This window comes from Drosophila subobscura, chromosome O (assembly GCF_008121235.1).
Source record: "Drosophila subobscura isolate 14011-0131.10 chromosome O, UCBerk_Dsub_1.0, whole genome shotgun sequence".
Lineage (NCBI taxonomy): Eukaryota > Metazoa > Arthropoda > Insecta > Diptera > Drosophilidae > Drosophila > Drosophila subobscura.
This window is the reverse complement of record NC_048533.1, coordinates 12,685,801-12,796,404: the sequence shown is the minus strand read 5'-3', so window position 1 is coordinate 12,796,404 and position 110,604 is coordinate 12,685,801. Positions and strand designations below refer to the sequence as shown.

General features: G+C 45.5%; 18 protein-coding genes, 1 long non-coding RNA gene and 4 other non-coding genes across 34 annotated transcripts; 10 read left to right on the top strand and 13 right to left on the bottom strand.

Moving 5' to 3' along the window:
• Positions 1-11,620: 11,620 nt before the first annotated feature.
• LOC117896310 (telomere length regulation protein TEL2 homolog) lies at positions 11,621-17,762 on the bottom strand. The gene is given in 7 exon segments (XM_034804534.1): positions 11,621-12,221; positions 12,223-14,546; positions 14,823-15,595; positions 15,660-15,753; positions 15,813-16,194; positions 16,254-16,455; positions 17,403-17,762. Coding segments are annotated over 7 exon segments (4,305 nt in total). The 5' UTR covers positions 17,456-17,762; the 3' UTR covers positions 11,621-11,744.
• Positions 17,763-17,919: 157 nt separating this feature from the next.
• Positions 17,920-20,315, top strand: LOC117897361 (FAST kinase domain-containing protein 4). Of its 2 annotated transcripts, XM_034806143.1 has the most exons (7): positions 17,920-18,008; positions 18,182-18,401; positions 18,454-19,167; positions 19,231-19,480; positions 19,538-19,812; positions 19,873-19,942; positions 19,999-20,315. In XM_034806143.1, exons 2-7 carry the CDS (start codon positions 18,224-18,226, stop codon positions 20,207-20,209), a joined length of 1,698 nt encoding a protein of 565 aa, XP_034662034.1. In that variant the 5' UTR covers positions 17,920-18,008; positions 18,182-18,223; the 3' UTR covers positions 20,210-20,315. The 2 variants fall into 2 exon arrangements, with proteins under 2 accessions (XP_034662034.1, XP_034662035.1); XM_034806144.1 differs by lacking the exon at positions 17,920-18,008 and having other exon boundaries at positions 18,047-18,401.
• Positions 20,316-20,385: 70 nt separating this feature from the next.
• LOC117897360 (IQ and ubiquitin-like domain-containing protein) lies at positions 20,386-22,960 on the bottom strand. Its single transcript, XM_034806142.1, has 8 exons — positions 22,489-22,960; positions 22,174-22,429; positions 21,890-22,107; positions 21,319-21,829; positions 21,128-21,260; positions 20,963-21,075; positions 20,716-20,900; positions 20,386-20,665 (listed from the first exon to the last, which is right to left on the bottom strand). The coding sequence occupies exons 1-8, from the start codon at positions 22,926-22,928 to the stop codon at positions 20,401-20,403; spliced, it is 2,121 nt and encodes a 706-aa protein (XP_034662033.1). The 5' UTR covers positions 22,929-22,960; the 3' UTR covers positions 20,386-20,400.
• Positions 22,961-23,834: 874 nt separating this feature from the next.
• On the bottom strand, positions 23,835-26,401 carry LOC117896646. Of its 2 annotated transcripts, none has more exons than XM_034805092.1 (2): positions 25,930-26,401; positions 23,835-24,495 (listed from the first exon to the last, which is right to left on the bottom strand). In XM_034805092.1, exon 2 carries the CDS (start codon positions 24,313-24,315, stop codon positions 23,863-23,865), a length of 453 nt encoding a protein of 150 aa, XP_034660983.1. In that variant the 5' UTR covers positions 24,316-24,495; positions 25,930-26,401; the 3' UTR covers positions 23,835-23,862. The 2 variants fall into 2 exon arrangements, with proteins under 2 accessions (XP_034660983.1, XP_034660984.1); XM_034805093.1 differs by lacking the exon at positions 25,930-26,401 and having other exon boundaries at positions 23,835-24,378; positions 24,411-24,494.
• A 4,505-nt stretch (positions 26,402-30,906) lies between these two features.
• Positions 30,907-30,988, bottom strand: Trnas-gcu. The gene has a single exon. It is a non-coding gene; the product is annotated as a tRNA-Ser (tRNA).
• A 330-nt stretch (positions 30,989-31,318) lies between these two features.
• Positions 31,319-31,400, top strand: Trnas-gcu. Its single transcript has one exon. It is a non-coding gene; the product is annotated as a tRNA-Ser (tRNA).
• Positions 31,401-31,624: 224 nt separating this feature from the next.
• Positions 31,625-31,706, top strand: Trnas-gcu. Its single transcript has one exon. It is a non-coding gene; the product is annotated as a tRNA-Ser (tRNA).
• A 207-nt stretch (positions 31,707-31,913) lies between these two features.
• Trnas-gcu lies at positions 31,914-31,995 on the bottom strand. The gene has a single exon. It is a non-coding gene; the product is annotated as a tRNA-Ser (tRNA).
• Positions 31,996-34,699: 2,704 nt separating this feature from the next.
• Positions 34,700-36,537, top strand: LOC117896908 (uncharacterized protein DDB_G0285291). Its single transcript, XM_034805445.1, has 2 exons — positions 34,700-34,806; positions 35,419-36,537. Exon 2 carries the CDS (start codon positions 35,431-35,433, stop codon positions 36,454-36,456), a length of 1,026 nt encoding a protein of 341 aa, XP_034661336.1. The 5' UTR covers positions 34,700-34,806; positions 35,419-35,430; the 3' UTR covers positions 36,457-36,537.
• A 306-nt stretch (positions 36,538-36,843) lies between these two features.
• LOC117899314 (phosphoglycerate mutase 2) lies at positions 36,844-39,337 on the bottom strand. Of its 5 annotated transcripts, none has more exons than XM_034809245.1 (4): positions 39,066-39,312; positions 37,792-37,904; positions 37,243-37,737; positions 36,844-37,188 (listed from the first exon to the last, which is right to left on the bottom strand). In XM_034809245.1, the coding sequence occupies exons 2-4, from the start codon at positions 37,892-37,894 to the stop codon at positions 37,025-37,027; spliced, it is 762 nt and encodes a 253-aa protein (XP_034665136.1). In that variant the 5' UTR covers positions 37,895-37,904; positions 39,066-39,312; the 3' UTR covers positions 36,844-37,024. The 5 variants fall into 5 exon arrangements, with proteins under 5 accessions (XP_034665136.1, XP_034665137.1, XP_034665131.1 ...); XM_034809246.1 differs by lacking the exon at positions 39,066-39,312 and adding an exon at positions 38,804-38,822; XM_034809240.1 differs by lacking the exon at positions 39,066-39,312 and adding an exon at positions 38,464-38,675.
• Positions 39,338-40,127: 790 nt separating this feature from the next.
• On the bottom strand, positions 40,128-58,177 carry LOC117899312 (protein Skeletor, isoforms B/C). Its single transcript, XM_034809238.1, is given in 8 exon segments — positions 40,128-40,154; positions 54,929-55,656; positions 55,718-55,940; positions 56,005-56,533; positions 56,535-56,559; positions 56,620-56,967; positions 57,035-57,263; positions 57,600-58,177. Coding segments are annotated over 7 exon segments (2,181 nt in total). The 5' UTR covers positions 57,772-58,177; the 3' UTR covers positions 40,128-40,154; positions 54,929-55,001.
• LOC117899315 (carbonic anhydrase 15) lies at positions 40,808-42,757 on the top strand. Its single transcript, XM_034809247.1, has 4 exons — positions 40,808-40,992; positions 41,799-42,002; positions 42,052-42,314; positions 42,381-42,757. The coding sequence occupies exons 1-4, from the start codon at positions 40,929-40,931 to the stop codon at positions 42,726-42,728; spliced, it is 879 nt and encodes a 292-aa protein (XP_034665138.1). The 5' UTR covers positions 40,808-40,928; the 3' UTR covers positions 42,729-42,757.
• LOC117898950 lies at positions 42,780-47,346 on the bottom strand. Its single transcript, XM_034808674.1, is given in 10 exon segments — positions 42,780-43,914; positions 44,410-44,666; positions 45,281-45,739; positions 45,741-45,843; positions 45,903-45,995; positions 46,052-46,205; positions 46,262-46,841; positions 46,908-47,054; positions 47,056-47,086; positions 47,154-47,346. Coding segments are annotated over 10 exon segments (2,973 nt in total). The 5' UTR covers positions 47,198-47,346; the 3' UTR covers positions 42,780-42,809.
• Positions 47,305-48,053, bottom strand: LOC117899317. The gene is made up of 2 exons (XM_034809249.1): positions 47,874-48,053; positions 47,305-47,817 (listed from the first exon to the last, which is right to left on the bottom strand). Exons 1-2 carry the CDS (start codon positions 47,970-47,972, stop codon positions 47,323-47,325), a joined length of 594 nt encoding a protein of 197 aa, XP_034665140.1. The 5' UTR covers positions 47,973-48,053; the 3' UTR covers positions 47,305-47,322.
• On the bottom strand, positions 48,202-49,269 carry LOC117899316 (single-strand selective monofunctional uracil-DNA glycosylase). Its single transcript, XM_034809248.1, has 2 exons — positions 48,922-49,269; positions 48,202-48,862 (listed from the first exon to the last, which is right to left on the bottom strand). Exons 1-2 carry the CDS (start codon positions 49,231-49,233, stop codon positions 48,335-48,337), a joined length of 840 nt encoding a protein of 279 aa, XP_034665139.1. The 5' UTR covers positions 49,234-49,269; the 3' UTR covers positions 48,202-48,334.
• LOC117899318 (baculoviral IAP repeat-containing protein 5) lies at positions 49,324-50,077 on the bottom strand. The gene is made up of 3 exons (XM_034809250.1): positions 49,852-50,077; positions 49,609-49,788; positions 49,324-49,543 (listed from the first exon to the last, which is right to left on the bottom strand). The coding sequence occupies exons 1-3, from the start codon at positions 49,999-50,001 to the stop codon at positions 49,412-49,414; spliced, it is 462 nt and encodes a 153-aa protein (XP_034665141.1). The 5' UTR covers positions 50,002-50,077; the 3' UTR covers positions 49,324-49,411.
• Positions 50,460-53,667, top strand: LOC117899313 (protein fem-1 homolog C). The gene is made up of 5 exons (XM_034809239.1): positions 50,460-51,002; positions 51,191-51,513; positions 51,677-52,851; positions 52,912-53,040; positions 53,100-53,667. The coding sequence occupies exons 1-5, from the start codon at positions 50,872-50,874 to the stop codon at positions 53,322-53,324; spliced, it is 1,983 nt and encodes a 660-aa protein (XP_034665130.1). The 5' UTR covers positions 50,460-50,871; the 3' UTR covers positions 53,325-53,667.
• A 2,033-nt stretch (positions 58,178-60,210) lies between the features above and the next one.
• Positions 60,211-72,783, bottom strand: LOC117896327 (protein phosphatase PP2A 55 kDa regulatory subunit). 5 transcript variants are annotated; one of them, XM_034804566.1, is made up of 6 exons: positions 67,843-68,017; positions 66,616-66,929; positions 66,455-66,575; positions 62,147-62,298; positions 61,284-62,087; positions 60,211-61,215 (listed from the first exon to the last, which is right to left on the bottom strand). In XM_034804566.1, the coding sequence occupies exons 3-6, from the start codon at positions 66,459-66,461 to the stop codon at positions 60,847-60,849; spliced, it is 1,332 nt and encodes a 443-aa protein (XP_034660457.1). In that variant the 5' UTR covers positions 66,462-66,575; positions 66,616-66,929; positions 67,843-68,017; the 3' UTR covers positions 60,211-60,846. The 5 variants fall into 5 exon arrangements, with proteins under 5 accessions (XP_034660457.1, XP_034660455.1, XP_034660456.1 ...); XM_034804564.1 differs by lacking the exons at positions 66,455-66,575; positions 66,616-66,929; positions 67,843-68,017 and adding exons at positions 69,108-69,310; positions 72,362-72,783; XM_034804565.1 differs by having other exon boundaries at positions 66,455-66,929.
• Positions 70,720-71,442, top strand: LOC117896329. Its single transcript, XR_004649023.1, has 3 exons — positions 70,720-70,832; positions 70,953-71,048; positions 71,102-71,442. It is a non-coding gene; the product is annotated as an uncharacterized LOC117896329 (long non-coding RNA).
• A 1,646-nt stretch (positions 72,784-74,429) lies between the features above and the next one.
• LOC117899515 (tyrosine-protein phosphatase vhp-1) lies at positions 74,430-88,970 on the top strand. Its single transcript, XM_034809568.1, has 4 exons — positions 74,430-75,165; positions 76,662-76,817; positions 79,222-79,446; positions 87,160-88,970. The coding sequence occupies exons 1-4, from the start codon at positions 74,940-74,942 to the stop codon at positions 88,026-88,028; spliced, it is 1,476 nt and encodes a 491-aa protein (XP_034665459.1). The 5' UTR covers positions 74,430-74,939; the 3' UTR covers positions 88,029-88,970.
• A 478-nt stretch (positions 88,971-89,448) lies between these two features.
• On the top strand, positions 89,449-92,589 carry LOC117899514 (ATP-dependent RNA helicase DBP2). Of its 2 annotated transcripts, XM_034809567.1 has the most exons (5): positions 89,449-90,382; positions 90,431-90,573; positions 90,634-91,142; positions 91,200-91,835; positions 91,892-92,589. In XM_034809567.1, exons 1-5 carry the CDS (start codon positions 89,797-89,799, stop codon positions 92,223-92,225), a joined length of 2,208 nt encoding a protein of 735 aa, XP_034665458.1. In that variant the 5' UTR covers positions 89,449-89,796; the 3' UTR covers positions 92,226-92,589. The 2 variants fall into 2 exon arrangements, with proteins under 2 accessions (XP_034665458.1, XP_034665457.1); XM_034809566.1 differs by having other exon boundaries at positions 89,450-90,573.
• Positions 92,572-93,692, bottom strand: LOC117899516 (pre-mRNA-splicing factor ISY1 homolog). Its single transcript, XM_034809569.1, has 4 exons — positions 93,628-93,692; positions 93,544-93,566; positions 93,320-93,480; positions 92,572-93,249 (listed from the first exon to the last, which is right to left on the bottom strand). The coding sequence occupies exons 1-4, from the start codon at positions 93,628-93,630 to the stop codon at positions 92,615-92,617; spliced, it is 822 nt and encodes a 273-aa protein (XP_034665460.1). The 5' UTR covers positions 93,631-93,692; the 3' UTR covers positions 92,572-92,614.
• Positions 93,693-94,634: 942 nt separating this feature from the next.
• On the top strand, positions 94,635-97,469 carry LOC117899517 (ADP-ribosylation factor-like protein 8). The gene is made up of 4 exons (XM_034809570.1): positions 94,635-94,840; positions 95,750-95,904; positions 95,969-96,130; positions 96,190-97,469. Exons 1-4 carry the CDS (start codon positions 94,718-94,720, stop codon positions 96,308-96,310), a joined length of 561 nt encoding a protein of 186 aa, XP_034665461.1. The 5' UTR covers positions 94,635-94,717; the 3' UTR covers positions 96,311-97,469.
• The last annotated feature ends 13,135 nt before the right edge of the window (positions 97,470-110,604 follow it).

Below are 110,604 nucleotides of genomic sequence, written 5' to 3'. Positions count from 1 at the left end.
ATTTGAAAATATTCGTTTTCTCGGATACCCCACATCTGATAAAGTTGGTCCGTGACCAGTATGTTGAATCCGGACTAATCATCAACGGAAAACGATTGACTAAATCGACAGTCCAGCAGACAATTAGCCACTGTGCTAAGCCAGATGTGTCGATGTCATTCAATATTACCGATAATCACCTTAATATTGGACCGCTCGCTAAACAAAATATTAAATTGGCAACGCAACTGTTCTCCAATACAACCGGCAGCTTCATAAGACGATGCAATGCATTGGGTTATAACGTACAGAACGCATCCGAAACCGCAGATCTTTTTAAAATTATCAATGATTGGTTCGCGGTCTTCAACTCAAAGTCTTCAACATCAAATTCCATAGAACCGACCCAGCCTTATGGCAAACAAATCGAAATCCAACGAGGCATTTTGGCCAAAATGTCTGAGATTATGAGCTCGGAGATACTTGGAGTTGGAGCCCACAGCCTGCCCTTCCAAAAAAAAAAAAAAAAGGAATTTTAGTCAACAATGCATCCCTTGAAGGTTTGTATTGCTATCTATCGGAAAAGTACGAGATGCAATACATTTTCACAAGTCGTCTCTCCCAAGACATTGTTGAGAACTTTTTTATCGCCATGCGGCCTAAAGGCGAACAGTTTGAGCATCCGACTCCACTTCAATTTAAGTTTATGTTAAGAAAATATATATCAGGTATGACAAAATTAAATAAACCAATTGATAAATAATTGAAGAGTATTGAAGAGCATGTAGCATGTGCTCATGTCTTAAGTTTGCTAAAGTACCGCATTGTTTTCGATCGCAGACGCTCGCGTATGATCCGCTGTGCGGCTGCAATTTCCTTGGCTGCTGCTGGCAGTACCTGTGGGATCGGGATGCGCACATTGGTCGCATGGCAAGAGTTGTCTGTCGGCAAAAAGTGCGCTCAAAGTCTTAGAAATATAATTTCATTTCCAGAGTGATGAACAGTCGGATGAGGTCCAGGGCCAGCTCGGCATCGTGCCCAGAGCTCCCTCAAAGACCTGATAGTTCTCGCACTTGGAGCGAAGGAGCTGCAGCAGGTCCAGCAGGAAATTGGATCGATGTTCGAGGGTGTTGGAAATGTCATAAGAAAACATCATCCAAGTTTAACGGCATTTTGACATTAATTATACCCGGTACTCGAAGAGTAAATAGGGTATATTGTATTTGTGGGGAAACAATTTAATACACAGACGGAAGCGGTTCTAACGCCATAAAGTATATATATTCTTGATCATGCATGAATAGCCGAGTCAATGTGTCAATCTGTGTATTTTTTTTTTATTTCTTTACGCCCCCGCAATCAGCGAAAATCTGCTATATCCACAATTTTGAAGATACGAAAAAACTAAAAATGCCATTCCGTAGGGAATGAATATAGCTATCAAAACAACGAATTGGGATCAGATTGGATCATTATTACAGACAGAATGAGGAAAAATAATTTGCAGTGGCTAAACCCACTCCGCCCAGTAGCTTATATTATGTTTTGCACATTCTAAAATGCGAGCTAAAAGAGCGTGCCGGCGTAAGAAGTGATGTAGATGTAGATGACATATGTAAAAACAATTTTAAATGTCAAATGTAAAAGTTGAAAAAAAAACAATAAGGTACAGATATACCAACTGAGTACCGGGTATAAAAGTTGTGACGCGTAAGAAGCGTCTCACACGTCGATTCTCGTTTTTACCTCCGAGGGTTTAGCATTTGGTTCTTTTGGAATCTTCCTCCAGACTGTTGCACAAAGTAAACAAAACAAAACAGCACAGCTGCTTGAGAAGAACACCCATACCGAATACAGTTTACATGCCTGGTCACACTCCGTCGATAGTAAAACAAACCACGATGAAGTAACTACATAAGGAGGTGCCGTCGGGTTTGCGTTCGGGTTTGCTCGTCTTATAATCGCTCAGTGCCTGCTCGCTTGTTCATGCGAACAACTTTACCACTTTACAACTTTTCTTTTAACCCCTACCAAAATGAATTATTGTAGTTTTTGCCGCAAGAGCGTGCCAGGTGTGAAATGTATACACGTGCCGACATGTTTAGTGAGAAGAGCATTGTGGGAGCAAACTCTGGGCTGCAGCCTTGGTGTGAATTCGCTCATTTGCGATACGCATTTTAGTGCTTCTCAGTGGAGGTCGGCACCAAACAAAGGGAAGGTATATAAAAGAAGGCGACTGAAAGATGATGCTGTTCCGCAGGCCGAGCCTGAAACAAAATTTGTTAAATTAGGCTTCGCCAACTCGAGTACGCAAACAGAGTAAGCTGAACATGCTCAAATAAACATTTACACAAATGCCAATACTAGTTTTTTGTAATGTAGGGACAAAGTGATAAATCATGCAATACGTGTGGAGAACGAGAGTCTGAGGAAACAGAATCGTCGACTGCAGACGGAAATTCATTCGTTACGTCAGCAACTTGAGGACTATAAGGAATTGGAAACCAGTCTAAAAACCATTTTCACCGAGACCCAAATAAATATATTGAAGAGTGGAGGCAAGAGAACAGTATTTAATGCAACAGACATGTCTGCTGCTATTTGTCTTCATACCGCGGGACCTCCTGCATACAATCATCTTTATAGAAAAGGATTTCCTTTGCCGAGTCGGACAACATTATTCAGATGGTTGGCAGATGTTAACATCAGTACAGGGACCCTTGATGTCGTTATAGATCTCATGGAAAATGAGGAAATGCCCGAAGTGGATAAGCTATGCGTTTTGTCCTTTGATGAAATGAAGGTTGCTGCTGCCTTCGAGCATGACGGCTCAGCGGATGTTGATTATGAGCCAAGCACCTATGTTCAACTGGCCATAGCTCGTGGCTTGAATAAGTCTTGGGAGCAGCCAGTATTCTTCGATTTCAGTACTCTAATGGACGCGGACACTCTGCAATCAATAATAAACAAACTGCACAAAAGAGGCTATCCCGTAGTAGCTATTGTCTCTGATTTGGGCGCTGGAAATCAAACATTATGGACAGAGCTTGGCATATCGGAGAGTAAGTTTCTTATACGAGTTAAAATCAGAAAATTAAATTATTTTTTGTTTTAGGAAAGAATTGGTTTACCCATCCAGCAGATGAAGATTTGAAAATATTCGTTTTCTCGGATACCCCACATCTGATAAAGTTGGTCCGTGACCAGTATGTTGAATCGGACTAATCATCAACGGAAAACGATTGACTAAATCGACAGTCCAGCAGACAATTAGCCACTGTGCTAAGCCAGATGTGTCGATGTCATTCAATATTACCGATAATCACCTTAATATTGGACCGCTCGCTAAACAAAATATTAAATTGGCAACGCAACTGTTCTCCAATACAACCGGCAGCTTCATAAGACGATGCAATGCATTGGGTTATAACGTACAGAACGCATCCGAAACCGCAGATCTTTTTAAAATTATCAATGATTGGTTCGCGGTCTTCAACTCAAAGTCTTCAACATCAAATTCCATAGAACCGACCCAGCCTTATGGCAAACAAATCGAAATCCAACGAGGCATTTTGGCCAAAATGTCTGAGATTATGAGCTCGGAGATACTTGGAGTTGGAGCCCACAGCCTGCCCTTCCAAAAAAGGAATTTTAGTCAACAATGCATCCCTTGAAGGTTTGTATTGCTATCTATCGGAAAAGTACGAGATGCAATACATTTTCACAAGTCGTCTCTCCCAAGACATTGTTGAGAACTTTTTTATCGCCATGCGGCCTAAAGGCGAACAGTTTGAGCATCCGACTCCACTTCAATTTAAGTTTATGTTAAGAAAATATATATCAGGTATGACAAAATTAAATAAACCAATTGATAAATAATTGAAGAGTATTGAAGAGCATGTAGCATGTGCTCATGTCTTAAGTTTGCTAAAGTACCGCATTGTTTTCGATCGCAGACGCTCGCGTATGATCCGCTGTGCGGCTGCAATTTCCTTGGCTGCTGCTGGCAGTACCTGTGGGATCGGGATGCGCACATTGGTCGCATGGCAAGAGTTGTCTGTCGGCAAAAAGTGCGCTCAAAGTCTTAGAAATATAATTTCATTTCCAGAGTGATGAACAGTCGGATGAGGTCCAGGGCCAGCTCGGCATCGTGCCCAGAGCTCCCTCAAAGACCTGATAGTTCTCGCACTTGGAGCGAAGGAGCTGCAGCAGGTCCAGCAGGAAATTGGATCGATGTTCGAGGGTGTTGGAAATGTCATAAGAAAACATCATCCAAGTTTAACGGCATTTTGACATTAATTATACCCGGTACTCGAAGAGTAAATAGGGTATATTGTATTTGTGGGGAAACAATTTAATACACAGACGGAAGCGGTTCTAACGCCATAAAGTATATATATTCTTGATCATGCATGAATAGCCGAGTCAATGTGTCAATCTGTGTATTTTTTTTAAATTTCTTTACGCCCCCGAAATCAGCGAAAATCTGCTATATCCACAATTTTGAAGATACGAAAAAACTAAAAATGCCATTCCGTAGGGAATGAATATAGCTATCAGATCAACGAATTGGGATCAGATTGGATCATTATTACAGCCAGAATGAGGAAAAATAATTTGCAGTGGCTAAACCCAAAATGCGAGCTAAAAGCGCGTGCTGGCGTAAGAAGTGATGTAGATGTACATGACATATGTAGAAACAATTTTAAATGTCAAATGTAAAAGTTGAAAAAAAAACAATAAGGTACAGATATACCAACTGAGTACCGGGTATAAAAGTTGTGACGCGTAAGAAGCGTCTCACACGTCGCTTCTCGTTTTTACCTCCGAGGGTTTACCATTTGGTTCTTTTGGAATCTTCCTCCGGACTGTTGCACAAAGTAAACAAAACAAAACAGCACAGCTGCTTGAGAAGAACACCCATACCGAATACAGTTTACATGTCTGGTCACACTCTGTCGCCAGCAAAACAATTGCACATCCACATATGTACATACATAGATTCGGAAAAGGTTGTGTGCGAACAAATTTTCTATTTTTTTCAATTGCTAACCGGATGAGCGCCAAAAAAATGAAATGGTGCAGTCTATGCCGCAAGGTCGCGAACGATGTGAGAATGGTTCATGTACCGGTATGTTCAGAGAAGAGAAAAATGTGGGAGCAAATTCTGAACTGCAGCCTTAGTGTGAACTCGAAAATTTGCGATTCACATTTCGATGCTTCACAGTGGAGGTCAGCACCAAAGGAAGGGCAGACATATAAAAGAAGGCGACTGAAAGCTGATGCTGTTCCGCATGGCGAGCCTGAACCAAAATTTGTTAAATTAGGCTTCGCCAACTCGAGTACGCAAACAGAGTAAGCTGAACATGCTCAAATAAACATTTACACAAATGCCAATACTAGTTTTTTGTAATGTAGGGACAAAGTGATAAATCATGCAATACGTGTGGAGAACGAAAGTCTGAGGAAACAGAATCGTCGACTGCAGACGGAAATTCATTCGTTACGTCAGCAACTTGAGGACTATAAGGAATTGGAAACCAGTCTAAAAACCATTTTCACCGAGACCCAAATAAATATATTGAAGAGTGGAGGCAAGAGAACAGTATTTAATGCAACAGACATGTCTGCTGCTATTTGTCTTCATACCGCGGGACCTCCTGCATACTATCATCTTTATAGAAAAGGATTTCCTCTGCCGAGTCGGGCAACATTATTCAGATGGTTGGCAGATGTTAACATCAGTACAGGGACCCTTGATGTCGTTATAGATCTCATGGAAAATGAGGAAATGCCCGAAGTGGATAAGCTATGCGTTTTGTCCTTTGATGAAATGAAGGTTGCTGCTGCCTTCGAGCATGACGGCTCAGCGGATGTTGATTATGAGCCAAGCACCTATGTTCAACTGGCCATAGCTCGTGGCTTGAATAAGTCTTGGGAGCAGCCAGTATTCTTCGATTTCAGTACTCTAATGGACGCGGACACTCTGCATTCAATAATAAACAAACTGCACAAAAGAGGCTATCCCGTAGTAGCTATTGTCTCTGATTTGGGCGCTGGAAATCAAACATTATGGACAGAGCTTGGCATATCGGAGAGTAAGTTTCTTATACGAGTTAAAATCAGAAAATTAAATTATTTTTTGTTTTAGGAAAGAATTGGTTTACCCATCCAGCAGATGAAGATTTGAAAATATTCGTTTTCTCGGATACCCCACATCTGATAAAGTTGGTCCGTGACCAGTATGTTGAATCCGGACTAATCATCAACGGAAAACGATTGACTAAATCGACAGTCCAGCAGACAATTAGCCACTGTGCTAAGCCAGATGTGTCGATGTCATTCAATATTACCAATAATCACCTTAATATTGGACCGCTCGCTAAACAAAATATTAAATTGGCAACGCAACTGTTCTCCAATACAACCGGCAGCTTCATAAGACGATGCAATGCATTGGGTTATAACGTACAGAACGCATCCGAAACCGCAGATCTTTTAAAATTATCAATGATTGGTTCGCGGTCTTCAACTCAAAGTCTTCAACATCAAATTCCATAGAACCGACCCAGCCTTATGGCAAACAAATCGAAATCCAACGAGGCATTTTGGCCAAAATGTCTGAGATTATGAGCTCGGAGATACTTGGAGTTGGAGCCCACAGCCTGCCCTTCCAAAAGGAATTTTTAGTCAACAATGCATCCCTTGAAGGTTTGTATTGCTATCTATCGGAAAAGTACGAGATGCAATACATTTTCACAAGTCGTCTCTCCCAAGACATTGTTGAGAACTTTTTTATCGCCATGCGGCCTAAAGGCGAACAGTTTGAGCATCCGACTCCACTTCAATTTAAGTTTATGTTAAGAAAATATATATCAGGTATGACAAAATTAAATAAACCAATTGATAAATAATTGAAGAGTATTGAAGAGCATGTAGCATGTGCTCATGTCTTAAGTTTGCTAAAGTACCGCATTGTTTTCGATCGCAGACGCTCGCGTATGATCCGCTGTGCGGCTGCAATTTCCTTGGCTGCTGCTGGCAGTACCTGTGGGATCGGGATGCGCACATTGGTCGCATGGCAAGAGTTGTCTGTCGGCAAAAAGTGCGCTCAAAGTCTTAGAAATATAATTTCATTTCCAGAGTGATGAACAGTCGGATGAGGTCCAGGGCCAGCTCGGCATCGTGCCCAGAGCTCCCTCAAAGACCTGATAGTTCTCGCACTTGGAGCGAAGGAGCTGCAGCAGGTCCAGCAGGAAATTGGATCGATGTTCGAGGGTGTTGGAAATGTCATAAGAAAACATCATCCAAGTTTAACGGCATTTTGACATTAATTTTACCCGGTACTCGAAGAGTAAATAGGGTATATTGTATTTGTGGGGAAACAATTTAATACACAGACGGAAGCGGTTCTAACGCCATAAAGTATATATATTCTTGATCATGCATGAATAGCCGAGTCAATGTGTCAATCTGTGTATTTTTTTATAATTTCTTTACGCCCCGAAATCAGCGAAAATCTGCTATATCCACAATTTTGAAGATACGAAAAAACTAAAAATGCCATTCCGTAGGGAATGAATATAGCTATCAGATCAACGAATTGGGATCAGATTGGATCATTATTACAGCCAGAATGAGGAAAAATAATTTGCAGTGGCTAAACCCAAAATGCGAGCTAAAAGCGCGTGCTGGCGTAAGAAGTGATGTAGATGTAGATGACATATGTAGAAACAATTTTAAATGTCAAATGTAAAAGTTGAAAAAAAAACAATAAGGTACAGATATACCAACTAAGTACCGGGTATAAAAGTTGTGACGCGTAAGAAGCGTCTCACACGTCGCTTCTCGTTTTTACCTCCGAGGGTTTACCATTTGGTTCTTTTGGAATCTTCCTCCGGACTGTTGCACAAAGTAAACAAAACAAAACAGCACAGCTGCTTGAGAAGAACACCCAGACCGAATACAGTTTACATGTCTGGTCACACTCTGTCGCCAGCAAAACAATTGCACATCTACATATGTACATACATAGATTCGGAAAAGGTTGTGTGCGAACAAATTTTCTATTTTTTTCAATTGCTAACCGGATGAGCGCCAAAAATGCTTTGGTGCAGTCTATGCCGCAAGGTCGCGAACGATGTGAGAGTGGTTCATGTACCGAAATGTTTAGAGAGGAGAAAATTGTGGGAGCAAATTCTGAACTGCAGCTTTACTGTGAACTCGACAATTTGCGATTCACATTTCGATGCTTCACAGTGGAGGTCGGCACCAAGGAATGGGCAGACTTATAAAAGAAGGCGACTGAAAGCTGATGCTGTTCCGCATGGCGAGCCTGAACCAAAATTTGTTAAATTAGGCTTCGCCAACTCGAGTACGCAAACAGAGTAAGCTGAACATGCTCAAATAAACATTTACACAAATGCCAATACTAGTTTTTTGTAATGTAGGGACAAAGTGATAAATCATGCAATACGTGTGGAGAACGAGAGTCTGAGGAAACAGAATCGTCGACTGCAGACGGAAATTCATTCGTTACGTCAGCAACTTGAGGACTATAAGGAATTGGAAACCAGTCTAAAAACCATTTTCACCGAGACCCAAATAAATATATTGAAGAGTGGAGGCAAGAGAACAGTATTTAATGCAACAGACATGTCTGCTGCTATTTGTCTTCATACCGCGGGACCTCCTGCATACTATCATCTTTATAGAAAAGGATTTCCTCTGCCGAGTCGGGCAACATTATTCAGATGGTTGGCAGATGTTAACATCAGTACAGGGACCCTTGATGTCGTTATAGATCTCATGGAAAATGAGGAAATGCCCGAAGTGGATAAGCTATGCGTTTTGTCCTTTGATGAAATGAAGGTTGCTGCTTCCTTCGAGCATGACGGCTCAGCGGATGTTGATTATGAGCCAAGCACCTATGTTCAACTGGCCATAGCTCGTGGCTTGAATAAGTCTTGGGAGCAGCCAGTATTCTTCGATTTCAGTACTCTAATGGACGCGGACACTCTGCATTCAATAATAAACAAACTGCACAAAAGAGGCTATCCCGTAGTAGCTATTGTCTCTGATTTGGGCGCTGGAAATCAAACATTATGGACAGAGCTTGGAATATCGGAGAGTAAGTTTCTTATACGAGTTAAAATCAGAAAATTAAATTATTTTTTGTTTTAGGAAAGAATTGGTTTACCCATCCAGCAGATGAAGATTTGAAAATATTCGTTTTCTCGGATACCCCACATCTGATAAAGTTGGTCCGTGACCAGTATGTTGAATCGGACTAATCATCAACGGAAAACGATTGACTAAATCGACAGTCCAACAGACAATTAGCCACTGTGCTAAGCCAGATGTGTCGATGTCATTCAATATTACCGATAATCACCTTAATATTGGACCGCTCGCTAAACAAAATATTAAATTGGCAACGCAACTGTTCTCCAATACAACCGGCAGCTTCATAAGACGATGCAATGCATTGGGTTATAACGTACAGAACGCATCCGAAACCGCAGATCTTTTTAAAATTATCAATGATTGGTTCGCAGTCTTCAACTCAAAGTCTTCAACATCAAATTCCATAGAACCGACCCAGCCTTATGGCAAACAAATCGAAATCCAACGAGGCATTTTGGCCAAAATGTCTGAGATTATGAGCTCGGAGATACTTGGAGTTGGAGCCCACAGCCTGCCCTTCCAAAAAGGAATTTTAGTCAACAATGCATCCCTTGAAGGTTTGCATTGCTATCTATCGGAAAAGTACGAGATGCAATACATTTTTACAAGTCGTCTCTCCCAAGACATTGTTGAGAACTTTTTTATCGCCATGCGGCCTAAAGGTGAACAGTTTGAGCATCCGACTCCACTTCAATTTAAGTTTATGTTAAGAAAATATATATCAGGTATGACAAAATTAAATAAACTAATTGATAAATAATTGATTCGAACAATACTAATTGTTACATTGAAATAATTGTTTTCATTTTCAATTGTTTTATATTTCATATTTTGTTTTACATACAATTTTTATATACAGACACATCGTAACTTTAACTATTGCTAAAAATTGTTGGATTTAATTATTGGTAGTATTTTTGTTGTTTGTTTAACAATTTCAATGATGGATTGGATCGATCGAACGTTCGGCCGTCCGTCCGTCCAAGAGTGTTTTGCTAACATATCCATATTGGTACAACCATTTATATTTCGTTTCCTTTCTTTATTACTTATTGCATTTGATGACAACATTCATTCAAAATTTACGAGTGGACACATGGGACGGATGTAGAATTCATATGTGATCGTGATCGTAGGGTTAGTATCGTAAGGAAGGAAGGAAGGGCAGGGCAAAGATTGGAACAGCGATTTTTTTAACAATCAATTTAGAAACAAACACTTTAGCTGCTTACACTTTATGCAGCCATCAATCGGGGTTGCTAGAATGTGCGGAAAGTGCGTGGAAAGTTGTGTGTGTATAGAAGGGGGGAGTAGTTAATTAAGCTAAACAATATCATTGAAACAAATCAAAGGCCGACGCGCTGCCATTGTTGTTTACATTATTATTATTATTATTATTATTGCTGTGATTCTGAGACGGCTGCTGCTGGAACGCTCCGAAGTTGGCAAATGCTGCTTGGTTCTGTGGAATGTTGGACTGTGGCTGCTGCGCTCCGAACAGATTGGGGCTGGTTAGGGGCGAGAGGCCGCTAAATCCGCCTGTCGTCTGCACATTCAGCGGCGCCTGTGTCTTGGCCGGACTCTGTGTCTTTAAAGCATTCATCGAGAGAGCGGGCGCATTTGATTTGCCCGCTTTGCTCATCAGCAGATTGTCCAGATCAATGTTGAGGTTACCGGCCTTCAGATTGCCCGACCAGGTGGCACCCACATTGGCTGCCTGGGCGGCGGCACTGACCGCAGCTGGAGCACCTCCATTTGTGGTGTTATTATTATTGGATATGGACATGGGCTGCAGCAGATTATTGCCCGTGACGGCGGCAATGGGCGGCAACATATTGTCTGCAAAGAGCGGATGAAATATAGTCAAATGTTATAGTGTTTGCCTCATGATAAATATGAACAGAGTTTGTACAAAAAAAGAAGCTTTTGTGTATGTGTAGCTGTGACTGTGCGCGAGACTACTGGATGATGTGATGTGTGATCAACTACTGGAAGCATTGATGAGCACAAGCGCAGCAAAAACAAGTTGTCGCGTGCAAATGACATAAACAAAAGATACGATAGGATAGTTCGTACTCGTATCTCGGTTACAGCTAGAGTGTACGCTTGCTGATGCTGCTGCTGCTCTAGATTGGATTTTTTTGTTCAGTTTTATCGTTTACCTAGTGCGTCCGCGGCTGCGGCTGCGACTGCGGATGCGACACAATGCCAGGAATATTGAGAAATGCTTTTCGCAATCGATCGCATCGCAATTGAAGGAAGAATGTACATACATAAATATGTTTTGTTTGTTAACGAAATCAAATCCGATTTGTGTGTATATGCATATATGCAGTGTGGGAGTAAAGGAAACAAATAAATAAAAGAATAGACATAGTTGAAATGAAATAAATCTGTTGATATCTGTATATAGTACCTGCGATACAATGGCTTTAGTTTTTTTGTTTTTTTTTTTTTTGGCAAGCTTTGGAATACATAAAGATAGTTCCAACAGTTACACATACATAGATATTCTATTTAAATCAGCTTAATACTACTATGAAATGTTAAGGACACCGTGTTATCAGAGGAATGTATTTCTAGGATGCCTGCTCCATGGCCGCTGAATCGAAGAGCGTGTAGCATGTGCTCAGTATTTGTTGGGCCAGGTCGCGGCACTCCTCCGAGGTCTCGCCACCCACCAAGGGCGAGCGCACAAAGTCATCCAGCCAGCGCTGGAGTTCATTCAGCGATTCGGCAAAGTGCTGCGTCAGCACCTGGGCGGGCGTGGTGACCAGAGCGATGCCAATCAACTGCAGCGTGGCCGCACGGACTCGGGCCTCGACATTGAAGCGCACAAAGGCGCACAGATCAAAGATCTCGCGGGTCATCATGGGCAGCAGCGTGCAGTTCTGCGAGCACATCACCAGCACGGACAGCGTGTGCAGCAGATTGACCAGCAGCTGGGTATCAATGTTGTGCGCAATGTCCTCGTACTTCACGTACAGCATCTGGCGTGTGCGTTGACCACGCACCAGGCTGAAGAAGAAGGTTCCTGCCACGGCATGGTACGGGTTTGGCCCGCTCCTGCTGCTGCCCCAAATGGGTCTTGGGTTTGCTGAAGTACCGCCTTGTCTTCGACCGCAGGCGCTCGCGTATGATCCGCTGTGCGGCAGCCAGACGTGCCGCTGGGCTGTCTTCCTCATTCTGCAGTTGAAATTTGCGCGGCTGCTTGGCTGCCGGCGGTACAATGTCCAACGATACACTCTCATCCGTTTGGTTAGTGTCGCCTGAAATTTCCTTGGCCGCTGCTGCCAGTACCTGAAGGATCAGAATGCGCACATTGGCCGCATAGCAGGAGTTGTCTGTGTGAAACTGTCGGCACAAGTACTCCGCACAGGGGCCAGGATGGGCGACACAGATGGCCACGCAACAGTTGAACTGCGTGCGCTCAAAGTCCTCGAAATAGAACTGCATTTCCAGAGTGATGAACAGTCGGATGAGGTCCAGGGCCAGCTTGGCATCGTGCCTGGCCAGCTGGCCGCGTATGAGCTGTTCTGCTGTGCCCAGAGCTCCCTCAAAGACCTGATAGTTCTCGCACTTGGAGCGAAGGAGCTGCAGCAAGTCCAGCAGGAACTTGGGTCGCTGTTCGAGGGTGTTGGAAATGTCATTGGACATGTCGTACGGCTTCAGTCCATCATCATCATCATCTGAGTCCAATGGCGGCTCATCATCCGAGTCCAACTGCATTTTGAGATTCTCTTTTACCTCCGACGGTTTATCATTCGTCATCTCTGGGATCTGAACGGTTTGCTCTTCCTCCAGACTGCCCATGAATTGTCGCAGATGTGACTCCAATTGCTTGACATGCTTTGGGCTGGGCTTTTCATCCAATTCCGACTTGCGCGGGCACTCAAACAGAGCCAACTCATCGAACTCTTCAAAAATGTGCCAATCCCGCGTCTCTCGCATGAAATCGTAGTTGAAGCGCAAGCGATCCTCGTCCTTGCAGTCCGGTTGCTCCATAAAGTTGAACAGCAGCTCCACTGTCTTCATGCCCACATGCCGCTGCAGGGCATCCGGCGACTCCAGATGATGGCTCAGTCCGTCGTGCAGCTGCCGCTTGCTGTCCAGGCCCACATCCAGTCCCTTGCAGAGACACTTTCCAGCGAGCACGAGCAGCTTGGATATGGCCAAGTGCTCCTGGCCGCTCAGCTTCTGCAGGGAGATGCGCTTCGACCAGATTCCCAGCAGCTGATTGAAGAGCACCTGCAGCTGGGCGGGAGCCACTACGTGCAGGTAGGACACCAGGGGAAAGAGCTGTTTGTTTTCGCTGGGCGTCCGCTGGAGGGGCAGCTTCTGCAGCAGGCAGTGCTTCCAGTGGGGTGCAGACTCCAGGGCAACCGGTCCAAGCAGCACATAGAGATTGAGTTGAGCCGAGAGGGCAGACTGAGCCACCTTAAGACATGCTGCAGGCTCCAGTTCCAGCAGAATGGATGCCACCACTTTTCGTCCGTTGGGTGCCACGGCGTAGTCCTTCAGCACACGCAAGAGATCCTCCAAGGTGGCGGCATCATGGAAGTGATTGACCAGCTGTGAGAGCAGCCACGAGTACGGCGACAAATCAAAGTATTCCGAACTTTCCTCGCATTGCAGCACAAAGTGCAGGGACCGCAGCCACTGGCGCAGCAGCAGATGTCCATATCGCGTGGGGGCGTACATCTCCGGCAGCTGGCGGCCCAGGCGATTGGCCACCTCACCCGGCAGTCCAATGATCAGCTGAATGAACTGCCTCACCTGGGCATCGTGCTCCTCCACCAGCCTCTCGGGCATCACCTTAATTGTGCGCGCGAAGCGCTTCATCAGCACGGCCCTCTGGCGCGAAATGTGCAGCAAGCTAATCGACAGCAGGCACTCATCCTGCAGCAGGAATCCAAACAGAGAGCTGATTGTTCTAGGCACTCTATCCAGCTGTCGGTGCAGCGTCTCAAAGGCCAATTGTGTGTACGCAAAACTGTGATCCATCCGCAGCAGATTGACGACATCCAAATCGCGCGATGCCTCTGGCCAGTCCGGGCTGAACAATCCAACCAGCTGGCTCAGCAGGGCCGAGTACTCGCCATTGGCCACCACCAGTGCAGTCCAATCGAATGCCTGGCGATCGAGTCCCACCAGCTGCTCAGGCGTGGCATATCCAGGCAGGGCATTCAAGGTGTGTAGTTTCTGCAGAGTGGCTGCCACCAGAGCGGCATCTGATGAGCTCTCAACCTGTCCCAAATCATGCAGTTCTTTGACAGCCTTAGCGAGGGCCTGATGCACCCACTCCGGCGGTGGGGGAAGCGGTGGCAGCGACTGTTGGCTTGTGGCTGTCAACTGCATTTCAACAGCTGCTCCTGCTGCTGCTGCGAGAGAGAATGAGAGAAGAGAACGAGTGCATCCGATTGGAATATGTTGCCGTTTATGTGTGTGTGTGGAGGAGTGTGTGTGGTGTGTTTGTGTGGGATGGGAGGGAGCCCGAGCTAGAGATAATGGGCTCTAGTCAAGCTCCAAGGCGGGCGCCGACATGCAACGTTTCCTAAATACTCTCGTAAATACTCGTATAAAAGATCCTAAGCCTAATCCTATGACTAACTCTAGTCTAGATCTAATACTTAATTTAAAGTACATTAAAAACTCACCCATTGGCATGCTTTGGTGTATCGACAGATCCCCCAGTCCAGCGAGAAGATCTGTGGCTGTGCCCGCTGTTCCGGCTGCTGCTGCTGGCGACGCATTGAACAAGTCAAAGGAATCGTTCGCTGGTGTCGCTGTCTTCAACAGGTTGCCATCGAGCGCCGAGGTGGATGTCGTTGAGCCTTGGAATGCAGCAAAGTCGGCAAACTCATCATTGCTGGCCGCTGGGAGTATGCCCGTTGACGGTGGCTCACTGACGGGAGCCGAGGAACTGCCCCCAAACGCAGACGCAAAGTCACCGAACTCCTGCTGTCCGGCTTCCGGGGCTCGTGGATTGAAGTCGTCATCGTCGTCCACAATGACGGCGGCACTGTTCAGCGTCTTCTCTGGAGTTGTGGCACAGGTCTTGAACAGATCGTCGAGCAGATCATTGTTATTGCTTTGTGAATTGTTGTTGTGGCTGCTGCTGGGTGAGCCGCCGCCCATTAGATCCAGGCTGGTGGGTGTGTCGCGGTGCGTGGGCGAGTGTATGCCGGCGGCGCTGCTCGGCGGCTGCTTGCCAAAGGTGGCAGCCGCACCCAGATCGATCTTCTTCTGCGATAGCGCCGGCTTGGTCGCACCAGAAGAAGTCGCTGCCGAAGCCGAAACAGGCTGCTTGGACACTGGCGAGCTGACAACGGTCTTGCCTGTACGAATGTTCATGTTGAGGTTGGGCGCTTTGGTGGTCTCGGTGGCCACTTCGGCGGGACTTGCCCGATCATTGTAGCGATAGTTGCGTCTGCAGGAAGATACCAAAAGTTAGATGTTGTTTGATTGATTGTTTATATTGTTTGAACACTTGCCTGGGACTCGGGGAATCGCTGTCAGAGCCCTCGCGCTCTCCATCGTAATGAGTATCTTCATCTTCGTACCGATCCCCGACGGTCTTGTCAGAGTCTGCAATGGGTTCATTAATATCTGTTCCACTAACCATTCATTCGATTGATGATACTTACACCAATTGTCTCCACGATTTGAGCGCCAATCTCCATCGTTGTAGCCTCCACCACTGCCACCGCCACCGCCGCTGCCGCCACCGCCTCCACTATAGCCGCTGTATCCACTGGAGCCACGCATGCCCATAGCATCGCTGCTCATGCCAATGTACTTGTCCTTGTTCTTTTTCGCCTTTTTGCGCTCCTCTCGCAAGCGATCATCATCCTGAATGAAGTCTATAAGCTCTCGTACCTTATGCCTAACATTAATACCCTGATCTTTGCCGCCCTCGTCGGTAAAAGTGTAGTTCTCCAACGAGCGCAGATCGTAGATGTGCTCCCGCGATGATGTCACCACGCGCTCCGACCCATTGCGCACCAAATAGTTAAGCAGCAACAGACTCTGTAATTGGAGATTTCCATTTCAGATCAATCCAATTGGAGCACACAAAACGGACTCACCTTGTAGGTTCGTCGCCAGTTGGTCTTGTTGTCCTGCAGCATGCGCTTCCACAGCATGGACATGACTTCCGGGAACGTCTCGTAGGAGAAGGTGGCGTAGGCCAACTCCTGCATGAGCGGCCCCGTGGGTCCCCAGGGGTCATCGTTGGTGGCCTCCCGCACCTTACCTTCCGTCTCGGTGTAGTTCATCACGACATTGGTGCTGCGGGAAACCAAAACAGAGGAGGGAAGGGGGTTGGTCATTGGAAAAATTAAGATATACGATGTGCCAGCGGAGGGGCTTAAAGTTGTTACGATAAGCTGAAGCAAAACATGGCTTCGGTATGACATTCTAAACGTGATGGGAGCGCGTCAAGTGTTAATTGTCGCAACTGGGCCAGAGGCCCTTATCAGCTTCTAGATAAGCCCCAGAGCACCAGTCCCGGAAAGTGCTAGCAGAAAAAGTAGTAGCCCCCCAACAATGGCATGCCTGCAACTTGCGTTCACTTATGTGGAACGGAAGGTCCGGAGGAATGGGAAAGGGAAACCGATCGCCACATTTGGGGGAGGGAACACACACAGTTGCGCCACCCACAGGTGTGTTGGCACACGCACAGGGCAGCAGCGGAAAGTCGCCAACAGAAAGTAATTAATAAGTTGATGGCAAAACGAAAATTTCACTGGAAAGTCAATGGAAGTGTTAACACAGGTGGAAATACATGTACTTCTGTTATATTTGGGCAGCGCAGCGGAAGGCAAACAAAATGTTTTCTTGATAAAGCTTCACACACACAATCACACTCACACATTGCTGCTGCTGCTTTGGGCTTGTGTATAGGGGAATGTCTTTGTGTTTATGTGGCTGCGAGTCGAGCTCATTTCGGAATTACGAACAACCTTGAAAACAGCAACAAAACGGCCATAATCCCATACCAAAAATGCATCTTGAATGACTGCTATTACCCATAAATTAGGAGCATGTCTAAACCTATTTCCCTTACAGGCACGAAAATCAAATATTAGCACCTGTCCGCTCAAGTGTAAGGTAGGGTGGGGGTGGCAATTGGGCAGGGGCGTGGGAGTGTCTCCTCAAGAGAATGTTGTACACACCATTCCATTATCTTGAGTGCATGTGTATGTACCACCATTATCACTATCTAGACAACTTACACTTTGTCCGCCAATTCGCGCACTTTCCACATGCTTATAAATTTATCAACCATTTTAAAGCAATTTTATCCTCTGGAATTTTTCACACAATCTCGGACTGGCTGCTGGCTGAAAAATTCAACTACAGCTCGCACTCGAACTCGTTTTCGTTGTTGTTTTTTGGTGTGTGCAACTGCTAATGAGATGGGTTTTTGCATGAATATTGTGCACTCCGTGTTTACTGCTGCTCTAGTTGCTGATCTTGCGCACTCCGCGTGCAGTTTCCGACAAATTTAAATAAAATTTAAACCAAAATTAAAATCACAGCAGCAAAATTTTTGGTGAGCTGTCTTTTAGGGCTGCAAAAGTATGAATGGATCTATCGATAGTGTCGAGGCTTTGGCAATTGTCCGCTGGTTTGATATCGATATTGTTTGAGCGAAAAAGTAGGATTTCAAAGTCTGATGTTGTGAGGGAAAATCAATCTCCTACTTATTTGGTTTTCCTAATTTAGTTTTCTAATGTTCGATGAACGATGTCGTTATATCGATGGTTTTGGTAGCCCTGGTTGCAGCACTTCACAATCAGCTGCCGCTGCCGTCATCTGCGATTCTCGACGTTTTATAGGAAAGTTTGAATAAAAAGTACAAATATTAAATGAAACACGGCTGATTTTGCTGAGAATATACATAATTGGTCAATGTGGCGCCTGCTTTTGGCCTAGCACTGCTCTGCCATGCTGGTTTTGGTTGAAAAAAATGTAAACAAAAAGGTTATGTAAACTTCTTTGGTTTTTGCAGCGTGAAGAGTGAGATTCGTCGCCGCTGGGAGCATAACTGAAAATGTTGGGACTACAACGCTTTGCCGGCAGTATTGTCACGCAGATATACCGCCGTGCCGCCTACAGCAGCAATGTCCGGTCGGCAAGTGGTCCACTGGCTACGGCGGCCACTGGGCAGGGAACCGAGATGAGCGAGACTGAAGCTCGCACACCGGCAACGGATGCAAAGAAACCAAAAGGTACGTTGCCCATCCAATTGGATTGAGCTAACCAGAATCACGTTATTTGCAGGCCAATTGGTTGCTGCTGCCTTCGAGTCGCTGCGGAACGAGAGCCCAAAGGATGAAAAGAAGACTCCCGCCTCCAGCAGCATAGATGAGCGCATTATCAATGCGAAGTCGGTCAATGGACTGCTGGCCATCACGGAAAACAACAACGCCTTCTCGCGCCAGCATGCTCTCAGGATCGTCTCGATACTGGCCGAGTGGAGCACCGTGGACCGCGTCAAGATAGCCGAGTTCGAGAATGACACCAGATTCTTGCGCATCTGCCGCATGCTGGGCCGCACCGTGCCCAAGAATGGCGGCGGAAACAACAAGAACAACGGCGCTGCCAACGGAAGCAGCAAACGTATTTCCGGCTTCCGCACGGACGATCTAAACACGGTGCTCGGCGTGGCCGGAGACGATGAGGCGGCTAAGCTGATTGCCAGCATCAGCCTGCCCCAAATGGTCAAGGTGATGAGTACTCTGGCACAGCGGAAGCGACGTAGCACTCCCCTGCTACGCTCGCTGGCCTTCAACATCAGCAGCGCCTCAGAACCCCTGGACCTGAAGCAGTCGGCGGATGTTCTCTATGCCATGGCCACGCTGAACTTCCAGGACTCGGTGCTGAGCGCCAAGGTCTGTGCCGATGTGCAAGCAGCTCTGCCAAAGAACGTGGACAAGTCAGCGGTAGTGGGATCCATACTCACCAGCTTGGGCATTTTGCGCTATCGAGATTTGGGTTAGTCCATGGAGAAACTTGCTGTTCGTGTTGCTCTCTATATTAACAACTGCTGTATGTTAGATATCCTGGAATCGCTGACGCAGTGGCTGGTGAAGAACAGTGAAATCTGCCGCCCACAAGATCTCAGCGCTTATTTCCTCACATCGTCATTGCTGAATTTCAAGAGTGCCCTGCTTGAAGATGTGAGCAACAAACTGGCAAAATCCATTGTGCGGGAGGACTTTACCAAACAATCCGAATGGCTGAGCTATGTCTGGTCCCTGACCATGCTCGGGCTGGTGGAACACAAGCACCTCGATTCGGTCTTAAGGTGAGTTTGAAATGCAAAAATGTATCATTTAATCCACCGATTGATTACTTTTCTCAGTCCTGGATTCCTGGAGAAGTTGGAAAAGGACAAGTCTGGCCTGACACCCGTCTCCAAGATGAGGCTACTGAATCTGAATAGTTATGCACAGCTTTTGGCCACAGATTACAAGGGTGTCTTGCTGCCAGCCGATAGTCCTGCCTACCAAGTGCCCATGGCCCACACGAAGACGAAACAGATTCTGGTAAATGGCATGCTTGATGCACTCAAGAGCCTTCTGCCTGCCACTAACCATGTACAGACGTCGGTGGACAGCAAAATGGGCTTTCTTATAGGTAAAAGAAATCTTTTAATCTACCAATTTCAAACTCTCTTATAATCGTGACAACTTTCAGATGCGCTTTGTCAATTTGATGCTAATAGAAATCCCCTGCCTTTGGACAAGGAGAATCCAAATGCAATTAAGTAAGTTACACCACATTTTGCTGGACCAAATATATATTTAATGCATCGTTTTTTAGGGTGGCGCTAATGGTGATTGATTTCCATGACATTTGCCATGGCACGCATCGCAGTGCCAGCGGAGTGACGAACCTAACGATCGATCTGCTGGAGAAGAGTGGCTACCAGGTCATACCAGTGCCGTACAATGAGTTCAGCACCAGCGACAAGCTGCTGAAGCGCGTTCAGTATTTGGATGCAAAGTTCAAGGCGATTGTTAGAAGCAAGTAATTGCAGTTGTAGTTTATTTAATTTCCCTTGTAATTTTTAATCAAAATTGAAATTGTTTAAATTTTGTAAATGTAAAATTAGGCGCTGAATTAAAGGCTAAACAACATCTGCCTTTGCATGTTCATTAAACCTTTAATTTAAGCGATGGAATATCTGTGTATTAGGTTCATATACGAAATGATAGACTGCCTTTAGATGGCATCCAAATTGCTGGTGCGCTGCTTGTTCATGCCCACCTTCCACCACTGTCCCGTCTCCTGGAACTCGATGGCCACGGCTGCCAGCGTTTGGAACAGACTTCGGGCCAACATGTGACGATTGCTGACATGCAAAACAAACTTGGGATCGTACACCTTCTCGATGTCCTCGATCTTGTAGTGATCGCGGGTCTCCCGCTCTGTCAGACACACACAATTCCAAGGGGCCCAATCGTCGCTCTTGTTCCAACGCGGTAATCTAAGTAGAAAGTCAAGATAGGAGCTAAGAATTATTGATTTAACCCTTACCTCAATTCGTTGAGATTCTGTGCCTTGCTGAGTGCCGAGTGGCCGTGCCAGATCTTGTCAATGATGTGGCGCACATCGTCCGACTGCATCACAAAGGCAAAGGATGTGGTGCACTTTCGCTTGCGCTCATCGCGTTGCACGCACCTCAGTATGGATTGGTACACCGTGTTCTCTGTGGCCGTTAACTGAAGAGAGATGAGATTAATCGGCAAAGAGAACTGAGGATTGGATTGTGGACTATCCCCACCTTCAGGTAGTAGCAACTCTTGCAGGTATCCACATGACTCTGGCGCGTGCGTATGGCAAACTCCTTGTATTCCTTGACCTTCTTGCACACGATGCACATGCGAGAGGGAGCCCCTGCGAAAGGAGATTAAGCCTTAAAAGTGTTTGATTCTATGGATCCACTCACTTTTGTTCCGCTCGCTCTTCTGGAACTTGATCAGCTCGAAGAAGAGAATGTTCTGGCGCTTGCGCAGAATTTGCACATCGCTTGACGTGGCGTAGAGCAGCAAATTTTTCTCCCGCTCAAACAGATCAAAGAGCTGAAAAGAGGCACCACCACTTAAGTAGAGTAAAATATTCCTTGGGTCAGAACCAAACCTCTGGAAAGTCGGGAAAGCAAGTCTCCTCCATGAGTATCTCCATGACACGGCGTATGAGGGTCAGGCGCACATCTCTTGACACTGGCACTCGCAGATCCTTGTAGACTTCGGTGAGGAAGCGAACGCGCTGCGTGCTCAGCAAGTCCATGTGGATCTTGCAATCCTTGTAGCCAATCCATTCGATTGGTTTGCCCATCTTCTTGAGCAGCTGATCCTTGCGAAAGTCCTCCATGGCTTTGCAGACGAGACGACGCTGCCGTTCCACTCCATTCAGCAGTTGGATCTCCTTGTCCAGGAGAATGTTCACCTCGGAGATGCGGGCGGGACCCTCATAGTTGGCTGCAATCCGCTTCAGTTCGGCCCGCTTCCAGACACAAATTTCGGCGTACAGGAGATCAAAGTCATCCTTGGAGCGGGGAAACTGCTTGATCGCCAGCTGCCGATCCACGCGCTGCTCCACGCACTTTTCGTAACGATCTTCCTCCTCCTCGCGATTGCGCACCAAGCGACTGGACAGGAAAGGGATTAGCTGGGTGCTCTTTTGGCTTAAGTCTTTGTTGTGCACTCACCGATACTCCTTGGCGCGAATGTGGATGTACTTCCACAGGATCCAACGCCGCCAGTTGCGCTGTATGAGCTGGATCTTCTCCAGCTTCCGTTCCGCACGTTCCTTCTGGGCAAAGGTCTGGTATTTGCCCGGAACGATGACGAAATCGTTGGCCGCCGACACGTACAGCACATTGATGCCATCGAGATGGCACTGCACCGACTGCTCATGGGCTGTGTTCTAGAGGCGATTTGCAGGAACAGAAATTAGCTACCAAGCAAATCATTTGAGATTTATTCCACCCACCAGAGTCTTTTCTTTGGGCTCCCAAGTCTGGGTATCCCTGGAGTAATAGCGCCTGGCCTTCCATCTGTCAAAGTAGGGCCCCGTCTGGGAGAAGGCATCGAGATACTCTTTGCCGCTGGCCCTGTCCCTGTAGCCACACAGAAAGGGCTTCACGATGGCAGCATTCACAATCTCCACCACCACGTTTTTGGGCTGACCATCCTCCGTGTCCTCGCCAGGGATGTGGACAGTGATGAAGTCCGCCAGGCGGTGCTTGCTGTGGGACAATGAGATCTGCAGGTTGAAGATTTTTACTGAATAATTTATTCTCCTCACTCGTAGTAGACATCCAGATCTAGCTTGGGAACTGGTTCTTTCCCGATGTCCTTGGGCACGCGAAGCTCCAGCTGGAATTCGTGTATCCCGAACTCATCGAACTTGGTGGCATTGATGGGCAGGGAGTCGCACAGTGGACGATTGTCCTGCCTGAGCACCAGCAGCTGTGGCTCCACCTCGAACTTGCGCGATATGTCCTGCTTCACCTCGGCCAGGGTCATGCAGTTGGGATAGACCTGAGCCACAATATCCGTATCGGAGATGTGAAACTTCACGGTGACATTCTCCAGCTCCACACAACACTCCTCCGTGTGCTCCGACTCGGTGCTGTTCGCATCGTAGGCTGGGGCACAGCCCGCCGGCTGCTTGGGCCGCTCTGCGGCATCCACATTTAGCTGCACATTGCACACAAATGCCGGAGGACACTCCGGGGCACTCATCTTTTCACTCCAAAAATATATTTGTATTTGAACCTTTTTCTGGGAATATTCTGGGTGGTTAAACTAATCGGAAACCTGCCTGCTGGGATCTGTTTTCGAGTTGGATGAAGACCTCAGACTGGGAGAGACTGGGTCACGAAGGGGCTGCCCCGGCAACGAATTTGTTCAATAACTTGAGTGCCGCTGCTAGGCGCCCTGTTGTGGCAACGCACCGCTGGCCAGGCCCAGCGTTCTGGCCATAGTTCAGTGTTCCCCAGCGGTTCGGTTGCTTAATTTTCTCACGCATTCGCATCAGATTTCCACGAGTGAAAGCTTCCAATCATCTAATGAGTCGGAGCTGCCCAACTCCAACGGGCACTACACAAATTTGCATACAAAATTGTTTTCTAATTGCCCTAATTTCAGTTTCTTCGCAAAGGTTTGAGTTATCAAATCGTGCAAATTGCGCTTGGAGTTATCCGAAAACTGGCACTGTTCTGTTGATTAACTTTTCAGTTTTTAAACTTTATTGAAAGCCTCACATTCGTGCCTAGTTGTTGCATAACATTTGTTGAATGAACATTTGGAACTTGGAGGGAACAACGGTGACAGTAATTACATTTACTAAATGGATTGGAAAGACTGCCAGGCCACACGTGAAGTTGATTTGATGATGATGTCGATGGCTACTGCGATGCCGATGCCGATGCGGAAGCCGGGATAATAATGATGGTTGTGCTATTATATCACGATCGTATGTATACAGATATCATCAAAATTAATGGAGCCTCCGCTTAGCCAGAGCTTTCTTTCTCCCCATTCGTACGTTTATGACCCAAATTTGGCAATGGGAAATCTGATCCACTTAAAAGGCTTTGGCAAAGCTGCTTAAGATATTCGGTTACCTCGAGATGAAAAAGCATTAAATGGTTTAATTGTTTGCTAGCTAAATTTATTAATAAATAATATTTTTATTGTAGTAGAACTTGGACTTAAGATTGAGGGCAGTCAGGGCGGACTTGGCATCGGCATGGGCCACCTGCAGCCGATGGGGACGCCCGTTGAAGTAGTAATCCTTCTGGTGCTGCACCCGCAACAGTTTGCTGGGATAGAAGTAGCCCAGGTTATTGGGATCCATCGATGGCTTGCCCGGCATTGGCTTCAGTGCTAATGGACGGACTGTGGTGCTCTGCTGGGGCGCCTGCGTCGTCTGCGTTTCCTTTTCCAGCAGGATGGGATTGATTTTCATGGGCTGATAGTCCAGACCGATGCCGGGTATGTGACGGAAGGGCAGTGGGGGTACGGGTATATAATAGATTTTCGAATCCTTTTTCGTTTTTTTCGTCTTACTGCCGTTCTTGTTGTACTTCCGCAGGTTCAGCGGCTTCGATGTGACCACATAATCCATATACACATTGTCCAGCGACGGCGACTGCACCACAATTCTGTTGGCCAGCGGACCACCCTCCGCCTCCAGGCCATCGATTGGCAGCGGCGAGGGGCTCTCATGTGGTAGGAGTAGGGAAAGGCCTGGACCAGACTGGCCAACGCGAACAGTGCCACCAAGTGTAGCAGCCGGGGCGTCATGCTGCAAAGAGAAGCCAGAGAGTGTCAAGGCAAAAGACAATGGAAAGTGCTCGACCCACACGCGCGAAGTGCTCCCCTAATTGTTTCAGCATTTGATGGATGGGGAGTTGAAAATCCAAATACAAAATCAAAACCCAAAAAGCCAACACCCGAATTCGTATAATAATCAAAGAGCGATTTCTGCAAGTCACATCATGCCAAAGCCGAATAATTTAATAATAAATAAATTGTCTGGGCGCATCAAAGCGCAAAATCTTTCGCCTTTACATTGTAAAGTTTCTCACGTTCCCCACACACACACACACACACACACACACACACACACACACGTGTAATACACATACCACGACTACTCTCGGGTGGGTAATTTTCGTTTCGATTTGATTTAAATGAAAGCATTTAATGCACGCTAATCAAAGCCTCTAAGCCTCAAAGAGCGACGCCAGCAGCGACGCCGACTGAGCAATTACGCTAATGAGCGCGTCGAGCGCCATCTGGCGGGGCAGATTTCAACGCTTCAGTGATTAATGATGAGCCTTTAAAAAATAGATGCAACAACAAAAAGTAAATTGATCAACCCGAGAGGTCCAAACAGAAAATCGAGTAAAATTGAGCAGACAACAAGCTGTCGGCGACGGCGGCGACGGCGACGGGCCTAAACGAAACACCGATCAAAATCGCAGAACAAGCGGCGGGAAAACACCATTTTCGGGGCGTAAACGTTTTGGAGCGCCCCTTTCCTTGGTCAACAGATTCTACGATATGCTAATATTTTTCTGGAATCGCCCCCCTTCGATTTAGACATTTGTCTACAAATCTGTCCATGGCCTGAGGCTTTATTTTTTGCCAGCCTGACAAATTGCAGAATGTCTAGGAATCTGGGATGATATATGATCGCTGGACCGATAACAGAACAAAGAGCCCATGGGACCACACACACAGACACACAGACAGATGTTGGGGAAAAGCTTATTACAATTTAATTGTTTTGGTTGGATTTCTAATCCCTAATGGTCTGCGGTTCACACGAGCTGCTGATCGCTTCTGTCTGGCGAAAATCTTGATTTGTCCACTTGTGAGTAGAGTTCAATTATCTTAATTTGATGTGTGGTTTCGTGCCTTTATCAACACATAAGCATGAACAATATTTCCAAGGTCATGTTCATTTTTGTGCCTATGCCATTATGTGGTCTCATCGCGATTAATCATGTCATCTGCCTCTTCTCGCTGTGAGTGAAAGATGAAAGACGAAAGACTTTGGCAACGAACTCGAGTTGTCGATACGGACGTCCAGCAATTAAAAGCGTATTAATTTAATGGACTGCTGCCAGCTGTCAAATGCAAATGAATAAACCCTCCACACCACTCCCTCCATCCCAACGCATCCCATCCTCTTTGGGAATACGAGATTATTTGCATCTACAAAAAAACTCACTTTAAATGGCTCTGAGTACAGCTGCCGGTTTTACTTTCTTAGTAGTTGTCGATGCTGTTTGATTACGTATTTTCTTTAATTATATTGACTGTAAAGCGTCGATTAATTTATTGCCCAAGTGTCCTTCCTGGCTTGGTTTTTTTTGCTGCATAAATTATGGAATTTATGGGATGCGCACGTTCGATCACGTTTTTCTATATTTATTTAAAAGTTAATATCACTTGTAACATTTAATTAATAGCTTTTCACGTATTATGCATATATTCTGCGTTGATTTGAATTTAAATTTGAATTAAATTGTAAACCGCTTGGTCGCACTGCTTTGCCGACACTGTCGATCGTGGTGCGCGCGCTGCTGTTTGAACGTTGTGAACGCCTCGAAGTGCGGCAAATAAATGAGTCTGCGGACTGTTTGTAATTTGTTTTTTTTTTCTTCTTAAATCAAAAATCAGTCGGCCGACGTCGCTGCTGCTGCTGCTGCTGCTGTTGCTACTGCCGTCGTCGTCGTCGTTTCGTTGTGGGGCGACAGCAACTGTAAGTGTGAGCCGGGACCGGCGCAACTTTTATTGTTGTGTGTGAGGTCCAAGCCATCTAACTCTAACTAGTTGGCTACCAGACAGACGCTGGCAAATTATCTTTAGTCGATGGATGATGGGGTCTGATCGTCAGGGTGTAAGAGGGGGCACATAATGCTCTGTGGATAAGCGGAGCCAAGATCTTCGATGGATGAGCTGTGCTGTCCTTAGATACTCGGTAGAAGAGAGGTTCCAAGATCGTTAGTCGAAGAGCGACCCATAAATTAGCCAGTTTATTGTTTGTCCACTTACTGTTACAGTTTGCGATTGCACTTTGTGGGTTTTCAGACTCTTCTGTCTCTTTGCTATTTGCTTGACAAAAGTAACAGGGGAGAAAATTGATTCATCACTTCCCTCAGTCTGCGGCGGCATTTGCATATCACGACAGGAAAGTGTCAGAGCTGTACGCAGCAGGAAACCCAATACCACTTGACCAGTCCAGTCCACTCCAGTCCAGTCAGCTTTTGATTGAATTACACCTCAAGCAACAGTGTTACGAGCAAAGTAGCATCTTCTGCTCTGAATTCCAGCTCTTTGTCTTTCCAATATTGTGAACAAATTAGTTACAAATGAACCTACGACAACAAAGGCCGTTGAAGGTAACACGAAGCCCCCCGGTTGAGGCGTGTTGAGGCTTCTCTTTTTGCAGTTTTTGCTCTCTCATCTTTTGTTTTTACACATATTCCTCGTATAATTGGCACAAGGTTATATTGGCTTGTTGGTTGTTTTTAGCTGCCGTTCTCCTGATTAATGTAAGAAATATCTGCTGCTTGCCTTACTCTACTTATCTGACTTTATAAGACTTTACACCCGGTATCTCATAGTCGACTCTATAGTTTTACATCTTTGTCTTGCCTATTGACAGGGCAACGCAAGCCACATCCACCAGGTGCCGGCTCCTACACTCTGGGCTGGTCACTGTGCGTGTGGCGCTTCGAGGGTAAAGTTTTTGCATCCATCATAATTTAATTGGCCAAAGGCCCGAGGGACTGGCATTCTCTGGCATTCTCTAAACACTTTTGCGTGATGTGTTGACGCTGATTGAGAAGTGTTGGCTAAATGGGAGCGAAAGGGAGTTCTTTGCCAGAGAGAGAAATTCTTATGCGACCCAATGAGCCAGTTGTCCATGCAATAAATCATTCAAATTTGTCATAATTTATAGCGAATTTCGAGCAAAATTAGTGTTAATTATATCACTTCCCCTTTTGTGAGCCAGGTTTTATGTGCCTTTTCGGCTAATTAAAACAAGTAAAAGCAACTTCCACTGCCAAAGAGAGATTATATAAAAGCATTTCCACACGCAACAGAGCAACTTTCCCATGTCCGGGGCATCTTTCACCCAGCTACGGACCACAGACAAGACAAGCAAAAGCAAATGACACAACCGCAAATAGTACTCGGTCGGACTCCACTCGTTCAAATAAAACAAATTGTGCGTTTAGGTACGTTCTCCCAGCATGGCTGATGGATCCCAAACACTTTTAAATATTAATTAGCCTTGGCAGCCTCCCCTCTAACCCGCCATTCGGCAATTACTCTGGCCTCTGTCCACGCTGAAGTGTGTGTTGAAGTGCGTAAGCTCTCGCATGTGCCAAGTGGCAGAGCTACCGCTGGGTTGGCAGATATGTATCTGCCAGATACACGTTCTCCCCGATATAGACACGGGAGTGAGCCAACTAACTGCACGCATCTGATGGCGGAGCGTAGATCCATCTGCAGCCACATACTATCCAGCATAATTGTTAGCGATTAGACAACACAAATCACGAACAAGCTGTAAACGCCAAGTATCTGCATCTGTGTCTCATTTCTGGCAGGGCTTGTGTGAACCGAGCTTCGGAATTATTAAGACTAATATGTTTAATGCTGACGGAAGCAATATAGATAGATGGCCAAAGCAAACGAGACAGCTGTGTGTAAATTTGTACCCTGCCTCCCTGTAAGTAAACCCCACCAAAGGCAAAGCCAAACACAAACCCAGCTTCAGCTACAACCACAACTCCAACCCCAAAGTCATCAGCTATACCCACGTCTGGACAGAGTCTCGGGCTTTGCCATGAATGACATGACAGACACACACTCTTGGCTGTAGGCTGTTGCCTGGTGGCTGCTGCCTGCTGCCTGCTGGCTGCTGCCTGCTCGCTGTTAGCTGGTGGCGCTTGCGTGTTTGGCTACTGAATTTTTAAGCATTTTTCGAGCGGGTTCGCCGTCTGTCGGAGGCTTCATTTACATGGCCAACGTTTTAATTAGCGGCTTAGAGGCTCCCCGATAGGGAGACAGGGCAAAGGAGATCCCCCCAGATCCATTTAGATGAATGGCGGGAACACCCACCCAGTCCGATAAGTCAGATAAGCAGCCGGCAAATGCGGCATGCGACGGACGACCGTCGATCGGTGACCAGCGACCGGCGACCGGCTTAAATCCCAACGATTATATATTGCCCAATTATAGCAAATCTTTTATTGGCGATAAATTCGCAGGTTCATTAAACCCCCCTTCTCGTTAACTGACTCAGTTGGGCTTCAGGTTGGGGCACTTTGCGCCTTTGTTTGGGCTTATTTTAGCATTTGCTTTTGTCATTTGTGGGCTGTTTGATACAGCAGATCGAAACCCCATGCCACTCCGCTTCGGGGAATGCATGTGGAATGATGTTGTGGCCAGTCGCAGTTTTATGATGCAATGCCAACCATCTGGATATGCCCGTGCATCGATGGCATTGCTGCAGCGTGGCGGCAATTGTGGCATTTCTGAGTAAGCCCCTGGATTGGGGTCAGGCTGCCTGCACGTTTGCATTGACTTTCATCGAAAGTCAAATATTTGTAGATCGCAAAAAAGGAAAAGTGTAACGAAAGGAAAATATACGTACAGCTACTGGCACCAGCTACCTGCTGCCAGCTACAGCTACGAGTACCAACGATTGTCAGCCACAAAATTCAATATTTGCTCATCCGTTCCCGAAAGCGTTTGGCGTATTCTTTGGTGGATTTTGTGAAAGTGCCAAGGGGGTAAGGGGGCAGCTTGAAATGGGCGTTTTGATGGCGGGCACTGGAGCTTGGCCTGCGCTGAATGGGGGCGATTGGTTATGAACTGATGCCGAAACTCGAGTCAAGACTGTTGGCTACCTATTGAGTCACAACGAGAGCCTCAAGTGCTTCAAAGAAAGAGTGCGGGGGGAAGTCCCCAGAAGTGTCCCAAAGTTCGGGCAAAACAGATTTCGCTTTTCCAGCTATGCACTTTTTCCATCACCCACAACCGACTAACGATTCGCGGTCTGTATCTCAATTGCCAGATGATTTAGACCCGCCATAAACGAAAAATAAAAACACACAAACAAAACTTTCCAAGCGTCTGACAATTAGAGCAAACGATAGTTGTACGGAAGATCGTTAATGATGGTTATGGTGGTAGCTTTATGGCCTTTTTCAGTGGCAGGAAGATTTCAGCACGTCGTCCGTCAAATGGTTGAAAGAAAATTCTTTACCGTCTGTTTCGCCTTTCCGCGATTAATGATCGAGAAATAAGTTTTATTAATTGAAAACCTGTTGGCCGTCAGTCAGTAAAAAGGAAAAGCTAACGAAACATCATCAGTATCCCCAGATCTCAGATGGTTCGGGTACTCTACTGGATCGCATAATTATTGTACAATAATTGTACAAAGTGCATTAATTAGCCGGTGAGCGGACGAGAAAGAAATCATTGGAAATGGAGTTAATTGCTCCGATGGCTTTTATTGTTTTGGCCCGCAACAGACACGGGCAAAAGCCAACTATTATTTTCAATTGGAATTTAATTTTTCGTATGGGCATTGTTTGTTTTTGCTGGCCCAAACGACCCCCAGAGTTTTGCGAATTTTATATCCATTATTTCCGATCCCATCTTGCGCGACCTTGACAGAAGCAAAGCACACGGCAGACGGGGCACTGTCTTAATGGCTCTGAAGACACACTTTGGGCGGGCGGGGCGTGCCCTTTCCACGCTCAATGTCAATAAACTCAAGTTCTGGAGAATTCATCTGGCTGAAACGAGGTCTCTCCGTCTCCCCCAGCATCCTCCACAGTATCCCATTCCAGAGATCATCGCATGCCACCATCGGAACGGAGCGACACTTAAGCTGTTATCAATGTATCTATTTCCAGTCCGCTTTATACTGCTGACTGGCCATTATTGTCTCTCATCTGCTGGCGGGGCCGTAAAACTTTAATTTCAATTGAAATAAGATAACCATCTCGCCTTCCAGGGCGATCCATCCGCACGCCACTACACGCAGTGTCGCTGTTTTAATGGCTTACATTGCTTCACCCGGAACATGGTTTATTTCTACTTGCCAGTAGCATATCTCACTGATATTTAATTATAGTTTCACAAAATAAAATAAAAAGAAAGATGGTTTCAAAAAGTTTCCCGACGAGGATGGGATTCGAACCCACGCGTGCAGAGCACATTGGATTAGCAGTCCAACGCCTTAACCTCTCGGCCACCTCGTCATATGCGGCCTTGGCAGACAGATGCTGATTTCGTCAACCGGTTCTGCCTGCCACATAGTTCTTATCGTCATTGATAAGACTAATATATGTGACAAATAAAACTCACAGCAGCCGATAGATGATTTATATGACATAAAAAGCATTTTGCCCATGTTGGCCGCACATTTCTATATATTTTTTGTCCATTAAATTACTGATAATTCCACATCGGAACTTGGCCACATCGGCAAGTTCTAGTGTAATGTTTGCACGCACTGCTTGCTATCGGTAATAGTGTGCAGGCCTACTGCTCTCTTAACTAATCGAAAGTTGGACCTACCCTGAGCAAGGGACGAGGTGGCCGAGTGGTTAAGGCGTTGGACTGCTAATCCAATGTGCTCTGCACGCGTGGGTTCGAATCCCATCCTCGTCGAAGAAACTTTTTGCAATTATTTTTATTTCTTATTAAATATTATTTTTTTTGCTTATTGCCAAATATTTTAAGGATAGTTTTATAGCTATAAGCTGGACAGTGGATAGATTGTCTTTTTATTGTTGTTTACAATTGAATAGTAGTTACTATTCAAGGTCATTTTATTGTGCGATTACATATACTCTTTCCTTTAAAAAACGATCCAAAAAAGGTACATCCTATATGACGAGGTGGCCGAGAGGTTAAGGCGTTGGACTGCTAATCCAATGTGCTCTGCACGCGTGGGTTCGAATCCCATCCTCGTCGAAAAGGTTTTTTTTATGGATATGGCTAACAAATAGTGCAAAAAATATCCTTGATTTAATTAACCTCTCAGGATTACAAATTGTGCTCTACAGCAGAAACTTGAACAACAAACAAGCTCATCCGAAAAGGAGTACTAATTGTTTCATATTTTTTATAAAAAAAAATATAAAAATACATTTAACTAAGTTAGTTGCAAAAATTGCAACTCGACGAGGATGGGATTCGAACCCACGCGTGCAGAGCACATTGGATTAGCAGTCCAACGCCTTAACCTCTCGGCCACCTCGTCTTATGGCGGAGGCTCTGCGCAAGACCCAATTTCCAATAAAGCTTTTGTTAGTTCTTATCAAAGAACCCATATAGAGCAACTGATTTGAAGTATTTACAGATATTGTACTTTTCCATAAATGGTTACAATATATAATATACGCTAACCCGGAAGTGTTTTCTGTGTATATGGGTTTATTTATGAATTCTTTAATTGTTTGCTTAAGAATTGTGTCAATAAAAAGGGGCAAAATAATTGCAAATAAAGTGAATAAGCTTTTGGCAGAGTAATTGTCTGTTTGCGGCTAAAGAAAGTGGCCAAGTAGTGGCTCGTGTGGACTGCACCACAACTTAAGTGAAGCTTAAGATCCTAAGATGTTCTATATGTAAATTGTGAATGGGGTATATAGGGTTTGGGCTGGAAAGGCTTAGAATGGCAAAAACTTGGAATTCCCACTTATCGTTTTGGAAGTAAACAGTATAAAATATGATCTGACTTAGATTATTATTCTAACTAGGAAGTTGGATACAAATTCTAGAAAGACATGGAATGTCGTTCCATTCTCTTGAATAACTTAAATCCGAATCGTATAGGGTATTTTTCTATCCAATCGACCACCCTTGAGCGCTCCTCGCACTCCATCAGTTATTCGTGGAGTAATTTGTTTGCTCAGCCATTCTGTGGAGGGCGACGGACGTTCGAAGGGGTTTTCAATAATTCTCGGATTCTCTGCTGGCGATCGTGCTGCCTCTGACCCAGTTCTCTGTTGATCTTCTGTCGTGGATTTCTTTTTATATCTCTCCCCTTTTTTTTTGTACTTCTCTGTCTAAAGTTTGGTGTAAAAACAAAAGTGGTTTACTTTAGATGAGCCATGCTCGAGCAAGTGTGTCGGCTGTCCATGGGTTCTGCTTAGTGGTGGTGCTTGGTGGTGCAGGTAATGATGATGCTTCTGTTCCTGTACTGATGATTTAATATGAGAGCTTCAGCGATTTGAATATTCGCAGCTATGGGAAACAGATACGAGTATTGGGCTTGGACTTGGACCATTCCTGGGTGCCAGCTGTCAGTTGGTGTTAATGAACCCTTGTCGCCCAGATAGCTGGCAGTTGTTTACGTTCCAAATGCCTATACGGATACAGCGATACAGCGATGCCGCGATGCCAAACACCCAGACCCAGCATTGTCACCTAACGTGTGTCGCCTTCGGGTTCGTTAGGAAAGTGGCCAAGGTTTTGATGATCCAAAGGCACGCGCGTTTTATATTTAGCCCCACACCAAGACAAAGTACGAGTACAACTACTACAGTGCAGAGAGTGGAGTCTCCAGTCCGGGGCTAGTCACGTGCACAAGGACATTCCAAGGCTAATTACGTTGGCTTGTTCCAGGCCTCTTGGCCAGGCCAGGCCCGGTCCGAACCGACTTGGGCTTGGTTTTGTTTGGCTTTAATACCTGCATATACGAAAACGAGTGCTGCAACATACAACACGAACCGTTCATTATTGTCGTCGCTGCTGTTCGTTGCTTGTACGGCTGCTCGTACTTGCTGCAATCTGCGGCATGTATCTGTATCTTTTGCATCTGCGTGGTTGGTTGTCTCCAGCACTCCAGCACCAGCACTGTGGCTGCAGTGGCAGTAGCCCGCCGCTTAATTAGCTGCGTAATTTATTATTGCTCTAATCTCAACGCCAGCGCCGGCGCCAATGCCGCTGGCTTTGACAAATAAACAAATTATTCATATTAGAATATGTATTAATAATGCCTGCCAGGCGGCAGTGGCACTGGCAGTGGCAGAGTCAGTGGCGGCTCCAAGATGGTTTATCTGCTCATCTGGAATATCAACATAATTATGCATCTGTGGCAGAACGAAAAGAGTGATGTGACGTGATGTGATGTGGCATCCTCTGGGTGCTAGGTGCTGGGTGCTGCTGGGTGCCACAACTATTCTATGACTGGCATTACTTAATCGTTGTGCGGACAATAAAGATGCACACTAAATATGCATGTACCTGCAATCGCACAATTATGCCCAATTATGCCACTGGGAAGAGATCTTTAGCAGGAGCAACAGGTGCTTGAGCGGAATGCCAGGCGGATATCATTGGCTAATGAGCCGCGCTCCATCTCCAACTCCAACTTTAGATTGTTGCTTCCAGATCTGCTGCTGCTTCTCTCTGTCATAAAAATTAAAATGCATAATCGCGGGCGTTCCGCAGAGGGCGCTTCTTATGGCCCAGACCTTAGATGATCGTACACATGTTGCTTCCATGGTAATTAACATTGCTCGCGATTACTTTTTCTGCCATTTTTTCTGCCCTTTGCAACAATTGCATGTGCATGCTGAAAATGTGATATTGCCACTTGCCTGCTGGCTTGGTTTGGCTTTGCTTGACTTGGTTGTGCTGGACGGGATGACGGGGCAACCATGTACCGGGCCATTCACATTTGAGGCTAATTAAGCTGGCGTTTAAGCCGCTGGCAATTAGCCGATTTATCACTTGCCACAGAACCACCAAATCATAGGGAAAAAGGCGTTGGGAACAACTTTGCAAATGCAAACAAACCCCCTCTCTGATGCCACAGTGGCATCAGTTCACTCAGCGGCTTTGACTTCTGCGCAATCGCAGCCGCTGCGCGACGCAGACTGCGGCTGAGAACGAGCAGAATGGGCCTGATCCACCATATAAAGCGCGAATTCTGGCCGCGATCAAACTCATTTTCAGTTGAACGCGCCTGCTGTGCAGTTTAGACCAAACTTTCGTTGCCCGTCATCGCTCAGCACTGGACGCCTGATCTTGATCCTGTTAAACCAACTGAAGATATCCGTACTAATTGGTGAGAACAGAGCAAATGTGAAGAAAGTGTCAAGTGAAGAAGTGATTTAAAACAGAGCGAACAAAAAGAGAGAACAATATTAAAGAGAAGCAGCAAAGAATTTGAGGATCATTTTATCTCTAGGACTTACCAGAGAAGTGTTAAATCCAGAGAAGATTTGTATTAACTGAATGAAACAGTTTCCAGCCTCCTTAATCCTTAATATACATAACTCAGGATGTTCCTCTGTCTGTTATTTGTGTTAACATGTGAGCTTTGAGGTATTCTTTCTAGAGGATAGATAAATTATAAATATTTATTTGTAGATTTCTGACAAATAGTGCCAAAGGAGAGCATCTTTTAGATGCATATCTCCCTCTCTCCTCTCTCAGTTGTAAAGCTCTTCCCATTTTCATTAGCGCCAAAGCTCGCCTCAAGCTAATCTAATTTTCTGGCCATATTTCTCCGTTGTCTGCACTTGCCGTGGGGTTTGGGGGGAAACACAACTGACGCTCGTTGCGCAATTGGAGTGTGAGAAAGTGCCCCGAGGCATGCAAATCGGCTCGATGTGAGCTCGAGTGCGTCTGTGGGTCAGCGGTTCACTCAACCACCAATCCCATGCTCGTTTTACAGCTACTACCAGCAATGGGCCACCACATTTGGAGCATACTGCTGAGCCTGCTGCTGCTGGAACAGTTGTTGGCGCTGACCGCAGCGGCCAATCTCGCGCAGCTGGTGAAGAAGCAGAGCCAACAGAAGCAGGGGCAGGTGTCGCAGGCAGCACAGCTGCAGCAGCAGCAGCAACAGCAGCTGCCACAGCAGCAGGTGCACGCCCAGCAGTATGTCCAGGATGCGCTCGCCGAGTCGCAGGAGCTGAAGAGCGACGAGGAGGAGGACCATGATCCTTACCAGATGCTGCAGGAGGGCAAACAGGAGTCCCGGCTGCCGGCCTCCTCCAACTACCCCTGGAGCGCCTATGCGGGTGCACAGGGAATGGCCAATCCCTACGAGAGCGTGCCCAAGATGATGCCCTTCATTGGCTATGCCCAGCCCGTGCTCATCCCCTTCCCGCTCTACATAGCCCCCGATATGTTCTATCCCGCCTTCCCTGGGGCCACCAACGACCTCGAGGATGTGGTCATGTCGCGTGCCGCTGGCGGACGTCGTCCGGCCGCACCTCATCCAACGTCTCCGGCTCGGAACTCGCCCATCTACTACGTCCGCCTGCCGCCTACGCCGTACATGTTCGTCCCGAACATGCCACCGAATCCCTTTGGCAACGGCTTCTCCCCGCTGCTCACCTACCAGCCGATGCCCTCGTTCTCCACCTTCGGTTCCGTGTTCAATCTGCCCGTCAATTTCCTGGCCAACGGCAAGCCCAGCGGCATCTACCAGGTCAATGGATCGCCTAGCGATTTGGGACAGTTTACATCCGGATACGGCGTGGGTCGCCCGCCCACGCCCAGCAATCCCTTCCGGCCCATGTCCGCGCCCTCCGCCGGCTACGGGCAGTCTCAGCAGGGCTTCGGACTCGCCTCCCTGCCAGTGCCGCAGCACGACTCCAAACTGACCTCGCTGAAGCGTCCGTTCGTGTTCAACGGTCGTCCCGAGGACATCTACATCCTGCCCAACAACCTCAGTCCGCTGTACAACGATCAGAGCTACTACTGAGTGCAGCCCACAGTCTGCCCGAGGCAGTGGCACCAACTGAAAGTATTATAGAATGCATTTATTAGATCGTAAGATGACACAACATTTTAAATTAAATAAAAAAAGAAATGTGTCTTAAATATTCTTTTTTAATGAGAACATTTAAAAGAAAGAACGCGAATTTACAAGGAAAATTGACTGAAAAGCGGTAAAAAGATATAAGAAGTTCCCTTTTGCCTTTCTTTTTGTCTCTAAGTCTCGAAATGAACACCCATTCAAAGAATTTCCATTTAGTCAGGCACTTCTGTTGCTGAGTTCGTATATGATTTCGATCAAGATCACGCTAAACATGTTTATTCCAAACATATCTGATAGAGAGAATCCCTTCAAATCCCTTTCAGTCGTTGCTTAACTTTAGTATTATTTGTAACTGTATATTTTTGGTCGAAAATATAGTGTGTATAGGGATATAACTTATGGTTTAAATATATTTTATGTATGCATATACGCTCGAACAACGCCAACTGCAAGAGCTTCTTCTGTGTAGATTCATAATAATTCGCGATTTATTTTGAAGTTTTCGCTAAATTTAATCGCCGATGGCTGCCACCTGAGCCGTCTTCTTTTTGATATATTCCGGATCACCAAGATTGATGGCACCCCCAAGCAGATCCCCAGTCTTCATGTTGAACTCGTACACTCGGGGAATGCAGTTGGGAATGTTCACTTTCTGGATGGCCTCTTTGGAGATACCTGCGGCAAATGGAAGTTCAGAGAGAGTATAGGCAACTACAATACAGAACTCACCCTCAATGTGCTTGACTAGGGCCCGCGTAACCGTTCCATGAACACAGATCAAGACTCTCGTGCCGTTGAGTACCTCTTGCTTGATCTCCTTCCACACGGGCTCCACGCGATCCACACACATGCCAAGGGACTCTGTCAGCGGGAACTGACCCGCCGGCACATCGTCGAAGATGGGATTGTTTCGGATCGTGTAGTAATACCGATTTTCCACATCAATTGCCGGTGGCACGTCATCGTAGCCGCGTCGCCAGGCCTGCACCTGATCCTCTCCATAAATATTCGCTATCTCGCGCTTCTTGAAGCCCGTCAGATTCCCATAGTGGCGCTCGCACAGGCGCCAGTCGGCCTTCACCGGCACATAGGCGCGATTCATATTGCTGAGTATCAGATCGGCGGTCTTTTTGGAGCGATCCAACACCGAAGTGTACACCACATCGAAATCAAGTTGAGACTGGAGGATCGCTGGGGTGGCCACCATGCAGGCCTCTCGTTCACCTGTTTATGCAATTCGATTAGTATTACAGATCGGCTTATTCGTGTCTCGGTTACCGTTTTCAGTGAGTGGCGCATCGTGCCAGCCGCAGAATTTGTTCTCCAGATTAAACTCGCTCTCACCGTGCCGCAGCAACACCAGCCGATTCGTCTTCATCATGTACTGGGATCTGCAATGGAGATGGATTGTTAAATTAACTCCTTAACTGAGTCCGATATTGCACAGATCTTAAAACTTGTATTTCGCCTGGTGCTTCTGGTGTTTGGAAGATTTATCTCAAGCTGCTAGCAATATATCCATCCTAATGCTGCTTGATAATGGAGCTCAACAGATTAGCTGATGAGTGTGAGAATGGGGGGAACTCCTAATCTACCTCATGATGACTGGAGATAACGGTAGCTAAGTCGCGCTGGATAACTTGAATGTGTGTGTGTTCACCTCAGCGCTGTCTATGCGATTGTTTCGTTTCGGCGCTGGGCTCGGCTGGACTCACGGGCTCAGAAACCCCGACGACGAGACGACCGAGAAGACAACAAGACGCGCATTCCACACATATTTTCGGTTAGTGTACGAACGATAGTATCTAAAAAAGATACAAACAAGAAGCGAGAGAAAAACGCGCGCTCCGAGAACATGACGAGACAAAACAAAATATAATTCGCATTATCTGATGTCCAGACAGCGGCAGACTCAATCACACACACACACTCACACAGCATTGTGTACACCTTTTGCCCTCCCTTCCCTCTACACTTTTCGGTTCGCTTCGTTCATCTTGCTTTTGTTTTGCTCGGCTCATTCTTCTCTCCAGTACGTGTTGCTGTTTTCCTGCATTCCACGTTCGCATTCGAATAAATAGTTTTAGTCGTGTCCGCGCCTAATTCTTGGCCCATTAATGGTACTCCAGCAACTGCCTTTCATGTGACCTTGAATGAGTCAATTCACGTTTTGTTTTAGGGTTCACTTCCACAGTCTAATACAAACGTAGAAGCCATTTTTCTAAGTTTCACTTTCCAATATAAATTCCAAGTTGAATACTGATTTGAAACAATTTCAACAAATACGTACGTGGAGACCACAAATAAAGCTTGTCTAACAACAATGAACAGAGTGACTATTTTTGTGTGATATAACAAAAAGAGAACAATTGAATCGAATCGAAATAGACTATAGAAATATAAATAGAACAAATCTGAACAAAAAAGAACAGTCTAGAGGCTATAGTAATCTTAACCGTGAACATTTATATTGTTCAAATTATAAATGAAAATCAAAAGCAGTGGCTGGAATACCATTCATCTCTTCTATTACTTATCCCCCCAATACTTACGCATGGAGCGCATATTTATTGTTGTGCTGTTATGCTGTTGTTTTGTTTGTTGTTGTTTGATTGTTATAAATTGTACGTTGTTTCTGCTGCTAAGAGTGCCTTAGATACGTTACAGTTTGTTTCGCAAGAACTTCAGAATTGCCATTGCTCCGCCGCTTCTTTCCAGCTTTCCCACTTCCTACAGTTTGGGTTCCCGATGCCGGTTCCTGCTGCTTCTTCTGCCGGCGCTTTGTACTATGCAAAAAATGCTTATTGGCAAACAATTTTATCACAGCGACTGCTGCTGCTGTCGATGCGTTGACGCTTCGGAACACTCACACACTCGTTGTGTGCAGTTGGTCGACAGCTGACGCTCTCCGCTGCAATGTCTGCTGGCTGATGCACTGCTTCTGTTTGCACTGCTTTTCGAACAGCTGTGATTGGAAAATCAATAATAACTGCAATTTAACTTTAAAAGTAAGGAATGTTTAAGCGGGGGTTCACGTTGCAGTCAAGTAAATGGAACGCGTTTGCTATGTCAAGGTCGAATCTATCTTTCAGTCGTACTAAATTTGGAACAACTTTTATTGAAATGATTTTCTAGACCTACGTTGTTTTGGAAAACGAATCCGAAAACGAATTAAAAACATTATTTATTCCCATTTCTGGAAATGATTTATTATCTTCGTACACATAACAGAAATTTATGCACACTCAATATCTTTGGAAGCTCGTAGTTACAGGATATTGTTTTGCCACTTCCTGAATGTTCACCGGCTCGTAAGGACCGGAAGATTATAAGTATTTCGTTTAACTCATGTAAACCATTGGCATCATATTGTAATTTAATGTGAATTTCAGATAAATCTATGATAAACCTACCAACTTTCAAAAATACGTGTACTCCGCACTGCGAACGACTACTTTCTGCTCAAGTTTTGACTATAAAAAGAGGCTCTTTCAGTCAGATCAGCTTTTTATAACAAAAACCCTGGATTTCAATTAAGCCTGCCAGCGAAATAAGTAAAATAAATGCAGCTGAAAGCTGCTTATGTTCCAAAAGTTATATCATTCTTTGGAACTATACATATGTACATACATATGTATGTACACAAATGTATTTGCATGTATGCACCTTTAAATTGTATTAAATTGTAAAAACCTTTTGTAAATGTTGTGCAAGAGCCAGACTAAATCTACGCGGCCCTTCTGCCTCCAAAGATTATTTAACAAAATTAAAGCAGAACTCAAAAAGTCATAAAAATTGGAAATATTCCATGTGCATAGTAATGTTAGTTCGTTCTGTGTTCCTGGTATATCTTAAACCATTCTGCTATCTCTTTTACTAATTGAAAGTGTCCAATATCCAGATATTACATTCATGATTTATGAAACCCAAATATAAATTGCTATTTCCATTTTCCACAATCTCCAGACTTACTTTTTGCTCTATTTATAGATTTTAAATTGCTTTTCTATACCCATTGATTTTGCAGAATACAGTACAGATGGAACAGTAGTTCCATCTTTCTATATTCATAATTATTGATTGCATCTGCCGCGTGCCACATTACCCAGCCCCCTCATTATCTCAGTTGAACAAAGTCTTTAGGTTACGGCACCAACTACCAGAGGTATATGCACGTCGAGACGAGATAACCATCTCCTCGAGAGCTGCTACTGCTGCTCCGTCGAGCGTTTGACAATGTTGCTCTCAGTGGAAGCCCTTTTTGGCCGCTAGTATAAAGGTTTTGGCCAATGCTGGCCATGGCTCAGTCTGCAGAGAAACGTGCGTGAATCTCTTTGGTGTGGTACGGATCGTGTCTTTCATCTTGTATTTGTCGGTGTGTGACGTGTGTGTGTGCGTGTGTGGGTGGGTGGAAAATGCATTTTCCAGCTTTTGATGACTTCTATCAGCGACTTTTGTTTCTGCTGCCGTTTGCCACAAGTGAGTATTGATGCATTGGAAATGGAATATGGAATAATCATTACGGATGTATCTGCAAGCCAACCAAGTGGAACCAAAGAATAGATATCTGCAAAAGATTTGCCGATTGTGCAGTCGATCTCCTTGATATTGAGACGCCAGACATCGATCGATGCCGATCTACCCTCCCCTTCCCCTTGGTGGGCGCTGGAGCATAAGAGACATGACCATTTTTAGGCCTAGGCCTAGGCGATTGCGTAGCCCGCAGACGGTCTGGTTCAGTCTGGGAGAGGAATTTATGAGCCATCTCCAGGCCAAAGTGAGCTGAACCCTCGTGTGTCACACTCAACGCCCATATAACTGCCGGCATCTCTGGCATCGTCTAATGGATAGCAAACAGTACAGTGGCTTGTAAATAATAACAATAATTAAATTTGCATGCACAATTGCTCCATGAAAGCCAATGAGCGCGTCAATCGCGGAGGCGGAGTAGATGTCGCAGTCTCAGTCGAACCCACCGTTGGGTTTTCATTGTTATAAAACCCACCGTAAAACAATGTAAAGAAACCACAAGGAATATCCATGATGTGCCCCCAAAATAAAGCAATTAAGACGCACTTAGAGGTAAATAAGAGATTGGCTGGTGAGGAAATGGCGTAGAGAGACTTCCTAATCGTTTGCCAAGTGACCTATTGCCAAGCCTATTGCCACAAGAAAGATTATATAAATAATGGAAACAGTTGCAGATTACAGTGACCATTGCAAAGATAATAAATATGAAGATCAGATAGTCAAAATAACTATTACAAGATTCATTTTCCTTTTAGATTTTGGCATTCAAGAGCGAAGCTTCGACTACAATGCCCCCATCGAATGGAAGGACACGTTTCCCAATTGTGGCGGCGCAGAGCAGTCACCGATTGCCATCAGTAGGTACAAGGTAATACCCATTGGTCTGCCTCCCTTGCATTTCTATCGCTACGACGAGCCGTTCGATCAGCTCTTGAACATACACAACAATGGACATACAGGCAAGCAAATTGTTTAACCCAAAACACACTCTAAGATTGTTACTTTTAGTTCACTTTACCATTCCGACGACTGTCTTTGGGGAGCGTCCCTATGTGACTGGCGGCTTGCTGCAGGACTTTTACGAGGCCAGGGACGTGCACTTCCACTGGGGCTCGCAGCAGAGCAAGGGCTCGGAGCACTTGCTAAATGGCCGGCGCTACGATCTGGAAATGCATATTGTGCATCGCAACACCAAGTACATCAGCGATGAGGAGGCGCGCAACAACAGCGACGGCCTGGCGGTGCTGGCAGTGCTCTTCAAGGTGGTGCGGGTAAGCAAAGATCGAGCAGCTCCTTGAGAGCTCCAAAACTAATGCCAAAACTTAATCTAACTGCAGACAGGACCCACCTTCTATCAGCCCGGACTCAATGAGATCTTTGCCTCGCTGCTGCATGTGGGAGATTTCAACAGCACTTATGCACCTCCGGTTCTGATGACACTCGGATCGCTGTTGAGCAATCTGGATGTGGGGAACTTTTACAGCTACAAGGGCTCACTGACCACGCCCCCCTGCTCGCCCACCGTGCTGTGGCACGTGTTTGCCGAGGTGCTGCCCATCTCGCACCAGGATCTGCCCAAGTTCTGGCAACTGCGGAACCGCCATGGCCGACCATTGCTCAACAATTTCCGGCCACTGCAGTCGCAGGAGTCGCGACAGATCTTCCATCGGCGGCCCTGGTTATAGCTAAATAATTAAAGTTAATTTTATTTAAATTTAGAGTTTATTTGCGAAGGGTTCGTTGGCATCATTCAGTTCGGTTCTGGTCTACTTGTTGCGATTTCTGCAGCGAGCGAGGAACGTGGCCAGCAACCCAATCTGGACGGCGCAGAGGAGTTTGTTCAGTGCCGAGCAACGAGGGAGCAGGCCCAATGGCAGCTGCAACTTTGGGGGACTGTGCACCGCCATGGACAGCTGCTTCACCTGGTTGTTAGCTCTCATCGTGGTCTGGGTCTGTGTTTGCTTCAGATTCAGCCAGATCGCTGGCATGGCCAGGGTGTGGTACTCGCGATCTCGACCATCGAAAGGTGGACGCGGTATGCGCACACGAGGATTGAGTGGGGGATTGAAGGGCGGCTTGACCACCACCGTGCGACGCAACTGTTGCCCGGTGGACCTGCGCCTCGCAAGGTCGTGCTCGAGACTGGTATCCATGGGTGGATGGGACTGCAAGTCTGGCTCCTTGAGGAAGGGATTCTTACCCTTGTAGCCCACTTTCTTTTCCTGATCTCTGCGCAGCATACTACGCAGCTTCTTGGTCATCTCGCCCGCCTTCAGCTGCTTTTGCTCCTTCGGTGATGCCTGGGCAGAAGGTTTCTCTATCGGTGGCGCGTTGTCCTCAGGAAGAGGTTTATGCTCCTTCGTTGCGGTTCTTGGATCATTCACCAACTCATAAGCGCTCTCTCGTTGATTTTTCACTTCATTTGGTGGAGTCTCCACCTGCTTGGTGGTTTCTGGTTGTTCTCTCTTCAAGAAATGCGTCATCAACTTTTTCACTTCAAATGCTGGAGCCTCTGCCTTGTTTGTAGCCTGCTGATCGCTTGGTGAGTGCGCTTCTCTGGTTGCTGCTGGCGTTTCTATGATTCCTTTCTGGCCACGCGCTGCTTTGGCACTTTCATCCGCTTGATGTGATGCTGGTGGCTGCTCAAGAGCGTCGCTTTGGATGGGCAAGTGCTTGCGGTGTGGCTGCTGTTCCTGGGGGGTCAGCGGCAGTGTCTGCGGCGATGGTGGTGGAATCGTACGCGGCGCAGCCTGAAACTGCGGCGAACCCTCCGCAATCTTTTGGCGTTTGGGCGTTGGTGGAGGCGCCTTCGCCGGAGTTTGCTTTGGCCCCGGCACCGGCGTCTGCGGCATGTTGGGCATCGCGTCTCTTCTGGGCAGTCACAGGATCGATGGCCAGTGGCTTAGTCTCGCTGGATTCGTGGCTTTCGACGGAATTGCCAGAAGCCTCGATCCCTAGGTCTGCCTCTTCCATATGTTTTTTGAATACTTCTTGCAGCTGCTTGTTGAGCTTCTCGAGCTTCTGCTGGTCACTTTTCTCGTTCACATAATACTCCGACAAGCGCTCATCCACTGGCCTGCCTTTGGTTTCCGGGGATTCTTTGTTGTGCAGCCAATCCCATTCGTGCCCCTTGCCATCCTTCTTGTCAAAGCTAAAGTAGCGCAGATTGGCATCATCGGGGCTCTGGTGCGGTTTCTTCTGGCCACTCAATGGCTGGCCGCTGACCATCGTGTTTTCTCTCTTCAGACAGCAACTCTCTTTTGTCTTCATCTTTTGGCACTTCCTCATCTACAGGGATCATCTCCTGTTTGCCTTCTCCCTCGTTCCTCCTTCGGTATTCTGGTAGCTTCCGCCTGCTCTGCAAACTCGTGATTCTCTTTCTGATGGTGCTCCAATTCACGTCTGATGAGCTCTTCAGCACTAAGATACATATTCTCTTCGGTCTGTGAGTGTTTCGCTGGTCGTTCCTCCGCCTCCACTTGCTTCCACTTCTCAAAGTTTTCTTCCCTCAGGCTGTCTTGTTGCTGTTCCCTGGGTACCGCCTTGTTTTCCTCTATGGACTCTGACATTTTCACATCTTCTGCCTGTTCCTGCTGCTTATCTTCTGCGGTAACCTGAAGATTCTGTAAAGGTTGAGGCGGCGACATGTACCTCCAGGTCTGCGTATACTCTTTCCCACTCAGAGCCATCTATTCGGGATAGCCTGTCTTTCTTCGACTTTGACATTAAAATTGACTCGAAGCGTTGCTTGTCCTCTAGGCTGTCAAACACAAATTTATGCTCGGAGCCAGTTGCGGAGGACTCCTTATGCTTGGAAGTATTATCCTCATGCTTGGGCACTTCCATTTTCACAGGATCCTCACGCATTTGGTATTTATCTTCAGCAGTACTAGAAATTGTTTCACTTTTTGTCTCAACTTGCTTTTCTTGCTGAGCCTTCGAAAATTCAGCCTTTGTTGCCTTTACACCATCAGTTTTGGATCGTTCTCCAGCTTCCTCCTTTGCATTTACATTTTTCTCAGACTCTGGTGTAGCATTTTCCTTACTCTTAGATGTTAAGGCCTCGATTTGTTGCCGTATTTCTTGAGTGTATGAAAACGTTGGCATCGTTAGTTTCTTGGGAAGAACTTCACTCTTTTGTTTCCCGTCTTTAGCTCTGGAGGCAGCTGTTTCTTTATCTGTTTTACTTTGTTTCCCCGTCTTGGGCTTTATGTTCAGTGCCTGAAATTTATTGATGAGCGGCCTGGGGTGATTCTCCACAGGATTCTTTCGTCTCCGCAGCGTCCACTTTTGCCATATTCGAATCTTTGAATGGCGTTTCGGTGTTGCTTTTGTCGTCGCTCCCAATTATCATTGGTGGTGGCTGATCCCTTAGCCAGGTTTTATCCACAGGCAACTTCTCGGTTTTCTCCGCATTCTCAGTACATCCGATGCCTTGGCAATCATCTGACCCCGAGGTGGAGCCGACAATGCTTTCGTTTTCGCCTGAGCCCTGAGTACCGGAGGCATTTTTGGGTTCGTTGGAATCGTTTGACTCCAGCCAACCACTAATCTGTAGTCCCTTCCGCTCATTTATTTGCCAGGGATCGATCGATGTCTGCTTTTTGGCTTTGTTTACATCATAAACCAGATGCCAGCTGCCATTCTCTTTCAATTCCCGAAAGCTCTTCTTTTTGCCTGCCTCAGTCAGAGCCTTTGTCCAAGGCCGAAATGGGTTCGGGCGGAGGTTCCAATATTTTCTCCAGACTATCTTCCGTGGTGCTCTCATCCGAAAGGAATTGTGAAAAGGATAGGCTGCTGCTGGTGATAAAGAAAGATGAATATCAGTCCAGTCAACATATGTGGAGGTACCCGCTTACCTCAGGTCTGGGTGAGTCCGCAGGGTCTCCAGTATTGTCTCAGGGTCTACCTCGTTCTGGCAGATTCGGTGTATGGCCGTAAAGAGGGGAAATCTGTGGGTCTACATGATGGTTAGGTGTTCAACTAGAGACAATTGCGGACCACTTACTCATCCTGCATGTCCTCCTCCTCCAGAAAGGTGTTCAGCTCGGCGGCCACCAAGGGGCCGAGCAGTTTGCGGCCATTCAACAGATTCGACTCAATCTCCTGAATGGTCTTTCCAGAAGTGATGAAACTCTTGGCAAAGGTGACATTCTTATCGACTAAAAGGATGGAATGGTTGGATTAGTGCTGGCTCACGCTGTTTGGTTGTACCCACCATAGGTGGAGGCCACCGAGTTGGCCACAGCGCAGCTCTCAAAGAATGTGGAAATTTTGGCGTTTGGATAGAAGGTCATTGTGAAACGCATCATCTCCTTGACACCCAGATGTAGGGAAGCCACTCGAGCATTTTCACCCAATTTCAGGCCATCAACAAAGCCCGCACCCAGGGCAATGATGTCCTTCAGCGTGCCACACAGCTCCACGCCATCAACGTCGTCAACGGTAATCACCCGGCAGTTGTCTGTTTGCAGCACCTCAGTCAGCAGGCGTGCATCATCCTCATCATTGCACCCAATGGTCAGCTCACAGAGCTTGCCCTGTGCCATTTCCATGGCGCTGTTGGCAGACATCAGCGAGTAGCACGGTATGTCCAACTGCTGGCTAATCAAATTCGAGTAGAGGTCGATTTCGCCATCGGAAACATGAGCCAGACCCTTGACCATGGACAGGGCGATGGCGTTCTCCTTCACCTTGCCGGCCAATATGTTGCAATACGATTTCACAAAGTGCTGTGGCGTGGCAAATATCAAAATATCGGCATTCTGGGCAGCCGCCAATAAATCATTTACGGCAATCTGCAAAGACATCAATTGATTAATTTTCCTGCCCTGCCCTGCAGCGACTGTAACTCTCTCACTCACCAAATTCTCTGGCAGCCTAATGCCAGGCAGATACTTGATATTTTCGTGACAATTGTTCATCACCTCCGACAAATATTTGCTGCGAACCAGCTCGTCATAGACATAGATGTGCGCACGGCTGTCAAAGCCCTCCAGCTGCTTAACATTTGTTGCTCACAGAGGCAGCAATGGCCGAGCCCCTGAAATGGTAGTAAAATGGTAGAGGTTAGAAGGGTCTGTAGTTAAAGCATTATGGCTACCACTTACCAGCCCTCTGAGCCAATGATGCACACTTTCAGCTTTCCGACCATCTTCCCTTATGCTCATTAATTTCCGTATTTAAATTATTTTTAAATGGAATTTAAGACCAAAACGCGAACAAATGATTGCCAACGTTAGCATACGATTTTGAATTTATTATTGAATTTTGTAAGTCTTATTCTGAAGTGTGAAACATGGCTGAACGTTCACGTACGTGTAACTCCCCACCTACTTTACGTGCATGGATGAGGACAGCTCTGGCTTGTGCCGCCTCGACTTTGGCTTCCTGCTCGGAAATGGCACGGATCTCGAACTCGGTGATGATCTGGGAAATGCGACTCTTGGCCTCAGCTGCCAGTTTTGGCGGCAGGCCCTTGACGCTAACGCAGGCACTCTCAAAGAACAAATCGTAGCTGTTGCGATGCTCCACGGGAGCTGTGGGTTTACCAATTGATGGTGGTACCGCTGCAGCAGTATAATCAGTCTTTCCCCCATCTGGAGACACTTTCTGAAAGAAGGCTGCCAGTTCCTCACGGTTATGCGTTATGCTCTGTAAAAGTTCCTCGCGATTCTGCGGCCCTGGCTTTATGTACGGCACCGATTGGCGTTTCTTGGCCATGGCGAAGCGTTGAATACGTGGGTGTTGATTTCTGTGATTTGTTAATTCTGGCTGCAAGTAAACGAAGATTTGGTTTGTGGCTCTCCAAGAATTCTCTCATAACAAACCTTTACGTCGGCTTCTACATCTTCTGAGTGTATGCTTTCCTCGTTCTTTATTGTATTTATGTCGTATACATTTCCATGTATCTCGTGGTTATTCCACATTTATTATGTATGGTTTCTTAGCGCCTTAAGCGGATATTTCCCGCCAAGATTGCAATTTTGTTTGGAAGTCGCTCAAATCACCAATTGTTTACAAAACGCCAGTGTGACTGACCTTCACAAATATACCGAAATATACCGTAGATGTCCAGAGGAGAAAACTAACTTAACCCACTTAACCACTCTGAATTTATTTAGTTTAACACCTTGAGTTGGTATATTGGTTTTGTTCCTTATTTATTAGATTATTAATATTTTGTACGGAATGTGCATATTTGTTGGTCTGCCTATACTATGGTTGTTTATATCTTACATTTAATCGATGGATAATTGCACAAAATACACATGCATTTTAAATGCGAAACCTACACTTCGTTGCGCATGAAACGTACCAAGCCATGCTGCTCCAGAAACTCCTGCGCCTTCTCAGGCCATTTGGTGTTGTTCACAGAACGCGGACTCGGATGCGCCAAGCGCAGCATGGACACCGTTTTGCAGTAGCCCGAGCGCTTCAATGCTTGATAGACATAATCGCCCACAGCCACTACCACCTGGGGCTTCACAATCAGCAACTGCTTCTCCAAGGCATCCAAGCAAGCGTCACGGATCTTCTGCTTGTACGGACCCTTCAGCTCGCTCGGTGTTATGTTGCGTCCGGCAGCATCGAAGAAGGCAAGTGGACAAAAGTTATGCACAAAACATTGCTGTGAAAATATGTCTAGACGGCCGCCCGCCAAACGCAGAAACAGCTCCCACAAGCGCACCCCACTAATCTCCTCTTTAGTGCACTCTAAGCCAACAACTGGTCGCTTAGGATGAAGTACAGGCGGCCTCCCGACCTCCCCGGATAGCTCCATTAACTGGCTTACCGTACGCACATTTCCAAAGGGAATCTAAAAGAGGATTTTGGGTGAATTTCTGACGGAGCCAAGCACATCTGACCTGAACCTACTCCTGTTTGCACCATACCAGTGGGTCCTGGATTCATTCCTATGAACATGATGTGCTTCGTTGCATCCAGAAAACGGCGCAAATAAGCGCAGTGCAGGGATGACGCATACTCCACGGGATTGTATGTGCATTCAATTGTCGCAGGCGTGTCACTGGTTGACAGCACTTCATTCAACCTGCACTCAATATCGTAGAACTGCTGCCACAGGGGTTTGGCAAACAGAGCAGATGTGGTGTCTGCACCCATAACTGGTCTCTTCGGGTCCCCCTCAGACAGTCCCGCTGTCTGCTGGGCCAGCTTTCGCTTCAACATAACACTTTTTACGTTTTACAGTTTAAAGTTTAAACAATGAGAGCGCGAGCTGATAACAAACCGAAATTATTGCCAGGGAGGAACAGATGATTTGTGCTTCAGGGCTGCCAACCTGATTTATTAAGTGATTTCTACATACAAAATTTAAAATTAAATATACGCGCAGTTAATCCAAATATTATTTATTTTTATGCGTAAACTCATCCAGCCTGTTCTCGTTATCCCTTATAAAGCTCTTCTTGAACGCTTTACAACTCTTCTCTATGCTGCTCTTGACCACAGTGCCCAGTATATCTAGAAATTGTGTGACCTGCGAAAGAAGTCCAATGATTACATGAGGAAAGGCTCCAAGTGCGGCTGCTGCTGCGCACTTACCGTCAAATCCTTTTCCGCACATCCCAGCTTGACAAACTCGCATTGAGGCGCGTGCTTCAGATGCTCCTTCCAGGGATCGTCCTCGGACTCCCAGCCATCCAGGGTTTTGCTGCACACGAAGCATGTAGCCGTGTCATTCTCCCGCTTTGTGCCCGTCCAATAGAAGCCCGCCTCGGCCATCTGTATTGCAATGCGTTTAATTATTATCGCACTTAAAGACAAACCATTTTGTAAGCCGCTTGCCTTGGATATACTGCAGGATGACTGCTCGGGGAAGGGCCAGTCTTTAAAACTCTCCACACGATGTTGCTCCAACAAATTTAGCTGACGGAACATCTCCAGCTTGCCCGCATCCATTGCCTCCGTAGCATCAGTTACCGATGTAGCATCCATTTGCCCTCTTCTTTCACTTTTATGACACAAACAACACAAATACTTTTTTTTTACAAGCGACGCGCGTCGTTGTTGTTTTCAGTGACGGACTTATCGATAATTTACACCCTCAGAAATATACCGAAATATACTTTCTCATTTTCAAAATGTACCGCAAATGTACCGATCGTAAATCATTTTATAGCTAGCTAGGAGTCTCAGAAGTGAATCTTTAATTTTACCGGACTGATCAATAAATTCATTGCTAGGATTCCCTTTATATATTGAATAGCAATGAGGTAAGGTTAATGGTAGAAGTATCGATATGTTCGGGCGATAAATTGAAATCGGCTGCGTTATATTTTGAAAATTATGCCACTGTCAGGTAACAGCACAGCCTACTGTTATGTTAGGCTAGTATGTTAGAACAGCTGTTTCAGTTATTTTATGCTTGACGTTGGCACACACACAAAAAGAAAAAACAACAATAATTAGTATAAATAATACAAAACTAATCTAGTAAAAACAGTTATTGGATATTAGCTTAAGACCACACTCAGTGCAATACGTGTCGTGCACTTTTTTAGTGCCAAAAGTGCTACCGTTCTGCATTCGCGGAAGGTGCACACAATTGATTAGAAGAAAAAAAGAAAGTGCTGAAGCCCAGCCAGGCGAAAATCTACCGCAGTCACGGCCTTGGGTAGACGGGAACGCAACCTAGTTGACGCCCAGCCCGCCCGCCTCGCACGCGCTCGCCCAGTCCTGAACCAAAGTTAGTAGGTCAGTGTCGCGCCACGGCTGCAGAAGGCTCAAGGACAATCCAGGAAGCAAGTACGCGTACGCACAGAACGAGGGCAGCCACTGACACACCATCGGCGATGAGACGCGTCCATGGCTAACGAACGCAAGCAGTCCAGTCCCAAAGTGGAGCTGATCAAACTAAGCCACGACCTCATCGAAGAGTGCAAGCGCAGCCTAGAGTACTCCATTCTGTCCCGTCACCTGCGGCACGAGCTAGAAAAGTATGTATTGGGGCTCGCGATAGGCGCTAAGAAGTGCCCTGTAATCAATGTTTTGATTGTTGTTTGGCGTCGTTGAACCTGTCCGCCTTATCAACGACAAGCGAATCGTGGCCCTCAAACAATTTATGGCTGCACGTGCTGATCATACTTCCCGTCCTCACGATTCCCATTTCGATTCCCATTCGCAGGCTTCCGCGCGACTCCCGCCGCGAAGTGGTGAGGAGACAACGCAATGGATGCGCTCCTCTGTTCATTGCCAGCAGGCGAGGTGCTGTGGTCATTGCCGAATATCTGATAACCATCTGCGAGGCGGACATCGAGCAGCGTGGCCACTACGAGGTGCTCGAGGACAACAGCTTCCACTATGTGTCGCCCTTGTGGGCGGCCGTCGTCTCCAACAGACTGTCCATGGTCAAGTATCTGGTGCGCATCGGTTCCGACATAAACGCCCCATCCGACTCGGGCTCGACACCCGTGCGGAGCGCATGCTACATGACTCATACGGATATTGGTGAGGATTTGTTAATGGTTCATCTTCGCAGCTGCTTAGCTCCCACAATTCTATTCTATTTAGAGCTACTCCTACCTTCCACTCACACAATTCCATATAATAATTGGAGACAAGTCCACCATCGTATTAACTCACATACAACCCTTGTAATTATTGCTTACAGTCAAGTTCCTGGTGGAGAATGGGGCCGATATCAAGAGGCCAAATGTGAATGGCGGCACCTGTCTCATCAATTCCGTGCAATCTGTGCAGCTCTGTTTGTATTTGGTGCGCAAGGGAGCCGACATTAATGCGAGGGACATACAGGACAAGACGGCGTTACACTATGCCATCCAAGAGCATCGATTGGATACCACCAAAATGTTGATCAAGCAGGGCGCCGATCCCTTTGCGACAAGTCGCTATGGGGACGATGCCTTGCGCACCGCCTGCCTCAAGGGAGCTCATCAGATATTCGACTATCTGAAGAAGGAATTGAACTATTCGGCACAGCGACTGGCGGAGGCGCACGAACTGATGGGCTCGACCTTTCTCGACGAGCACAACGAGTCGCGTGTGTGCATACTGCACTGGCGCATGGCCCACCACATACGGGCCGCCTGCACGCCGTACATTGAGAAGAAGCCCGCCGTTCTGTTGCGCAGTGCGTACAACAACGCGGTGGAGTTTACCACGCTGGAGGAGCTGGACAACATTGCCACCGACATGGATGCCATGCGCATTCAGAGTCTGTTGATCTGCGAGCGTATCCTGGGCCTGACCCACAAGGATATGCTCTTCCGATTGACTTTCCGGGGTGCCTCGTATGCGGACTCCTTGCAGTTCCAGCGCTGCGTTGATCTCTGGCGCTTTCTGCTCGAAGTGCGCGTCTCCAACTGGTCAATATTGCATTTCGAGACCTGCTTTGCCGCCCAGGCGCTGGTCCGCCTTCTGCTCGACCTGCATGTGCAGAACGTCAGCCACATTCGCACCGAGGCACGGCCACGCTTTGTGCAGGACGACAAGGTTCTTCCCAGGTTCGATGATGTTCTGGGTGTGTTCCGCACCCTCGCGGAGAGCGCTGTCCTTGTGAAGGCCTTGCTGAAGCAGCGACCAGTGTTTCGCAGGCAGCAGGAGAACTACGATCGCGTGATGCGCTGTCTGGCACATCTCATCTACTTGCTGATCAATACCGTCCCGACCAAGCCACAGAACAAGCTGATCTATCAGGCCATTCACGAAACGGTTGTCGTTGGCAATTTGAGGAGTGCCAGCACCGCGGACACCCTGCTCCACCTGTGCGCCTCGCGGTTGAATGTGATTAAAAGCGGCTACATAACCGACGATAACTTTGCCGATGTATGTATTCAACTCTTTCAGCAAATTCACATTAATGCCATCCACTTTGCACCCTTTCAGAAGACTGTGTTTCCCAATGCGGAAGTTATCAAAGTGCTCATCGAGTGCGGCGTTGATGTGAACATTAAAAACGAAGCCAAATCTACACCCCTGCATGTGGCTTGCCAGCCGTACAACTTCAACAATGATGTGAGCAATAATCAGTTCTTAATTTTACACTTTTTGACTATGTGAATTTCCCCCCACAGATTGTTAACCTGTTGCTCAAGTACGGGGCGGACATCGATCAGCCGAACCGTGCCGACAAGCGGCCCTACGACTTAATTGCCTCCAATCCCACCAGCACCATTCCACTGCTCAACTTTGTGACCCTGCAGTGCCTGGCGGCGACGGCCATTAGCAAGCATAAGGTACCCTATCAGGGACAGTTGCATCGACAGCTGGAACAGTTTGTGCGCAATCACGAACCATAATCAGATCGATTTGGCAAGCAATTGATTGTCAAGTTTTCAAGTCAAAATTGTTGTAGTTTCCCCCTCTCACCCTCCACATAGTTTCCTCTTGGGAGTGTCCAAATTTCACCAGTGTGTCCGTAAACTTTGTCTCACTCTATATTAAATATTTACAGATATTTACATAAACATATTGCATATATATCTACTGTTAAATCGGCTAAATGTAGACTTAAACAAAACTCTAAAGAAAACAACAAAAAGCAACCAAGAACTACACCAACCACATACAATGTAAAAAGCGAAAGAGCAGTGTTTAAACGATAAAAGTGATATATATATATACATACATAAATACTACATAGAGATTGTATCTGAATCATTAATATTTTAGAGAACTTACAAGAACTGGTTGGGTGGAAATGTTAAGCGATAAACAGATATGAAACCATACTTAACAGACTAATTCTCTGTGGCTGCTGTTCGATTAGATCCTAGAGAATGGGCATGCGAAAGTAACTCTAATAACGCCAATAAAGTTTATATATATATTATCTACATAGACATATGGCTGAGCTGAGACATATACACATACATATATATATATACAACTAGAATAACTAATTGAACACTTGTTGAACCACTAAAATCGAAATCAATATATTAAATATTAAAATAATTCTAAGATGGCCAAACCACTCAACTCTCGGCCCGCTTTAGACCTCGCCTATGACATTTCTCTGATCTATTTGCTTGTCCCTTGAACCACTTAACTCGCATATTTATGTATGTGTTTACACCATGATCCATGATTTTTAGACTTATTTATTATTGTATAGTTCGTGTGTGTTTGTTTGTTTGTAAAAGTATTTTATAACAATTTCTGTGAGACTTTCGTGTCGGGTCGGATCCGGGTCTCGATGTGGTTGAGTTTGGTTTTGCACGGTAGTAAAAACGAATAATTATCTACTGAACTTTCGAGTAAAATGCAATTCTAATCAATAAATTGAATAGTTTACAGTTTACTGTCAATAAAATAAATGACCGGTTGTATTCTTTGGATAAGAATTGGGCGTTTAAAGGGAAAGTTACCCAACAAAAGCATATTTCGTACTACATATTGTATGTACATACCAACGATTGACATTTTTCTGTACCTAAAATTATTATCAGTTGTTTGCCAAACACTACCAGAAATTTACGATTTATCTTCCAGAAATTAAGACTAAAATTTAATTTTGATCATAGTCATTTATGAGAAATATTTACATACAAATATGATTTCATTTCCAGCAAGCTATCAATTTAAAATTCAATAAAAACTATTTCCCATATATGTACTTTTCGTCCCCATATTATTTTCGGAAGGATGCATTTACCAATGGTTTTGAACATTTCTTTCACATTTGTTCCAGTTTCATAAAGTGGAATAAACTTTTTACATCCTTCAAAATCGTTCCAAACGAATGTCTTTTTGTGTTTCCGCTTAAAAATGCATGCAAAAAAAAACAAGTTTGATTTCGTCTAAAATAAAACACAGTTTTGCATTTATTTACGTTTTAAATAGATAATATTATTATACACAAAATGGGTGCCACTTCACTCCACAATCTCCCATCCACTCATTGTGACGAATCAACTTAGAATAAATCCATAAATATGCAGTTTAGTGGCCTAAACTACTTGAGAAAACAACAGTCAACATTTAGCTGGATGAGCCAGCAGCACAATTAAAGGCAGCAGCACACAGGCGACGGGCCACGACCAGACGGTGAGCCTGGGCTGGCCGCTGTGGCGCAGATTTGTGTAGCTGTCCACGATGTGGATCTTCCAGCCCATGTTGCCGTGCGTGAAGGAATTGTAGTAGACCGTATCGGGCCAGGTAATGTTCGGGGTAATCTCCAGTAGTGCTGGGGCCTCGTCCACGCACTCGGTTATCAGGGTTCGATTGAACTTTTTGAATGTGGGGAAGTTGTCATCCAGGCGGCGATCGTAATTGGGTGGATAGCTGGACAGGCAGAGGGGACCCGCCGCCGTGGGCTTGGGCCGACCTCGACGGGTGAACTCTACGCCGGCCAGGACTCGGATTTCGCTCTGCTTGGCATCCGACAGCCGGTCAAAGCCGCCCTGCGGATCGTCCGTTATCACCAATGGGTGATAGTGCTCCGGCGAGTGGGGATTGTTGCCGCCGCGCACCTTGAACGTGTAGGTGAGGCCACGCTTCAAATACAGCTCGGGTATCATGTAGCCGTTGATGTACCAGGCCAGGCCGCTGGACACGTGACCGGTAAGTCCCTGATAGCCACGCAGACCGCCCGATGGACCCAGATAAGCATTAAAAGTACGCACAGTGCTGCAAGAAACACGAGTCGTAAAAGAGAACAAAGAATTTCATGGCCAAGCATCCGACTTACGCATCTGTGATCCTGGTGCGCTCCCACAGCTGAACAGGCGTCTCCGTGCGCTTGGTGAAGGCAAAGCAATCGTTGACCGGCTCCGTGGTATTAAAATCAATCACAATGTCGCTCTTGGGATAGTGCGTGTGAAAGGCCGGCTCGTTGTTCGAGTCCAACTGGCCAAAAGCCCACACGACATAGTTACTGCGATCCAAAAATATCTCCTTGTCACCATCATCGGCTGCAAAAAGTATAAATCAAACGTTAAATCCATGACAGCAGCGGGAGAGCGAGCAGCCACTCACATGACTTGAGGATGCGCCTGAAACTGATGGTATTGATGCCCTCCTTCCGGCTGTATGTGTTCAACTGGAAGCTGTCCAGTCCGCCCACAACATCGTCCCGACACACGCCCTTGTTCTGGCCGAGCACCTGGACACAGGGTGCCAGCGAGGTGATGTTATAGTCCACGGTATAGCCCCGGATCTCATCGATGTAGGCGACCACAACATCGGCGCCGATCATTTTGCTGGAGACATCAGATCCAGAGATGCCAAAGGACATGTAATCGTTGGCCGCCACCTGGCCGGAGAGTTGGAAAGTGATCTGCGGCCCAAACACCTCCCAGGACACCTGCAGGTCCTTGTGCAGCTGCCGGCAATTGGGTAGCGAGAACTCAAAGGGCGTGACCTTCACCAGAGAGGGCGGCACATTCAGCCCGTCGTTGATGAGCACATGGCCAAAGTTCTCATTGTCGGCCACGTCGTAGATGCTGATCCAATCGATGTCAAAGATGGTTTTGTCGCCCGGCAACTCCAGTTCAATGGTCTCCTTTGTTATACTTCCGGATGGGATCAAGACTGAAGCAAGGAAAGGAGAGGACTAAGGTAGAATAAACAGAAAACTTGTGTGGCACTCACTATCCACTCTCGTCGGGCATTTTGCTGCCTCTGCTCGATGGCTGTGCGCCCACTCCCGTCCAGAAGAATGTCCGCTTGCCGAGGCCATCGTAGGTAAAGTCCTTGATGCGTATGGTCTTTGAATCCAGGATCTCCATGCTGCTGCTGCTGACGTTGTGGCTGCGCTTCGAGAAGGTGCCGCCCAGCTGGGGTCGCGGCGGCTCAAACTCCTCCGGTATGAAGACATCGCCAAAGTTGTTCTGGTTGTTCAGGTCATAGACGGCCAGCCATTTGATTTCCGTAATCTTCTTGCGATCGGGCAGACTGAGGGTAAAGTCCTTGTTGTGGTAGCGATCCAGGATGTTGGTTCTAAGTTACGAGAGAGTCAATTATAGCAGCAGGAAATATTGAGGGATGGAGCAACAATTGAACTTACTTGCCGTACTCGTCGGGCACTATGAAGCCCTGCGGCCCCGGCCGATTGCTGGCCCCCGACCAGAAGAACGTATCCGCTCCGTTGCCATCGTAATTGAAGCCCACTATGAGGAAGGTGTACTCGTTCACGGCGTACACATCGCCGGACACCTGATGGTGATACGAGTTCAGTTTGCCCAAGTATTTTCCACGGTACGGGCCATCTTCTTCGTCATCCTCGCTCTGGGCACCTGTGGATGAGATGAGAAGAAAATGTTAGCTAAGAGCCGGCCCTCAACGAAAGACTTTTGTCACAAACTCGTTTCTGGGTCTTTTGCCCCGTCTGACTAATGGGCCAGGCCGGGGGCAATTTGGCTTTTGATTTACTGCCACTAGGGCGGCGATACGGCGGCGCCCTCTCTCGGCCAGAGGCAGACCCAGCCAGACGGTAGACCAGTTTCTCTAGTTTTATACGAAAGTGAATTTGTTTTTGCCATGTCTCGAGCGTAACGCTTGTTGAAATTTCTCTTTCTTTTTGCATTTTTAGCGTGCTATTGCAATTAATCGTGCCGTTCCCCCCTACTTACGGGCAGTGTGCGGACCAGCAGCAGCAAGGAAAAGCAGTAATAGCGTCACAAAAGCCAGCTGTTGCTTCTGCAGTCGGCGTCGCTGTCCCTGAGTTCTGCTGGTGCAGCAGCGATGACAAAGAACGCCACCGTCGCTGTCGCTGTCGCTGACGCCTTGGTTTCTCAATGTCATTTTGCTGCGGACTGGACCTCTCGCTCTCTCTCCCACTCGTACTCCCACTTCCTTCGCCACGTACTGTCTGTCACTGTCTCGCTTTTACCAATAACTCTGTGCTTTCGCTCTTTCACTCTCTACAGACTCCTAGCACAGGCAGCAGCATTTTGCATTTGTTGCATTTATCCAAGTTTTGGCAAAAGTTTCAATAAATTTCCTTAAAGCCAAGTTATTTGGTTGAATTTGTTCCTGGGTTTATCTTAAGGTCGTTTCCACACTTGCATGCGTTTTCGCTGCTATGCTATTGTTTTTCGTATTCGTTAGGCCAAAACCGGTTTGAGTCGCAGATCCGGCGTCTTTTTGTTCACTTCTCTTCGCTTTTTTCTTGTGTCTTGTGTTGTTAAAATAAACCAAGCCGCGCCGTGTCTCTCAGTGGACTGAGCCGACTCCGTTGGGTCTGTCTTGGCGTGGCCGTTAATTTCGGTTACGTTTCGTTTCTTCGTTTCTTTCGAAGTTCGAAGCTTTCATACGTTAAGAGAGCTTTGCGCTCTCACCGCTGCTCTCTCCCGATCGCAGTTGTGCACATGCGTGCCTTGCATTGGAATGGCCTACGCAGTTCATAACGGTACTGGCGGTATGTTGTGTGGGAAAAAGCGAGGTGTACTCATAGTTTTCTGACTAGTTATGAGGCTTCCGATAGTTATGCAAGGGTTACACAGCTTTGCCCACGTACCTCTTCCCGACTCATGGAAGATATGATTCTGATAGTTCGAGTACCCATTACATTAACCCAAGAAAAAACATACACACTTTTGGATTATTTTTGTCAATTTTCTTGCTTGCAAAACTAAATTGTATTCTTACGTTTCTTTTGTATCTGATCTTTATTTTGTATAGCAATTCAATAATTGTTTTGAAAACTAATCAATTGCATTTTGTTTTTCTCTGCCGGTTTGCCATTTGTTTATTTGTTGGACAGTCTACTAGACTGTTTTTGGATTTTATTTCATTTTATGAATGATTTTTAAGATTTAAGTTTATCGTTTTCCTCTTTTATTGCGATTTTATTTACAAAAAGGCATTTATTGAAAGAATGTGCGTTGCATGAAAGAGAGAAAAACAAAATAATAAAAAATTTGCAAACAAACAATAAAAATATGACGTCGAAAAAAGAATGTGTATACAAATTTTCACTTGAGTCTTCAACCAATATTCTCACTGACTGTATTTCACAAACAAGTTGGTTGCTGTTTCACTTTTCATCTGATTTCGTTTATGTCTATATATCCTAACCGCTCTCTGCTCTCTCTCATCTCACCGTCCGGCATTTCTATCTCTTTCTCTTTGTCTTTGCTTTGTCCGAATAACTAGTTCATTGAAAATACAATATTACTTTTAAATATATATGTATACGTAATTATTCTCATAAGAAGCACAATTTATGGTTGTTTTTAGTTTTTATTTCATAATTTTATGCTTTTACATTCTCAATATTTTTGAACTTGCGCCGCCATTCAGAAAATTCTCGTTTAACATTTTTAGCGCATTTCTTCGTTTTATTTTAACCTTTGCTTTCATTTATTGTTTGTTTATTTAATTGTTAACACTAGACACTAGATAACCTATAAAAAGTGGGTCACTTTATTTGCATTTCGTGATGAAAAAAATAAAACTTTACAAAACAATAAACAGGCTGGAAAAAGTCTCGGAAAGAATGGTATATGGGGATGTATGGGGGACATGGTAGGTAGGCAGGAAGGCAGGCTACATGTGAGAATCGGTCTTGGACGCACGCACGCATAGTCGAACTAAAAGTAGCAATACTTAGCTTAAAATGTAGCGTATAAAAATAGTTTTTCTTTTTGTTTTGTTTTTATGATCTTGCTTTCTCTTTTTAGATAGTTTTTTTTTTTAATTAAACGAATTGGTAGCACTAAATTTAGGGTTAAACTTAGGCTGTCGTTTTGCTTTATAAATGTGTGTTGTATCGTTTATATCAATGCATTTCATTCATACTCTTACAACTTCCGCACCGCCTCTATTCTCCTGGATTCTTCTTAGTGAATAAAAAAGTGTGTTTATAAATGAGCATTTTGAATTGTTTGCTGTGCTTCGTCGCATGAGCGAGGAGCAGGCAATGACTGAGAGACAAGCTCCAGAGCTATTCTGATGAGATACAAAAACTTAGACATCATCTCTCTGATATTATTGTAGCATGGAATGAACTTGGTCGAAAGCGCATAAACAATCAGATATATATATGTGTGGTTGTGTGTGTGTAGTATTTGTATAGGTGTGTGTGTGTGTATAGAGAAGAGCTAACAGGGTTCCTTGACTTGACTTGACTTTTTTTTCGTTTTCATTTCTCCCTTAAACTTAACAAGCAAACAGAAAAAATATTACAGTATGCATTGCATTTCATCATCATCATCGTAATCATAATCATCATAATCATTATCATTGTTTTTGTTATTGTTTATGTTTTTGTTGTATATTATTATTAATAATTTTTATTACAAATACTTGGGCGCTGGCTTCTCTAATTATACATAATTTTCGGGAAAATCATCTGTTCTTTTATCAGTAATCATGAAACGGTAGTGGTACCTCTTATTGTTGCCTTTTAAATTGCGCTACAAGAAATCAACTTTACGCTATTTATTTATAAATGTTATGTATAAAAAATTTGTTTCCGTTTCTTTCCTTATCTCTCGCACTCTCTCTCTCTCACTTCATCATTTCTCTTAAGTTTTCTTTTTGTTCCACATTTCTTGCGGGCGCCTGAACAATGCGCAAACATTTTACAAATCATTTGCTATGGCATTATGTTTTGTTTTAAGATTTTGTTGGGGTACAGGTATGGATGGTTTGGGGGGGCCTGAGAGAGGTATAATTTAACAAACAACAAATCATTTGAATTGAATGGGAAAACAATCGAATTAACATTAGAATTAAAATGAGGCGACTGCTGCCAGGGCAATGGCTCCTGCTGTGGCTGCTGTGGCTGAGGCTCAGGCGTGTTTGTTGTTGTTGTTGTTGCTGCTGTTGTTGTGGGTGTGTGATTCTGGTGTATTCTGGTTCATAGGGTGTTGGCTAAAATTTATCCTGAAATATGAATAGATTGTTGGTCGCAGCCACAGCAATGATATTCTCTTCCGGATGCCAGGCGGTGTGAAGAATTTTCTTATTAAAGTCGAGACAGTCCACGCTGATCTCATCCTTCTTCCGTTTGCCGCCAGTGCAAACTTTTCGCGGCTTTAGCACCGTCTTGGGCTTAATGATGTCCCTGGAGGCCTCCAGCGTGACATCCTTTTTCGAGTTGCGATCAAAGACACGGAAAAAGTTATTGTAGCTGCCAGTCATGATCGAGCTATCCTTGCCGTTCCAACAGCACTCGAACTTGTCGAAAATGCAATCGTTCTCATACAGCGAGCACAGCTTAGCGCGCAGGTATTCGTGCACCTAAAAAACAGAAACAGAAGGCAATAGTTAAGAGGAAGTCTAACTGGAACTGCAATCCACACACTCACCGGATAGGTCTCAATCGGCTTCGTTTCCATATGCAAGTCCCACACCTTGATGCTCAGATAATCCCTGGATATCATATAGCGACCTGAATTGCTCAGCTTAACATCGCTGATGGAGCTGATTATCTCGCTGAAGAAGCTGCGATTCGTTGGATTCTCGGGCTCCTCGAACTGTTTGCTGTGCCGGTCGCATAACGCCGCCGAACGCATATCACATAAACGTATTGTGCCCTTGGAGCTCGAGTAGACAAACACATTGCACTCGGTCGGATGGAATTCAGCTGCAGTGATCACCTCCGTGAGCTCTTCCATGTTGGTTGGCTTTATGTCGACAATGTTGTAGCTCTGATTGACCACCTCCAAGTGCCAGAGATTGATGCGCAAATCGTCGGCGGAGAGGAACGTCTCTTGATCGGAATTAACGCTAATTGAATTTATGTGATAGGTGTGTGCATTGGCGAAGGTGCGACGCGGCGAGGCCTCCACCATAAGCGGTATCTGCTTCACAGAAGGAACTCGTAAGGCGGTTACATTTTGGGGATCCCTGATCAGACCGTTCTCCTCTTTCGTGTTGTAGCCCTCAAAGGACTTGTCGCGCTCGCTGACCTTCCACAACTTGACCGTCTTGTCGTTGGTGGAGAGCAGAAAGTGCACGGGATTCTTCTGTTGCAGCCATCGGATTTTGTTGATCTTCTCCTCGATCTCCAGCGACTTGAGGTAATCGAATTCGGGCTCGTGCGATTGGAATGTCGAATAGACATTGTATTCGCCGCGTCGCGGATTGGCGGCTTTCGAGGCAGGATCACGCTGCAAATGGAAACAAAATATCAGTATTTATGAACGTAAATCCTCCCGATTGCACTTACCTGAAAGATGACGACGCGACCGCCCTTGTCGCCGGTGGCCAGCAGCTCGCCATCGTGATTGAATTCCACGCAGGATATGATATCCGCATCTGTGACATCATCGTCCAAGGCGCCCTTAATCTGTGAGAAGCACCAGGACGCCTCTCCATTACCTGCAAAGAGAGAGCACAGCCAAATGATGATTATTGTAGATGACACCTTCGGTCTATTCGAGTTCCCTTTGCTGAATGCAATTGGCCCTGCCCTGCCCGAAACTTTGGACTTGTTACATTTGATTTTCTTCTCATCGTCTCTCAAGCACTCTCTCGCACACTCACACTCGAATGGTCGAATCAATAGCTGGTAGCTCTGGGAAGGACGACACTGATGACGATGACGGCGTCGTTGTCCTGCCTTGCTCAAATATTTGCTAATGACGACATTCCTGGCCTTCCACAACCCATCCCCCCACCAACATCCACTTTGATTCCCATCGTCGTCTGCTCCGATGATGGAGCAGCGCACTTTAAAGCCCTTTAAGCTCTTGGCCAAATATTCTTTCCGTTTCGGTTTCAGTTTCCTTTCTCCTTCCTCCTGTCTCTCTGTTTGCCAATTCCGGCCTGCCAGCTCTACTTTACGCGATTGCGGTACGTTGTGTAAACGATGATGTTGGAACCCGTCCCCATTCCAATACCCATCCAATCGCTGGGGGTATCTCTCTTACTTCCGCGTCCACTCCGCAGCCCACGCTTTCATATGGATCACATAAGAACATTCATTTTGAAAATGCTTTTCTGTCTTTAATATACCCTTGCAGATAGTGTCAAGCAAACCTCTAAGAATATTGTCCTAGCCCTGCCTGATCCCTGATCTTCCGATTGCATTGAATATTGAATACTTTGGTAATGCATGGAAGCCGACTTCCATTGGAGAATCCAACTTGCTCTTAGATTTTAATTAATTACTCACACAAATCGATTTAAATGTTGTAATTTCATTCCTTTAATACATATAATTTCCTCAGCATTGACCGAAACATGGGCCCCACTGTACGTGTTTTACTTCCTCTGTCTTTTTGTCTACGGTTTCCCTTCCTCTTTTCCCTTTTTGCTGGCATCTGAATTTTGCCAATTTTTTCATCATTTCTAAATATTCATTTTTTGCTTTTGTTTGTTTGATTTTAGCGGCACTACTGCCACAGGCACAACGCCCTTGCCCCGCCCAGTCCCATGTGCTGTGACCTCATTATTGGGCTGGTTGTTGGTTGTTGTCTGTTGGCCTGTTGTTCGTTGGCTGCCGTTTCTCTGCTCTGGCTGCCATTGACTACGTCATGAGATGTGATTGACGAGGCAAAAAATGGTGTGTGTGTGTGTGTGTTTCTGTCTGTCTTCTGTCTTTCCGTCTCCTGTGTTCGTTCTTTACCCGGCTTTACCCTTCCATAATAGGATCAAAGGCAGTCGGTTAATTAGTCAGTCATAACTCGGCCTATAATCTATTTTTAGATATTCAGAGAAAACGAGAGACCGAGAGACGACAGACCTGCCACACCACTCACCCGCCCACATCCACACTACAGTTTTCCAGTCATTGAAAGGAAAGAAAGAAAGATAGATTCAAAATGCATCCAGTACAGCCATAAATCCCTACCTATCACCCCCATAGTTTCACAGTTCCCATCCATTTTCAGACTTCCATCAACCCAAAACGTATCTGTTTTGGTGCTGCAATGATATAATTGCTCCCCAAACGCGGTCGCATTGTTTCCCATGGCACACGAATAACAGAAAATAAATAAATCTTGGATAATTGCTGAAAATATATAGAAAAAATCGCAAAAAATCCGAAATTGCTCTCGCTAGTCGCTTGTCTATTTATTTTTTAGATGCTTGAGTACATACAGATGCACATCCTATGTGTGTACGAGTATAAAGCTTGTTGTACAACACAAAAAGAGATAAGTAGATTTTCATGAGCGGGCGCAAAATGGAGCAAAATAATGAAACTCAAATATTGACACAATTATTTAACACAATCACGCGATGTCGCGGCTAAAGCTCTTTCTCGCTGTTTCTCCTTTATCTCTCTATCTCTCTCCAGGGCTCGGAGGCACCCGTGCTAGACAGCAGACGCATAAGCCCGACCTAGAGAATGGCATTGCCACAGAGCTAGAGCATAGAAAAGTGAAATACGTAACAAAGCAAGGAAGGTTCTACTTGTGAGAGAATCCTTTTTCGGCAGCCAAACATTAGACAATATTCGTTCGTAAAGCCGGCTTTTAAAACATCAGAAAATGGCTCCTTCTACATGACCGAATCAGTGGGCAATTTTGAATATTTTACCAAAAGGATTAACTAGGACAAAGGGACAAACAGAGGAGAAAAGAAAAGCAGCTGGGAACTGCTTGCATTCCATTACATTACATGAAATTCAAGCAGTGCAGACAGCTGCCTTGGTGAAAATGTATTCAAAATTATTCAATTTAAATTATTAGATTTGTCTCGGCACACATTTTAACTTGAATACTTAAATTTGAAAGCAATATAAGAAAACCTATCAACAAAACCCCTTATCAGCTGCGTCATGCACAAGCAATGAATGCGGTTTTTTCACACTTCCCCGGTTGTCTCTCGAGCTAGCGCTACTCCAGTTAAGTATTAACTTCGAAATACTTCTTTAAGACAGTTTATTTCCCTTTTCTGAAGACCAGCCCTACCCGACCACCCTTCATCTTTCAACACACATTCAATAACTACCCCAATCATCTGTCTTAGCAAATCGAATGGACTTAAACAAAGCAACAGACAACATAACATCATTAAATATAATGTTTGGCGCATCTTGTGGCTTTTTAGAGGAATACAAATTTACATACATAATATTACAAATTGAGAACAGAACAACAAAATAGTTTCCTGGTTGTCCACCCTTTTCCACCATTCCCCCCACCGTTGCCTTGCCAATTACCATATCCAATCTAATCTAAGATACACATCAATCTGTCACCTTGCCGTTCCGTTCCGTTCTGTCCCCTCTCCTTCTCTTATCTTTGGCTGTTCGCTTCCCTGCCTCGTCTGGCCCCCTGACATGAATGAAACATCGAAAAGTTGTGTAGTGTAGTGTCCCTTAGTGACAATGTTTTACTAACTATTTACATGACACCCCAGTCCGAGTCGTCGCTGGCTACTTGTGCGTATCTTGCAGATACATTATTTAGACAAAACGAGCTTCGCACATCGAAAAGGAAACAACAACAACAGCAAAACAAAAACAAAAACAGATACGGCAGCATATGAAATTGGCAAAATAATTTTGCATACATCACATGCACCGCATCCACATCCACATCCACCATCCACATCCAGATATGGATACAAACGGAGAGCTCTGCGACGTCACGTCTGGGCACAAATTTAGAGAGAATATGGCTGAAGGGGATTCACGGTTGGGGGAGGTTGCCTGGCTTTGGTCCATTGCGGCAACGGCAACGGCCACAGCAACGACATCGTTGACTTTAGCTCAATTTACACAAGGCAAAACACGATCCAGATCCGAGCACTCACCATCTATTGACCCACCTCATTTGTACGCCGCATTCTCGATGCTTGTGCAATTGTTTGTTATTTAATTATAGTAGTTTTGTGTCTGTGCCTCAGGGACGCGTGGGGGCCACGCTCGCATATATGTACATATATTTCTCTGTGAACCAAACCAAAAAGTGAGCCTGTCCGCCAGAAGTATTTCTTTGACTTCGATCGAGGAAGGAAATAATAAAATGGGCAACGAATTGTATATACTCTGACATTTGAAAACGATGCCTTTCACCGCTATTTATTAGTTCGATCTGGTCATGAGATGTTGAAGCATATTTAAGAAAGCGACAGACAGATAACATCACATCACCCCTCTCTGAAAGGGTAAACAAGTGTGCCTTAGGACTGCTTTTCCTAAACGACTTGCAATTGTCGGACGGGGGCGAGCATTTGTTTGAGAATTGAATGGGGAGGGGAAGCGTGGGTCCAAAACCGGGAAGGAGGTGTCCAGGGCAGACCTGTCAATTGCGTATATTCCGCTCACGTAGCTAGCGGCATTTCGCTCAAGTGCAAAGATCAATGCTAGTCGATAGGAAAAAGTTGTTTTTAGCTCGATGGAACGCATTTGACCAGTTTGTTTACTTCACGGGGTATGGGAAGGAGAATTTGTTTATGTGCTGTTGCAAATTTAATGCCAAAATAAAAATGAAACGCGAGAACACACCGACGCACACAGAAACAACGGCAGTTGGCAGCCCCATTTAGACAAGCGGGAGAGCGAGAGGATGAATTCACTTACCGGCCATGACAGTTGAACAGTTTGCGTCGATAAAGCAGCGGCGGCGGCGGCACAAGCAGCAGCAGCAACAACAACCACACACACTAACAGAAAGAAGGCCAAGGAGCCGCGCTCGCGCTGTCTTATTCGTACTCTCTTTGGCCTGAAACCGCTCTCTCAACTGTGCGTGTATATGTGTTGTTGTTGTGTTGCCGTTTTTGTGTTTGTGGAGGAGTTAAGCGCGGTTTCTTTTCGCTGTCGCCACAGGAGCTTTCTAACACTGCATGTACAACAAAAAAAAACGCCGACGAACAAATGAAAAGAAGAGGACGTTAAGCGCTCGTTGACTTTGCTTCCTTCGCAGTTTCCTTTTGTTTTTTTGCTTCTCCGTTGGGGTATTCTTTGATTATACTTTGGTTTATATCAATGCATATATTTGTGGTTGCTTTTAACACACAACTTAAGCACGTAGAGACGACGACATGTGGGGAAGAAACTGCAAAGTAGGGGAATTTTTCTTTTGTATGGCGACGAACACAACGACGAAGACGACGACGCAGCATAAGCAGCGGAAGGGGCAGCAGTATAACGTGCGTTTTTTGCGCGTGTGAATGTGTGTGTGTGCGAGCGAGCGAGAGAGTAGGAGTGCAGCCGGTGGTTGTGAGATGAGCACAAAAATTACTTCACACTGCCGCCTCGTTCTCTCCCGCTGTTCTAATAAACCGTGGCATTGTAAGCGCGATAATTATACACGGGATAATTGCTAAATAATTAAGATTACTTATTATTTATTGCATTTGCCAAAACAAACACATACACACACACACACACTATATCCGCAGTAGGCAGCACAGCAGCACAGACATTCGCGTTTTTGCGTCGCTCGTTTTGTGCCTTTGTTTTATCGCGTTTTCTTCGCCCGACCGAACAAATATATATAAAATCTAACCTTCAAAGCGTGCATAGGTACATGTATACGTATATATGTATTTATATTCTGATTCCAGGTCTCAGCGCACTTTCTCACAGCTGCAGTGGCTTATGCATTTGGCTGGCTTTCTGGTCCAAAAACCGCGTGACTGATACTTTGTTAAGCGGACGCGACACACAATCAATATTCGATTCGATTTTAATGCATTTCACTTTATTTATTTTGGCTAAGACGCAGCGATTCGGCACAAAGACACTATCACACCGTCCGTCCGTCCGGTGGCCGGGTGCGTCTGGGCGAACAATCAAATCAAAATCAAAAATGGCAAAGCTTGTGGCTGAAGCGAGATTCTGTGCTGCGGCCGCTGGTCCTCATGCTTCTTCTTCCGCTTTTTGCCGCCTCTTTTGCTGCACTGCTTCGTCGTTGCGTCGTAATGAGTGGATTTTTTGCAAAGCGGCTTCTATTTACGTTTACGCACTTTTAGACTATGTACACGGCTGAAATAACGCAATTGGATTGCCGATTCAAAACTGGAGCACTGTTTATAACCCTAGCTTAATATATGACTAATAGATTACGATAAATTCAACGCAAAAATGGAAGTAAAAAATTTTGTTGCAAATTTCGCACTTTAGTTCCCTAGCAGGGTGACCAGTGTGACCGCGGAATTATCGATAAAATATACTGACAGACCCTCGGAAATATACCGAAATAAACATTCTCATTTTCAAGATATACTGTAAATATACCGTGAATCTAAAATCATTTTCCTTGACTTTGAGATTCTGTTTAATATTACTAACTAGTTAGGACTCTCAGTTTAAAAAAAATTAGTTTTACTCGAATCATCATTCATTTTTCCACAAGATTGGCTGATTTTCATGTCTTATCTTCATTGGCTTGATTGCAAACTAAGGTTAAAACTAAAAGGTCAACCAAAAAAAAAGCATTTAAAGTTACGTGGATGGGAATGGAATGTTACTTTATTTGCCAATTTGTTGCCGGCGAACCGATAGTATGGATAGGATTCGAGGATGTCCTTTTCCGCAAGGGTAAAATTGGTCCATACAATTTATGTTGTCAACGGTAAAAGCGTAAGGGGAATGGAATTGAACGTAAGTGGTGATGGAATAAAAACAAAGAGTGAAGAAGAGAGGAGAACGGAGAAGAGAGAATCTTCAATGGACACTTATAAAAATGCGTATGGGAGTTTCGATTCCCTATTTTCCCAAAGGGTTGCAGAATGCTACCTAGGTATGCTAAATATATATTGAATCCAGTACTTCGATATATAAATATATTTTCTGGGATACATCAAAGGAGTTCATTTGTTCGGCTCGGTTGTGAAGCGAAGATATAACTGATTTTTCTATGCTTTCCTGGTTTCGACGACTGTTTAAAAATATCGATACTTGTGTTCGATAAGCGGTAGTTGGAATTAAGCAGTTGTTTTTATTAATTTGAAAGAGCCGAGAGCAACTTTGATGTATTAATTTTTGTGGCAAGAACAAAAACAATATTGAAAGATCGGGGTGATGTGTATAAATATTTAACCAAAGTTTAGCTTCGAAGCAAGCTTCGAATTAGAGTTCCAGGCTATCACATCCGAACGGCGTGGCGGCGGTTCAGTGTGGGAAAATGGCCAATAATAAATGTTGGCAAACACAAAAAATGAGTCTGTTAGCGCATATGGAATGAATGCTGTTAAGATTTGTGGGGGGAAATTTAAAATCGTTTACTTACTTTGCGGCTTTTTGGCTCCATTTATGTTGATGGCCGTGTTCAGCATATTCCCAATCTTTGTGATACTCGACTGCCTCATAAAGGTGCGCGGCGGGATGGCGGGTGGAGGCTGTGCCTGCTGCTGTGGATCCGGCGCCTCCAGCACCGGACTCTGCCGGCCCCATCGGCCCATTTTCGTTCAAGTATCGGAAGCCCCCGAGATGCTGTAAATAAATTGAATGATCGAATCTATTAACATGTTCCTCGCTGCTCAGCTGCATACACAGATTGTATAATGCATATTTGCCCAAGACTCTTGTCGGCGAGCCGGTGGCGTGGCACATGAGCGGGCTGCGTGTTTTTGAATTTGTCAGGCAATTAGCACCTGTCCAGCACATCTCATCTCGAGATCCCAACTCGCTGGGCGATTGTGGTGGGGTGGGTCTCTTGAGGTCTCTCAAACAAATGAATTGCGCAAATTGTTTAACTTAGAAATTACGGGTACGGTATGTTTTGCGTGCGAAAGAGAACAAAGCATCTGTTTTCGGGTTGAATTAAATTTCGCCGTCTGCGTGCTTCATAAATTAAAGTTTTGCCCAGAACCCGAACGAGAGGTGTGTCTTGTCTGCAGCAGCGCTCTGTTTTTAGCAACTTTATCTATATAAGCCACATTTTATGACTGCCTGTTCAATTTATTCCCCACCGCACCATATTCTATGCCAACGGAACGGCCTAGACTGATAGAAGAATAAATAAAGAGTCGGCATTCCAATTAACAATTACACAAAAAAGCAATCCCATTTCGCTAATCTCCAGCTCAAATATTTAAATGGCGCGCGTAGAGTTTAACGGTGAACGTCAGAGTGGAAACTTTTGCAGTGCGAAAACAAAAAGAAAACATTGTAAAAGAACAAAAACAAAATGGCACAAATCTACAGTCGCATACATCTGTAAAATGTAATTTGGCATACATATACATGCACGTATAGGTACATATGTGAATGTGTACGCTTTTATTTCACACATTCTCATACATACCATACGGATATACGGTTACAATATGAAGACGAAATTCCCCCACGTCGCACTGTGGCCGTCATTAAAGGAGGGATTGTGAAAAGGAGAGGGGAGGTGGAGTGCATAATGGAGAGATATGCAAAGTTAGGCACTTCTTAAACAAGATAGGCGCTGATTTGCAGCAGGTGTCAACAGAGGTGAAACAGAGAAGAAGGGTAATCCCTCTTGTATTGTAAGATGTTAAAGATAAGGCCAGATAAATTTAATTTTTGGAACCGTGGAACTATACATGTGTATTTTAGCCAAGTACATTGGATACATGTAAATGATTTACCGTTTCTCAACACTTGTCAAATCACCTGCTGTCACGTTTAGGCAGTGCTTACGCGCTACGCAACAAGTAGAAGAGCCTCACCACCCCTCGCACACATGTTTGTATGTATGTACATGTATGACTAATAGCAAAGAAGAGAAAGAAGAGTAGTAGAGAGAGAGAGAGAGAGCAACGTGCAAAATAACAGCAACAACAGCCACAAAGGGAAAATGCAGAGAATTGTAATCCAATTAATGGGCTGCGTCTTCAATGTCTCCGTCTCCTCTTTGCAGAAACGTGAGTGCCAGCAGCGGGACGAATAATGCATTAAGATCTGGGGGAAATTGGGAAATACAAATGCAATGGCAGACCGAAAAGAAAGAATCCAACAGAAAAGCACACTCTACCCGCCGTTGGTAAATAAACGAACAAATTTTTTCCACAGAAATTACAGAATAACTACAAACACCCACCCACACAAACACACATTTTTTGGGAAAATAATGATGTCAAGATTTGTTTTTGATTTTATGTAGTTTTTCTTGAACCATGTGGGAAGCGGAAGCGGGAAAAGGAATCCGAAATAAACTCAAGAAAAACTGAATGTTTTGCATTGACGGCACACACCGAAGGTGAGGGTAAATTCTGTACGCATGTACATCAAAATATAAATAGAGTCTTACAGTTGCAGAGCCACACAAGCACGTGCGACACGAGACCTATTCCCCCCATCTCCATATCATCAGGTGCCCAGCCAGGTATAATGACGTTGTGCCTGCCAAATCTTTGATTATTTTTGGACATGTCAACCCTTCTCGTCTGTTCGCCTAATTTGCTTTTGATGCGGCAGAGTAGGAGGAACGGGCATTGGGATACGGCTCTAAAGCTAGAACAGAACTGATTTATATTTAGCACTTCATACTGGCGGGCGCTTGCCAAACTGTCTGAAATATGTCCATCAAAGCGTTGACAGTTTGGCAGCAATTGGCGGTACGCAGGACAGATGAATTTGTTATTTACGGAAGAGTAGAGGGAGAGAGTGAGTGATTGAGTAAAATATAAACAAATACTCTGATTGCTACCATACGTACATAAGTGCGCGTGTGTGTGTGTCTCCTCCGCCCCCAAACAATTCCAAGCAGATCGATGGGGACCGAACCCAATATTGTGCTTATCAAACTGTCAATTACGGGACTTCGTCCCGTATCAGACCCACCCCTTGAGATATGATGAAACTAATTAGCATACGGACAAACACCAATCCATCGTACACTACACTCATATTATTATTGGAGAACACAACATGACGGGACAGGCTCTGGCCAGAACAAATTACCCACCACTTATAAGGGGTAGGATTCGGTGGAGGGACGGAGAATTGGAAGCGAGAGATTGCGCGTGCTTTAGCAATTTGTATTATTCGCTAATGCCAACAGCTTGGGCAAATATTTTGGCATAAAAGTCACCGAGTGACAAAATAGTAGCTATTAATTGTTTTTAAGCCGTCTCGGCCTCTCTACATGGCCAAGACAACTCAATAGTTATTGCTTTTGTTGGAGTTCGGCTCGTATCGGTTCGGGTCGAAACAAAGCCGCCTCAAAATGCTGTTAACCTCAAAAACCGCCAAGAACGTCAACAACTGAAACTTGGTGATCTCGTGGTTACGTTACGGCACGGGGGGGAGCGTATAATATGCGTTCTAAGTGTCTATGTATAAGAGTTCAAGCAGATCAGGTGTTGCTACCAATACTCCCTATGACATGCAACAGTCACAGGAGTTGCCGGAGCATCTTTATCTTCTTTCCAAACGATAATAGCAAACAATCTTAGGAGACCTGATCGGGATAGATATTTATGGTATGGTATTGAAACAGCTGTCTTGCCATATCCGAACACGCGCGCATATTAATAAACATTAGCACCATGCAGCAAACCGAAAACTTACCTCAGAAGCAGCAGCAGCGACAACAACAAGGGTTCCGGAATTAGCCAAAAACAAAAAGCAACGAGAACAACACCTAATACTTTAATAACACAGTCTTTCCATATGTCATAATTTGTTTATGCATTCGGCTATTTTCAAAAGTTACTATTTATAAAATTCAAACTGTAATTTTGTTTGGCTTGTTTCTCTGTCACGCACTCTCTTTCTCAGTCGGCAAGTGTCAGAATTGTAACGGTTCAATCTGCACTGACACTTCACTTCACTTTGCCTTTCTTTGATGTTGTGTTTTGTCTGTGTCACGGCAGCAACAGCCAGCGAAAGCGTACAAAGGCACTGTAAACTAATTTAAACTTAATTCAACGTTTCACACAAATGAAATAAAATAAGGAAACCGCAATAAGGCGAAACAGTCAACGCGGCGACGTTAAAAACGCGAATGCGCAGCCTATGATTTCTACAACTCACGCGCGCTGCTCCCCCAAAAGCTCTCGAGTCGCCACCTGCTCTCGCTCTCTCTGTGGGCTCCATCTCACTGTGTGTGACCGTGAGCCGGCGCTCGCTCTCGTTTGGGGAAGAAGATTTTTGTAAACAAAACCACGGCACACCACACACATGGAGCATTGTTGTTGTTGTCGTTGTCTTCCTCTGATAAACGCTAATTTGCCTATTGATATTGTGTGTTTTGTGTGTCTCTGCACCAGCTAATGCTTGTGTGTGAGTGAGGAAGTGAGAGAGTTCTGCCATACCCATTACTCGTGGAGTATGTTAGATGCCTGTCAATGGATGTTCCTACATATGCGTATTGTTTATCAGTACCTAAGTATGTATGTATGTAGTCATTTGTATACAATATGATCATTGCTGCCATGGCCCTAGTCAAGTCACTACCTAGTCGCAATTATTACCACAGCGGTCTTTGTTTATTTTAGTGGCTTATGCTTGAATAACGGAATAATTAACCGTCTACATAAACAAAGGCTTGTGAGACCTAATTATCTCTGTATATTTTGGTCATTATGTTCATGTCCTTGTTGGTGTTAGGTGTGCAACTTAGTGGTGCTCCTAGAGCACAGACTCTCGGTCGCAGTGCGTCGAGAGGAGACGAGGAATATCTATCGGAACCGACAGCTTGCTGATAACTCAGGTATAGCACAAGGTGTTCTGTGTAAAGTCGTTGGGCGAACCAATGAGCTCCAGCTCCATCAGCTGTATTTGCTGTTTGATCCTCGGGAAGGAAATCAGGAACCACAGAGTGTGCTTCAGCTCAGGATCTGCAAGGCGAAAATAGAAAAGCGAGTAAAGAAATGCACCGCAATACATGTCTAAAGTTGATATTTGAAAATTTTCCTAAGATATGTATGTATATTTGCATATACAAAGTTAAATATGCAAATTAGCGAGGACATGTCTGTCTTGTTGCAAGTCCAATTTTAACTTTTCCTGTGTTTTCAAAATCAAAATTTCTCAGAATTTGGTATGTTTACGGTATACATATACATCAATTGAAAAGGTATATTTCGGTATTTTGAGGGTTGTGCGGTATTGTCCAGGTCACACTGTTGCTCATTCACAATTTCTGGCTCTGCTCATATTTGATACGCGAAACTGAGGAGAGAAGGAGACGAAATGCCGAGTAATTGGACGTGATGGACTTTTTGAATTTGTTTGGAATTAGCTCATTGGTTGAAAGTTGAAAAGACGCATAAGGTCGTAAAATCGGTATTTAAGGCATTTATTATATAAAGTATTTATTTTTGGTATCTAATTCAAAGTATCTGGCGCGCAAATATCCAATAGGAAGAAGTCTTAATTTAACAACTTAAATGCTAATGTTAATGTTTAACTAACACTAGTCTTGTGTCTCTATGCAAGGAAAAAAGGCTTTGCACAAATGCCGCAGAATTCAAACTCTCTGGGTGATTTTTAAAGCTCGCTGGTACAAACAACTTATTGACGGTATATTTACAGTATATTTTGAAAATGAAATGTTTATTTCGGTATATTTTTGAGGGTCGTGCGGTATGTTTAATCAATTAGTCCACGGTCCCATTGTTATTCATTTACAGTACACGCGTCGCCGTCGACAGAATCCGTAATCTATATTTCTACCGTTAAATCGAGTTTTGGACGTTGAAACGAGCGAACGTGTGTCGTTCGTCGGTGGAGGAACTTGATATATTTTGGGATTGCCTGGTTCTGTAACTAGTGAAAGAGCATCCCATCATATCCAGCAATCAGCCAAAAAAAAAACAATTGAAAAACCCGCCCGTAATTGTCCAATCAAACCCAGCAAGAATAAAAACAACAACAACAGCTTTGGTTAATGAGACAAATGTGCGCGCGTGAAAAGGCCTGAGACAGCGCGCTACAAGTGGAAATACAAGTCGAGTTGCAACACAGCATAACTAACTAACGGGAAGTGGCTGCCACTCACTCAACAAGTGTCGCCTCCGCCTGGGATTATCTAATAAACCAATACGCACCCCACCAATAATAACAGATTATATAGTACCAAAGAGCTGGGAATAAATATCAAATTTAAAACAGTTTTACGTGAGTGATTTGTGTGTGTGCCTGCATGTGTGTGAATCGAGCAACGAACAGCACCAACAACAACAACAAGAGCGTCAGCAGCAGCAACAACACTACGGCAACGTCAACAACACGCAACTGCTGCGAGTGCGACGGAGACAGCAACAGCGTGAGTCATAAAAGTGAAATGAAAATGCGGATAAAGCGAGAAGCGCCGTGTCTTCTGTTATTTATGCCAATCCAAAACACCAACAACAACAATCGCATTGGTGGTAAGTAAAAAACGAGCACAAGTACAATATCATTTATATTAAGATTACACTTGAACCAATCTCAATAGGATAGCGTGAGAGAGAGGAAGGGAGAAAGAGAGACTAATCTCTTAAGCATTTTACCGCTGTTTACTTTGCGCTTGACTGTGTCGATGGTTAGGTGATGGACAGGGGGGTGAAGATGGGGAGTAGGTGCGGAGGGGACCCTCGTAAGCGTCAGTGCTGCCTTCTCCATTTCAGAAAGCAAAAAAAAGCGACTGTGGAGAGTCGGTTTCTACTTCATACGTGACTCACAATTCGCGTGTCTCTCAAAAATAAAAGCAAAAGAAGCGTTTCGCTCGCTGGCTTTTAACTCTGGCTCTGGGCTGGCTGGGCTGGTTAAAAAAAGAAATACAAATACAAAAAAATGTAAAGCAAAGCAGGTTTCTGCGGCGGCCTGGCAACGCTCTGGCCGCGGCGACAGAAAACCCGCTTTGAAACGACCTTTCGAGTACGAATTCAGCGGCACAACAACAGCAACAACAGTAACAACAGCGCAGCAGCAGGCGAAGAAGAGGAAAAAGAAGCAGGAGAATGAGAAAACAGCAACAGCCTCAGCAACAACTTTGAAACGAAGTTGGTGGAGCCCAGCGCGAGAGGGAGACATACAAAGATAGGGATAGAGGGAGAGTTGAATATGTGTGTGCAGTGGCGGCAAACCCAAAAGGGTGTCATGGGGGGTTTAATACGAATTTTGGGAACGTAGCTCAATTTAGTAATGTAATTCAAAAAGAAAACGATCAAATAAATGGTAGGTTCTGGCTAAGCCCCTCTTTTGTATACCAGCCGCCTCTGGGCGCGTGTTTTAGTGGTTGCGTGTGTGTGTGTGCAGTGCATTGGCATGCAATTTTACTTGTTTTACTAGCCGCAAACAACAACCACAACTACAGTGCCAGCCAACACAACATTTCCTGCTGCCCGCAGTGAAAATATTGTTGTTTTTTTTCAAGCTATTTTGGCTTTTGAGGTCGCCTGGGCTGATAACAGCAATTTTGTGCCACAATAGTAGTAGTTGTAGAACGAGCAGCCAGCATAAAAAGACAAAATGTCTATGCTCCGCCAGCAAAATACAGCTGATAAAGTCTGCCACGCCAACCCTCCCTTCCAGAGCTCTCTCGAATAGAGTGGAAGATAGGCAATGCGTTCTCAAATTCCGTCCCTGTTTCTGTCCATTCACGCCGATAAGCGAAATTGGAAAAGTTGGGGTCTCTGCATTCGACGCTAATCAAGCAAGCACACTCCGAGCTGCCGAAATAAGTGTCTTACGTCAGTGCTGGCAAGCAGTGAGCAAGCAGTCAAAATACTCTGCGGTTTATTCGACTCCGACTGGGACTTGGCGCGACAAGTTTTTCGCGCTATCCCCTAAATGCTGACATCATTTGGTATAAAATTAAGCAAATTACTGAAACAAACGACAATAAACATTTTGTAAATCTGCAATCTTTTCTCTCTTGCAGCTAATCAGAAGGACTATCCCAACAAGCGGTCCAGGGAGAATCTGGCATGTGACGAGCAACAGCAAGTGACATCGACGACGTCATCGTCCACGGCAATGAATGGCGGCGGACGGACGCCGCCACTGATGCGCAGCTGCTCCAGCCCAGCGGTCTATGGTGAGTAGCGGAAACCGTCTCCGAAATGAACCCCCAGTGAACCGGCTCTGGCTCACTTTTCTATCAAGAGCGGAACTGATTGCTCAATCTCTCTCTCTCGGTTCTTATTTACTTGCATATTTGCATGCAGTGCAATAGCGCATTTGTGCTTTTCATTGCTTTTCATTTCCTACTCGGCCAAAGCTTAGACTCGATCTCTCTTCCTATCACTATCACCCATCCCCCGGCTCCCTTCCCAGCAGCTGCTATCTATCAACATGGCGATAAATTGTCTGAAACTGTCATACATACAATCTTTCCGCCATTCCCCCTTACCCACCGTACTCTTTGTCCGCACTCTGTTGCTCTCGCTAAGCGTTGCTTAACATAAAAAAAACGAAACAATTTTGTTTTTGTTTTGGCACGTGCTGTGAGATAAACATGACAAAACGCGGGCTCTCTCACTCTACTCTCCCTTTGCATCTGTTATTCGCGTTACCTTTTATTTTTGCACGTTATGAAATCTCTCGTACATACATTTGTACATATGTAGTATATGAGAAGTATGCAAGCAGTAAAACACATGCAAAACAATATTCACAACAACAGTGAAAATTTCAATGTCAAACTCTCGGACATTACTCATTTACCCTGCTCCGAGTCTGGCTCTGCGTTTGTCCAGGGTTGGGTGGGGGTGGGCCGCTTGTGTGTGTCTGCCTCTTTCTCTCCTTCTTTCTCACCTGACAGGCTTGTGATCGCATCACACTGTTGTTTCCTTGTTTCTCGCATAGTGAAAGAGGGAGAGAGATAGAATGAGTGCTTACGCACAACTGTAATGAGTATAGCGCACCCTTTCGCCCCTCGCACCCTGCCGCTGTTCCACAACTTGACTTTTCGCGATTTTGTTGCCATGCATTTGCAATTTGTGTTTACGATTGAGTCACTGGGAAAATATTTATGAAATCTGTTAATTGCATTTGGACTATGTACGCAATGGCTTTACTACGAGTAATCAGTGGTGCTGTGGCGCTGGCGTAAATGCCATGACAATCATCTTTACGTGCTAAAGTTTTCCCCCGCCCTGCACCGTGTGTTCTCGAGGCGATGACTAATGCATGTGATTTCCGTGTGACCCACAAAGTGCAGGCACCCGAAAAAAGGCGGCCATGGGTTGCCATGACTCCTCGGTGCTGCTATCAATTAACACGCGAGCGTATGACAAATAATCGATGAATTAGCTGGTTGATGCACGGGGTGTGGAGGTACCGCAGGGGGCAGAGTACATAATAGGCAAAACCGCAGGGCATATGCTGGCCCGGCTCTGGGCCTACAGCTACACTAGTTGGACAGTGCACAAATATAGATACGATAGAAGATAGCAGACCGAAGGCCGAAATACTCTTTAGAGAACAGATTGAACGGAAATAAAATTCACTTTTTCCTACCAACGTCCTGGCGAAGTATTTACTACTTCCTGTTAACAATAATTAATTGTCTAAAGCTTAAGCCTCGAGATACATATCGATAAAGCGGAAAACTAGTTTTTCTGAGAAAAAATGGACGGGGACATGGCTTCCTTCAGCATCGAGCGAATCACAATTGCTTCCTTCTCAGGCATGGCAATCTTCTGGGAAAAGTTGTAATGCCTGCAGCTAGGGTATAAAAACAATTGTGCGCCTCATTGAAAGTGCTACGAACTCGACTACGACGACGACGACGACTGCCGCAACGTCAAACGGCAACCCACCCCTCCTTCTCAACTCCCTCCTCCTGTTTCGCCCACAGCCAAAGAGCTGCCAATAAAACTGAACCGAACTGAACTGTGCCTGGGAATGGGGTATGGGAAATAGGACGGGGGTGGGGACTTGACTGGGACTGGGACGGTGCCTGTGTGGCTCGGTGACTCATGCAACATCAACCAGCAGACGAAACGAAACAAAACAAATCGAAACAGACGGCTGAAAGAGAAGAAAAATAAACAATTTGTTGTAGAAAATTTAGACGTTGTATACAAAACTGAATCGCACAACAATAGATACACAAAACAGGGCCAGGCCAGGCCAGGCCATGCCGGGGCAGACCATCGTCATTGTCATTATCATGTACAGCTCAATGATCACTGATGATCATTTCTGGGTGTGTGTGTGTGTGTGTATGGTGTGGCTCTTTTGTTGCATGACATCGCAAATTGGCAAACTTCCATAGAGCAGCAACCATAGAGCTACCATATCTATCCTATCGCATCCCGAACCACAGAGAACCCCACAGACAATTAGCCCCAGCCAAACAATGAAAACTTTGTATGCCCCCCAATCGAGAATTTCGAATTGAAGAACTTTTCCATTATGTACTCATAAAAACTAATGATCCCTGTTCTGTCTCTCTCTCTCTCTCCCCTCTCCCCCTATCTCTATCTCTCTTTCAGACATTGAAACACATCCCGCCTCGCCAGTCTTCCCACATCTATTGCTGGGCAATGGCCGCGACGCCGTAGATCCGAGCAGCGTGGGCGCCAACTGTGTGCTGAACGTTACCTGCCAAAGTCCCAGCGAGAGTCATCTGCAGGGCCTCAAGTATATGCAAATACCTGCCAGCGATACGCCCCATCAGAATATCAAGCAATACTTCCAGGAGGCCTACGATTTCATTGGTGAGTGTTATTTTGTTGCAAATCATTTTAGATTCGGTGGAAAATCTCAAATCAGATTAGATTATGGCTAAACGATATACAAACATACAGAGCTCAAATATTAGCTCTAGATTAGGGCAATATTATTTCAAGAGTATTCTATCTTGTTTTCGTGTTAAGCACACGACTCCCTGAAAAATCCGTGCTCCAAAAAATCGTCTAAGAATACCGAGTTACGCTTAGTCATCATCTACGGCGATTTGCTATTGGCAATTGCCAAACGTGACTTGTTATTGGATGCCTTGCGGGCCTGCTTGGCTCATTTCGATGGGCCCCTTGTCTCGCAGAGGTTGGGGCGGGCTTATTTGTAGTTTTTTGCATAACGGCTTAGTCTGGCTTCCACTTCCCTTTGCTTTTTGGCCTGTGGAAAATTCGTTATTGACATTTTCTGTGTGTGTGTCTGTATTCTTTGTGTGTTTTTGCTGCTTTCAGCAAATTTCCATCCGTACATGCATACATTCATATACTTTTGTTAATTTTAAATGAAAATAATAATAATACACACAATGTCTTTAGAAAGAGATGGAAAAGAAAAGAAACAGATATAGAGAGAAGAGCAGGGGCAGAGCGATTTAGCCATGGAATATACTGCTGACGTCAATCGCATTTTTCCATTTCCATTTTCTCTGGCTAAAGTTGTTCATCAACGTATTTTTATATTGTATTTTTTGTTGTTCTTATTGTTTGACCAGCTAATGTCTCGGCACGTGCGAGCACGAGCTTTGTAGTTCTTATAGATGTTATATTGTGTCTCTGATTTAAGCAGTGCAAATATTTTATTTAAAACAAGCGTGGGCGGTGGCGGCTACTACGACTGATTGATGGCGACCGACCCCCAACTCTTGAACAGAGGCAATTATTGTTGCTTTGCTGAATAGTAGAATAGTCAGTTTAGTTGCCATTGCAGAATATCATGGAAACCCTTTTCGGATCCGAGCTACCCCACTTCTACAATGTCCCCTACACGCGCACACACACAAATCTGCATAGAAATCATGGCGTATGTGTGTCCATGCCTAATTACGGTGTGGGAAAGAAGCAGAGCAGACCCGAGACGAGACGACCAATGCTCCTTTTCCTACACTTTTCCATGGCATTCGTTTTGCCTTCCTTCGCTCTCCTTCGTCGTTGGCATCGTCGCATTGTTGTTGCTGTTGCGTGTTGGCGTTGGCAGACAGCATGGCGGCGGCAACGTTGTCGTCGTAGTTGTGTCGTTGCCCATTGCCGTTACTGTGTTCCGACTTCGGGCTTCGGCTGCTATGACGTTGTGCCTCCTCCTGCGTTTGAACTTTCTTGGGCTTTGCTTTTACTTTGCCTTTGCATAATGGGAGAGCAGAGATTTTCTCGGATAATGGAAACTTTATGGTGATTACCAGCAGTTGCGCCAACAAAAACAACAACATACAGGATAGCCAACCGCAAACGTCCTTTCTGATAAGGGTTGTCCTTTCTGTTGCCGCCTGGCTTCGGTTTTCGGGGCCGAACTGTAAACGTATTTTTGGCCACCACTGTGCCGACATCGCATGACTCATCGTCGCTCGTTCACAATGCAATGTGGAACAGCCGCCACAGAAACACATACAAAGAGAGTGAGAGAGAGAGAGAGGCAGAGGCAGTGGCAGCGTCTCGGGGCACACGCTCCTTGTGTAGTATTCACCCATCCGCATCGATTTTTCTTTCGTCTTGTTGCTATTTATTGCGCCGCCAAAACGGCACTTCACCCCCGCCAGTCAGCTGCCCGCCGTCGTGTTTGGCCTCTCCTCGGTCCTCTGCTCTTTGGCATATGTTCTATTTTTATAAACATTTCTGTTCCTGTTTATGAGTCATCGTCGTCATCGTTTCGCTTTTGGGTTATCCTTGTGCGTGGCCTCGACTGTTCTCGTTGCTGGTGCGGATGTCAGGTGCGTGAGCAGCAACAGCTGCTGCTGCTTCGCTCTCTTTACTTCATTTCTTTTGTTGTTGCTGCTGTAGATAGCTCCTGCTCTCACCCTCTTCTTTGTTGTTGCTGTCTGGATCAGTCATAATGCTTGCTGTTAGCATCCTCCCCGATATCCATCTCCCGCTTCGCCGTACACCCACCCACCACCCACATACACCACCTCAACTCCTCACCTCACCCTGTTAAACATGCTCAAGTATTATTTTTATAAATGCCCTTTCTCCCTCTTTCTCACACTCGCTCGCACTCACACTGCCCAACCAAACACACATTAGTACTCAGGCACGAAGTAACAGAAGAAGAGGAGAATATATACTGTACTGAGTGCATGAGTCATGATTTCAGCTCTGCCGCTGTCGCCGTTGCCGTCGTCGCTGCTGCTGCGCCGTGTTTGCTGGTGCCTTTTGCGCATTCGTTTTTTGGCCTGCCGTCGTCACCTTATGCTTATTATTATTATTATATTTTATTTCGTTTCTTTCTGTTTATGATTGTTCGTACAACTTATGATTTCTTATTGTCCGTCTTCTCCATTCATTATAACAGCACTTGGTGTGCTGCACACTTTTATGGGAAAGGGGATTGGAATAGAAGTAGGGTAGGAGGGGAGGGGGTGGACAGAGGAAGGCACGCTATGTGAAGCAAAGCTTGAAATGAGCTCAACGTTGGCAGCGAAGCTAGCAGAGCCAAAGCCAAAGCCGAGGCTCATTAGGCGACGGCTGAGTTCGAGGGTAGACGCGACGACAGTATGGGTATTGTCGGGTCGGCCGAGCAATGCTAATGCTAATGTCATTATGCTGTGTCATTAACATGCATGATAAAGAGGCAGCCAGTGGCCACTTGGCCTAGAAAGCAATCAATGCTTCAATTGTCAGGAAATTGAACGGTAACAGCACTTGGCGTTCTCACGCCAAGGATTTGTCGAGCATTATTGCAAAGCTTTGTTTCCCTAGCACTTTCTCGATTATTCGACATCCTTGCAGGCAAGAAAATTCTTATCTAGTGGGGCCTATCGCCAACTGGTCTGTATAGACTCTGACTGTACCTATTATTTGTGCGGCCAAGTTATCGGGCCATCAACTTATCAGCCGACAGAGGCCTCTTTGGCAAACTAACCTAATCTATACGTAGACACTGGCCCAGCTAAGTAAACTTGGTATGGAGCCCCCTCAACGAGTCATTTAGTGATAGCATACGTATGTATGTACAAACATACATATGTACATAGATGTGTACATAAGTATGTTGGAGTATAACAGACGGCCGGGGCGGGGACAGTTGATTAGATAAAAGTTTGCGTGGGCACAGTGGGCCTTCATTCGAATAATTGGAGTAATTTTGTTCCTTTTACTAAGGAAGTTCCAAACGGTCCCAACCAGAAGCACTGCTTGTAATCTTATGTCCGTGCGACCACTGTGGCATACCGTACTCGCTCGTACGCGAACAATCCTGCAAGAGGCATTCATGAGTAATCGAAAATCCGTTGGCAACTACAACAACCAAAAAAGCGAAGCAGTGCGGGCCCCGGCCTCGAGGTGACATTTTTGTTGGCCCCCGAGCACACATAATTTCAATATTCGTCAGCTGGCTATTTATAAAGTGCAGAAACGAGCAAAATAAACCGAAAAAATCTTCGCACAGGAATTCGAAATTTGCGTTTCGGTGTTGTGCCGGGCGCACGGATTGTTTAGGGACGGGGCGAGCCGGAGGACAGAGGAGAGAAGAAATGCGCACAAATTATAAAACACTTAATCATTGTACAGGGTACGCCCAGGCCCAGGCCCAAGCAGAGGCCCTGCCCACGCCCACGCTTCCGCAGTGCCCCCATCTCGCTCGCCCTCATTGCCGCCTCCCCCTTTCTTTTGGCTGAGACATTTGCGCCCGCGCAGTTTATTTTCTTGGTATTTTTTGTTTTTTGCGCGCAATTTGTTTATGAAACATTTATATTGTTGTTGCGCAGGCTCTTTATGAATCACGAGACTCGAGGAGAGACCCCAAGAGATGTGCCCCTCCAGTACACTCCACTCACTCATTGGAGTGAGTTGAAGGCGACTTCAAAGTGCAGGCCAGGCCGGGCTGATCTGAGCCGGGCTTTTGTTGTTTCCGTATGACTCGACACGTCAAAGTCGAGCTTCGGCAAGTTGAAGGTCAAGTTGTATATGTCCATCTCCCTCTCACTCTCTGCCACCGTTTGAGCGTGGAAACGTGTGTGCGTGAGTGGAGTGTGTATGATGATGATGATGATTCATGAGGCTGCCTTATCGACATTTGGGTATCCTGGCACCTGCCGCTCTCAAAATCCGGCACTCCGGCACAAGTTCTCCGAATCGGAGACGGAGACGAGAACTCAGACTTGGGCATGAGTAAGCGGGCATTCTTAATGATAAACAGTCTCCGAAAGTAATTAAATATTTCAACATAAACAAAAACTACTTGTTGCTGGACAAACACACTCACTTACTCACACTCACATTGTATCATGTTCCATGTTTCAGTTTGAGTTTCTCTGTTTTCAATTCTGATTCTGTTGCCGTTTCTGGCCGTGACTCAGAGAGGAGTTGCGCAGGAGGAGGAACTACTCACTCCGAGTGACCCCTGGACTTAATCATCGAACAAAAGTGAAATGATACATTGGGATTGGGATGGGGAGAATGAGAACAAGACCGAGACATAGTCATCATCATCTCCGTTGTGTGTCGAGACAGACAGGGACAGAGCGAGAGATGTAAGGCATCCCGTCTGTCAGACAGTTGTCTGCCACTTGGCCCACTTCTGAGGCATCAGCCATGACGCACCACCGCCCAACGGCCCACAAAATAAAACAAAGAAAAAGAGGACCGAAGCTGTAGATGCCTTTGCCGATTGATTTTACAGTTATACCGTAGACTTTGCTATCCATTTGAAATCATAGTACCCTTCGGAAAGGGTATAATAGACCTACTGCTGCTGCACTTAATCATCAGCAGGCGGTATAGGGGGTGGGGACTACCCAATGTTGGCATTACGCATCGGAACGGCGGCAATCAGCATCAGTGTGCCCCGAAATGGAGTCACGACGACGCATCGTCAGCAGCAGCGACACGGCAGCAGCCCTATGAATGTTGCCCCATTATAGGCAAGGCAGAGAGAGGTACAATATGGAGACACGACTGGGGATCACTCATCGCCGGACTATGCGGCGCCCGGTGTACAGCGGGCTTACTCATAAGTGTCGCCCGCTTGCTTGCTAGCCATTGATTAGTAATCCCCATCCAGTACTGGGCACAGTCAGACGCATAAACATATGACAGACAGTCAACCATTACCTAAGCCTGGTTTCCCGACAATCCCATGGAATGCTTTTGCACAGTTTTCGAGTTCCGCTTTGGCAGTAAACAAACCAAAAACCCTACAAATATGCAAAAGCAAAAACAAACAAACAGTCCATAATTTTCCTTAATTCCCCAATGAGTAACCAGGGATTCGATTCCGTTAAAGCTGTCGAAATCAACAATAAACAACGACACAAGCGAAACTTGGGAAGAACACTCTCGGATGGGAGATCAATCAATTAACTAGAAAGAGCTCATGACTCAAGAGAAAGAGAGAGAGAGAGAGAGAGAGAGAGAGATGACTAGCTGGTTTCTTTTGAGCGGGAAACTAAGCTTGGGAACAACATTTTTGGATGGCAAGAGATCAATCCATAATTTGAACAAATTAAATTAAACTAGTACAGCACGTTGCTCTAAACTTCTTTGTCTGAAGAACTCCCAAGTGACCTAAAGAATGGAAAAAGCTTCTAAAAGCTCCTTAAAGCTACTGTTTATGTCGCTTCTCCTTTCGCCTTCTTCTTCAAAGAAAGAAAGCAACTCAAGAGAGAGAGTAAAGATTAGAGTTGTATTCTCCTAACGCTCTCTTCTTGTTGCAAAACTTCTAACCGGACTGCTCTCTCCTTAAACCACCCATCCATCTCCCCCTCTCATCTACTTCTTAGCCTTTTTCTAGCCCCATGTGAGTCATGCATGTGTGTGCGGCCGGGCGGCGCGCTTTATGCGCGATTTTAACTGTCTGCGCGACGGGGTCATTAACTATGAGGATTTATGAGCGCCGTGCGACTCGGCCGATGACGGGAACGGCGGACGGTGACCAATTGTCTGCCATTGTACGCTTAATGACCACCTCTCTCTATCTATCTCTATTTCTCTGTGGCTCACTCTTAGATCGGAGTGGTTATTTTTGGCTACTCCATGTGAAATCCCCCTCTGTGGGAAGGCCCCCTGCCCAAGAGACCGGACTCTCTTAGCCAATTATCCGTTTCGGGGAATATGACGTACATTTCGGGTGCTCTAGTACCTGGGTTATTGCTTATCGGTACATATTATTTATTTATGATGGATTTTCCCGTTCTGTTGCGTTATAATTGCCATATCATTGTCGCCCCTGATACGAGGTAACTCGATTTGATTTCACTTGACTCGGCGCGGCCTAGGAATACTCGGCAATGGGAATACTCGAAATTTGTGAAATCGAAATAGTGTGGTAGGGGTTGCCGTTGCCGTTGTCGTTACCAATGCCGCTTTATCGGTGCCTACTTTGCACCCATTCATTGATAAATCAAATACATTGATAACGCCACCCACTTCAGATGAAAAAAAAACAACCTCCTCTCAACGGGTTGGTAGAGTGACATTATTGCAATTCTGTTACGAGTGTTGCCAGCTTTATCGCTGATATCACCTCACCGTCATTGCCCAAGGAATGGAGGGGCGTGTGTGCCTGAGCAGGAGACAAGCGCCTACTGCCTGCCTGGTGACTAATTGACTGACGGCTAGCTGCAGGAAGGCAGGCTCTGCTTTGCTCCGTTATCGGGCGTAAATGTTTGGAAATCAGACAAGTGCTGGGACGCCTGTTTGCATTATGAGTAACCATCGATTAGGAAATGCGCCCCACGACACCACACCGCACTCCACACACCCACCCACCTCACCCCACCCCAAATCACACCACAGAAAACTTCACATCTGTATGCGTGTGCGCTTTGCGATTAGATTGCGATTATATTTTTTTTCGGGTGGTGGCTTCACTTTACCGTTTTGTGATGAGCCTTCGAAAATAAAGTACGCCGTATGCTGGCTGCTCCATGGATTCTTCTTTTCTTCTTCCTCTGCCGCTGGCGTTGCGTCTTCCTCTTCCTCTGCTTCTGCTTATCTTTCCCAAAAATAACAACGTAAATTATGAGTTAATGTGCCCACGTGCATGTGTATGTGTGTGTGTGTTTGCGCGTGTGTGCGGGGTATAAAAATGTTCTGTCAATAAGCCTCGGCAGCAGCAGCAGCGCTGTTCGTGATGGTTGCGATGACTCATCCAACAAAATTCACACAGCAGCAGCAGCTAGAGAGTGGGAGAGGGAACGAGCGAGCCAAAGCAAGCAGTTTTTGTGTGCGCACACCACTACAAGTGCAGGCATTATCGACAGCCAGCCAGCCACCAATATCAACAGCGAGAGGGAGAGCGAGAGCGAGAGCACGAGCAGCAATATCATCAATGCTTTGACAGCCAACAACGGCACAAAAAGTTTCTCTCTGACTCTCTGTGTATGTGTGTGCGCGCTTTCGATAGAATAGGGAAGGGGTTGGCCGGGGGGCGGAGGAGAGCCAGAGCAATCATTTCCATTGATTCCAGATTGTTTTATGCAAATCATCAGCGCTTTATCAATTACTAACCGAACCCCCCCTCTCTCTCTCTTTGTTCCATTGCAGAAGAGGCACGCAAAACGGGTTCCCGCGTCCTGTTGCACTGCCATGCGGGCATCTCGCGCAGCGCCACCATCGCCATTGCCTACGTCATGCGGCACAAGGCGCTCTCGCTGCTGGAGGCCTACAAGCTGGTGAAAGTGGCACGACCCATCATCTCGCCCAACCTAAACTTCATGGGGCAGCTGCTGGAGCTGGAGCAGAGCCTGCGGAAGAGCGGCGTATTGGCACCCGCGTCGCCGCACAGCGCCCCCACATCAGCCGGATCCACGGCGGGATCTCCGGTATCCCATTCTAGTCAACTGGTGGAGCAGCCCGAGCGGGAGCGGGAGGAGGAAGAAGAGCTGCATCGGCAGCGCAAGTCCAAGTCCGACAGCGAGGCCATGGACGAGGATGTCTACGACTATGACGACGTGGACAGTGGCGCCGGTAGCTTTGCGGGCAGCAACTGCTCCTCGCGGCTCACCTCACCGCCCATTACGCCGGACGATGAGGCGCCTAGCACCTCGGCCGCGGCCACCGTCTCCGAACTGGACTCACCCTGCTCCTCCACTAGCAGCGGCATCTGCTCCCTGCTGTCCACAGCCTCCGCCTGCTCCGCATCGTCGTTGTCATCCGCCGCATCACCGACGCGGCAGCTGGCCCTCTTCAAGCGCAACTCCCCCGCCAAGCTGCGGCTCAATCTTGAGTCCAGCTATGCGCCCGCGCCGGCTGCTATACCAAAATCCATATCCTGCGTATCCGTTAACTTTGCCACACGGCATCCCACGGCACCAGCCACGCCCAGCTGTGAGGCGCTGCCGCAGCAGCAGTTGCTTATGCAGGATGCTCCCAAGAACAACAATAATCTGGCGGTGCCGGCGTCAAGGGACTGAGGCCCGAAGCCGTATCGCCACCAAGCAGCTGTGAATAAACTGAAATTTATGTGTATACATTTGGGTGATGCAAATCGGGTATTTCTATATACCAACATCAGTACGGACGTGGATCGGACAGCAGAACTGCGTCACGTCACCTGGAGACTGGAACGTGTAAATTTTTGAATTTGAATTGTACATACACCGTACCTAAGGGATGTCTGCTCCTGGACCAGACGGAATACCAATTGCATCGTCAGATCGAAGACCTCATCTGACGTCGATTGATACTGTTAAGAGCTTTTGTAAATGTATTTCAAAACTCCACAAACCCAACCCCAACCCCAACAACAAACAAACTATGAAATCCAAAAGAACCAACTGGAATTGATTGGCAGGGGGAACTGCTGCTGCTGCTCTTGTGCAGAAACTATCATCAGTTGTTCAAGAGAAAAATGAAAACCTCGTATATGTTAATTTAGCTTAATTTATATCATAAAAAGCTCCACCTAGACTCTAAGCGAATCTTAACTATATCTATACACACACATACAATATATAAACTACATATATTACAAATTCACGTAGAACAATGAGAATTGGAAACTATATTTCTGCTACCTTGCCACACAGACCCCAAAGCGCGTAATCTTCCCAAACAACCAAAAATACCCCCACTTGGCCATATTCACAAGCGAGAAAAATCGTATCAAAACTGTTATAAGTTTTATCAAACAGCTATAGCCACAACACACACCTACACCCGCACATGCATATTTAATGAATTCTTAAAGTGAGGAAAGTTTTGTGTTTGTGTTTTTTAGTTTTAGTTATTTATATAAACCAAGAGCGTGAGATGAATGCAGTTTGATTGATTTGTATTAGGTCGTAAGTCTATTAGGCTAAGCTACACCCGAAAAGTGTGTTAACCGTGTGTTAAGTAAACGGAAATTATAAACATAACCAAACAGTGCTGCTTTTTCCTTTTTTGAATTTAAGCCGAACCGCCAGATGTCACGCCAGTGTTGGACATTGTATGATTACCAAAATCAATGGGACCAAAATCTGATATAAGGAGTATATTGGGGGAAGGCGAAAGAAGCATGCGTGCCTATATTGTGTACTATTTTAAATCTCTACTTCTATCTTTAGAATGTTGTTTTAGAGCAAAGTTGTGATACTTTCAAAATAAAAAGCCAGGCTCCGCCTATCGCACAGAAGTATTGATAAATTTGACAACTAAGCCTGTCAATCGATTAGTAGAATTTGCTTTCGGTATATGTGATATAACGACGTGAAACAAATAATGTTGTGGTTGATCAAAATGCCGAAAGGTATATCCGTTGATGATGCATATATAGATAGCCCAAAGAATATTAACAATTTTCCATTGCAAAACACTATCACCTACAACAAAAACATATATCGATATATTGATACCATCCCTACATCTTCCAAGCTCAAGCACGGCGGAATGTTTGATTTTCGTTTTTAAGTGGTTACCGGTCAAATATATATATCGGAAATACAAAGGTAACTAGCAGAATGTTGTTCTGCAGCATTGAAATATAAACTAGCTGGAAGACAGCCTTCGATAGAGAGATCGCAAAGATTTGATCGCGTTCGCCACCGCCTCCGCCGCCTTGTCGCCATTTTCCTCGCATACACATACAAGTTTACCGTTTAACGCTGCATCAGCAGAAAAGTTCAGCCAAATTGATCATATTTCACGTGTTGGGTGTGCGCTGCATTTTCTCTCAAAATAAAACGAAGAGCAGTTTCCGAAATGTCAGATCTAGACTGGGACGAGCCAGATCAGGCTCCTGCTTATAATATGTCTAGTCGTGATAATAGAGATTTCAACGACAAGTACGAGCGCAACGTGAAACGCGACGAAAACTCGCGTGGTCAGCGCGGCGGCTACAGCGGCTACGGCAATCGAAATAGGGACAACCACGACGATTATGGTCAGGGACGCCGCGATCGCGGTGATAATGCTGGCGGTGGGTTTGCAAAAAGCGCAGAGTACGCCCTCTCGGAAGTGATCAACATTGGCGCCGACATGATTGGACGCATCATAGGCCGCGCGGGCTCCAATGTGACGCGCATCCAAACAGATTTCGATGTGCGGGTCAACGTGGATAAAAGCGATTTAACTGTAAAGATCTTGGGCAATATCCAGCGCAACGTCAGCGATGCCGCAAATTACATTCGAAATCAGATATCAAGCGATTCTGGCAATCGTGACAGAGGCTCCCATGGTCGTGGCGATGGAGTTTCATCCAGCTATGGCGGAGGAGGTGGTTCCAGCTATGGCGCAGGAGGAGGATCCAGTTATGGAGCACGAGGTGGCTCCAGCTATGGCGCAGGAGGTGGTTCCAGCTATGGCGCTGGAGGTGGTTCCAGCTATGGCGCAGGAGGTAGTTCCAGCTATGGCGCAGGTGGTGGAAGTGGATCAGGCTATGGTCGGTATCGCACCGAAGCTAGCAGCCATGACGATGCCTCTAATCAAGATGGCGACTTGACTGGCACCATTGATTGGGCAGGCCTGAACAAAGCCTCTGTAAGTCACACACCCATAAATCCCATCTAAACCCAATTGAAAGACATCAAATACTTGCAGGAACAAGCTGCAGCAGCGCGTTGGGCCAAACTGCCTCAATTGACAAAGAACTTTTACAGGGAGGCACCCGAGGTGGCGAACCTAAGCGACGAGGAAGTGCAACGCATACGCGCGGAGAACAACAACACGACAGTTTCCCTTGTGTTTGAGCCGAAGGAGGGCGAAGCTGTGCCAACCATACCGAATCCAGTATGGAAATTCGAGCAATGCTTTGCCGAATATCCCGATTTGCTGGGCGAAATCGAGAAGCAGGGCTTCCCCAAGCCCTCGCCCATTCAGTCGCAGGCGTGGCCCATTCTGCTGAAGGGTCATGATATGATTGGCATTGCCCAGACGGGCACAGGCAAGACGCTGGCCTTCCTGCTGCCCGGCATGATACACACCGAGTATCAAAGCATTCCCAGGGGTCAGCGTGGCGGCGCCAATGTCCTCGTGCTGGCGCCCACTCGCGAATTGGCGCTCCAGATCGAAATGGAGGTGAAGAAGTATTCCTTCCGCGACATGAGGGCGTAAGTTTGCACGAATTTTGAGTGAGATTTTGTGACCGTTATGACTTCATCTTTCAGGGTTTGCATTTATGGAGGCGGAAGTCGTCGGAATCAGATCTCAGATGTGGAGCGTGGAGCGGAGATTATCATCTGTACGCCCGGGCGTCTCAACGATTTGGTTCAGGCAAACGTCATAGACGTCAGCAGCATCACTTATCTGGTACTGGACGAAGCGGATCGTATGCTGGACATGGGATTCGAGCCACAGATTCGCAAGGTCTTGATGGACATTCGTCCCGATCGCCAGACCATTATGACATCGGCCACCTGGCCGCCTGGCGTGCGCCGTCTCGCTCAAAGCTACATGAACAATCCCATCCAGGTGTGCGTTGGTTCCCTCGATCTGGCAGCCACACACTCGGTGAAGCAGGTCATTGAGCTGCTGGAGGATGAGTCCGAGAAGTACAGCATCATCAAAACCTTTGTCAAGAACATGACAAACACCGACAAGATAATCGTTTTCTGCGGCCGCAAGGCACGCGCCGACGATCTGTCCAGTGACTTGACCCTGGACGGCTTCATGACCCAGTGCATACATGGCAGTCGCGATCAGAGTGACCGCGAACAGGCCATTGCCGACATTAAGTCGGGCGTGGTGCGTATTCTCATAGCCACCGATGTGGCGTCTCGTGGCCTGGACATCGAGGATATCAGGTAAGGAAGGAAGCAGTTTGGAGTCTGCTTTTACTCATTCGTTTGCATCTTTGCAGTCACGTGATCAACTACGATTTCCCACGCAACATCGAGGAGTATGTTCACCGTGTGGGGCGTACGGGACGCGCTGGGCGTACCGGCACCTCCATTAGCTTCATCACACGTTCGGATTGGGGCATGGCCCAAGAGCTTATCAACATTTTGCAGGAGGCTGACCAGGAAGTGCCAGAGCAGCTTCACAACATGGCCCGGCGCTTCAAAGCCATGAAGGAGCGACGTGCTGCAGAAGGTGGCGGCGGAGGTGGACGTGGAGGCTATGGTGGTGGTCGCAGCGGTGGTGGAGGACGCGGCGGTGGCGGCGGCGGTCGCTTCGATCGTTTTGAGTTTTGAATTAATTAACAAAAAATAAGCACAAAATTTCTAGTTTTAAGCAAGACACTCTGTGAAGACGCCGCCACTGAGCTGCTGGAAGAAGCTCCTGGAAGAAGTTGCCGACAACGATCGGCAAGATGATCGGTTCAATTACGTTTTAAAATTTGGTTTTTCAGCCAAATCAACTATTCAAATTTCGGAGCAGACAACAATTCAATCAACCGATGAATATGCTCTCCAAGCTAAGCAAAAATCTAGCTTTAAGCGACTACAGCACTTTGAGAAATGCCTTGAAATTAAGTTTGAATGTACTCAAGGCCATATTCCTTATGCCCAGCGGTATCTTTGTTACCCTTCGATATTAAAGTTTCAACCAAAATTAGAACATTTGTCACTTTATTTGAAACTTAATTGGCACCTCCGGCATATTTCTCGAGCAGTTCCTGTTTGCGCTTGCGTAGTAGCGCCTCCTGCACATCCTGCTGGGTCGGCACGGGCACATGGGCGGTGAACTTTGGCGCCAGCAGGCCATGTGGATCTTCCACCGCTGCCCTGGCCTTGGCGTCCTCGGCAGCCTCTCGTGCAGGCCCAGAAAGTGGATAGATCTCTTCATCCTCCTCCTCGTCGTCGACTATGCGTCCATCGCGAGCCATTTTCTCGCGCCACTCCTGCACTGCCTTCTGCAGGGCTGCGCGCTCAATTCGCTCCTCCAGCGGAATGAGAACTCCATCTTCGTCATCGCGATAGCCATAGTATTCGGCATCCACGTCCTTCATTAGTTCAGCGCGGGATTTGCGAGGAGGCGGCGGTGGATCCTGCTCGAAGAGTTCGCGCACGCCGGGTAAATCTTTGGCGGCACCAAAGTATTTGTAGCCACGATTGCCTGGCACCTCGCGACCCTCCGCATCAAACATTTTCGGTCCATAGCGTCGATAGTGTGGGCCGCCGAGCGAGGAGATCTGATTCTCCCAATGACGCTTCTCGCGCAGCAGCTTGTTGATCTCATCGTTCAGATCACGTATGCGGAATTCACCAAGGCCGGCTGAAAGGGAAAGCAAAGGAAATGTTAGAAATCGGCCGCCATTTTATACGATTGAAATCGAATTCAATACCATTCTGTATTTGTGCAACTTTCTTGGATATTTCACGTATAATCTCCAAGCGGAACTTCTCGCATCTGGGTAGATCGCCACATTCTGAGGCCAGGTACGGGCGGCGTTCCTTTTCGCCGGATTCCACTTCCTTGGCGGCCCGCCAACGTGCCAATGTGGTCCTGCCGGAGTAGCGCCAAGAAACTTTAAGAATCGATTTAACTCACTTTAATGGTCATACTTACATTGCTTTCTCCGCATTTCTCGCCTAAAAGTACACAGTTTATACACATTTTATTAGAATTTCATTAAATAAATCGCCGACTTACCATTTTGTTTACTTTCTTGTTTTTCCGCTTTTGCCATTCACAACGGATCAGCTGTCAGCCGATGTTACATTCGATAGTTCTGGTGTTTACAATATTAATTATATGTTTTAATTAATTTCCTCCATGGAAAATTTGTTTCTTCAACGGTGCATGTATATTAAATTTATATTTGTTTAACGCACCTCCAAACGGAAAAGTTAGTAAAAAAAACCATTGAGAAAAGTTGTCGGTGTTTCCGTATTTTTGTATGTATTGTAAAAAGTTAAAGAACATATCTATAGGCAAAAGGATTTGGTATATTTCTTATGATCAAGCGGTATATTTTATAGATAAATTCGCGATCACACTGGCTACAACAGTGGGCTTTTAACGGTTGAAACATCATTTGTATGGGCCAGCAACATGCTGCAGCATTGCTCCCCAACATTTGGCGCGGAATAAGCAACATTTAATATCCCTAGTGGGAAGGATATCCTGGAATTGAGCACATGTTGGAAATGTCAGGCTCTAATCAATGCAATAACAAGTAAATCTGTGTTGGAGACTTATCTCAAGAAAGTTTATATATTATAGGTGCGCAAATGCACATGCACTACACTACTAACCAAATAGTATAACTATATTATACTATTTGGTTAGTGACTATACCTACCGGTTAACAAGCAACAAATTGTCAAATACGTAGCAATCCATTCCCACTCACGTAACGATTTATGCAACTTTTGTTGGTTGACCTTTTTAGTTTTAACCTTCATTTGTAAGCATTCCAACAAAGGGAAGTCGTGAAAACTAACGAATCTTGTGGAGAATTGATTGATAAATTGGAAAAAATTATAGTTTTAGCGCGAAGACTCTTAACCAGCTAGTAATATCAAATAGAACATCAAAATCGAGGAAAACGATTTGAGAAACGGTATAATTACAGTATATTTTGAAAATGCAACCGTATATTTTGGTATGTTTCCGAGGGTCAGTCGGTATATTCTATCGATAGTTCCGCGGTCACACTGGACGCCAACGCCATTTACGTTTTGGAAACCTTTTTTTGCCAAAAGAATTCGAATAATAAGCCTAATAAAACAGTGCGAATATGTTGGCACTCATAAACAGAATCCTCGACTGGTTCAAGAGCATCTTCTGGAAAGAGGAGATGGAACTGACGCTGGTGGGACTGCAGTTCTCGGGGAAGACAACGTTCGTCAATGTTATTGCAGTGAGTATTTGCATATGGGTGTGTTTCAGTGTGTGTGCCATTTTCGCAAATGTGTGTGTGAGGGGGGTAGCTTGATTGCTGCTGTTGTGTGGCGTAGGAGGAGACGCCGAGGGGCAGAGAAAGCCGGGGACTATGACAATTCCATCAAATAATACAAACGAAATTAACCCCGCGACTGACAAAAGAATCGCACAGAGAGCGAGAGAGAAAGACAGAGAGAGAAAGAGCAAACACAGACCCTCGCTCCCGGACGAGTGAGCAATCACCATGAACTTGGGCCCCACGTCTCGCTATTTGGTTATTGATTGCCTTTGTTTCTTCGCTGGCCACCTTATCGGCCAGTTTCTTCGTTTGTTCACCATTGCATTAATTATTAACGCTGTGCTAACTGTTTTATTTTAGCGCTACTTTTTATGTTCGCTCGTAATCAATAAACGCCATACGCATGTTCGAAACAATGACGCATTATCAGCGTCCAGAGACCAGCTGACCCCCGCCCATTGTACCGGCAGCCCACTCTGCCACCTACTTACTGTACAATCTCCTCTCTCACTCTCCACTTGCGTGCTGATAAGTCGCGATCCAGATTTAAATATCAGCTGCAAAATGCATTGAAACCGCCGAGGAGAGTCAGCAGCACTCTCGGGGAGGAGGAGGAGCTATGAGTCATGTAAATGTACCCGCATGCAATAAGCTTAGGTCTGGTATGTGTTGGGAGTTTTCCACTGCTTATCATGAGCAAATTTATGAACATTTAAGATCTGTTCCAGTAGCTACCGCGGCCGCTGCTCATTGAAAACCATAGCACGCTTTAGGGCATTCTAGTAAAATATCTTTAAATGGTAGAAATATGATTATAGCTCCATGTAAATGTTTCCCCTATTAATTCAGTAATTTCATCCCTTGCAGTCCGGCCAATTTGCTGAGGATATGATACCCACAGTGGGCTTCAACATGCGAAAAATAACCCGAGGCAATGTAACCATCAAGGTCTGGGATATTGGCGGCCAGCCCCGTTTCCGTTCCATGTGGGAGCGGTATTGTCGCGGTGTCAATGCAATTGTGTAAGCTAATCAACCTTCTAATTGGATAATGGACACAAATTACCAAAAGTTATGTAATTGACAGCTATATGGTGGATGCGGCTGATCTGGATAAGCTGGAGGCCTCGAGGAACGAGCTGCACTCGCTGTTGGACAAGCCGCAGCTGGCCGGCATTCCAGTGCTCGTGTTGGGCAACAAACGTGATCTTCCAGGAGCGCTCGACGAGACTGGCCTCATTGAGCGAATGTAAGTGAAGGAAAATATAGGACAGGACCCCAAAAATAATGCATTAAATTTCATTGTAGGAATCTATCGAGCATACAGGACCGTGAAATATGCTGTTACAGTATTTCGTGTAAGGAAAAGGACAACATTGACATAACGCTGCAGTGGTTAATTCAACATTCGAAAAGCCAAAGTCGTTAGATAACTAAACTAACAACCCACACACAAACACAAACACACACCCACTACCCACACAAAACACACAAACACACACACATAAACATAGGCCCTGTATCTCACACGGAACAACTATATACATTTATACAAAAATCTATATATTAATGATTTGCAGCGTGATGAGGGAATGAGAAATGATTTTGAGTAGTGAATCGAAGAAGAAATCTAAACTTATACGCAGTACTAAGCAATGCCTTGATGATCCAACTGTTTTGTACGAATGTCTGCATACACATACACATGTCCTTGTACTTGTCCTTCTTACACTGTGTTCTTCCTGTCGGAATTCTAGGGCGTAGAGTCGCGGCAGAGTCTGTCTCGGTGCTTGTTTGTCTCGAAAATCGAATGATGTTTAAACGAACTCTGTGTAAATCGTTAGTACTGTTAGTTAATCCACAAGCAAACACACACACACACACACACGCATAAACTATGTACTCCATTCTGGCGTGATCGAGCGCAACTCTCTTCAATCCCTCAATCGCCATGTGCCTGTCGCTGGCATCTCTACCGATTTCGTTGTCTGTGTCCACTTTTAGTTAGACTTATGTTTAGCGTTTATTGGTGTGATTATATAAATATTATTATTATTTTTTATAATTTTTATATAAAAAATATAACTTTACAATTCGCTTATTATTTATGAACTGAATTTTTGCTTAGCGAAAAAAAACACAAAACACAAAAAGGAAAACTACAACTGAAACAGAAAAGAAGTAAATAGCAGAGGATAAACTAAAATTATTATTAAAGCGTTTTAAACTAAATATAAACCTTAATGTACGTGAAATCAACTAAAGTATGAAAAAAGTCATAGCTAAAGAAATTCGAATGCTGTAGCCCCCCTCTGAAAAGAAAGTTCATTGTAAGATATGCAAAAAAGAAAAAAAGAAATAAATTGTTGAGTTTTACTAGTAGCAGCAGTCAAACCCAAATCCATATCCAAATCCAAAACCGAAACCAAATCGAAAGTCCTTAAGCCTTGTCACGCTTCTTTTGTATACTCATTAACATTCACCTAGCTAATTACGATAATTTATATGAAACAGTTATGCAAATTATAAGCTACTCGTACAATAACCAAATTGAATAATGAAACAAACAAAAAAAAACCAAACTGGAAGCGAGCAAGGCATACACAACAACAACAACAAGAAAAACAAACAAAACAGAAAAAAAACCAATAAAGACAAATTATAAAAACATTAGAAAAGCCATGAAAAATCTCATAAATTACACAAAACGAGTGAAATCAAATCAAATATTCCAAACACCGGTTCGAAAATAATTTATAGAGAACAAAAGACAAGTGGTTGCTTGGCCACCCAAACGGAGCAATTGATAGATGCGCCCAGTCCTATGAACGCATAAATATTGCTAAGGAGAACAGAGCACAGAGCGGCAGAAAAAGGAGGAGTGTGAGCCCTTAGCTAATTAGAAATTCTGTGTGCAGAATCAAGGCACTAGCACCATTCTGTGTGTGTGTGTGTGTGTGTGTGTGTGTGTGGCAGAGGGACAAGGAGAGTGGCAGGAGGCAAACGTTCCTGGAATACGTGTCAAGCACGAGCCGAGCCGAGCCGAGCCGTCTCTGAGTCATAATCAAATATTCTCATGCCTCGTCCCGGGCTTCCTGCTTCCTTTTGGCCATCCCGCTGCAGTGCCAGTGCCTCTTCAAGTTTGTTGCCTCAGTCTTTTGTTTGTTGTGTCGCTTCATATTTCAAATTGCGTTAATTACACTTTTAAATGCTGGAAATTAACATTGCCCCCCCCGATAAGATAAGCATCTCTGTGCGCGGCCATTTGCCACAAGCCAAACATTCGGCTCGGCCATAACTCGAAGCGAATCCCCCGAAAAAGAAACCAAAACTAACGACGTGCTCGTAAAAAACTAAATTAAATACAAGTAAAAATGCTAAAGTCGCTAATACGACTGTGAGATACCCGCTAAACGGTTTGAGTTTCTTATGCAGAAAGTTAAGTTTAGGTTTATCAAATTATGCTGGTTTTTTTTCGGAGAGATTTGACAGAAAATAAGAGCAACATCGGGGAATATATATTAATATTAACGAATAACCCAAGAGTATTGGGGTATAAACATTATGCATTCCATCCCTAGATGTCGGATATTTTTGGGTTTTAAATGAATCTATTACAGTGTGTTCTATAGCTCTAAGGCTTAGAGTCTAAGCAAATGAAAGAAGATTTCTTAAAAAGGTCATAATTTTAGAGTTTTCTCTCACCTCTTTGGCAATGCAAAGAAATCCTTCCAAAAGCGTTCTTTGATTCCCCTCAATCGATCCACAATATCAAACTTATTTTCACTCTTATTTCAAGTTTGTTTTACAGTTATGTTACGCAGTGTATGTCTGTAAAAATAACATTCTTTTGGCTGGTGCGGCGCCGCAGGGGCTTAGTTCTTTCTGCTTAATTTTCAGCGATTTGTGCGACTTGTGCTGATTATATAATGACATATAAAACATGCCCAAACAACATTTAAATTTTTATACTTTTTGTTTCGTGTGTTTATATGGTTGTATTTTTCGCAAGCCACATTAAGCCAAAACCATTCATTTGTATGCGCCACAGCTGCCATCATCGTGACTGCTTTGATGAAAAGCCGTCACAGAATGCTACAAAAAAATATCAGAGAGAACAACAAAAAATGGTGAAAAGAATGAGCGAACAATAAATAAAAACTAGGCGGGGTGTTGGCCATAAATATATGAAGAGATAACTTATAATTTATTGATTGAACTGCAAAAAGGGAAAACCCAGGATTAGCTATGAGATTCAATAATGGAAACCATGGGGGAAAACGTATTTCTCTTTGGTTGTTGCAGTCACAAATACTTTACTTCTGCAAGATCTATACTTTCATCTATATTTTTGTACACTCCCCCAACCCCTTCATCGCTCCTTCTGCTCCAACCAAATTATGCTTAAATATATTTTAATTGAAAGCCCCCACAATGGGGACTGCACGAGGCCACCAAAAGTGTGTCTGGCCCCCAAACATGCTGTGCCACCTGAAAAGTTCCTGGAAATGTAGCAAAAACAACAACGAAAAACAAGGAGAAACGAGCAGAGAAAGACCCCAACCAGAAACAATAACCAGGCAGTAGATGGGAAGAGGGGGGGGATAGTAGCTCTGGAGCAGGCATAAAGTTCAAACCTTAACAAGATGAAACAAAAGGCTGTCTGGCAAAATGCTCTACCGCGTACTCGCCAGACTCGTGGGCAACAGTTTTCATGCTTGGCTTTTACCCCCGCTCTCTCTCTCTCTCTCTCTCTCGCTCTCAATCGTTTCTCCTCCGATGCCCCCCTGCCCGCTCAGCCAGCACTGTCAGTAGCAGGATGCCATGGAGACGAAGACAGGAACAGCAACACAGACGAAGACGAAGACGGAGTCAGAGACGACGACAGCGACGAAGCTCGAGACGACGACAACTTGGCTGACAACAAGGCGAATGCAAATAAGTTCTGTCTCCGCTCATTTCTGCTGAATTTGCTCAGCTCCAACTGCTGATTTCCACCTTCACCTTCGCGTGCAGTCTGTCTCGATCCTGGTCCTACACTGTGTGTTGGTCTTGGTCTTTGTCTTTGGCTTGATTTATCTGGCATTTTATTGGCCAGCGCCATTTGCTTTCAGTGCTCGGTGCTGTGTCGATGCCTAGACCATAATTTACGCATCTTTGCCACCTTTTTTTGGCCCTGCACTGGACTAATAAAGTTCTCTCAGGTGTGAACAGCTCCGCCACAGTTGAGGCTGTGGCTGCGGCTGTTGCTGTGGCTGAGGTCGGGGCACAGCTTAATTGATGACAACATCTTGGAATTTTCGCTGGTATTCCAGCAACTGAAGTTGTCTGGTTGTTGCCTGTCCGCAGACTCCTTCTTGGGGCTTGGGGCCCAGCTGTTGTCGTCTTTGGCTAACTGAAATCAGTTAAATAATGAAACATTTGCACGATACTGGGGGGAATCGGAATCGGAATCGTATCGAGCGCGGGCTTGAGCCTGTGCCTGTGCCTGTGCCAGTGCAGCATCCAGGCAACAGCAGCAGCAACAACAATCAGCACAATCCACAGTTGTATGGTGCTACATATCGTACAAGATTTCCGGGAATTGAAAACTGCTAAAAATCGTGTTTGATTTTATACGTTTGCTGTTGCTGCTGCTGCTGCTGCTGCTGTCCCCTCCTTATGCATGCAACCGCGAAGCCAGCGCGGAGAAGTAGTGTGGTGTGGCATGGGGCATGGGCCAGGAGATACCTGCAGCAGCAGCAGCAGCAGCATCTACGATACGCGTCGTGGTTCAACATGCAATCGCAACAAACGAAAGCAGCTTGTTAACTAATTAAAACCAAAATATATGCAAATCAAAGGCCACAAAGCCCCAAGATACCCCAAAAACCCAGAAGCAGAAACCCAGAAGTTACCCCGAAAAGGAGTCTCCAATCCCCCCGATTCGGAGCTACCGTTTTGGATTCGCCTCTGCTCCGTTCTGTTTTGTTCTTTTCTTTTTTTTCGGGGGCAATTAAGTGAGTCGAAGGAGTCTGCCATAACTAAATAGCACAAAGAGCATTGTGCAAAAATTAATTGCAACATTTTGAGCAGGCACCCACAACCGACCACCGACCGACCGGCCGACCGACCGGACCGCACCCCTTGCTGATCCTGCAATCAATTCCGAATGGATTTCAAGCGAAGCAATCGAATGCGGATTTACGAGTTGCCTGCCCTGCATTTTGCCTTTTCGAGTCGTCCATTTGGCCCATTGTCGAGTGTCCCCCAGGGCTGCCTGCAGGCCTGATGATGGTGGGTGACCAGACCCATCTCCATCTCCATCCTCATCGTCGTCGTCGTCGTCGTGGTCTTGTGTCTTCTGCTTAGGTGCGGACATATGTAAAACAAGCCATGAAACAACCAGCAGAGAGCAGAGAGCAGCATCAGGATTCGCAGTCGCAGTCGCAGTCGCATTCGGATTCGGAAGTGAAATTTATTTTGCATATTCGCCCCAAAAGCCATTGTCTTTTTTCGGTCCAGGAGGGATCTCTGCACTCTCTGTGGGGTCACCGGCAAGTGCCTGCTCCTGGGAAACTTTTAGCTCTTCGCATATATCAGGGAGGGAAGACCGAGACCAGACCCGACCAGAGCAGAGCAGAGGACAACCCTCTCGATTGTCACTGGGAAATTATCCAATTTTGTGGTTTGCATTCAAATTGAGCAGCAGCGGCTGTCAATTTACAAAAGGCCCAGAAGGCACAGAGTAGCACAGAGAAGCTATTGGTGGAAGCGAGGGCAGCAGACAGCAGAGAGGAGACACAGACCCAGAGCCAGACGAGTAGCTGTCATGTTGATGAATGCAATTGGCAATTGCCCTCAGCTTTCGGTGTGGTCCCTCGGCTTAGCCTGGCTCTGGCCTGTGTGTGAGGATAGGGATAGGAATGGCGTATGGAGACCATCAAAATCATAATCGCGATCTCTGCTCGATCCCGATTTCGAACCCTTTTATTACTCGCTTCCGGATATCCACGGTCATAAAATGCACTGCCAACGCCGCGCCGTTTATTAATTGCATCAAGATCAGGCGCGACAGCCGACCAGCCAGCCGATCAGCCTCAAGCCCAAAACGAAACAGAATTTTGATAAGAAATTTCACTAATGAGTATTTACCTTTTGGGAGTAACTCCGTTGGGATTGGGCAATGGTTTTTTCCTGGTTGCTTTTTCTTGGGGGTGGGGTTAAACGAACGTTAAGTTTAACGGGGCGTATGCTTAATGCTAGATTAATATCGCAAATTTCATGTGCGCTGAACTTAACGGCTGATCGCTCATAAAATTAATCAAGCTGCTTTAGGCTACTTTAATGTTTTTGCAGCACTTTTACATGCGCGATGCCCTTCCATTTCGGTAACGGGCATGAGCGAATTTTTGCTGTGAAATGGAATAAAGAATATTACATTTGGAAGATAGCTTTTAGGTAGAGTTAATCTTATGCTTAAGAAGTGATTAAATAATCGATAAAACCTCTCAGGTATGGCTGTCTGTCCCAAAAGTTTCCTCTACCATTAAATAAATTAATTTCAGATTAAATTTAATCCAAACCTTTAAACCCCCAACTCAAAATCTGCTAAAATAGAGCATTAAATATTCGGTTTTGCGGTTCTCTTTAGGCTTGTTTCAAATTGTTGTTAATATTTTCACATACTCATACTTTGGTGGGATTTCCTTTCCCTTTGCTGGGGATACACGCTCGCGGTTAACAAATTGCTTTTGTTATCGCCGATTTCGATGCAGAGCGAGTTGAATGCACTCTGCAGCGACTCTGCCACTCCACGCTTTGGCCACCACACACTCGAGGACCTACTCTGTGTGCAACTCCTTGGCTGGCCCAACTCACGTACAGAGTACGAGTCGAGTTGGGCGGTCGCTCAGTCGCTTGGTCGTTGCTTGAGCCATTTGTTACATTATAATATAATATAATAAATTTCTCCGCAGCTAGACAAACAGAAGAGTTGAGTAGAAGACAAATAAATAATGCATTTGGCCATAAATATCCTGGTTGTCGCCTGATTGACGCCTGACGTTTGTCATGGGCCGGCCAATTTGCATTGGGTTCATTGGAAAATGTCAATTTTAATTGAATTTGCACTGACGAAAGGCTCTTGGCCACAGCCAACTCCGATTTATGTCTTCTCAGCGTTTCGTAATAAACATGTCAGACCCAATCCCCCAATCCGAACTCCCAATCCACAATCCCAAATCCCAGTCTTCGTACTCAACCTCAGTTTCGATCTGTGTCTGCGAGCCAGCTTTGGACCAACTAATTTGAGCGCTAGCTGGGAACAGTTTTCTCAAACACACACACTCACACACACACACCGATACAGATGAACAGGATCACTGGTGGGGTTGGGGGAAAACAAAACCTGCTCTGGAGGCTGCTGCAACTTGTCCCCTCGCCAGGCACCACTTGCACCAATCCCAGACGCTAGCTTAATGCCATAATTTATGCGCACGACTCGCTTTGGGTTTGTGGCTCCGCCTTTGGGCCAATCAGCAGCGGTGACTGCTGCGACCATGTCTAGGGCTGGCTAGCAATATCCGCAACTAGCAGCTACACAAAAACATATATCCGCACAGATTGAACATGAATCAAAGTGGAAGCTAACAAACACTAATTATAATTCATTATTTTTTGGAACTCATAAGCAGCTTCCTTTCCCTTCAAGTGGAGGTCTGGAAAAGATTTGCCCAGAACTTGGCAATAATAAAATCCTCAATGGAGTGGTTAAAGATCTGAAGAAAGTTCACTCTCGTTGCCTTTCTTTATCGGCAGACTGTTCACCTTTCTGCAGACTTTGCCTTTGGACATTTGTGTATTTCAAACCCCATAACAATCCACCTTTAGGTATCCCTCATGGCTGGTTGTTCGCTCTCCCTCTGCGGAAACATGAATTACACATTTCTTCAGTTCTTGAAACGAATTCGATTCGACTGGGAATCGCACCTGCTTGGGTAACCTGCGGCCAGGATGAAGCAATAAAAATGCAGCGCGTGCCGAGTATTCCAGAGAAAAGGAAAAGAAAAACATAAACCGCCAAAAAATGAACACAGGAAAACTGAGAAACAGAAAGTGCAAGGTGCAAGCCGAGTGGCAAGCGGCAAGAGGCATCAAATGTGGGAACGGGAATGGGAATGGGAACTCGACTGTGTGGCATCAGTAAATTGAATTACCGGGGGCTAAGCTGAAAGGCAAACCCAAAATGCAAACCCTCACAGAGAGAAGAGAAACAATCCTAGGCGGATCAATGCGTTTCTCGTTTTGCGCTTGAGTGACGGAAACCGCAACACTGAACATTTGTGGGCAATTGTCGGATTTTGAAATTTGTCCAAAGATTTAATGCCTCAATGGATAAACACACACATTCGAAACGGATCCGATCAGATCCGATCTGATGTCGGCTGAGCGATTGCTTTGTCAATTGCCAATTGATCTTTTGGGCAATTGATCCGCTTTCATTTCGTTTCGTTTCGCTTTCAATTTCATTGGATGGGATTTTTCCTATTTTTGTTGTTATTTGCTGGGGTGCGTGCTACAGAAAGATTAAAATAAAAACAAAACCATAAAAAAAACAGTTAAATCAATAAATTTCAAATGCATTTCCAATGCAAATTCTGCACCATTATTCATCACGATATGCCATCTAAATCGCTATTTAATTGTGAGCATTAATTAGTCCGTACAGCGATGGCTGCTCTGCTGCCGTGCGATAAACACTTGACTTACATATATGTATATTTAGTATATGTATTACCCACTAGCACAAATACACTTAATTATGGCTTAGAGCCGATTTTGGCCATAAAAAAACGGACACTCACTGCGACAAAAATTGATTCTTTGGCATGGCAAAAACTTTATGGACGGACAGTCGTAAAAAGTCGCATCAAATCAGGCAAAATTATTGAGAGCGAGTGAGCTAAGCCATTGTGAATCCTCAGAGCTGTGGCACGTGTAAATAAATTGCTTTCCAATGGGTCGGAACCCTTCCACTTGACCTGACCATTTGGTCTTTATCAGTGGTCCAGTCCGGCCAGCAGAGAGCCAGCCCGAAAGGGTTACCTCTAATCCCTGGCAATAAAATACAATTTTGCCCAGCCCGCTCCCGCTCCTCCTCCCGCTGCCGTTTAAGCTCGTGGAGGGTGTGTGGACCATCATGGGATATCTTCTCGGAAGCTGTTCTAGCTGTTGTTTAAATAAGAATTGAACTGTGAAGAAGCGATGCGAATGACGTTTACTTTTTATGTTTGTTTATCGCTAAAACCGAAAGCTGGACACTCGCTCGGACACTCTGCTTCAGTGCGCTCCACCATAAATCCGGTTACTTATTCACTTCTTGCCGTTGTTAAAGGACACTTAGGATTTTGTTTTATTTTATGGATTTATACAGATTTTGTTGCTGTTTGACTTGCCTCTGGGCCACTCATTCAACTGTGTAATTGGCTTTGAAATGTGAATTTGCTCTGCTTATTTCTGTGTCTGTTTGGAGTTTGAGTTTGAGTTCTGTTCGATATAATGGCTGCAGAACTGTAAAGTTTAGAGTTCTCGCTGATGATGACCATCGCGTGAGACCAGAGAGAGAGAGAGAGAGAGAGAGTACTCTCCGCTTTTATGGCTTATTACTGGACTAATTGAGGCCATTGTCATTCCAGCTCTTTGGCAGATCTTGCTGCAGCTTGCATGTCTCCTGTTCGGGCTTTGGGTTTGAGTTCGGGTTCACTCGCCCACTTAATTGTCATTTCCAGACCATGTGTGTATATGTGTGTGTGTGTGTGTGTTTTTGGCGAATGACAGACAGCATTTTTGGTGCTGAAATGCTCGAGTTGCACGTGAGGCGACAATTATGCAGTAACATTCACCACAGCAACATGTTGCCAAGAGCACAAATGTTGCCAGGCAGCCCAGTGTGTGAGAGAATTGTCTTAGATCAGAATTACATGAATTACAGATAGTTCGGTGATTAGTTAACTGCAGCTTGGGCGTAATACCTGTTATAAAAGATGTCTGCGTGATGGCTGAGAAGTTTGATATGAAATGCTTACAAATAACATGGATTACGGAGGAGTTTTATGCTAGCTGGTTAACAAACTATAGTTAATTGAGATCTTGTTGCAATAATAACTAGAGAGATTATGGGGAATTCTTAGAGGATATCATAAACTTGAGATCAAAATATTTTTAGAGTAAGATTCTAAGCTAAATGTAGCTAAAAATTCAGCAACTTACACTCTGAAACATAAATATATACAGACAATCGGCAAAAGTTTCCCAAATCAGGATACAAATGGCACTGGCATACAATTCATTTCTCCAAATTCTTCAGGAATTTATTCATGTTTAAATTTGTTTTAAATATATTAAACCATTAGTTGTTTAATCAAAAAATAAACAATATAATTGCAACATATTCTAACTACAACCAACACGTAATAAAATGTTTAATGTTCGGTTTTGATCCATTCTAAGTAGCATTCAGTTCCCTCTTCCCTGTTAGATGTGCGTCTTGGAAACGAGTCTTATGCGATACCTGCCTCAAAGTGGCATAATTACATGTTTCGATGACAAATGCCAGCCCGGGCAGGGGACTGACTGCGTTCATTAGGGATTGTCGCTGGAGTGGGTGAGCGGAGTGTCCGCTGTGGGGGAAGGTCGGCCTCTCTGCAAACCGAAGGAATGCTGCACGAATGCGCGCGATTAACTAGCCAAAGGAATGACCAAAAAACACAACAAAAACAAAAACGTAGAGAAGAGAGAATAGAGAGGGAAGGTACCCTGTCCCCGGTTACAGCCACAATTGCATTTTTGGTTACATTTCGCTCACGTTTCGGCTGCAATTAAAACCGAACGAAAGGGAACCACAAGCGAACAGCGGAGGTACTGCGGAGAGGTAGAGTAGAGGCCGCACCGCGCTTAGCCAACTATGAAGATTCAGATAAGCGTCTCATTTTCCTAGCAGCTTGTCCAGGGTCCACCGCGGGCCCCAGGTCCACGGCCAGTCGCAGTCTCAGTACCTGGCCCGGGGCACCGGACAGCTTTTGGTCAGTTCTCGTTTTGTGTTCTCCACGTTTTCCATTTCATTTCATTTTCGTGTGGCACAAGGGGCGTGTTGCAACAGTACACAAAAAATTGTCGCCTCAAGTGAGAGGTTTCTAGAGAGACACAGAGAGGGAGAGAGAGGGAGTAAGAGTGGCGGGGTAAAGACCTTGAGTGTCCTATAAATGCATTGAAATTACATGAAAATGCAACAAAATGTGTACGAGGGTGTACACACTCCGCCCCGCCTTCTGCTCTACCTTTGCTTCCCCTCACGCTTCCACTTATTCTCCTACCGTATTCAAATTTATTTGTAATAATGTCATTTTAAATGTTTCCAAACTGCTGTTTTGTCTCTGTTTTTAATTAAAAAACCATTTGGAAGCGTTCTACTGTGCAGCGGGGCGGAGTGGGGGGAGTTTCGCACTTGGTGGTGCTCGACTCGACAGCAGGATACATTTACAAATTGCCCAAAAGCGGCCACAACCAATCAAAACTGATCCTCATTCGTGGTCGTGGTCGTTTGTAATGATTGCAAACACTATCTGCCCATGTTGATCTCTGTCTTTGTGGGCACCGTTTTTGCTGGGCACAAAGAAAGAAAAAGAAAATGCTTTTCCACAGAATTTCCCCCAGATCATGACTGTGCTGGGGCCCGCGGACTGCGAAACTGCATAGAATTTCAACCATAATCGCAGCGAGTGAGCGAGCGAGCGACTAACAAACCAGCAAACAAGGCGAAAACAACACCAACTGCAACTTGCAACAGCAACAGAACCACCATCACCATCACCACTACCACCAACAACAACCACATCTTGCAACAAACAAACAAAGAGCGGCAAAGGTATCATCATAATCATAATGCGCATAAGCCGCCTGCCTGCCTGCCTGCCTGCCTGCCTGGCGATGGAAGATGTGGGGAGTAGGTTGGGTCCGGGAATTCATTCCAACGAATTCGCAATTCTGCGAAATCAAATTGCACAAATATTTCTCTTATGCAATGCACCAGGGATGGCGGAGCAGGCGGGGCGGATGGCAGAATAGAGCGGCAGATCCCCCAGCTGGAGCACTAACTAAGTAACTAAGCCTTAGTCTCAGCCTCAGTCTCAGTCTCAGCCTCAGTCTCAGCTCTCGGCTGCTGGGCTGCTACTTCGCCAATGGTGGCCATTGTTAGACGCAGTCGCAGATGCTGGCGCAGACACAGAGACACCACACAGGCCAGAGATGGTCGCCATGGAGCAGTCTTGGTAATTTTTTGGTTTACACGATGAAAAAATTGCACAAGCAAAATAATAATAAAAATAGAAAAAAGATTGAGCTGCTCCCAGTGGACTCGAACTATCAAACTTTCGGTCTGATTACAACTAAATCTGAAGTCTGATTAAATTTGCTTGATAATTATAGTAATCAAGATAGTGTGACAAAAACCATAATCAAGATAGAGTAAGTTAAGTGTTTTTAAATTTAAAATAGTTTGAAAATAATTTCAAATGGGTTAAAAACGGAAGTCCAAGTCCAGTAGTCCAAGCTGCCATTTCCTGCTCCGTAGCCACAGGAACGATACCTTCTCCACACTTTAATATTCATAACAAAGCAAAACTAGTTTTTCTAGAAACAGAAACAAACCTTAATGTTGTTGTTCTTGTGTTTGCTTATCAATATGATGATTTACATTGAAATACGCAATATTTTGCACCCTGACAGCTAGTTGGAGATTGAATTTCAACGTTAAACTACTAAACATAATTAATTGTGAAATATGGAACACAACACAGGCTTTCAGAAGGTAAAATACGAGATTGTTTGGACGTTTATCATTCAATCAAATCTATTTATCTTGAGATTTTTATATGAACACAAAGATGTACACTTGACTTCCGTTGATAGTTTTGATTTTATTGGTAAATGTAATCACCCCCATATTCTATAAATTCTCCCCAGAAAACTTTTTCTAGCAAACATCGCAATCTTTCAGTGCCGTGTAAACATTTTGAGCGTCTGGCAGTCTCCCGTGAACGTGATAAGCCCAAATCAACCGCATCATCATCATCATTGCCGTCGTCGTCGTCGTCGTGGTGGCTGCCGTTGTCGTTCCTGTTGTTGTTGTTCCTCTTGTTGTGGCAGTTGAGGGCCTAAACCTCGACTCACCCAGGCCAATCGGCATCGCAGGCCATGGAATTACAGCATCTCTAATCTCTCGACAATTGTGGGCGCGCACACCGAGAGCGCAGCGCGAAATCATGCGAAGACGAAATGGAATCGCAAGATGCAACTGCAACTGCAGCAGGAGAAGGGCGGCTGATCAGTAGGAGTTGCAACAGGGGGGGGGCGTGGGCAGGAGCGGGAGCAGACCCCAAGCAGTCTGCTAAGGTCTCTTAATGCACCCAATGCACAGTCTGTGACTGTCTGGGTTTTTGTTTCCTCTCTGCTTCTCTTTTTGGCCATGACCATGTCCTAAGCCCTCTGCTACCCCTTGGTCCCGTGCTCCCTAGATCGTGTCTCTCCGGCACTTCTAACTCCAGAGAATTCCTTTAAATGGTTTTGGCAACAATTTCTGCCGAGTGCCTTTAGTTTTTGTGCATTTTTTCCGCGGAGTCCAGCAAATGAATCATACCAGCTGGGCATGGAGGTGCTCGCCTCCTCCCTGCTGTGGCGTCGAGTGCTGCGTCGAGTTCCAGTCCCAGTCCCAGTCCCAGTCCTGGCCAGCCGATAGAGAGGAGGATGAGGCCAGACCTGCCTGCACAAGATGTGTGAATTTTTTGTTTCTGGCCAAACAGGGACGGCCCCTGCTCTGGCTCTGGCTGTGGCTGTGGCTGTGGCGAAAAGAGTGAAAATTTATTGAGCTGTGGGCGCGCATTATTCATGCACTGCATCGAGGCAGAGCCAAGCCAGAGTCAGAGCGATGCCAGGCAAGGTCCCAAAAGTAGGCGACACCGAGCCATGCCGCGCCGAGCCGAGCCGAGCTGAGCTTGGGGACTTAACAGTCGCCGTCGCCGTCAGTTTGGGTTAACAGGTTAATGTTGTCCACGGGTCCAAAAAGAGAGACAACAACAAAAAAACAACTAAGTATATCGTATAAAACTATGCACTGCCATTGTTTCACATGCCTCACGGGGCTGGGGCCTGGACTGCAACGCCGTGACCAGATCGGACCACTTATCGCCTGTCAAATGCCATCGATGATGTTGTTGTTCCCTGTTCCCCACTCTCTGCGGTCTACTGTCCAAACCCCCAGCTAATGACGATGATGATGACGAAAGTAGAGAGTTTCGCTGCTGGAATGCGGATTTTGCTCCGCAATTGAATGTTCAATTAGCCCCAGCAGGCAGGCAGTCAGGCAGTCAGGCAGTCAGGCTGGGATCAAGAAGTGTTGCCTGCTTATCACCTTCAGTCTGGTAATTACACAAGAAATGATGTTGGCAACAATAATTCGTTTTGGCACAATTCTGGGAAATTGAAATTTATGCCTCTCCCTCTATCTGCGGAGTGTGTGCATGTATGCCTCCTCCTCCTACTCCTCCACTCTTCCCCACCCGAGAGAACCCATGCTCAGGGCGCATTTATCGGGCAGCATCAATAAATTCCCGCTGCCCAAGCAGAAGCCCAGCAAACAGAACACAACAAACAGAACAGAACAGATCGGATCCGATCCGAACAGCAATC

Coding starts and splice junctions, on each gene's coding strand:
- LOC117897360 (XM_034806142.1), bottom strand. CDS start 22,928: ATGAGTGCCCCGGAGTGTCCTCCGGCATTTGTGTGCAATGTGCAGCTA. Junction 22,430..22,488: donor GATCTGGATGTCTACTACGA/GTGAGGAGAATA, acceptor ATTGTCCCACAG/CAAGCACCGCCTGGCGGACT. Junction 20,666..20,715: donor CAGAATCTCAACGAATTGAG/GTAAGGGTTAAA, acceptor CTTTCTACTTAG/ATTACCGCGTTGGAACAAGA.
- LOC117896646 (XM_034805093.1), bottom strand. CDS start 24,494: ATGACGCCCCGGCTGCTACACTTGGTGGCACTGTTCGCGTTGGCCAGT. Junction 24,379..24,410: donor CCTACTCCTACCACATGAGA/GCCCCTCGCCGC, acceptor GATGGCCTGGAG/GCGGAGGGTGGTCCGCTGGC.
- LOC117899316 (XM_034809248.1), bottom strand. CDS start 49,233: ATGTTGAAGCGAAAGCTGGCCCAGCAGACAGCGGGACTGTCTGAGGGG. Junction 48,863..48,921: donor CTGGTATGGTGCAAACAGGA/GTAGGTTCAGGT, acceptor ATCCTCTTTTAG/ATTCCCTTTGGAAATGTGCG.
- LOC117897361 (XM_034806143.1), top strand. CDS start 18,224: ATGTTGGGACTACAACGCTTTGCCGGCAGTATTGTCACGCAGATATAC. Junction 19,168..19,230: donor TTTGCGCTATCGAGATTTGG/GTTAGTCCATGG, acceptor GCTGTATGTTAG/ATATCCTGGAATCGCTGACG. Junction 19,481..19,537: donor CACCTCGATTCGGTCTTAAG/GTGAGTTTGAAA, acceptor TACTTTTCTCAG/TCCTGGATTCCTGGAGAAGT.
- LOC117899514 (XM_034809566.1), top strand. CDS start 89,797: ATGTCAGATCTAGACTGGGACGAGCCAGATCAGGCTCCTGCTTATAAT. Junction 90,574..90,633: donor CAGGCCTGAACAAAGCCTCT/GTAAGTCACACA, acceptor AAATACTTGCAG/GAACAAGCTGCAGCAGCGCG. Junction 91,143..91,199: donor TCCTTCCGCGACATGAGGGC/GTAAGTTTGCAC, acceptor TTCATCTTTCAG/GGTTTGCATTTATGGAGGCG.
- LOC117899315 (XM_034809247.1), top strand. CDS start 40,929: ATGCATTTTCCAGCTTTTGATGACTTCTATCAGCGACTTTTGTTTCTG. Junction 42,003..42,051: donor ACACAACAATGGACATACAG/GCAAGCAAATTG, acceptor TGTTACTTTTAG/TTCACTTTACCATTCCGACG. Junction 42,315..42,380: donor TGCTCTTCAAGGTGGTGCGG/GTAAGCAAAGAT, acceptor ATCTAACTGCAG/ACAGGACCCACCTTCTATCA.
- LOC117899313 (XM_034809239.1), top strand. CDS start 50,872: ATGGCTAACGAACGCAAGCAGTCCAGTCCCAAAGTGGAGCTGATCAAA. Junction 51,003..51,190: donor CTGCGGCACGAGCTAGAAAA/GTATGTATTGGG, acceptor TCCCATTCGCAG/GCTTCCGCGCGACTCCCGCC. Junction 52,852..52,911: donor CCGACGATAACTTTGCCGAT/GTATGTATTCAA, acceptor GCACCCTTTCAG/AAGACTGTGTTTCCCAATGC.
- LOC117896908 (XM_034805445.1), top strand. CDS start 35,431: ATGGGCCACCACATTTGGAGCATACTGCTGAGCCTGCTGCTGCTGGAA.
- LOC117899314 (XM_034809240.1), bottom strand. CDS start 38,582: ATGCGAACGTGGAATGCAGGAAAACAGCAACACGTACTGGAGAGAAGA. Junction 37,905..38,463: donor GAGGGAAGGGAGGGCAAAAG/GTGTACACAATG, acceptor TCTCCATTGCAG/ATCCCAGTACATGATGAAGA. Junction 37,738..37,791: donor TGCGCCACTCACTGAAAACG/GTAACCGAGACA, acceptor TTGCATAAACAG/GTGAACGAGAGGCCTGCATG.
- LOC117899517 (XM_034809570.1), top strand. CDS start 94,718: ATGTTGGCACTCATAAACAGAATCCTCGACTGGTTCAAGAGCATCTTC. Junction 94,841..95,749: donor CGTTCGTCAATGTTATTGCA/GTGAGTATTTGC, acceptor CATCCCTTGCAG/TCCGGCCAATTTGCTGAGGA. Junction 96,131..96,189: donor ACTGGCCTCATTGAGCGAAT/GTAAGTGAAGGA, acceptor ATTTCATTGTAG/GAATCTATCGAGCATACAGG.
- LOC117899515 (XM_034809568.1), top strand. CDS start 74,940: ATGTGTGTGAATCGAGCAACGAACAGCACCAACAACAACAACAAGAGC. Junction 75,166..76,661: donor CAACAACAATCGCATTGGTG/GTAAGTAAAAAA, acceptor TCTCTCTTGCAG/CTAATCAGAAGGACTATCCC. Junction 76,818..79,221: donor CTCCAGCCCAGCGGTCTATG/GTGAGTAGCGGA, acceptor TCTCTCTTTCAG/ACATTGAAACACATCCCGCC.
- LOC117896327 (XM_034804564.1), bottom strand. CDS start 69,279: ATGGGCCGATGGGGCCGGCAGAGTCCGGTGCTGGAGGCGCCGGATCCA. Junction 62,299..69,107: donor TGGAGCCAAAAAGCCGCAAA/GTAAGTAAACGA, acceptor CTCTCTTTGCAG/GTAATGGAGAGGCGTCCTGG. Junction 62,088..62,146: donor GTCGCGTCGTCATCTTTCAG/GTAAGTGCAATC, acceptor TTCCATTTGCAG/CGTGATCCTGCCTCGAAAGC.
- LOC117899516 (XM_034809569.1), bottom strand. Junction 93,481..93,543: donor AGAAATGCGGAGAAAGCAAT/GTAAGTATGACC, acceptor CTACTCCGGCAG/GACCACATTGGCACGTTGGC. Junction 93,250..93,319: donor AGTTGCACAAATACAGAATG/GTATTGAATTCG, acceptor TTTCCCTTTCAG/CCGGCCTTGGTGAATTCCGC.
- LOC117899318 (XM_034809250.1), bottom strand. CDS start 50,001: ATGGATGCTACATCGGTAACTGATGCTACGGAGGCAATGGATGCGGGC. Junction 49,789..49,851: donor CATCCTGCAGTATATCCAAG/GCAAGCGGCTTA, acceptor ATTGCAATACAG/ATGGCCGAGGCGGGCTTCTA. Junction 49,544..49,608: donor GTGCGGAAAAGGATTTGACG/GTAAGTGCGCAG, acceptor CTTCTTTCGCAG/GTCACACAATTTCTAGATAT.
- LOC117899317 (XM_034809249.1), bottom strand. CDS start 47,972: ATGTGGAATAACCACGAGATACATGGAAATGTATACGACATAAATACA. Junction 47,818..47,873: donor ATGTAGAAGCCGACGTAAAG/GTTTGTTATGAG, acceptor GTTTACTTGCAG/CCAGAATTAACAAATCACAG.